The sequence below is a fragment of the Gymnogyps californianus genome, chromosome 14 (genome assembly GCF_018139145.2).
Source record: "Gymnogyps californianus isolate 813 chromosome 14, ASM1813914v2, whole genome shotgun sequence".
NCBI classification, from domain to species: Eukaryota; Metazoa; Chordata; class Aves; order Accipitriformes; family Cathartidae; genus Gymnogyps; species Gymnogyps californianus.
In genome coordinates, this window is record NC_059484.1 from 19,840,600 (window position 1) to 19,981,343 (window position 140,744).

Here is a 140,744-nt window from a genome sequence, read left to right on the forward strand (position 1 = left end):
AATCCTCAGCACTGCTTCGTGGGTAAATGCATTGCACTGCTGAGAGAGCAGCAAGGCTGAAATGAGCCAAGAGCCTTTTTCAAGAGTTGCCAAAGACCGTTTTTTCCCAGATGCCATCGGTCCAGTGGGACGCGGCCCTGATGGACACGATCACCGGCTCCAACCACTCCAGGGCGGACAGCAGGCAGGCAGGGGAGTAAGTCTAGGGCTTTGGGCAGAGCACGGCCATGCCAGGCGCTAGCCGGGTGGCACACGTGCTCCAGCGCCTGGGTGCAGACCCCTCGGAGGACACTCTGCAGACTCAGCAAACACAAAATGGGTTTTGCTTTGCCCCGTTGATAAGCAAGCTTCCACATGATCCGACTGCTACGCAAACAACATGGAATTACAAAACTCTAAATTATCACGTGTTTTCTTAATTCCCAGCTCTTGAGATGGCTCCTGGGAGGGTGACACAGTAGTCCCACCAAGGCAGAGGATCCCTTGAGAGGGGCCTTGCCCAAGCAGAAGAGAAAGACCCGCGGGCAGTAACCACCCTAACCCGGAGCAGACCAGGAGCTCCGGCCGTGCCGGGCAGCAGTGTCACACAGGGTGAGGGTGCTGTGACCGCACATGAGCAGGAGCCGGGCTGCTCCACAGCCGCTGGGCAGCCTGCAGCATCACAGGAGCCCGTCGGTGCCGCTTCCTTCCCCCGGCCCCTGCCTGACTGGTTTAGGCCACGTTAGAGAATCTGTTTGCACAAGAACAAAATATTTGCACAAGAGGTGGATTCTCAGCTATTCAAAGAGTCGCTCCTTCTCCCCCTGTGACGGAGGTACTCCTCCTTTGCTCTGCCGGCTCCTCAGCATCTGATTTCACTTTACAGGATTCCCTCCGACCTCATTTCCCACACGCTGCTCTTCATCTAATAGCTGACAGCGTGTTTTAGAAGGCTGTGGTGAAATGCACTGACCGCTTTCAGAGGGGTCATTTAGGAGAACTAGGGCTGGTCCTTCCTCTACAGTGAATTTGCTCCGCGACTGCCCGAGCCATTTACTGGCCATTAATTCTGTGTGGTTTTCATAATCTCCGTGCCTGGGTTGAAGCATCCCTGACGTTGGATCGTAAGTGGGGTTTGCAGTCTGGGGAGCACCCAGCAAAGGCTGGGAGGAGAGTGGCATCGCTCTGGGCTAAAATGACTGTACGCAGTAGCTAGCGGTGCTGTGGCAGAGCTGGCTAGAACACAAGGTATTTCTGTAACAACTAATTTATGTAGATTCACAATATAAGAGAAACCCCCATGGTGTTTTCATGTTGAACACATGAAATTTATAATACACTAAGGATTCATCTGCAAACCAGATCAACCTGAGCATGTCATACATGTCTACCACTTACTTTTGATATGCTAAATTTGCAGTCTAACCACATTTACGAGCACTGCAAATTATTCCTGTTATTACTGTTGACTGAATAATTATTAAGATTGCATTAACATTAATGCTTAAGACAATACACTCCCAATTCTTTATTTCCTCATGGGAGCAGCAGGCATGCGTTGCCTGTCTTTACTGTGGTTCCTGCACAGCCGCAGGGCAGGGCAGGCCGAGGGCTGCTGCCTGCTGCTGCCTGCGAGCTCCTGATCTGCCCGAATCAGCCCTCGCCCCGGCTCCCACTCCGCTCTTATCACTGGGGACAGCTTTGGCTGTGGGGTGGCTCAGGCCTGGCATCGAGATGCCACCTCCAGCCTCTCTCCAAGCGGGAGGTATCTAAACCTTCCCCATTTACTGCACGATATCGGCTCTCCATCCCTTATCCCGAGTAGCAGAGGATCTCTGCCTGGCCCGGATAAATGCTGCCATCTGCTTCTCCTCCCCAGGCACTGCCGCAGCGATCGCTCCCCGGTCTGCGCCTCCACCTTCCACGGAACCCTCTGATCATCTCTGCTGGAGAGATGCTTCTCCGGCCTGCCCTCGCTTGCCGCCGGCACTGGCATCCTCAGCTCTGCACGGTCAAACTGTCCCATTCCCGAGCGGGCACGCTGCTGTACACCTCCGGGGAGCTGTGTCATTCAAGCAAGTCAAGCGCTGTGCAGATTTTAAACACCGCCGTGTTTCGGAATGCCCCTTGAGTTATTTCAGAAGATGACCGCGTTGCTCAGATTTCTGAAATGGCTTTGCCAGTTATCTACTTATCTGACTCCAGGCAAAGCCAAGCGTCACGTGTAAACCAGTAATAGTTAACAGATAGGAAACCGGAATATCAAAAGCTCCTCTCCCGAGGCCAGAGCTGCTACAGGCTCCTTCAGAGCAGACACTGCTGACCTTGTTTGCTGCATAAACGCCACCAGGAAAAAATACTGGGCTGCAGATAACGACAGATTTTCAGGGGCTGTGAGCACATTTGATTTCTGAAGCTGTGTCTGATGCTTGTTTTTCCCCGTGCCAGTGTGTAGGAGGGGCTCACATCACTGCTGCCTCCAGCTCGGCCTGCGTTTTGCGGGGTGCTGCTGCCGGGGAGCTCCGGGGGGGAGAGACCCCACTGCCGCTGCACCCCGGCTGTGCTCCCACCGGCCGCGGCAGCCCCCCCAGCTCATGGCTTGATCGATAGCTGTTCCAGTTTCCTATCTATTAACTATTACCGTGACTCTGGGCTTTGCCCAGCTCTCGCACAGCGTGTTCTGCAATGGTATTCGTCCATCTTGCAGCAGCGTTACAGGGGGAAACCTGGTTTGGGTTCCAGAAGGGGCTGGATTCAGGGCTCCGGGGAGGGCTCGGGGCGGCGGAGCCACCTCGTTGCTCCCAAGCAATCCCACCGGGCGCCGATTTCTTACCGGCAGCAGCTGCCGAGACAGCCCGCTCCATCCGCTCACGGCTGGGCGCGGATGCCGAGCTGCCGGTACCGGCGGAGCCCTGCCCGCCGCGGGTCCCCGAGCCTGCCACCGGGAGTGACTTTAAATAAACCCGTGAAATATTCTCGGTACACAAACGGAAAGCACCTCCTTGGAAAGCCCCGGAGCCGGCTGCGGGGCAACGGTGGGTGCCGGGGGAGGGCTCCGGGGATGCTGCGGGGCGGAGAGGCCGGCGGAGCCCGGGGCCGGCAGCATCCCTCCTCCTCCTCCGCCCCCTCCCGGAGCGGGGCCGCGGGCGCCCGCCGGTACGCGCCGCCTCCGCGGGGGGGGGGGGGCCCGGGGCGGAGCCGCCGCGCAAGGCGTCCGCGGTGCGCGCAGAGGCGCGGAAGAGCGGCGGCCGCGCCATGCGCGACTACGATGCGGCCACCGCCTTCCTGGGCGAGTGGGGCCGCTTCCAGCGGCTCGTCTTCTTCCTCCTCAGCGTCAGCATCATCCCCAACGGCTTCAACGGGATGTCGGCCGTCTTCCTCGCCGGCACCCCCGAGCACCGGTGCGCCGTGCCCCGCGGGGCCAACCTGAGCGGCGAGTGGCGCAACGCCAGCATCCCGCTGGAGCTGCGGGGCGGGCGGGCGGCGCCGAGCCGCTGCCGCCGCTACCGCCTGGCCGCGCTGGCCAACTTCTCGGCGCTGGGGCTGCGGCCCGGCTCCGACGTGGAGCTGGGGTCGCTGGAGCAGGAGCCGTGCCTGGACGGCTGGGAGTACAGCCGCGATGTCTACCGCTCCACCATCGTCACCGAGGTGCGCGGCCGCGGGGTCGTGCGTGTCCCGTGTCGTCGTGTCCCCCCCCCCCCCCCCCCCCCGCCGGTGCCCCCGGAGAGGCTGTGCCCGGGCTTGGGGGGGGTCGTTCTGCCTTACTGGGGGGGGGGGGGGGATAAACAGGGAGCAGCAGCCAGCAGGTCAAGTGCCTGTGGGAAAGGGTCCGAAGCTCGGGGGAGAGGGAGGGGTACGTGGGGTGAATGGCCCCGGGAGGACTTGCTTGTCCTTATTATCTCGGCTGTGTTTTCCATTGAAACTTCAGCTTGTTTTGTTTGGAGAGGGCTTTTCTGTGGAGGGGGAGGCGAAGGCTGAAAATAGAAGCCAGATAGTTTTCTTCTGCCAGCACGCTGACCATCCCGGTAAACTTTCCATCTGATGGAATCACTTGTTCCCAGTGTCACTGCGGATGGGGACATGGACACTTGCCGGTAAACACGCAAACAGCCTGGCTGGGTCTAGGGCAGCGGCGGGCCCTTGCTGGCCCCAGCACCCTGTGCCAGTGCTGCCAGCCACGCCGGTGGCTGTGGTGGCCGTCGGCGATAGGTTAGGCGAACTGGTGGAAGGCAGGTGCCGTGGGAGCTGCTGCCTGCCTGCGGCACGCCGGCTTACTGCTGTAGGCTCCTGCGCGAGCCTGGCCCTCGGGCTGCGGCCAAGCTGTCGGCTCGGTTTTTAGGGCTGTAGAATGGCATCATTTGTACGGGGTGTCTTGTGGGAACAGTGACGGGTCATGTAAGCGCTTGTTCGGGTTTTCTGGCCGTGCCGCGGTGCAGCAGCAGGGACGCTCTGTCTGTCTGTCTGCCCACACTGGTGGGGAGCGCGGAGTTTTGGTAGAGAAGGAAAACACGATTCCTCTAAAGCTGCAGGGTTGCTGCTGCTCTTTTGTGTTGCGTGAGCGGGTTCAAGGAATAACGGGCTCATCCTCGCGCCAGCCAGTGTTTGGGTTCGGCAGCTGGCGGGCTCCGCAGTCGTTCGGCCGAGCAGCATGCCCCAGGTAGCCGAGGGATGCCCCGCTCACACACCGATGGCTCACGCTCGGGGTGCACGGCGCGGCAGGGAGCGGGTGTCTGGCCCTCGTTTCGAGTCCCCGTGACTCAGCAGCAACATCTGCCACCAAAGAATGTTGCACGGGGGCACAGCCAAGAAAGGTCCTGACCGAGAGGCGCAGGGCTGCGGGTCTGTGCCCTGGGGACATGGGGGCAGGGTCTGTGCCCCGAGGACACGGTCAGGATCTGTGCCAGGGGCGTGCAGACACAGGCTCAGCCACACTGAAGCATGTGGGGAGGGAGGCGAGTGGGGAACGGCTCCGGGCTAGGGGAGGGCAGGACGTGGGCAGGGGATGCCAGCCTCCTCTCGCATCCCCAAAGCGAAGCCATCGGCACGCGTGACGCCTGCGTGTGCGTATCTCTTGCCGTTTGTGCTGGCAGTCGTGCTCAGTCGCCGGGGATCCCTCACAACACCAAATCAAGGCAGGGGGTGCGTGGGAAGCTCGCCCCGCTCCTGGCCGTGGGCAAGCTGTAGTGGCAGCCCGCCTGCAGCCCACGTGCTGCATGCAGACGTGCCTGGCTGTAACCCGTGGGCTGGCACGGCTGCGTGGCGGGTGCCTGGTTGCCACCACCGGCATAGGCAGTGCCACGGTGCTCGCTGCCGGAGGGAGCCCAGATTATGCCGGGGTGTCTGTGAACTTGTAATCTGTGGTTTGGCGTTAGCAGTTGCTCCGAGGGAGACAGTAAATGAAGCAAAAGGAGGAGCAATGCTATTCCTTCTTCATGAGCAGCAAACAACTTGTGTTGGCAGATGCCAAACAAGAGCCTTCTGTGCCGGATTCGGATGGGACGCAGCAGTGGGGTTTGCCACGGGGCCTGGGGCATGCCAGAGAGGCAATAGCACACTCAGAGATGGAAACCAAGTGCCAGGTTCCCATCTGTAAGCCAGATGGAAAAGAAGGATGCTTGTTTTGTTTTAAAATTGTCATGGACATTTGGTAAAAATACAGAATTTGGTTTTAAAACAAGGAAAACAGGCGCTGATGAAACCCTGAAAAGAAGCAGTTCAGTTAAACTTGAAATGATTATTTTTGTACCCAACATTTTTCTCTGTATTAGGAAAGACAAGCCAGGACATGCCATCAGGAAAGCTCAGTGAAAAAACATCTTCGGTTCAAGAACTCAATTGAGGAGCAAAACTTGATGGTACAGGATTAAGCGGTGGAGGTTTTATTTGGTTCGTGCAGTTGCATCAAATCCTGTTGTTATTGCTGCTTGAAAGGAACAGGGAGATGCCGGCTCAGCACCGGTGTTACTTGGTCTGTGGGGACGTGCTAATCCCTGGGAGCAGAGGATCCCAGACTCAGTCATCTGCTTGGTCTTAAAATGGAGATAATGGCGGAAAAGTGAATGTGTCCACAGCACAGGTGAAAAAGGAGATCAGCAGGCCAGGGTGATGAGCCTGTAAGTGTAATGATGAGCAAGTGGAAATGTGAGGTTAGGTGTGATCCTGCGGCTGCGGTGAAGGGGCTGCAGGGTTTCCTTTTGCTTTGCAGGGCTCAGCCAGGCGCCTTGGCAGGGTCCTGAGGCGCAGGAGCCCCTTGGCCCAGCTGCTTCCCCCTGCCTCCAGAGCAGCTCCCCGTCTGCTGCAGCTCCTCCAGTTGTCCCAACATAAAATCGCTGTTTTCCACCTAAGCAGGTGGTCACTGCATTGGGTCGGTGCCACCCGTGCTTGCACAAGAGGGCTTGAGCAGATCTAGCAGGTCCTGACCCCAAAGCAGGGCTGCTTCTCTCTCACCATCCCTTCCGCTTTCTGCCATCTGTGCTTTGAAATTAATTTAAACGTTAACATATGTATTTTTGTTACATTGGGGGGGGGGGTTTGTCTGGAACTTAACCTACTTCTGCTTTAATTCCAGAAAACGATGCTCAGATCTGACATTAATTAGAGGTTTGAGCACAAGCACCAGTTTTGGTCTTCGGAGCGGGGCGTTAGCATCCGGTTAATTCCCTTGAGCCAGGTTGTCTTCCAGCACCGCTCCCTGGGGACGTGCTCGCTGGGCTGCTCGCCGCCGCCGAGGCGTAGCACGTACCCCAGACCCCTGCGAAGGGCAGAGCGAGTGCCGAAGGCTTTGCTGGGGCTGCTCACCTCTCGCCTGTGTTACCCTGCTCCATCCCCTGTCCCAGCCCTGGCGCTGACTTCTCGGTGAAGGCAGAAACCAGGAGCTTTTGGGACTGGCAGAGGTGAGAAGCTGGATATGAATTGCTGCGGTTTGAAGGTGTCTGAAGGATTTTTCTGTTCCCTTACGGCTTTTTCCAGCAGCAGTGAGCAGCCCTACCCAGCACTGGTAGCCTGCCCTGCGCTTGGGCATGGAGGTGTCCATGCTCGTCACTCGTGCGCTGAGTGGAGCCGGTCTCATTGCTGGACTTGGTGCCCGGGGTGCAGCATGGGGCAATCTGTGAATATTTTTTTAATATCTCTTGCACTGTTTGTCATCAGATTTACTCTTGGAAACAAGGTCAGATTTTCCCTGGTTTACAGCCTCGGCCATTTACAGAAGGCTCCACTAGTGTTTTCTTTTCTGATGTGAACGGGCTGATACTCAGGATGGTTAATTAGTGATTTCTGATTGAGAATGCAGGCGGCAGGGTCGCTTCGGGCAGTCAGGGCACCTTCTCCAGCAGTTTCAGTTTTAGCGTTCCTGCTGGCAGCGCCCGGCAGAATTGGCTCTTCTAGTAGCTGGGAGCTTTTGGGAAAGGGTTGGAAGGATTTGATGGTAATAAAGTGATTTAATAATGTTCTTCTCAAGCAGCTCTTATACCTAGTGTTCAAAGCACTTGCTAGGAAGCTTACATGAACTTTGCTCTCCAGTATGCTTAGCCAGGGACATTACAGAATTACTTATTTTCTAGTTAATGAATAATTAGGCCAGTACAGGCAGTTTGGAAGTTGTAGCTGTAGGTATTTTAGCTGTGGCTGGGCCGTAGCTCCTGTGCCCATGGTGTGCTCGGTCCTGGCTGTGATGGATGCAGCCTCTGAGGAAAAGGTCAAATAAGTTAAATTTCATTTTTTTCCCAAGTACTGCTTGGGAGGAGTCAGCATGCAATGAATACCTTGAAGCCCTACACATTCAGGCAGGAGTGAAATCTTACCATGTCAACACACGCTTGATCACCGTGCAGTGCTAGGGCGTGAGCCTCCGTCAGAGCGAGCGCCTTTGGGGAGGGGAGGCCGGTGTTTTGGGAGAAGACGAGGTAGGTGTACCTATAGAGTAGGGCTGTATAGATCATCGCTCAGGTCCTGTGTGCCGTGTGTGGTATTGGATCTAAAACAGGTCGTGTGGTTTTTTTTGCTCTCAACAGCTTCAGGTATACTTGGAGTCGGATGGATTTGATTGTGTTTGTGTGTTTTCTGGTCAAATACAGTGAGTTCCTGCAGACAGCGACCCCTCTCCGGCCAGCCGGCTGCTGCGTGCTCTTTACCACATCCCACAAATTTTAAAGACTTGACCCTGTATAGTGAGTTTTTGCTGTCTGTGCAGTATGTCATGGGAAAAGGTAGAGTGAACAGCTGGGTAGGAGGCATTTGGCACCAGGGAAACACAGGAAGCCACTCTAGTTTCATGGGCAAGTTATTATTTAGCTGGGTTTATTTTGCAGCCAAAGTGCCTTTGGCACGGTGGAGGCGTTTTAAAAACACTGACCCTTAACCTGGAGCGACTGAAGTCTGAAGGTCCAGGAGCAGGCACTGCACTGGCGGCCCCAGAGCGGGGTGCTCAGCGCCCAGATAATTAATAATAGTCTGTATCGGCGGCAAATTCTGCCACCTCGTTAGTCACCAGCTTTCCCAGAGCAGGGAAAGGGAGGTGCAGCAGGACGTGGCAAAACATCTCTGTAGTGTTGGGGCCAGGTGAGCCCGGCTGGCGCGGAGCTGCCACAGCTCCCACAGCTTGCGGAAGCAGCCCCTCCGCCGCCTTGCCTTCTTCCCTGCTTGCACTTTGTAAAGAAACGCTTACTTTTAATGCTGTGTTTCCTGCAGCTGAGTTTTGCTTCGTTTTAAATACAGGGCTTGATTTCCACCAAGCTTCTTTACAGAAATCTCAGTTTTCTTTGACACATGAAACAGATCCCTGTATATATTTTTCACAACTAGCATCCTTGAACGTATCAGAACCCTACTGACCCGCACGCTCCCATCCACCATATCAAACAGCGAAGATAAACGCAGGTGCATGCCCAGACGGAGCCAGGGCTCGCCACCTCTCCCTTCCCAGCAGGGACAAGAAAATATTTTACAGAAATGGCTGCTGTAGGTTTCTTTTTGGTTTTAATCAGATTTAAGTATTGGAGGCACATTTCAGTCTTCAAATCTCCATATTCCTGTGTTAAAGACTCTGTGTGTTTCTCAGGAAGAGGCATGGGCTGCGTTTTGAAGCTCAATTCATCTCTTTTTGTCCTGTAGCTGGTGTTACTTTGCAAGGTGGGTGGGCGGGTGGAGGTACCCGTCTCCCCACCGCTGTCAGCGTACCTTCATTCTGCCTGAAAACAGGCATTGATTGCTTCTCTTTCCTAAATTATAGTCCAGAGCAAACTGCATCGAACCACACCACATCCCCCCTTGCTTTGGGGTTTCCTTCTGCTTGTTCTTCTGCAGCAGAAGTGAAGCCCAGCCGCCGCCCCATCGGTTGTTTGGTTTGGTTTCAGCGGGACTCGCAGTGCTCTCAGAATGCACCCGGGTCTCTTTGCAATGCGAGAGTTGCTCCTTTTTGTTGCCTGCAGCGGAGCTGAGGAGCCTGAGCAGCCCAGAGGAGAGGTTTCTGCTCCACCGCCTCTGCCTTTGCCTGGGCTCAGCCACCGCTTGCTGAGACAGCTCGGCCCGTCCGTTCCCCAAGCACAGGCTGAGCGCTGGTGTGGGCGATGTCCCCGCTCTCTGATAGCATGGCTAATTATTAAAATTATGCTATACTTTGATCTGTGATGTAATTAGCTTACCTTTGTGGTAGAATTATCTAATCTGAGACTGACATGTTTGAAGTCTATCCATAAGCGCTCCTGGCAGGCATGCCTTAACCAGGAGATTAGTCACCGGGACAGGAGCAAGCTGTGGCAGAAACATGCTCGGCTGTAACTTCAGTGGACAGAGACTGACGATGCTGTTTTTATTTTTTTTAAAACTTGTCTGGGGTTACGAGTGGCTTTAGGTGGAAGTTTCCACGCTGGCTCCTGTCCTAAGCCTCCAGCCCCAGCCAGGTCTGGTAGCAAGACTGAGTGATGGGCAGTGAGTCAGCCCGGCAGGTTGTGGGGATGGAAAGGAATTTGGAAACCCGTCAGCGCAGGAAAAGAGATTTCATTCTGTGCATCTTCTTGCATATGTTTTGTCAACTCCAGAAGTTATAGAAATGCAGCAGGTTTTGTGCTGCCAGAGGTCAGGTAAACTGAAAACTGTCCCTAGCCGGGGATGGGGCAGTCCTTCACCCCTCTCCATCGCTCTGCTTTTCTGGTGGGGAGCATCTCGGGCCATGGGGAGCCAGGTCCTGGGTGTCGGGGGGCCTGATGGGCGCATGATGGGGAGATTGTGCTGGAAACGGGGCCAGGGCAGCCCCTGGGCTGCACACACCGACTGCCCATCGGGTTTGGCGTTGCTGGCTGCTCACCCACTTCAGAGGTGATGGGGTCCCGTCAGACGGCTGCTGGTGTTTTGGCCTGATGGAGCTTGCCTGGGGAGGCAACCGCTTTCCCTTTTTTTTTGTGTGTGTGCTTTAAGCAGGGTGTTCTGGCAGCAACCTTCACTGTGAAAACAGTACTGGTGCCAGCGATGGGTGGAAATGCGGTTGTGGGGAAACTAAATTAAATTACATGGAAATGTGTGTGTCTCCGGCCAATAACTCCTGTGCCTGGATGAGGCTCGACGCAGCGTTGCGGCTGCGTCTGAGCGCGGGCCCTTCTCTTACAGTGGAACCTGGTGTGCGAGGACGACTGGAAAGCCCCGCTGACCACCTCCCTCTTCTTCGTGGGGGTCCTCATCGGCTCCTTCATCTCGGGGCAGCTCTCAGACAGGTAACGCCGCTGCTCCCGCTCCGCCCATGGGCAGAGCAGGGCAGACCTGATGCCATGGCTGGTGTGTTTGTTTTTGAGGCGTAAAGGAGCTAAATGTCCGGTTCTCTGAGTTTTGATCAAAATGAGGTAACTGGCCTGGCTTCTTCAAAAATCCCAACCTTGATCTACCCCAGGCGTAGGATTACTGCCTCTTGGGCGCTTCAGGAGACCAAGAACTGATGTCCGCAAGGAGCCCCATGCAGCTGCTTTGCAGATCGATGTGGTGGTTTTCACTTCATGACCACATTTGTTTCTTTATCCGGCCTTTTTAGTAGTTTAAAAGATGTTGTTCTTTGTCACACATTAACTGACAGTCCATTCTTAGAGCTGCAGGATAGAAACTTGTCCTTTGAATGGAAGCTCTGCATAGAAGAGATGGTTTGCTGGAAATAAAGTAAGCATATCCAAGAGGAAGAAAAAAAGATAACCTGTAACTGGATAGCAATCATGTCATACCATCTAACTAAGCAGATACAAAATATCAAGAAAACATTACAGGCACTTGACAGTTATCTCAGCAGTACTGAAGTTCTGGCCTTACAAGTGTCAAATGCAGAATATATGTTCCTTCTGTGAGTCTCTGCTTCCCTCTTTATACATCCCTTAGCCTTTTTTTCCATATCATTATGGCAGGGTCTCAAATACTGCTTTGATTGTTGCCTGTTAATGAGGAATTCATAAGAGTTTCAGCGCTCCTCTGGGTGTTTAGCAGAGGGGTTTCAAAACTTGATGGGAGTCTTAATCTTAAAGCCTCCAGCGTTAAATTCCATGTGATCCGAATTTAATCTCCTGACTCCTGCCCCCGGTGCAGAAGTCAGTCGGTGTTACTGTTTGAAAGGGAGACGAGATAATCACTAAATCCCTCTGGTGCCATGTGCCCACTGGGAGCATCTGAGAAAGCATGCGTGCCCCGGCGGCTCCCCGAGAGCCCGGTCACCTTCTAGCATGAGCTATTTGTCGAATTATTTTGGAAGTGTTTTGTCAGTAAAGGGGTACGTTCTGAGCCTGTACCCCTGTGCTGCTGCAGAAACCTTTCCTAAGTCAAGGGCTGCTGCAGGCAGCAGGCGATGCGGCCCGTGCAGCATCCAAGCAGAGGGCAGCGTGCCCTGGGCCAGCACGCGGGCGTGCAAACCCGTACGTAAGCTTGCTCTTACCTTTCCATAAGAAAAGTCTACGTACTTCTAATGCAGAGAAGCGGGTGAGAGAAAGGGTGCAATATGTGTGGCAACTCAGAGAGACTGAAACGGGCTGATAAAGCTATTTAACACACTCAAAGCGTAATGGTGTTGCAATGTATAGATGCCAGTAGCCTAAAAGCCATCATTTCCTAACTTTTGGCTGTGTGGCTTGCAATCTTCATGTGTCTCACTTATGTACTGTTGTCTAGTGTCCTTAGTCCCTGTCTAGTGGCTCCCTGAAGTTTCTGCTCTTAATCTTTCTCCTTGCTTTATTTCCTGGGTCTTGGAAATTTTAATTTTTTTTAGTGCATACGAAAATAATAAACAAAATTCTTTAAGATGAACCAAACTTCAGGTTGTGCTAAGCTGCATCGCTTGAGGTTGGATATTTGTGCTCCCTCATGCTCTCTTACATAGCCCCGCTCCATAAATACATGCTGTTTCAATAATAATCTTTATCTTTTGCAAAAGGTTTGGCAGGAAGAATATCCTTTTTTCGACGATGGCCGTGCAGACTGGCTTCAGCTTCCTGCAGATCTTCTCTACCAGCTGGGAGATGTTCACAGTGCTCTTTCTCATAGTGGGGATGGGACAGATCTCTAACTACGTGGTGGCCTTCATACTGGGTATGAATATGTCTGCATTAGATTAAATGCTTAATGTACTGTTTTGGTTTTTTTTTTCCCCTCTGAACCTGCATCATTTAATTGGACAGCAGCAAATCCTCGCTGGTACAATTCCTAATTTAGGCCGGTATGATTTTTTTCCTCTTGGATACTTCAAGCCTATACTTTCTATAGGTTTAGAGAAAAAGAAGAGAGCAGGAAGACTCTAAATAAACATCCATTTCCCTCCTTTTTGGAGAAGTAGTTCAAGGCAGCGTTCAGGGTTTGTTATCAGCAGAAGCAGGTCTGAGATAGAGAAGGCATTCGGGTTCCTCCCTGCCTCTCCACCCCTTCGCAGAGGGGTCGGTGCATACCTGAGTGCAAAGCCTTGGAGCAAACCCACATTTCCAGGCACAGCAAATGTGTGGGAGGACCGGAGCAGAGGAGCTGGGTGGGTGTCAGAGCCTTGTTAGCCATCAAGTCACCGGTCTCAGTGCCGATGTTAGCAATAAAGTCCCTAATTTTAGAGGTCAAGGTTTGTTTTGTTTCCTATGGGGAGCGTAGGAAGAAAGAGCCAGCGGCCGTGGGGAGGCTGCACGGCTGCAGTCGCTGCCTGGGGACCCTGTGGGGAAGGGGGGACCCCTTGGGGAAGGGGACCCTGCAGAGTCTCCCGCTAGTCACAGGGTTGTCAGGAAAGGCGACTGCACGGGTGAATTACGGGATGACTGCCGCAGGCCTCGGGGGGAGTTGGGATTTTCAAGAGCTGTCTTCAAAGTGTGCACATATATATTTAGGTCAGCTTTTAAACCAATGGTGTCAAAATTACAATTTGTAGGTAGTAACGTGAGCTAGTCTAAATTAAAACCGTATACTAATAGTTAATGCTGTTCTTTCCCACCCCATGAGGCTTTAACGGGGAAAAAATAGAGCAGAAGAGCATAATGTGAAATCAGTGCTATGGAGAGGATATGGCATCGTGTCCCCGGGCAGCCCTGAGTCACCCCTGCGAGCGGTGGAGGCAGGATTAAGTAGGTCAGGCTGTCAGCAGGGAGATCGCTTGCCATCGCCATTGCCACTGCTCCCTCTGTCCTGGTAGTTAACTCTTGTGTGGAGCTGATGGAGCTGGAGCGAACGCCTGCCGTGGGAAGGCTGGGCGGTATGGCACTGGGTCAGGAGTGCTGGCTTGGCTGAAAATCCTCTTGGAAGCACATGGGGTTTGTGTAGCACGAGTGCCTCTGATGGGGGTGTGGGATGTAATCAGGCAGGAATTTCGCTCCGCAGCTCCCCTGGGAATGTGGGGCACAGCTGGATGCGGATTGGGATGCTGCCTCCACGTTTGGCAGAGGCAAAGCTGCGGGGGGGCCCGGAGCACCCCACTGGCCAAATGCCCCCGCTGCTGAGAGACAGGGCTGGGTCTCCCGAAGTAATGTTAGGTTTGTTTAACTGCATAGCTGCAGTTTGCTGACACTTTATGCCTTGTGCGGACTCCTCTGCCATCCTGTTTTCTGTAGAGTTGTTGCAGCAGCGATGACGCCCTGGGAGCGGAGAGGCAGGTGCCTCGGGCGCTCGCGGTGCTGGCCATTCCCCAGCAGCCTTGAGGCTCTTACTAAGGGCAGGATTAATCTAAACTAACTTAGACATTAGCTTCCTAATTTAAGTGAGTCATCAGCCACCTGTCATCAGTAAGAGGGAGGCACTAATGGAGGATGGTCCTTCCCACCCTACCCTGCGTAGCCGCGTGGTTAGTGTGCCCTGATGAGTGCCCCGACGTCTGCCCGTGGCAAGGCAAACCCAGGAGCTTCCAGGAAGCCACACATGACAGAGGTGCTGGATAGGAGAATATACCCACAAAAAGAAAAGTAGCTCCTTAAAAAAGCCCATCCTGATTATAGGATGCACTGGAGATGCTTCCCTTGTTTCATCCGACGGCGGTCAGGGCTGTGACCTGTGCTCGGGAGGGGAGCAGTGACACCGGCACGGATAAAGTCCCCGTTGATGCTGGCTGTGCTGCAGCCCTGGCACCCTCTGTCCCCAAGGAGGGTGGTTTTTTTTCCAAGTGGCCACCTCGGCACAGGTTTCTCCTGTCGTTCCAGCTTTCGACATCCAAACCCGTGTTGCCTCCCCTTGTGTAGCTCAGACCCTGTTCCAGCATCCCCAGCCACCCGGGCTCTTCCTGCCCTTTGCACTATTGCTGCCCACCTTCATGAGAATAGCTTTCCCCCCTAAGCTGTTGGTGAACTTCTGTAGAGAATTTTTTTTTTTTTTTTTTAACCACATCCTGTGAAATTTCTCTCTGCAGTATTTTTCCTTAGCTTTAGGCCGCGGTTGTTTTCTGTGCTCAAAATGGTTGTGTTCAAGTTCTGGGACTGTAAAACACTACGTAGATTTGTGAAGGCATGTTGGTATCGTCCCAGAACTGTTATTCCTTGGCCAGGAGAATGAGGGAGGAGGAGAGGCAGCAGAGAAGAGAATTATAGTTGAAAGATGTCATCTCATATTGGCTTTGTTGCCACAAATTATAATGTAACATTTAATACGTATAAACCAATGTTTCAGGTATCAGACCTCTCCCAAGAGAGCCCCTCTAAACAAGGGCAATCAGTAGAGGAAGACGGTATAATTTATCCCCACACACTCGTTTTATCCCTAAGAGTTTTTATTTTCAGTTTTCTTACTGTGACTGTATTTAGTTACTCCAAGTTTCTAAAATGAAAATTCATGTCGGTATCAAATAGGAGGGTTTTTTCAGTCTTGGGTATTTTTTCCATTTTCTCTGCAATATTGAATGTTAGAGTTCTTACCATGCTACATAACCAAAATGCACTCTCCAGACTTCCTGAGACCCTCCTGTTCGCTCAGTGTCATTTGCTTTTTAATTGGGTCCAGATCAAACTGTGGGAGTTACAGCCCTTGCAGTGCTGCTGATGGAGGGGAGAGGTCTGTAGACCCGGGGCTGAGAGCTCAACGAGAAGTGAGGTGGACCTGAGGGCATCCGTGGATTTTGTTAAGCAGTGGCTAAGTATTTTATTGGAAAAGACATGAGGTGCTCTTGAAGGCTTACAACAGTCTCAGTTTTTATTACTAGATATTAGGTTGGCGCTAGGCTGCGCATGACGCAGTGGTTGTAGGATGCTTTCATTGACTGCTGCCTGGCTACTGAAGCAGTAGCATTATTAGCAGATGGCATCTTCCCTGGTTGTGTCTTACAGCCCGTGATGTGCCAGTCTGACATCCCAGCCTTCTGTTCCAAAAAATAAATGTGAAATTTGTTCCCACTTCACTGTAAACTCACGTTCTTTCATCCTGAAGCACCCGTGTCAGTCTGCCATCCACAGACCTGCTCTCCTCCAGAAGTGCTCAGCAATGAACTGCACCTTAAATCCCAAATGGGTTAAGTGGGGGAGCAGGCTGTGTCCTAGCCAAGCATGTCGGGAAGGCTCCTGAAAGTCTGCCGGCCATTCCCCATGCCTGCCCTTATCTGTCTCGGACAATGCATTAATCAAAGCAAACAGAAGTTGCTCCTTCATCTGAAGGTCCCCGATAATCCCAGCAGCTTTTCTGTACCGGCTGGGTCCGTGCTGCGCTGCAGGTGACCTCTGCTATCGCTAGTGCCGGCACTGCGGGGCAGCACGGCAGCCCAGGTCTTCTCTGCCATCCCACAAACCGCTGGGTAGGACAGAAGCAGATTTGCCAGGCAGGGAAAAGGACCAGGGAGGAGTGTGAAGCTCCTTCAGTTCCTCACAACTCTTTCTGTTCACCCAATAGTTTGTCTGGGGTTAATGTACAGTCGTGGAGCTCAGTATTTTGGAAATGAGGCTAGTGGAGATAACTGAAATCCTCTCTGCTCAGTCCTTCCCACGAGGAGAGGACATTATGAGCTGTTTAGTGCAGGTGGAACGCATGGGACTCGCTGCTGCGGGGAAGTACTGCAGTGCCAAGCAATATTTGGGCTTTAAACATACATTCGAGTTACTGCCCATCGGCTGAGCTGCTTTAACTGTCTGGGTGCACGTTCCTAGGCTGAAACAGAGGACAAAAAGTGTGACATAAACTCTTGCACTCCAAGTTCAGCCTGTTTGCAAGTACGCGCTAGCTGACCAGCAGGCTCGGTCCCGTCCCTGTGGTACTGCCGGTACCACAGCGGCTTCATGCCTTTGCACTCGCATCCGCCTCTGACCACGGGTGGGAGCTGGACTGGGTGCTCCATCAACCAGTACTGGGATTCCTTCATCCTGGTGTCCTTGGGGCAAACCACAGAGGGTTCATGTTTCACTGTGCGCTTCCATGTGGTGGCCTTCATTTTTTGCTCCCAGCTCATTTAAACTCCTGGCAGGTGTGAAGAAGAAGACTTCATTAAAAGGACGCTGTCGGCTGTTTCTCTTTTACTTTGCCAGCCTTTGCAGTAGAGGAGAACTCGCTGAACCATGGGTCTCTGAACCCTCTGCTAGATCTGTGAGCAAATACTGATAGTCATAACAGAGAAACTGTGTAGATGCTGCTGTTACAACTATGTTTAGGATTGAAAACGGTTTTGTATCGGACTCTGCCGGACTGCTGGGGTACTGGAAGAGCCCAAATGGTGCTGGGCTCATGGGTGCTTCAATAGCAGCCCCAGGGGAGATGCACAACAAAAATCTGGAGGAATCTCCCACCAGATTAATACCACTGTGATGATGATCATCTCTTGGAGCATTACTCCTTGGCAGCGTCCCTTTAAGTATTATAAGAGAAACTGCTCTTTTCTAAGATTGTTTAGCTTTTTTTTTTGTAAATGCAGTAAAGTATTTAGTCATGATTGAACAGAAAGAGTTAAAATGCTAATCCAACCTCCCTTGTTTTAAACAGGAACAGAAATTCTTGGCAAATCAGTTCGTATTATATTCTCTACGTTAGGAGTTTGCATATTTTTTGCAATTGGCTACATGTTGCTGCCACTGTTTGCTTACTTCATCAGAGACTGGCGGATGCTGCTGCTGGCGCTCACTGTCCCGGGGCTGTTCTGCATCCCGCTCTGGTGGTGAGTGCCCCCGTGCCGCGAGGCCACGCTCCCCACCTCGCCTGATGCTCTCCCGCGCCGGGTGCTGGGTAATGGCAGGGTGTCGGGGGGGTCCCGTTTCTCCTCTTTGTTTGTTTGTTTGTTTGTTTGGGTTTTTTTCCTATTTGCCATGTGAGGAGGCTTTGCCTCGAGGCGGGAGTTGGGGGGATTTTTTGTTTGGGGTTTTTTTGCCAGTTTTAAGTCAAATTAACTACCTACAGAGCTTCCCTGGTGCTGGCCATGTGCTTGAAGCCACTTTTTCGCTGGCTTTCCAGAGCAGCTTGGGAATTCTGTATTTGACTCCGAACTCCAGACACTGTTAACCGTCTCTAGGTTTACCCCTGTAGTACCGCTGGGTGATTCGTTCTAACTTTGCTTCCTTCCTTTTTTCTGTAAGCCATTTTTTAATGCAGATTCACCTGCTGATGGGTACTCACATCTCAGTGAAAGGCTGAGCCCGTTCACTCGGCATGCAGCAGCTGGCAGTTTATTGCACTCAATGTCATTAAGCAGTTCATTGCACTAGATGTCGTTAAGCAGAGGCATTTGCCGGCAGAGCTCGCCGGGCCAGCCCTCTCCCACAGGCTCTGCGTGCCAGGAGCCATGTGTCCTCCCAGGCTTTGCTTTGGCTGCTGGAGCAGGACTTTGATTTGTGAAGCTCCTTTGGCCCATAGTAACTCTGTCTGGCTAAGCCAAAGGTTGGCTCTTCCTTACCCTGCTCCTCTGAGCCGTGCCGCGCTGTCTTCTTGGTGGCTGAGTCCATGTTTTCTTTCATTTTTCCATTGCACTCACCCACCCCTGCTCCAGTGCGCTGGTGGATGTGTAGGTGCACCCTCACTTGCCCATGGTTGCTCTGCCCTGCAGGACTGCAAAAACAATTTAGGAAAACTCCCTGCTCTTCTCAGCTGGACAGAAGCATTGAAGAAGGGCAGATATCCTTTTCTGTTGTTGCCTTGGTCATCTGTTGTTTCCTGAAGAGACAGATGTTTAGAAAAGAATAAGGGAAAGGCAAGGTATCATTCACACTTAAGGATAATTTACAAACAAACAAAGAGTTCCTTCCTTTCCTATTAGTCTTATCTGGGGAACTCTTTTCTTCCTATTATCTTGAAAGAGTTATACCTATAAGTAAGAGATTAATGTCTCTATAACAGCTAAGTGATTTAGACCCGCTCTTCTATAGCCTAAAAGACCTCCTGCAGATCTCAGTCTTGCTAGCTGTCTCTGCTGATGGTTTTGGTTTGTTGGTGGTTTGGGTTTTTTTTAATCTTGGTCTTCAAACCAAACCTTCAAAATGGTTTTCAGCTCCACCTCTGCTATCATCTGATTTTAAAGATAGTCTGATTTTGTTTAAGGGTCAGTTTGCTTATTTAACTTGAAATGTTTCAGACTCCTTCAACACAGTGGCATTTCCCTCTGAACCAAGCAGCTGCTCTTCGGGGAGGTTGGTTTTGGGTGGAAGCCTCTCAGATATCTGCTACAGAACAGGCACTATGAGGCACACGAAATTGGTCCCCAAGGCATGGCTTCAGAGTCCTGCTTTGGAATGCATTTGGTGGGAATTTCCATGCTTTTTAAGAGCATACATCGTAAAACATGCCAAAAATTTCCACGGGTGGCCCTCCCAGTCTGGGGCTAATGTGGGAGTAGATGGGGATCAAGGTGCACTGGGAAAGCTCTGCCGAGGCAGGTTGGTATTAGCTGGCATTTGGGCATCTGGAGCCACTGCTTCCACGGGCGATGGGACTTGCACATCCCACTGCTCCGTGCCATAGTTGCTCTTTTATTCATTCCTCTTCCAAATTCTCCAGAAGGTTCCCAGCATCATCTCTGCAGTCTTGTGTTCCTCAGCTTGCCCACAGAGAAGAGCAGTGGAGACAGCTCATCTCACAGAAAGTCACGTTAGTGGTTGAACGATCTGATATAAATCATCTGACGCTCGAACCCGTTGACATGGCTTTGGGTCAGTCCTTTAGGGAGTTCATCAGAGAAGGAGTATCTGACCTTTTTCCCAAGGAGAGGAAAAAATGCTGCTGGCTAAAGGGAGCAAGGTAGCATCTGTTAAGATCAAAGGATTTAGTTAAGGAAAGGTGAGATTTTCTGTCCTGTGTTTGGTGTTAATTCACTCAACACATGCCTGGAATTGATTAGAAAATGTCATCAGCTCTGCAAGGGGACGCTGCCACTGTCCTCTGCCTGGGAGAGCCTGCCTCAGAGTTGTGGTAAAATCGTGAGGTTTGTATATAAGGTTCCTATGACACAGAGCCTTTAAATATACCCTGTGCATATTTAAAGCATTTCCACATTGTGTGCAGTTTCCTAAGAACATTTTTGCTCAACACTAGTTAAGCTACCCCCATCTTTGCTGTCTATCTGGTGACATCTGTTTTTTTTTCTGGTGGACATCAATTATTCCTTAAAAAACAACCACCAAGGACAAGGGCCCAAGCATCTGCTTCAGCACGAGAATAAACACGTCCCATATATTTGAATTCTCCCACTGATCCCAGTGGGACAAATCCATGAATTACATTGTCCACATGCTTCTGTGCTGACTGTCTTCTGCTGCAAGCAATCTGTGAGATGAGAGCATAACTCATAAAAACGATACATGTGTTTTTAATAACTTTTTGCTTTTGTGAAAATGTTGAGTCATTTATTCTGAAACTCATTGCAGGATCATTCCTGAATCCCCTCGGTGGCTGATCTCCCAGGGAAGATATAAGGAGGCAGAAGTTATTATCCGAAAGGCTGCCAAAATAAATGGCGTTCCAGCCCCAGCCGTGCTTTTCGACACCACAGAGGTATGTTTCATACGTCCTGGTTCTTCACCTCGCCGGCAGTTTCCCCCTTTGGCCAGTTGACTTGTTGGGAAATGCCAGCAGAGAAATGGTTTGCACCAGCAGCTCTTAGAGGCTGGCAGTGACTGTTGGCGTGAGGTAAGTGCTGGGTTAGCGAGTTCAAAACGAGAAGCCAGAGGGGGTTTTTATTTGTTTGTTTTTTACAGTAAAATTCTCTTCCTCAGCAGTGGTTGGTTGTGGTTTTCAGAGCAAGGGTGACCCAGATTGCTTCATCCTTTGGGCACTGAGAAGACCTGAGGAAGACGTGTTTGTCCCCATTTCAGCTTGGCGCGGTATTAGCGATTTGCAGTGTAACAGCAGCCTTTCACGGGGAGGGCTGTGCAGGGGACCCTAAATCGGCACCCACGTGTGCGGGGGCTGCGTGGAGCCCCGAGGGACTCCTCAGCTTGCACAAAGCAGCCAAAGCACCCGAGTGCTACAAGGGCACTTGAAAACCATGACGGTAGCAAAGGCAGGGAAGAACATTAAGCTCTTCTTCAGGCTTGTTTTTTTCTTGTATTTCATATTTATTGGTTAAAAGGAGAAAGCCTAGCACAAACCTAGCACGCCAGCAAGCCTGGGAGCAGCACGGCCGCAGCAGGCTGGCTGGTTCTTGTGCTCATCTCCCCCTCTAGTGGCTCTGCCCTCGCTGGAGCTCCTGCTGAAGAGGCACAGATATTTTTCTTGTGCAAAGAAACCAGCAACGCTTCCAGCCTTGCGTCAGCAATGACCGCGTGTCCGTATGTCAGATCTTACTTTACTGCGTTATCCTAGCACCTGCTGTTTATGCCTCCTGATGTCTCCTGATAGAGCAGAAAGCAAAGCACCGCGTGCTCCTTTGCAGTCTCTACGGGAGAGAGCTGCTGTGTCCTACACCTCCTGTGGGCAGGATCCATCTCTTGAATGTCACGCTTACATTTTGGCAGAGCTGCTGAAGATCTCTTTTCCAAGTGTATGTTCTAGTGTAAATTGAAGTGCATGTTCCAGCTATGGGAAGCTCATCCTACAGAAACCATGGAAAAGCACTTTCCTTACTTCACAGCCAAAGTTCAGATGTCTTTCATACTGGACATGACTTTTTCAGGCTCCAGCACGTGAGTTTGCTTTTCATCACTCCTGAGTTTTTTTGAGACCAAGCAGGCAGCTCAGCTGTCCTTTACTTCATGGCAATCTTGTGTGCCAAAGTGTCTGTCCACAGAAGCCTGAGGATGATGTTTGCACGTTAAGTCCTCTGTTGGAAGTATTTTTCAAGCATTGCTAGAAAGACATTCCTCTGAAACCATCCTCTCTGTCTAGGAAAGGAAATCTCCAGGGTAGCCCCATAAGGAGGGCCAGGGTGGTTCGCTCTTTGGGCTTGGGGGGAAGCCTGGCCACAAGCGCTGGCTTTGCCCCGGCAGGCAGAAGGGCACCCTAATGCCACCCAGAAGATTCCTGCTTCAAGCCTCAAACTGGACCTTCCGTCTCCGATCTGGGGTGGTGGATGCTCCCATGATGCGCCCTGGCCACCATGCCGAGCTCTGGCATCCGTCCCCCTCCCCGGCAGGCAGGCAGCAAAACTGGGTGATTTTCTGCATTTATTTCAAATCGTTTGTGAAGGCTGAACAGAAGAGAGTTGAGTGGACAGTGCACAGAAAAATGCCTTTGGTAATGAGGTTACTCCTGGAAGTACCGTGTTAGATCCTTGAGGAAGTGTTAATGCGTCTTTCTTGTCAGCTGATCCTCCTTTTTCATTAGCCAGCATGGTGCAGTGGTCTCAGTGCTACCTTTTTTTTTTTTTTTTTTTTTTTTTTTTTTTTTAAACAAAAAACCTGGAACCTACCACGAGTACAGCTGGGTGCAGAGACAAGCTCTACCTAAGGACCGCCCTCCCTGGTGCAGAAGTGGCCCTTGGGCTGACTAGTTATCCCCTGATAGAGTCGTAACTTCGTAACTGCCCAAACTTGTGGGTGTGCAGAGGTTGTTTTGCTCTTAGGTGTGTGGGAATTTTTTTGGTTTTGTTTTCCTTTTTCCTTCAGATGCAGGATTCGAAGCCTCAGCAGCAGCAGAAGGCTATCCTTCTGGACCTATTTCGAACCCGAAACATTGCAACTATTACTATTATGTCATTACTTTTGTGGTAAGGAAATGTGTATTCCTAAAGTACCCAGGCAATAGAACAGTTTCTGATTTGAGGGCACATGCCACAGGTTTAGATAATAAGTCTCAGCCTCGGAGCCCATCTACACACGGTCCTTGGCCAGTACGTGGCCCTCAATGTCCTTGCACCCGCACTGCATTAATATACAAGAGTATGGAGAGAGTAGCCTCGACTCAGATGTAAAATAGTTAGGAATCTATATGTAACAACTTGTGTATTTTAAATTCTGTTGCTTTTTTTTTTTTTTTTTAAGAAGCTCCCATCTCTGTAATCTCTATTTGAAGAGAAATGTCCTTCTTGAAGCAAAGGCAGCAACTCAGTAACATAACAAGAAGCAGACCCATGGCCAGCGTTTTTGTTCTGTTTCTGTACAGTGCCCATCTCAGTGAGATCCTGGTCCCTGCCTGGGCAGCCACGAGGAATGAGGACCCAATAATACCATATAGACAAACCGAGACCCTTTTCTGTACATATTTCCCCCAGCAGAAAGGAACTGGCTAGCACACTTGGCATGCCATAGCAAGGCAATCTTGAGATTTGAAACCCGAACGTCCAGCTCTCTCGTGAAGATTAAATAAGATGTAACGGAACTGCTGAGGGTGGGAGATCCTGTCACTGGAGTTGGCTACAAGTAGGAACGTAGTTGGCATGGGAAGCTTTCAAGAGTTATTTCATTGTGCCGTTAATGAGTCCATTGCAGTGAAAAGCCTTTGTGAACGACTTCCACAAAGCCTTTTACTTGGTATAGTGTGTGGAGGAAGGACAGAGAAATCAGAGGTCTCTTCAAGCCGCTGTGGATATGGTCACTGGAAGGGATGACAGAATTAGAAAGATGGGGTTGCCACTGAGATTTTTTTTTTAAGCCACGATGCCTGTGGCGATGCTTTGCGACATCCTATTTTTGTAACAACATCTGAGGCAACACTGGAGGCGTTCAGAGACTGGTGCTTCTGGAATAATTTGGGTTTATTGCTTTTCTCAGGTTTTTCACGTCAGTTGGTTACTTTGGCCTGTCCCTCAGCACTCCAAACTGGCATGGAAATGTCTACATCAACTGTTTCCTCTCGGCTGTTATTGAAGTTCCAGCTTACGTGATTGCCTGGCTTCTCCTCCGCTCCCTCCCTCGGCGCTACTCCTTATCTAGCACCTTGTTTTTAGGGGGAGGTGTTGTCCTCTTCATTCAGCTGGTTCCTGCAGGTACAAGATTCAATACATGACTTAAGTATATAAAATGTTAGAAATATTTTATGGTACTATCTAATAGTTCTGTAAAATTACTGGAAACCATGATCAAATTTAGAATTTGAGGTCCAGTTTATGCTGATCACTTGCAGCCAGGATTTTTTTATGTATATGCTGAGTCACGCACGGCTCTCATTTATTGTGTCAAATTACTGAGCTTTTTATAGTCCGGGGGAACCAGCTTGTAAAATGAGAGCCAAAAGTGTACTGTGATTTATCTGGTTGTGCGCAGAGGCTAAAAAAACCTGCAAGTCTTCCAGGTTTCACTGTGTGTAAATCTCCACAGGATTTTGTGAAAAAGGGGTGGATTTAAGCTTGTGCTTTTTTGCTGCGTAATCCAGAGTTTTTTGTTCCATTTCAAGAACGCTGTTTTACTGGGAGAGAACCAAAATCTGAAAAGTACAAAATAACCTGAGCATCTACGTTATGCTCAGTGGGAAGTCTGGAGCCAAGTCATCTAGGGATGGGACTAATACATTGTATAATTAAAAAACAAAACACACACAACTGCTAGGAAAAAAACAGTGATACGGTCTTTGGGATGTAAAAGAAATACAAGTAATAAGCACAGGGTGTTGTTTATTCACCTTGATTTTATTTTTTCTCCTCCAGATTTTAACATCCTGTCTGTTGGCCTGGTGATGCTTGGAAAATTTGGCATCACAGCTGCATTTTCAATGCTTTATGTCTACAATGTGGAGCTATACCCAACGCTAGTGCGAAACATGGCAGTCGGAGCTACTTCCACGGCTTCCAGGCTGGGCAGCATCATTGCTCCTTACTTTGTTTACCTGGGTGAGACATCTCGTGTTTCTTGCCTTGCGCTACGCAACTGCCCAGAGAAGTTATCAGAGCTTCTAGAGCGCAGGCTCAGCTTTAAGTCCCTTCATTTGTTGTCTTTTAAGTCCCTGCTCTCGCCTTGGGTCTGAGTTCATTCTCGTACGCTGTAGAAATGAAGCGGAGCTCCTTGGGTTTCACAAAAGAATCAGGCACGTTTTTCCTTTATTGAAGCTAGGCACCATTCATACAGCACCGGAGTGGGTCCGAGCTGGTCCAAGACAATGACAGTGTCTATAAACCGTGCAAGCGGAGTGGTTGGGATGATAACTGGACACATCTTGGCAATGGGTGTTACCCCGGGATGCCGGTTAGTTTCTCAGGAGAGTGTGACAAGAAGTGATCTTGCAAGTAAGGAAATCTAGCAGTAGGAAATTCATTGCATTGTATTCTTCCTGCGCATGCCGAGATGGGTACGTCAGGAACAGATGAAGCAGGCAGGAATCCAAACATCTCCTGAATCTGTGCTCTCCAAAGCAATACATGGAAAACATACAGATTAAGCAGCAAAATAGTGTGTTTAATTGTGACCTTCATGAAGTGATTTTTTTTGAGTTACTAAGCCAGGCACCTCGGCATTCGTTTTGCTTTTTCTTATTGTTCATGCCTTGGTCTGTAAGCAGAATTATTGATTTCCTCATAGGCTTTTTTTTGACACTCATTACCATCACATTCTGAGTGCTGTACAAATATTAATGGATAAAGCTTTTTTGTTTTTAAAAAAAGTACATGGAAATGACCCTCATGTTGCAGACAGGAAAGGGTGACAGAGAGCAGGGGATTAAGTGTGGAAGGATCTGTGAATACCGGCTGCTCAGTCTGGGCTGCTCAATCTCCTGTTTCTTTCGCTCACACATGATTTATTTCCTTCTACCATCACTAGACCCGTCTCAGCTCTCCCCTGCCCCTAACGAGTTTTGCTTGCTGCTGAGACCTTTGATACAAAATGAGCGTGACTTTGCCGACTCTGGCAGAACGTTGCTGGTGTACTAAGGGGTTAATGCTGGTTCACCATGCCAGGAAAGGGGAGAAGAGACTACTATCTGTAGCTCGCCTGTGTTGTCTGACCTCTGCATTCCACTGTGACTGTAACACGCTGTACCAAAAATGATGAAAATACATTGTTTTATTTCATACTTGTACAGTGCAAATGTAAAGTAAAAGGGACAGCAGGACTGTAATGCTCCTTAGGGTCTTCAGTCTCCGTTGCAGCACAGGTAACAATAAGAGAGAGATATAGACAGGATAAAGTTTTTACTGTTGGTTTTTTTTTTTCTTCCTCCCAGGTTTCCATAGGCTCAGCCTTTAAAAAATCTTGTTCCAGTCATCAGAATAGTTTCCTAAACTTTAGGAGGTTTTAGGAGAAACTCATCAGCTGCTGATACTTGCTACAGCTAAGTTAGGACCTTGCAGTTCATCCAGCTCATGAACACAGAAGAGATCAAATCACAAGCTTTGGCTCTGTGTGAAATACCCAGGGGTCTTCGCTTTAATCCTACTTTATTCCATACATTATAAAGCATACTGCTCTATCCCAACTAAAAATAAAGCTGTCAAGTCCAGTTTGGTACTTTCTCTACCTTAAATACTTTAACTCCTAGCTAATCCCTTTACTGAAAGACTTTTTCATTGCTCTGCTATTGTGACTTGAAGATCCTGCATCCTGCCCAAACGCTTGTGCACTAGCTTCAGGCTGCTGGCAGGGGCCGCTGCCTTCTAGTCCAAAATAATATTCTGAGTAGACCAAGGTCAGAGCCTCTTGTCTGTCATGGGAGGCCTGATGCTTTCTCCCTTTGCAATAAGGAAGGTATTTAAGGATTCCTCTGTTAATGGCCCATTAGTCTGTAACTGGCCTGTTCAGCTGCCATCAGTCTCTTCCCTTCTTTTGCACAAGCCCAGCAGGATGCACAATCCCAGGCAGCTGATGAGGGAGGGAATGGTTTATTCCCTCGTATTAAATTATTTAACGGAGGATTTGGTTCTTGATGACAGTGTAGTACTGAAGACTCCAGCAGTGATCCCAGCAGAGCTGTTACCTTGCAAAGATGTTGGCTATCCCAGTTGAAAACGTACAAAAAACCTATTAGCCGCTACACAAACATGGGGGATGGCATGAAACTGATGGTAGGTGGTGACCATCCTAGAGCATATGTTGTAGTCTTAAAATTGAAAAATCCCTTTGTTTGCTAGCAGATACCAGATGTAGCTCAGTTTTGGATTCACCTTTGGTATTTATGAAGATTTCAGCTAATTATTCCAAATTAATTCTGCATTACAGCGATGTCTGGAATATAAATTTTACATGAGTTCATTGATTGTGGGCATATAAGTACTGGTGTCATGTCCTGTGTTCTGTCAGGTGCCTACGACAGATTCCTACCATACATCCTGATGGGAAGCCTGACTGTGCTGATCGGGATCCTTACCCTGTTCCTCCCGGAGAGCTACGGCAATCCCCTGCCTGAGAGCTTTGAGCAAATGCTGAAGGTGAAATGGTAAGGTGGCTGTCATTCATCCCGTGCTCCACAAGAATTCAGGACCTCTTTCTACATAGTCCCTTTTCACAATCAGTAAACATGTTTCATCAGATCCACTGCAAAACATCAAAGCTTTCAAAGTGCCCTTTAGATTATTTTTTGGGGTTGTTCATTTGACAGACATTGACATTATGCAGTTTCTCCAGAATCTCTGAACCTGAGAGCTGATGTGCTTGAAAGTGGGCACCCACAAATCAAGGCTGACCTTCACATCACCTTGAGGCTGTTGCTTCTTATCTCCCAACACCTTCCATCCTTTTATATCATTCACTCTCCTTAACTCTTCATTTAAACTACTCATTTAGTAGGATGATTTACATTACAAAACACTTTACTCTTTCAGTGTAAGTTCATTAGGTACTACTCCAAATTAAACACAGGATTTCAATATTCTAGCCTCTTTCATTTGGGAGGCTAGAGACATGCCAGGACAGCTTTTCTCCTGGTTTATTTGGTTTAGCTGTAAGCAACGATAGTTCTCTTGCCCCACCACCATTGCTATTTAGGGTACCCTGAGCAAACCTCTCCACTGAAATCCGTGCACGTACATTATAGTGCTGGCGCAGTGGAGATGGCCAGTGTTTGCTCATAACGATCATGGGAGGAAAATTCTTGGGAGCAGCAGAGGGAAACTGAATTAGCCAAAGTGCAGCTGCATAGCTACCATCCAGCTTAGTGGGAATTTGTCGTGGAACAGAATTTGCCCTTACAAGCAATAATAGCTTGAAAAAGCTGGAATTGCCTGTATCTGATTCCTGGTTGGTATAAGGAGCTGTCATTATGCTTCCAGAATAAGAAGAATTCTCGGGCTAGCTTCCTTGAGAAGGACATGCTGCTCTCTATCACAATTAGGGACTTCTCGTAGGTCTGACCTATGGCTTTTTGGCTTTGCAGTTGACGAACTGTAGCTAGAAATCCTAGAGTCAAACCAGATGCCCTTCGCAGTCTTCTTGCATAAACAGACTGCAGTAACTGAATTACAGTCGCTGAATTACGTTCAAGTTCCAAGTGTTGTTTGCTGCACTACTTCTGCCATCCGGAAAGGCATACTTTACAGAGCATTACATTTTTTCTAATGTTTATATTAGTGGTGTTACATGCTTATTTTAGCGGTGCTAATTTGGAGGGGGAAGTGTCTGATGACACCCTGTAAAACCTTCTCTAGCTTCTCAGTCTTTCACTTGCTTTCAGTTTCAGAAATGGGCAACAAGCCACTGGCATTAGGAATTCAAAGGAGAGTCCTAAAATTCTGGTAACACCCTTGTGAAGAAGGATGCACACTCTCAGAGGGGCTGAAAGAAGAACAAGATCTTCTCAAAATGCATTTTCTGCCAGAGGAAAACAAACAAAACCCAACAGTCAGTGCTACTGCACCATAGTTATTATCCCCTGTGCTGCTGTACCCAAATACACAGTTTACTGAACAGATGCTGTCTACTCCCATAGGACTCTTCGTCTGTAATTCAGTGTCCTGATACCTGGGGTTTGTCAGCACATACAGTCCCTGCTGAGAAAAGGGGGCCTGCATGTGCTGAACGTGATTGATGCGAGGAGTAAGCTAGAAATGAGCCTTAGGAATAATACAGCAATGACTCCAGTCAGTCAGGTTCTCAATGAAAGCTGCTTAAAGAAAAAAAATGATAGCAAACGTAATGCTGGTGGTTTTTACTCACTGTGCGTGCTGACTGGATGAAGGGGAGCTGGGTGTCTGTCTTTGAAAATCTCAGTACACGCCCCTAAACGAAAGATCCTGGCCTCCTCTGAAACCTGCGATCAAAGCCCGATAGACTAAGTGGGATCAGAATTTAGTTGTACCAAAGCAGACATAGACTTCACTGTAAGGACACGGTTTTTAAACAAGACATCGGAGTATCTTTGGATGTCGCTTGCTTTTCCTAGGACCTGGGATCCACTTGTCCCTGTAAAAGCTGATGCTTTTTCATAAAGCCTGAGCCCGCTGAAATCCTTGGGCTTCATGAACGTTCAGTGTCTTTGGGGACGGGGAGAAGCCTTTAGCACAGAAAGGACTATTGCTTGCTGACCACCTGATGGGCCATGTCTGCTTTCAAAACACGGCCTTTAGCAAGTCAATGATCCTGTCCAAACATGCCATGCAGTTTTAGCTTTCAGGTTTTCCGTGGCATATTGGCACAAGCGGTTTTTTAGATCTTTTGGGTTTTTTTCCTAAAGCATTTAATTTCTCCTTTGAATATATACCAGATTGTTTTGTACCTTCAGAGAAAGCTCATTGCAGTTTCAAAAGCCTCTGCAAAACCTTTGTACCCTTTACAAATTTAAAGGGGATTTGATGCTGACAAAAAGCTGATGTTCTGTAGTGGAGATGTTCACCTGCAGCTGTTAAAAATGCAAAAGGGGTAATTTGGGACCACAGTTTTTTTCAAAACAAAACAAAAAAAAGCCAGCAAAGCCAGTGTTTTGTTTTTCAAATCCTGCAGGTTATGTATGCATTTTTTAAAAGTTCAGCAAAGCTAGATTGGATGAAAACTCAAATGTAGAGCGTAGAGTTGTGCTACTACTGTTTTATGAACACTACAGAGTTTGAAAAAAGTATAAGACCTTTTATTTTTCTATTTATAGGCTGCACTTCCTGGCTACATAAAGTCTATCACAACTGGTAGACTGATTTTGATCCTCTATAAATAACAACTAGCCATGATTCACCTTCTGTAAGGGCCAACAAAAGCACACTGTCTCATCTCTGATGTGAGAGTTCATGGCAAGTTGTCTTGTGCTGGCACTTGGCACAGGAATGAGGTTCTCCCTGTAAGTTCAAGCACAAATATAAAGCTTTATAACATTTAAATGCAAGGAACTTGTGCAATTATTTCAAGCTGCTCTTTGGGACGCAGAAATACTATTTACTTTCATATTAACTTTCTGCAGTTGTGCTTTTGCCATAAATGTAATGTGGCATGAGGCAACCATTATCCTGTGACCCGACGTTCTCATCCCTTCTCAAGCTGGAATTTCTCTAACAGCAGCAGTATTTAATCTTGGTTTTACTTATCACAAAGTTAATCTATAGAATAGCTGTTTAGACATAACTAAATGTCTCAACAAAACCTTTATATCAGTGTAGGGCAGGTTTGAGGACTTGGTTAAATATAGGTGGCCATATTTTTATGAAGATTTTTATATTAAGTTGATACTTATGTGATCATAGGCTTGGGTATTTCTAAAGGTAAATATTTTTGTACTCTTGAACTTTGTAGTATCTTAAAACCTAGTTTTCCTATTTTAAATAAGGAAAAGGGTTGTGTTTTTTTTTTTAAATACCTTGTTTTAATCAGTTTCATTTTTCTTACTTATACCATTGATCTCAAGCTAGTGTCACATTTTAGTATTTTTAATGGCAGATTTAAAAAAAAAAATCTTTCACAAGAGTGGAATGCCTTTCTGAAAAGTATGTGATGTTGTTATAAGGCCTTATGGTGTCTGAGCATAGTAAAAACGAGAAAAGGAGATTGCTTCAGCTAATGAAGCATTTGCAAGGAGAATTTCTGTCCCCTGCTTGCATGGGGATTTCTGAAGAAAGCCAAAGAGCAACAGTCTGCAGAGAATCAAAACAGGGATGAATCTGGAGTGCCAGTTTCTGGCGAATTACTATTTTTTGAATTGTAAAGCTGAAGAAAACAGCGCTGGTTTAGTAGCTATTGGCAGACATTCAGTTTATTGCTAGTGAGCTATTTAAGCCTCGCGGTGCAATCTTCAGGGAGTTTTCTGTGTGTCAGATACTCGGCGGGGCTCAGTATGGGACCTGTGTGCTCACACGCAGCTGGGGGATGCCTGTAAGGCTCCGACCTGGGGATGGGAGGGAAGCACCAGCTGGATCGCTCCCACTGACCGCAGGGGCCGTTACGCCGTGTCTCATCTGTCACCTCTGTCACGTCTCCTTGGGTCTCTCTGTGCAACCTCTGATCCTCACCTGGCTTACTGGATCTGCTAAAGCATATATGAAACGGTAGTAATCGTCACTCGTTAACTTCTGTCGTCATTGTAATAAAAATGTGCACTGGCATTGTATAACCTGCTTTCCGCGTGGATTGTAATTGAAGAATAAAGTCTCCTAACGCTTTGTGCAAAGAAGTTTCAAGAAGTACTTTAAAATGTATTTAGCATGGATAAAGTATGAAAATAAAACCCTAAAATAAGCTCTTCCACACAGGAAGACTCTTACGGTGTAGTTTTTCTGGCTTTCTGATGGTTCAGTCCTGACTCTGCATTCCTGCAAAGCCCTGGACAGAGACCCCGGCCAGGCTCAAGAATGATTTTGAGGTTAAACTTCTATTTTGTGTATTTCATTTCCTACCTTTGAAATTTTTCACAACCGTGCAATTCCAACATGGAATGAAAGCTCTTTTTAAATACAAGCATTCAAAAATGCTGTAAAAGGTACGCATTGGGCTTTTATCAATTAGAGGTGGAGAAAATATCAGCCAAAAAACACCAGTCGGAAATGTGAATGAGCCTTAGGGAGAGCAAGGCCAATTTCTGCAGTGACGATCATGCAGCTTAACTGAGCTCTATGGGAGACACGATCTTCACGACAGTGCCGCTGGGTAATGAGCTGGGATTTTTGGCCTAAGAAGAGAGTATTATTTATTAAATAATAAAACAAGGCGAGGAACCATTTAATGCTTGGACTTGCAGAAAGCTGCTTTCCTTTGATTGTGGGTGAAGGCTCTTGGCTCATACGTGGTAACGACCCAAACCAAGGCCTTACCGAAGAACCCTGGGCTGGTTCACCTGTAACATGTAGCTAAGCTCTGGGGGTTGCAGGCAGCTGAATATTGATTCAATTCATCTCAAACCCGGTTTCTGAACCCTTTGGGCAGTAAATAAGGGATCTGATGCCTGTATTAATGGGCTGCTTCTGACAAGGAGTCACCAGAGAGCAGGGGACATGCCACCCAGCCCGGCCTGGGCCAGGCGCCTCGCGGGGAGCTGGAAAGTGGCCCGGGGCCAGAGCAATGCTTGCCCAGAGCCCGCAGCCGAGCCCTGCTTCGGCAGGCAGGGAGCACCGGTACGAGCAGGCAGAGCTGCTGCCTGCAGGCCTCTGTGCATGGCCTGGCATCTCCCGGCACGCCGGGGTTGCCTCTTCAGCCCTTGCTGTCAACACAAGCCCGAGGCGCTGGCTGAAGCCAGGCCTGGGTTCTCCCTCTCTCCCTCAGGCCTCGCAAAGCCGCCTCGGCTCGGCTCAGCTCTGCTCTGCTCGGCGGAGAGGCGAGGCGAGGCACGGCGGCCCGGCCAAGGCGACTCCCCCCGCGGCGCCGGGGCTCAGAGCGCTGGAACCGGCGCCAGGCCCGGCCTTCGCCTCAGGGGCCGAGCCCCCGCCGCGCCTCCCGAGCGGGCGGGCGAAGGGCATGCCGGGAGCCGCCTGCACCGGGCCGAGGCGGCCGGGCCGCGCAAGGCAGGGCCGGGCCGGGCCGGACCGGACCGCGGCGGTTCCCCCGCGGCGCCGGCAGCGACCGGCCCCACCTGAGGGGGCCTCCGCCGGCAAACCCCACCCCCGGCCGCTCCCCCCGCCGGCGAGGCCCGGCCCATGGCGAGGCGCTCGGCGGGCTGCGCGGCGGCTCGGGGCGGGCGCTTCCTGCCCGCGCCAGAGGGGCCCGCAGGTAGCGGCGGCCGCAGCTCGGCCGCGCCATGCGCGACTACGAGGAGGTGACCGCCTTCCTGGGCGAGTGGGGCCGCTTCCAGCGGCTCGTCTTCTTCCTCCTCAGCGCCAGCATCGTCCCCAACGGCTTCAACGGCCTCTCCATCGTCTTCCTCGCCGGCACCCCCGAGCACCGGTGCGCCGTGCCCCGCGGGGCCAACCTGAGCGGCGAGTGGCGCAACGCCAGCATCCCGCTGGAGCTGCGGGGCGGGCGGGCGGCGCCGAGCCGCTGCCGCCGCTACCGCCTGGCCGCGCTGGCCAACTTCTCGGCGCTGGGGCTGCGGCCCGGCTCCGACGTGGAGCTGGGGTCGCTGGAGCAGGAGCCGTGCCTGGACGGCTGGGAGTACAGCCGCGATGTCTACCGCTCCACCATCGTCACCGAGGTGCGGCGGGGGGCGGCGGGGGGCGGCGGCGGGAGCGGGTCCCCCCGGCAGCAGGAGGCGCGGGCGGGCTGCACGGGGGGTGCCAGGGAAAAGCGTGTGGTTATCGTAGCACCGGTGCTTTCCCTTGGCCTAGGGTCCCAGCCTGGGCATCGCCCTTCTGTGAAATCGGGCATGCTACATTTATTTTGAGATATTCTGTTCCCTTCCACTTGCAAAAGTTATCTCCAAGTGCAGCGCATTTCCTTAACTAGTATGGCATGTGTATGGTAACTGCTTAATGGGTTTCATCTGGTATCTGTACAAGTGGCTTGGAGCAAGGGTCAGGACAGGGACAAGGGGTTCAGCTCACTCGGTGGTTCAGAGATGTCTCTTTGAACTCAGGTCAAAAGGGTTTGTTTTCTTTCTTTGGGGGGAAAGGAAAAAAAAGGCGGTAGAAGTCACCCTGAGTTGTGCAAGATGCAGCAGTCGCGGAGCCCTGGTTTGATGCTGTGTCCAAAAGGATGCTGAACTTGGCTGTGTGCCCACGATCCCTCTGCTTTGGTCGTGCCCACTGCTTTGGTCTCCCCGCTCACCTGCCAGGACGGGTCAGGTTCTCGTCTGCTCAGATACACCTCTCGAGTCAAGTCTCTGGTCAGGGCAACCAAACAAAGTTGAAGCTGTGCTGATGGTGCCTCTTGTTTCAGGTGGAAGCTGCATAGACCCACAGGTGCTGGTTGACTTAAGATACAAGGAAATGGATTTTGAGGAATACTTGAATTTCAAAACATGTATAAGTTTTTTCAGAAGGCTTACAAGCCATTTGTACAGTCCCATTGCCTGTTTGTGCCTGTGGAGAAGTTTTACAGAGCTGGAACTGTGTTTGCCTTTATTCCTTGCTTTGCAAAATGGGTTATGATGGGTGTTTGGATAATGATGGATGTGAGTACTTAATCACCATAAGCTGATCTGAGCACGGAAATCTTCCTCAGGAGGAGGAAGACTGGGGTGAGGAAGGGAGCATGGGAGAGGAGCCGTGCCAGCACAGGGAGGCATGGAAATGGTGACGCTGGAGTTGTTGGAAACTTCCCGTGAACATGGACAGCAGCAGGGGCTTGAGTGATTCTGACAAGTGGCACAAGGCATTGCCTCGCCTGTTTCTAAAGAACTGCTGTCTTCCTCGAGAGAAAAGCTGCTCTGAATTTCTAGACCCTGGTCGTTGCTGAAATGCACTGTTGTGAAAGGCTGAGGTGCTCTTAGGGCAGCGTAAGGCAATTGGCGGCATCTCGGGGCAGTCCCGTTCACAGGTGACCGTACGGGTTTTGTTCCCGTGCCTCAATACAATGGTTGACCTGGCTTAGACATGGTTTCAGCCAGTACTTTGTCTCTGGAGCTTTGGCTTGGTGTAAATTAAAATGTCTTGAGCTATCGGTATCATCCAGGAGTCGTATAACCTGTAAGAAACAGGAGCTGCTAACATTTTGCTGAGACTCCCCAGCAGTTCTGGCCCGTTTTCTGTATGGTTTGGCAGATGTTTTGTGTCTGTGGGAGGTAATGTTTGTCTGCTCAGACATCATGCACTGAGGCGGTTTTTTTTTTTTTTTTCCCTTTAATGCTTCTGAGGGAGTTTTGCAAGAGCTGTGGCCTTTCACATACTTGCAGGTTTTCAGTGTTAAACTTGTTTAATTTCTTGGCTTGGTGCTGCTGCTTTTATGATTCACTAATCTTGTGGTTGGTTGCATATCTCTAACTTGTTGAATAATCATGAGGACCTTTGTCCCAGATTTCTGTAGCCACGCTGGGAGGGGGAAGGGGGAATTTTTTTTAAGAAAGCTTTTTACTGAATCTCTTGTGACTCTAGAGAAAGTCCTCATTTACGGCTCTGCTTTTCAGGGGAGACTTAAAACATTCAGTTCCCTCTCATTTGAAGAGAGACTTCCTTTTCTCACACAAACAACAGAAGGTTGTTATTAGCCAGTCTGCAGTATTTAACCAGCTCCTGTGTAACAAAATCCCTTTCTGTCTTTTACTTTTTGAAATGCTGTAGCTCGGGAGATGAGAAAAGCTTTACTTTGGCTCAAGAAGCCATCTGTGTCATTCTTATTCCTCCATAAGTCCCATAAAAAAAGAACATAAGAGTAATAAAAGTTCGTATGCAGTAGTAAAAGGAATAAAACCAGGGGTAGTTAAGGGAAAGGGCTAACTTCTTCTGCCAGTCATGTCTGTTATGGGGCTATACTGAATAACTGGGAATAGAATTGAGCAATGGAGTTAAGAGCATGAGTGGACTAGAAATATGATATAATGAGAAGACGTTAGATGAGACAGCAGTCAAAACATTTTAGTCCATACAGGAGTAATTCTGACATACTGAAATATAAATAGACACCAGATTTCGTATACACATATTCATCCTCAACTTCTAAAAATGTGTTGCATTGTTCAGCAATTTGAAATCAGTTCAGTGGAGGTGGTGTACTCCAGAGCTGCATGTTTTATGCCTGTTGGGCTCTTAACAAGCTTCAGGGACTGTGTGGCTTTTGCAGAGGAAGGCTGTGCATGGTGGGAATTGCCAAGTGTCCTGAGGCTCGGCGCAGGGCTGGCGCTCTGTCCTGTACGGACGTGCAGGGAGAGAAAGTTCTGGGCAGATACGAGGGCCCAGAGGTTTCCATTCCGTGCACACCAAGGATGCAAGTGCCCTGCTGTGCTCTCAGACCCCTGTCCCTGAAGATCAGTGGGTTATGCCAGACCTTCAGGAAACAAGCGGAGACTGCAGTGGTGACATCTGGCATGACACAAATGGGCACTGGGGTACAGCTGTCGAACTAGAGGCTTCGATGTTCACTCTTTGTTGGAAGGCAGAGGGATGTATTGTTTTGCTTTACCAAAATAAAAACACAGGCTCGTGCTAGCCATTGTAATTTCCACAGGCTTTTCTAAGAGTGGAGCCAGCAGCTGAAGTGTAAATCAAGCCTGTGTCATCCAGGTTCAGCTCTCACCGAACTCTTCATTAATGTTAGTCGCCTCCATTATTTCTCATCTTCTAAAATAGGTGCCTCCTCTTTCTTGCTGTAGGTTAATAGCTGCTTATTTTTCTGGCTGAAGTTCATATTGACAAATTTTTAGCCCCAGGAGCTGATCAAGCTATGGAAAGACCTTTAGGTGATTTGCAGGCACAAAATCTTAGTATTAATAGTCTTGTCAGAAGAAGGAAAAAAAGTCTAGTTTTCATTTAATAAGTAAATATGAATGTCTGACAGAGGTATGAAAGTACTTCTAAAATGCTGAGGTTTTCAAGGTGTGATTTAAGAAGCACATAATGCAGGACCCTTCAGAATTGCACAAAGTACAGACATTTCTGACCTTGCAACAAAAAACAGGGTTAGTATTATTAAAGAATGATAGGCCTACAGTTGATATCATTAAAATGGAAACAATGCTCTTTTAGAGGCACATGGACAATTAATGATAGGGTAATGCTCCCATTATGCTGTCTTTAATTTTAGATTAAAACTCAGCTCATGTTTCTCAGTTCCTGATGTCAGTGCCTTGTTCCCTTTTTCTTCAGCCATCTCAAAAATGTCATGTATGGGGGAGAGTTAAGTTTCTGCACTGGAATTATAAAATATTTGGCACTTTCCTTCCTGTTCTATGCAAGTTTTACCTCTGTAAAAATTTAAAACAACTACAAGGGGAGAAATTGAGCAGGATGTATATTTTGTAGATACAGACTTCTGTTTACATTTAGATAATAAGCTTTAACGTAACATCTAGAACTTCTAAGCATTTGGAATATACAAATGTATTTTCAGAGGAAAGGGTGTTTAATAACACTCATAGCTCTGAAGTAAGCAGAGAGTATTTATATGGGTATAAACAAGACCAGATTCTGAATCGAAGGTCGAAGTACTCAGTTGTGAGACTCCGGGATTTTTTTTAAGAACTTGCCTTTACTTACAGAGAGAAGCAAGTGATAGGAGAGAGTACAGGATATTGGATTAGCTTCAGAAATTCTTGCTAACATGTTGATTTTAAAAAGAAAATATTAGCACATGGAACTATCCCACTTCCTTTTTCAATCACGCGTGTTATTCTCAGTAAGAGAGGAAAACAGTTTAAAAAAAAAAAAAGAGTGGGAGGATGCAATATATTGTAACTGTAAAAATTCCTTTTCCTTATATAACAAGGGTGTAACCAAGTAAGGGCCTTGAAGTTTTTGTATTTGTCATAGTTCATCTTTGTTTAGGGTTCCAGTAATGGTATTAGGGAAGTGCGAGTGCTCCTGCGGTGGAACAGTTCTCTCTAATCTGAGAAACATGCTTTTTTCAAGTGAGGTCCTAAATTACATTGTTGGTGGCCTTGCAACTACTTCCGTAACTTTCCAAACATATTTGGTAGTGGTGTATATTTGGTGGTGGTATATATTTGTTTGCTGTGACGCTGTATTGCAAGAACTTTAGATGTTTTGAAGAGCTCCCCTATGATTAGACTTGCCATTTCCATGTTATGATGCATTAAAAATATTGGGCAAATTTTATGCTTAAATAGGATAGGCATCTTGTTATTAGCAGCTAGAATTTCGTTATTTCCTGTTTTGTCATCTCTTACAAGGTGATATAATTGCAGCGAAAGTGAAGCAGGATAAGGGATCTGCATCGGTGTCTGGATGAGAGCCGTTGCAGGATTTGCTGTTAGTAATTCATGAAGTGCCAGCTCTCCTTTTGAGGCAAGTGGTGTTCTGCACGTGCAGTGGATGCAGAGCCTGTACACAGGAAATTAGTCTTTACCCATTCAGGTTTTGAAGTGCTTAGAGAACTCAGAGGAACGATATTTTTTACTGGTGGTATGGCAGTATCTGCAGCTGGACTTGTGACATCCTGCCTGCCTAAACTTGCCTTGCAATTTTAGTTGTTTTATGCTTTGAAGGTTGTTCCACAGTTTGCAGTTTAAAGAATTCAAATATTTCATCTTGGAGTCCGAATTGCATTGTGATTGCGGTTTGTGTGAAAATTGTAGGGTAGTTTTCTTTTTGGATAGAGGTGTTATATTAATGTTCAGTTTAATATTGGAAAGGTGTAAGATAGAATACAGGAAATACCAGTCTAGCAAGACTGATGCTTCTACGTATGCTGCTTAGTGTAATTCTAGCTAAACCTGCAGTAATACTTCTTGTTCAGGTGTATTGTGATAAAAGGCTGGAAGCTAATAAAATGTGGCTGGGGAGGGTCTTGTGTTTGGGGGAGGGAGGAGATCTGAGGGAGTGTTCAGGGTTTTTATTCTCAGTTTTGTAACTGGGCTTGCCTTATAGTAAGGGATTTGGAGGTGTGGTTCCAGGTAGCTGACTTGCCATGTAAGAGATGAAGCAGAACTTGGAAAGTGCTCTCCTGAAGAGGTGCTTAAGTGATGACTGTGCATACCTAGGACTCTTTCATACTCTGGCCCCACACCTGTGCTCAAGAAGCAACTGCTTCAGTCCCTCTCCCTTGTGGTGTCCCCCCGCCTTCTCCCCAAGCTGTCCACATTTTCTGGCCGTCTCCATAGCCTGTCCTCTTTTCCCCATCCCCTCTTCCCACGTGTCCTCGCCAGCGGCTGGTATCAGCCAGGAATCTGTTATGGAGGTGCATGTCTCACCATGCAACTTGCCTCTGATGCATAAGTGATTATTGCTATTAAGTGTGAGGCTGCAGATGAAGATATCACCCCAACTTGATGAATTGTTCGGGAAGTAGCTACAGCCCGAAGTATCTGCAAGCTGTCTGAGTAAGAAGATAAGTTTAAATTCCAACAGAAGGATGTCTTCTTCTAAAATTATAATAATGTAATTTATAAATTTATTTGAGTGAGAATGCTCTGTGCCGTGCCTTGAGCGTTGGGTACCAGTGTTCAGGAGCTCGATGCTTCACAACATCAGCAGCTGCTGTTTGAAACAAAGCTGAAATGTTTTTCTCCTGTTTGGAGCCCCGATCCCTTGCTGAGGTGAACCTTATCTCATTCACTGGGGCAAAGGCCGTTACAGCTAGCAGGCTAACTCAAAGGATACTGAGAAGTGAAAAAAGCACATGATTTTAGGGCACTGGGTCATGATATACTGTGTCCAAAGAGCACTGCCAGCAGCAGAATTCAATCAGTAACTACTCCTGGGACACTCGCTCTTTGCGATGCTGGTCTTCTAACAGTGATGCTTCGGTGAGTTCTTCTTGGGCAACGTACAGTTGAGGGAAGAGTCTGGTTGCAGAACGGTTCTGGAAGACTGATGCCACCATGACTAACAGGCGATATAGTAGACCTTGTTGGTGAGTCATTAAAAAGTTGAAGACTTCAGCATTCGTTTACTGGGGCAAGCGGTAACAGACCTTAAAATCCCTTTGTTCTGATTATTGTGCATCTGTGGAGTCTGTAAATAACTGGTATTGCACAACCAAGGTAGTTTTCCCTTGGAAATTTGATATTGAAGTTCACTTTGGTGCCTGGTTCAAGTGATTTTCAGCATAACAGCTCCTAACATCACGTTAATAAAGCTGGTAATCACTGCCACATTTTAAGGACCAATATGTTTCCACCTGCCAATGCAAGAAGCTTTTGGCAGAACAGTGCAAAACATTTTAATACCATGAACTTTTCCAAGCAACGTCTCTACCTCAGTTGTCTGAAGAAAATGTTTGTTACTGGGCACAAGTATGCCAGTGTCTGGAAAGCCAAGTGTTGCGCAGCCTTGTGCCAAAATACAGGGTGTAAAATAGATGAAAGGAGACGGCTAACTCAAGCACAGGGTGATCAGCTGGAAAATAATGACTCATTTAGTAATGATAGACTATAAATCACTGAGATAGATGTTTGGCTAGTTAGATTTTTAGTTCTGTTATTGAAGATGTCTGGCTCCAGTAGCTGATACAAAGATGATTCTTTGTGAGTAGGCAAGTCTTTGCAGGTTGCAATTAATGCAAGATTTGTATTTGTTTTCCTGATAAGTGTCATCATATGAAGGCATATGATAACCACTGAAACCTTTGGCCAATGTAAATTTGATAATGATAATTTGCTGCATATTTCCAAGTTGCCAGATACATTTTGCTGAAGCTTCCTGGCTGGATTAGCCTCTGGGGTCGTGACAGAATTGCTCAAACTTTCTTTAATCTATAATGAACTACAGCTTTTAATGAATAAATACAGTTTTAATTATAAATGTTAATTACAGTTTTTAATCTAAAATATATTGATAACTATAGTAAGTTAAATCCCTTACATGAGTGGTATAAATGAGCACATTAGAAAGCCACAATTCTGAAAGGAATTTCTGTAATGATGCATAATTGATGGCATTGGTAGGATTTATTGGAGCGTTGCATTGAGTGCTGCTGCCTGTGCTTCAGGTGGTGTGAGGCTGGAAAGGCCATAAAGGGGAATAAGCGCGAGAATAATGTCGAGGATTGTGAAGTCTGATATAAGGAGAGATTTTTCAGACATAAAACCACAATCAGATTTATCAAAGGAGAGGTTAGGAAATGACTTGAATACAGTTACAAATTGGGCAAAGGTGCATTTTGTTTGCTCCCATGACCTTAAAAAAAAAATAATACTGATGAGATGAATTCATAAGATAGGGTAAGGGTTGGTGGCTAAAGTTACGCAAATGCCGATAAGAGTGCAGCCTGTATGAATAAGCATCGTTCGCCTCTAGAAGAACTTCCAGTTCTAATTCAAAACTGGATGCTCTTGCATGAAATAAGTGGTGGCTCAGTTGAGTTTTGCCATGGGGATCTGGGAGTGGAAGGCCATTGCCGGTGTTGGTCATTCAGTGCATGGTTTTTAGTGATCCTCCAACCTTAAAACATACCCTAGGATGTAGTTGTAGCGTGAACTGTTAACAGACTGAGGGCTGTGAGATTCCGGCAGTCAAAGGCTTAATGCTAAGGAGACGGGGCTGGCAGACAAAGCAAAACGCTGGCGTTCCCGCGTGCGGGACCACGGACGAGGTGGATGGCCGAGCTGGGACGCACAGCAGCTGCATTTCTTACGGGGCGGATCAAAGCATTGACGGGTGTTCCAGTACAAATTTAAAAAAACTGAGAGGAAAACACGCTATACTTAATTAATTGTAATTGGGGGGCAAGAGGGATTAATTATTGGGGTCAGGGTGAATATTTTCATTTCAACCTTTTTAATACAGATGAAAAACTAAAAGCTTCCATCCCTAAAGCATCAGAAGGGGCCCTGTGGGCGCTGTTTGAATAACTAAGCTCAGGAGGGTTTGGCCTCACATCAGAAGCATTGGTTGCCTCCAGATTCCTCTCCTGTGGGGCTTCGGCACCTCCTGCCCTCTGCCAGCAGGCTCCCGGGTAACGTGGCAGGACGATGGGAAGAGTTCTGGGAACTCCTCCAGTCGCAGCATAGCAGTGAGGTAGGGGACGAGGCGTCCCTGCTGGGTTTTGTTCTTTCTTCTAATATTTACACACTTCCCCCCCCCCCCCCCCCCCCCCCCCAGATAACCAAAATAAAATTAAGACTCTTTCAATAATAGCTGTTGGTGTAGATACAAAAATAACAGGAGTGCAATTTCAAAAACATCACACTGAAGTGGGTAGGAGATTGGAAACTATTGCAATCTTCATTTAATACATATCTTGTTTTTCTCCTTTTTTTTGTTTTCATTCTGGAAATCTTGGTTGGTTTGGTGTATATTTCAATTTGTATTCCAAAGATTATAATTGATGTTAGTTAGGTTCCCAGTGAGGAGTGAACAGTCTCCAGTCTCTCTCAAAACCATATTAAAAAGTAATAGAGGCATTTTTTTCTATATTCTTGTTTCTATAGTTCAATTTCTCTTAAAGTAGAAATGTGAATTTTTAATGGCAGACTTTGCCATATGCAGGGAAATCAAGTTTGGGGTCTCTTCTCACTCCTTCCAAAACCAGCAGAGCTGCAGCAGTTTAAGGGGCTGCAGAGCCTTTGAAAGGGAGCTGAACCAAGTGCATTATGAAATTATTAGTTACCGTCACTCATATACGTGTAGGGGAAACACCACAGCCATCACCTGCGTAAAGAAAGCCACACGGGTCACACCTGAAGGCAGTGTTGGGGCCTCAGCTGGATCGCTCCCGAAATGGCTCAGAGCGGGTGGCCTTTGCCCTCCGCTGCCCAGCATCCCTTCCCCTTATTTTCATGGAGCTGCATCTGTGCAGTAGGTTAGTTACTTCTTTCTCTTGTGGAGGTTTTCTGGCCAGAAGGTATATTTTCGTCTGGGCTCAGCCAAGATGTTTAGGAGGGAGGGGAAATCCTGTTTATTAGAAGACTTTCATGTTCTCTTTCCCTGCAGTGGAATCTCGTCTGTGACAACGACTGGAAGGGACCCCTGAGCACCTCCCTGTTCTTTGTGGGCGTCCTGCTCGGATCTTTCTTATCAGGACAGCTCTCAGACAAGTAAAGTATATACACCAGAGCTGCTGGCTCTTTGTTTGATGCTGTTTTGTAAGCAATTCTTGTATGTGAAGTTTCCTGTAAATGTCTTTCTGCAAGTACTAACATGTCTTTGTTCTGTGACTGGCTAATCTGAGTGTACACAAAGCGTATAGAGTAAATGTCCTGAACTGGAACAGAAAGTTACCAAGGTTGTTAGTGAGTGTTACCTTTATCTGTTTATTTTTTCAGCGAAATCACTTCTGGAGCAAACTGGTTTTATGCCAGAAAACAGGTGTAGGAGATAAGTTTCATCTGGAAAAATCAGATCAATGACATTATCTTCTAATTACTTTGGACTATGTTCAGAGAGATCCCTGAGGCTTGTTTTCCTTTTTTTGAGGTCAAATTCAAAATTCTCTTTTTATAAACACCCATAGCTTCTCTTCCTCATCATCAAATGCAGCATCTAAGTCCAATGGAAGCATTTGTGGAAGCTGCAAAGCATGAATGCTGTTCAGCTGTACTCCAGAGAAGCAAGGCTTTCTTGTTTATCAGTACAAACATAAAAAAAGGAAGACACCATTAATTTTTGTGATGTTGACAGTTGTTTGGTTTTTTTTGTTTGTTTTAAAGCTCAGTTTTTCTGATTCTCTCCCTGGGATTTGCTGTGCAATGCATTGTGTGCTGTCTTCATGATTCCCAGAGAACAATACGTGGTCCTCTAATTTGCTGATTTACTTGTAGAGTTTCTGTTTCTTTGAAACATAATCCCTATGCCACAAATCTTGTAGCATCGTTCAGGGCCTTTGTGTGGTTTCCTGCTCATCAGGTTGGACCAATCTTGAGCTTGGAGGCAGTGATCCTTGAAAATCAACCAGTTCTCCTGGACTTCTCTCGAGAGCCGCATGCCATGGGATTTTTCCAAGCAGATCCCTGATCAGGCCAGTGTTTGCTGTCCCTGTGATCCTGCCTTCTGCCTTGTTCCTCCCCTCACGATCCTGCGCTTCACCATCGCGCAGCCAGCAGCCATGGCTGCTGCCAACCTTTACATCCCCAAACAGTTCTCCCTTGTTTGCAAGCGTGAGGTCTAGCAGCGTCTCCCTTTGTTGGCTCCTCAGTCATCTGTGTTAGGAAGTTGTCATTGATGCACTCCAGAAACCTCCTGGGTCTTGTCCTTCCAACAGGTATTGGAGTGGTTGAAGTCCCCCGTGACGGCCAGTGCCTTTGAACGCGAGGCTTCCTGGGGTTGTCTGAAGAAGGCCTCGTTTACCCCTTTCTGATGGGGTGGTCTGCAGCAGACACCCACAGCGGTGCCAGCGTTGGTCTGCCTGCTAATCCCTACCCATAAGCTCTGAGCTGGCTTGTCATCCGTCCCCAGGCAGAGCTCCATGCCTTCCAGCTGCTCTCCCACGTGAGGGGCGATTTCCCCTCTTCGCCATGGGGAGTCTCCCACCACTTCATCCTGGTGCTGCTGCAGGGCTCGGGTGCTTCGTTCAAAAGAGCTCCCAGCCCCTCGTCTGCTACAAGGATGCTGAGTGTCTTCCATGGTGACTAACCGGCAGGTGAAGCCCGAGCTGTTCTCCTGGCGCCAGAAGCCATGAGCTTCCCACCTTCACAGTCCGGGGAGTCTCCTCCTGCAGCTCCTTCACATGGTGACACAGATCCTCACCAGGTGCAGTGGAGGAGGCCATCAGTGCAGCTCATCCAGTTACTCTCGTAGCCACTGAACGGCAGGTAGCTCGTGGTCAGGACACCGAGTGCATCCGGCAGCCCCGCCAGGAGACTCCTCCAGCGAGGCTGCCTACGGCATTTTGCTGCCGCCATCTGCCCGTCTGGTACAGAAAGTCCTGCAGCGAGCCTGAGCCCTGCGCCTGGCCGGGCGCGACATTGAGATTGACAAAATATTTTGTGGGTTCAAGTAACGGTCTGTTCTTAATGCCTTGTGACCTACCTGAGGCTTGTGGCACCGACTGTAGAGCTCCTGGTCTCAAGTCTAACTTCGGAGCGGGGTTGTGTGAACCTGCGCTCAGCAGATGTCCTGTTGCAGGCGGCAAAGTCTGCTCGTGGTGTGGGGCTGCCCGGGCCAGGACATCGGCACTGACTCTTCTAACAGCTTGATGGGTTGGGTTTAGTTTAATTTCTTCATCGATAGAACTGCTAGAATCCCCTAAACTAGTTCATTTTTTTTACCAAGTGGAATGAAGATTGCAGCATGGGATCACTTACTGATAACAGCATCTTACAGACTTGAGGTTTACCTCTCTTTCAGAAGCTTTCCTTCTTTTTCTTTTTTTTAAACATGCTGATCTGTGTCGTGAACTGTGTGCTCCTTAGAGGAGAAGGAGCATCTAATACTCTTGCATTTTAAATAATTGGCTCCCGATGATTTGTCTCCCTGCTCATCCTATCAGTAAGAAAGGAATAGTGTTCCAGCACATACTTAAAGACAACTTAACTACCAGCCCTTGGAATATTATTTTCTCTTGGCCAGTGGATTTTTTTTCATGTATTTAGAATAGTTGTGCCAGTGTCACGTTTCCTGAGCCTCTGCTTTTTGCAGATGTTTTGTATCTCCCTAAGTATGCATATGAGTAATCTTATTTTGCTGTTTGTGAAGATTTCATTCATGCTGTTGTATCATCTTTTTTTTTTTTTTTTTTTTTTTTTTTTTTTTTTAAATCTGTTCATGGAAGGTTTGGAAGGAAGAAGGTGCTGTTTGCAACTCTGGCAATGCAGACTGGCTTCAGCTTCATACAGGTCTTCTCTACCAGCTGGGAGATGTTTTCAGTGTTCTTTGTGCTGGTCGGCATGGGACAGATATCTAACTACGTGGCAGCATTTGTTCTTGGTATGAAAGTCCTGCTGGGCACAGTATGCGTTATTTAGTCTTGTACTTTTCCTGCTCCATTTCAGTACTGGCTTAGGGTTGATTTGTTTTGCCAAGCAACGCTGTTAAGAGTGTGTCCTCACCGCACATGGATAACTCATCCTCTCCTTGGAAGTTTCCAGTTGATAGAGGTGCAATCTGAATTAATTCTGTGACTTACCATCGTGAAAAGGCAAAAAAACCAGAAATCGATTATTCGAAACAAAGTCCATCTTCTAGTTGGAGAGATAAGACATGTAAGACATGATTTTTCAGGGATTTCTGTTGTCCATTTTGGGGCCTAAATGCCTATTTGGTTTAAAAACTTGCAAAAGAAAAAAAGTAGTTAGACTAAGCGTTATAAAGTCTCCTTTAAACAGCCTGTAGTAAAAATTTAAATCGCATAATGATTCTTGCTTTGTATACTTTCAATTTAACTAAGACCATACTTGATCATGGGAATGTGAATTACCTTATGAATCTGAGATTTCAAAAAAAAAATCTTTTTTATTAATGTTATTTACAGTGACCTCACTGTCCAAAGTACCAAACGTTAGCAAGAAATTCCTTTTGGGCCAAAGAACACCAGTGCAGCTGTGAAAGCAGTGTTTAGCTAACCTCACTGCAGACATCCTGCTGCAACTTCTGTAATCTTCTTTGATTTCTGTGGAAATGAGGAAGATTATACTTCTTTCTGTGTCTCTTGATTTGCAGGTCCCAAAGCATTTCAAAGAGAAGCATCGACCCTTGTTCGTGCATTTAATTCCACTGCTGGTAGCCTGGCCTTTGTTAGTGACCCAACATGAACTCCCCATGTGTACACTGAAAGACTGCCAGGTTTTTTGGCTAATAGCGAAATAGTGTTTTAGAAGGTGATACAGGTCAGGAACCTAGTTTAGGCATCTCTAAATTATCCTTTAAAGAAGCTGATCTCTCTCCATAAGCTGAAGAGGGCCTATAGAGATCAAGTTGAGGTTAACTGTTGTGAATGTTTTGTAGTATGTCAGGTGGTTCTAGCTCCTCGAGTAAAACATGAGATTCTAAGAAGATAAAATTACAGAAGTATTAGCTACTTCGAGCTGCAGAAATACTGTATGGCCTGGTTCTCTTCCTTTTATATGTATAATTACCTGGGTTGATGCAGGGTCACTGCATGAAGCAGATCTGTGGTGCCTCTAAAACTGGATGGCAGTGCGCGCTGTACAGGGTAACTATCCAGTATAACTATCTAGTGTAGTATATTTCAAAGCCAATTGTTAGAGGTATTTTTGGTAAGTTACTTGGTTGCTATTAAGTTAAAATACTAATCTTCACTCTGCTGTTTTGAACAGGCACAGAAATTCTTGGCAAATCAATTCGTGTGCTGTTCTGCACGCTAGGCGTTTGCATCTTTTATGCATTTGGCTACATGTTGCTGCCGCTGTTCGCTTACTTCATCAGAGACTGGCGGATGCTGCTGCTGGCGCTCACTTTACCTGGGCTGCTCTGCATCCCGCTCTGGTGGTGAGTATAACTAAGTTAAAAGACTTTAGTCTTTAAAAGGTCCTGTCTGCAGATTTTTAAGATCCAGACTCCAAGCCAACCAGCCTTTACCAATGAAATTCAGGAGTGGGCAGGTAAAGAATGGACGTTGTGTCCTTTACTCTTCCCAGTCGTTTAGCTTCAAGTCCATAGCTTTGTGGGTGATCTGACTCACGCCTGAAAAGCCTATTCTTCATTTTCTGTAGGCTTCTATAAAATTAAGTGATGCGCATGCAAAGGAAAAAAAAAAAAGTCAATAAAACTCATCCTTCTGCACCAACTGAAATCCATGAACTTTTAAGAGTAGGACTGAACTAAGGGCAGAAGGAGAAACCAGTTGTTCTGGGAAGCTGGGCAATGCTAGGGTGACATAGTTACGAGAAGGTACAAAACAGTACTTGCACATCTGTGAGACTTCCGTGTTTTCTTCCATAGTTAATGAAATACTACTTTTAGGTGGCGTGTAACGTTTAAATAGTCCACATGGTGGTGGTGTTTCTTCACTTACACTAGCGTTTATGTTTGTGATTCCATCCAGTTTCACAAAGTTGAATGACTCAGGCGAATTCTATTTTCTGACTTGCCTTTATATGACAGTATTTACAGTCACTAATTTTATATGTGGTGTTCTCTAAGGATATGCCTCTTAATGTACAGCATGCTGCTTGTGTATTCCCATTTCTGAATTTCTTTAATTAAACTGTTTTCCCATACTTTGAAGGTTTTGATTGCTCTTTTTTAAGAGTCATTGCTTATTTCTTTAGTACTTCTAAAATCCACAAATGCATTTTAGTCTGTTCTTGTTCAGTATGCTAGTTTGCTCTTGTAAATCGGTTTCCTGTTGTCATTGCTCTAATTTCTGCAAGATGTGGCAAGTTTTGAGCTCTTCATGCCTGGAACAATGTGTACTGGTGCCTCCAGCAGTGCTTTCTGTGGAAATGCAGGCTCGTTATTCTGAACCTTTTCTGCAGGGTCATTCCAGAATCTCCACGGTGGCTGATCTCCCAGGGAAGATTTCAAGAGGCAGAAGACATCATCCAAAAGGCTGCAAAAACTAATGGCATTACAGCCCCAGATGTGATACTTGACCCTAGTGAGGTAAGATTCATTTAGCAGTCCAGTTGTTTGCTGGACCTATTAATGACCATGTAAAGTGATTAATTTCCAGACACATGAATTGAGTTATGCCTGCAGTGTATTACTTACTTCTCAAATGGGTAAAAGGTCATCCTTTTCCTGAAAAGCAGAATACCCTTTCCCCACTTCATTAAGATTTGCAAAGCCCTTGCTGTCCCATTCCCGTGGGAATGCCAACATGCATTCTAATGCAAACATCTTTTTGATCCAGTTTACAGCCACCTTTTTCCTTTTAAACTCTAGTTTCTGGGGGAAGGTAATGAATTTGAGGTACCTATTGCTTTGTGATCTAAATATTTGCACTGAACAGATTTTATGCTTGCGCAGTCTAATACAGTTCTGTAAAAGTCTAACGCAGGACTAATCCTGACCAGTGGCACTGGAGATACTATTATTCTAGTTCAACTCCATATTCAACTCCAATTTCTATTCCACATTAAGGAAAGCAAAACTTGAGCCCCTTTAGGGTGGAGTAGTCAGCAGTATCTTTTCTTCCCCATCTATTTCTTCCAACATGGTCTTGTTTCCTCTAGTTGTCTCCCCTTTGTCTGAGCTGTTTGGTGACCTTAACGCGTAGAAGCAGTTCCACACTCATTCAGACGTGACCTCCAAAAGTCAGACAGACAAACTGTTTGCATAAGCCAGGAGAATGGGCACCTCTCTAGGCAGATCTGTAGAATCTGTCTGGGCAGTTGCCCAATTGTGTTCTGGTTGACAATTGACATTATCTTGTCATTGATATGAAAATCCCTTGCATACTCACTTGCTTTACAAAGCCTCTGTACCAAGCTAAGGAAAATGGTTAGCCATTAAACTGTAGTGTGTTTGCTACTGAGATTGAAACAGCTTCGCTTGGGTTGCAGTTAGCTGAGGTGCAAACCAACCTGTTTGCCCAGACTTATTTGTAGATAGGACAACATCCTGGTCTTGCTGGAACAGAGTAAGAATGGCAGGAAAACCCAGACCTTCTTATGATAGCTTTTCCCCTGGATTTTCATTACAACACGCTTCTTTTCTCCTTCCTTCTCATGCTGTAGGCATGCAAACTCACCCATTGCCAGCAGGAGAACAGAAAATAAGCTCTAGCTCCAGCATCTGCTTAAGGTCACTGTCCCTGGAATCCTCTGTCTCCTGTTATTAGAAAGAAATACTGATCTGTGTGGTATCTCTGAATGGAGCTGGATTATGAAGCAGCAGAAGGCAGGGGCAAGAGTAGGGATGTTGCCTCAGGGAACACTGGATAAGGGGAAATGCTGACTTCTGCAGCAGGGTGGGCTGGAGTACGTGGTGCTTATTTACAGATAAGTCATTGCACATCAACTTTCAGAAACACAGGTTAACATTCTGACACTCAAAGGAAAATGAGCTCGATGAACAGGCGCTGTTCAAATGCAGAACTCCTGTCCATCTTTTTTCTTTTTAAAGAAAAAGTAATGCTGTGACCAAAAAAATCTGTGCAAAACTTTTCTTCACCAGTGGTCTGTTTACGCCGTTCTTTTGTCTGCTTTCTGAAGAGCTGCAAAGCAAAGGCTCACAGCCTCTCTTGAGTTTTTAGGAAGCATGTTTACACTGCAGAGAGGTTCTCAGAAATCTGGCTGGCCCTTAGCCCTCATGCAGTTGGAACGTGATATCTGGATGAAGAAGCAACCTGAGCTCGTGCTTGGAGCATTCCTTGAACCCGTGCAGCTGGAGAGCAGCACCTGCAATATTTAGGCTCCAGAGATTTTAAAAACAGTTAGGATCCAGCAGGTGACTGGTCGCAAACAAGCTGCAGAGCACAGATAGGGCCTGGTTGGCTGAATTATCCCACGAGGGGGACAGAAATGTTTGGATGATAATGTAATTTCAAATTGTTTTGCCCTCCCTGCCCTTCTCATAGCTTCTTGTTCTAGCCTGTGCTGTTAAGGATTATGTTGTCTGCTTACCCAGCTCCTAAAAGGCAGGGTCCTTTTTTCTCATCAACTGTGACTCTGAATTTTACTGTTCCTGGTTTTGTTTTGTGGTTTGTTTGTTTTTTGTCCTTTTTTTTGTTTCCTGTTTGCTGGTTTCTTGGCAACAAATAGTGGCAAAACTGGAGAGTACTTGGGAAAGATCATGTGATTTATGAGAAAGGGCTGTGAGCTGTCAAGCTGACTGCAGTTTGTGTGGTGGGAGGTTTGGCTTCAGGCAGAGTGAAAGCTATCAAATGTAAAGAACTGTTTGGCTTTTGTAGAAAATGAAAATTTATGAAAGCAAATACACTGAAGTTTGCACCAGCATCAGACCACTGTTTTATCCTCCAGGTCTTCAGAACAAAATATCACTCAAAGAATTTTCACCTGACTGCAGGGGTTACATAAACTTCATGTTCCCATTAGCTCAGATACAGTTTACAAGACATTGAGGGGATAAGGTATATTTGAAGTGGAGGGACAAGAGTTAAGGGCCCCAAATCAGTGTCCAGCAACTAGCTTGCCAAAAGAAACGTCACTAACTGAATGTGGAACAGAGGTTGATGAGGAATTAAGTTAAACTAATGGTTGCTTTTGTCTCTTTATTGGTGTGTTGTGTCCTGCAGTACATCCAACTACTTCTGCTGGACCAGCGTGATGTTTTAGGGAAAAAAGTATTGTAAGTTGAACTAATACAGAGTAGAGGATGATATATTAGACCAGGTAGAAAGAGTTCAGAAAAGTTTGAAGTAGTGAGTAATTGCACTATTTTGAAGCTACAATCATAGTTTACTTTTATTGATAACAATTTGCACATACCGTAAAGGACTACACAGTGCCAACAAAAGGCATTCAGTCTTTAAACATATTAAAATTTAATTTGACGTTCTCAGGTCACGCTGACTTAAAAAATCAAGGGAGGAAGTAATCTTCGTATACAGTTTATTGTGCTTGCACATAATAGAGGTCTGTCAGGCAAGAGTGATTCTTCTAGTTGTGGAAACAGAAGTCTTCACTTAAATAGTGAGGTATCTTGGCAGCTTACAATTCAAAAAGTGTCAAAATTAAAAATATTTCAGTATTACCTTTTTTCATTTGATAATTTTGAGCTGCTAAGGTGGATGCTTGTTTCTTTCTTGGTTAGATTTCTAACTGTTGATAGAGTCACAGATTCAGATAGATATAGAATGTCCTAACAGAAAAAAAGAATCTCTGTGGAAGATTATAAGATCAAAATCTTGTTAATGTTCTTACTGTAAGACTGTTAAAAATACCATTAAATTGATGAATAAGTAACCTGTGATAAATCCTTAAAACATACCATCTTTTGCGATAGCAAAAATATGACATCTAGAAAACTGTGGTTCTTCAGCCACATAGTGTTGCTTTGTCTGAGTCGATAGTTTTAATCAATGGAACTTGTCCTCTTAAATCACCTTTTACATATTTTGAAAAATATATCCCTTGTTACTCCTTGTTAGGGGTATAAATTCAAGTCCTAAATTTAAAAAAACCTTAAATTCTTCCCTTTTTTACGATCTTATCGAGCACAAAACTTGTTCGCATGCTTCATGGATGAATACCTTTGCATTGTTTACATGGAAGTGGTTTTCTTTTGAGGAGCTGGAAAGTTTCATGGGGAAAGGAGAAGTTTGTTGACTTTTTGCTTGTATTCTTCGAAGATGATCTCAAAAACAGGCTAGATAATGATGGGGACTCTTTAGCTCATTAGCCAGTTTGTCTCAGTTTAAATACATTACTGTTAGGTCCAGCATGAGGAGTCATTTACTAAATCTGTCCTGCTGCAGTTTAATCTTGTTATTTCTTGCCTTGTCTGCAGTGGACATAGAGGACAGGTTTTTTTGCTGGTCTTTGAAGACTATTCTTGGTCTTTTAAGATGCCCTCGGTCTTCTGGCCCTTAGGCTAGATAAACCCTCTACTTTTACAGATAATGCCTCATCATCCTTGTTGCTCTCCTCTTGTCTGGGTGCAGTTGATGTGCATGATCCTCAAGGTGTACTGCTCAAAACTGGACATAAGAACTCTGCCAGTAGTGACATATAAATCGTGAATTAATGCTGTCGCTTTATAATTCAAATATAAAAGTAACAATAAGCAGTTGCTTTGTGAAGCCTCAGGCAGAGAAAATGATTATTAATTTCAGCCTAAATGTTAAATGATTTTAAATTAGGGAGGAGCAACTACTTTCACAGGTAGTTGGGTCTTATGGCTTATATGTGTTTAGTTAAAAGTGAGGCACCTGTTTCAGCTCTGCAGCATATCAAAATACTGACGTGTAAGTTGGGGGGGACACCTTATTTTCACAATAATTCTACTTGCAGGAAGTTAATGTTCCCATGGTTGGTTTGTTTGTGTGTTTGTTTCCAGCTGCAAGATTTGAATTCCCAGAAGCAGCAGACGTACACCATTTTGGATCTAATGAAAACCCGAAATATCCTAACTATCACAATTATGTCAGTGATTCTTTGGTAAGCAAGTGTGGTTCAGGAGTACGTAAGCACAAAAGCAGCAAAACAATTAAAAACTGCTCTTTGAACACTAAGGTATTCTGAAGAGATACGGACAAAACCAGCTCAAAAACCAACGATCTGCTGGCTGAAGCAAAAAAATTCTGTTTACATAGGTTCTGCATTTCAGTAACAGTCTAGAAACACATCTGGATTGTTATTTCTTTCTGAAGCAATCAGGCATATCCTGAACTGAGCAAGAATCAGATCAGCTGGCAATGATGTGTGGGAATCCTGCCTGATACTGGGCCTTGGGGAATCCTCATCTGACTCTAACAAAGTCTTTTAAGAGGAATGAGTCATGCCCAGTCTCCCAGTCAGAGAACTACTGCCCAGGGGTCTGAACGCAGGGATGCCTGACTTATGGGGAGAATCTTCTCATCTCTGTTCTATTGTCTCTTAAAGGGATAAAGCTGCCTTTGAAGTTCTAATCTGAGATTTCCCTAGACTTTCCTGCTAGCTACTCTGTCTACCTGCCATCTTCAGCTTGGTTTTGCACTAGCTGAAGCCATACTTTATGCTGAATTTGATTAAACGGTTGTCATTTTCCTTTACTGGAAATCTCAGTGAAGCTGTAATTGCTCAGAAGAGGGAGAATGGAGAGAGCAACTTGTAGCCTGCCAGAGGCTGAAAAGTGAGCTTTCATTAGTGCATGTACCTACAGTGTCCTAACCAAGAAGGTCCCTCAAGTGCTTTGGAGCTATTTGCTGCCTTTTTGAACAATGTTCCTGTGCTTTAGTGAGGCAAAGCCTTGGAGTTCAGTCCACTGAGCTGCCAGTGCGTACAAGCTGATGTGGCTTTTCGGGTCAAAGGATGACTTGGCTAATATTTAAGCCAGATTCCCTTGCCCATCACCAAGCACAGTGCTACAAACACACTGAGAAAGGAACTTGAGCAGAAAACAGCTCAAAAAAGAGAAGTAATGTTGGTTCTTCACAGAAATGTCAATACAGTTCCCATATACTTTTGTCTTACCTCCAAGTCCAGTTGCTGACTCTCACCTTTAACTGGAAGTGAGCTAGAGAATTGAGATTGCCCTACCTCTAATCTGCATGGAGTAGATCAGTAGCGGGTTCCTAGGCACAGCCAATTTTGCATGTGTGGTTGTACAAATCAAATGCAAAACCTGTTTGAACAGCATTTCTGGTAGGACAAAGCATCTGCGAGAAACAGAGTGCCGTGGCAGTATGTAAGCCATTCCATATGCTGAAGGGCTTTTTACCACGTAAGTGAAGTTTTATGATAGGCAGAAAGAGTCAAACATGTGCAACTGACTGACACAATCTTACCTCCTCTTGCAGAAAAGTGTTCAGTTGGTTTGGGCAATTTTTGCACTGTTTTTACCTTGCATGTCAATTGCCTAACCTCCTTTTAATTACTTTCCCAAAACATAAAGCATCTTGTGCTGACTCACAGCAGCGTTTTCCAACCCATAGTATACTGATGGTATATTCTGCATTATGAATTGAAAGATCTCCTAGAAGAAGCTCTGTAAAAGAGGATGGTTGCAGGTAGAGGTATATCACCTTTACATATTGCTGAGTGTTTTGTTAATTTTGAGTAAGTAGCAGGCCTTTAAACTAACCTCTTTGCTGGGTTTGCATCAGGGAGGAGGAAGTTTGGCTTCTCGTCACCCTGGGGTGTGTAAATACCCCTAAAGTTTTCCTAGAAAATGTATAACTGTGTCAAGGTTTGCCAGTGTGATAAGCTAAGGCAAGCTGCTACTGAAAGTGAGTTCCAGCAAACACAGTTTATTGTATGTAAAAATAACTCCTAGGAGCACAGGACTGGGCGTATTGCACAGCATCATGGAAACCACTGCATAACTACTTTTGAGAATAGCAGCTTTAGCTGGCAGGGCACACACAGCAGCAGGGGGGTTACCCTCAGCTGTGTGACTTCGTACCTTCCCAGGTACGCTGGGCAACTTATTTTAAGCAATTGGACCGTGAAGGCTCTTCCCATGTGAAGTGAGGAGGAGGAAGAGCTAATCTGTTGTCAGCGATCCACTTCGTGCTGTGCAGTGATGTTGCTCCAGGTTCTGTTACAACATCGATGCTGAAGGAGATGAAGTGCTGAGTGCTCTGTGCCTCACCGTTGCACCTGGACACGTCCTGATCCAGCGCCCGTTATTTCCTTGTTTACCACGTGTTACTTGTTGGTGAAGCATAACCTTCTCTTCCCAGCACCTCCCAAGACACGATAGGATTTGTCTCCAAGGCCAGTTGTGTGTTTCCCTTGATCACGTGGAAGCCAGCTCTCATCTGGCAGCTGCACAATTAAGATGGCAGTGTTCCTGGCCACCAAGCTCTGTCCTGCTGCACTGACCAACCCAGGCACCGAACCGTGCAAACGTGACTTGGATGCTGCCCAGCCAGCTTGGGGCACGGCAGAGAAAATCCCGGATTGTTTGGGTCTGCCAGGATGCCATACTCCTCCTCTCTGACTTTATACACAAAGCACTGAGGGTAATGACCCAGAAACAATGTTCTTCACCCAGAGCTCCCTGGTGAACATCATGAAAAGCTACTGTAGGCCTCAGCAGCAGTAAAATTCAGTAGTCCAAACTTTCAGGCTAAGGCTGTAACTACTAGTAATAGGAACTGCTGTATCACTGCCTTGTGAATGATCCTCACTTATCTCCCAGGGGTGACCTGAAATGTGGAGGCATACGTGAGTAGTAGTCATCCCCTCTCCATCAGCACGACTAGCAGAGACAAATGAGATGTCTAAAAGTGACAAATACGCAGAGCTTCCTTGCAAGGTCTGAATGAGGGTGGGATGGACAGCTGCAAAGTCATGCAATGGCATCAGAAAAGCAGTATGACCTCTATAGCTGCAGGACTATCCAGCACCTATGACCATGGGCTCGTAGGCCTATGCCTCAGCAAGGCTAGCAACAGCTCTGGTGTTACCTAATTGTGTTAATGCTGAATAGGATATTTTTAAATTTTTTTTAAATATATTTTTTCTTTGAATTTAAGAGCAACTTGAAAGATAAAAAGCATCAGCACTGTTTAATTGTTATCTTGCTCTTTCTGAAGTCAGCACTTCAGCTGCCTCAGAGGTGAACAAATCCGGCAGATGCTGAATTTGCCTTACATAGTGATTTCTGTGCTTAACAGAGATGTAAAAGAGGTTCATGGCAACCTCAGGAAGAAGAGAAAATTGTCTGATCCTGTTACTCTGCTTCTTTCAGGATGATAATCTCTGTTGGTTATTTTGGACTTTCTCTTGACACACCTAACTTGCACGGAGATGTCTATGTGAACTGCTTCCTCTCGGCAGTGATTGAAGTGCCGGCCTACGTTATTTCCTGGCTGCTGCTTCGAAATCTCCCTCGACGGTATTCAATGGCTGCTGCGTTGTTCTTGGGAGGCTGTGTTCTTCTCTTCATTCAGCTGGTGCCTTCACGTATGGAATCGTTAGTTGATCTCAAATATGTATGATAGGTGAAGTGCAGTACCATGCACTGGGCAGATGTGGAGGAAAAGTGTCCTGAGGGGACTCAATACAGATACTCGTTTCCTACCTTTGCCCCTCTTCCTTGGTTCTCAGTGCTGCTGCACAAGGAGCTCACGCAACATGTCAATTCAGATACGTTTTGAAAGGTGGGGCACTGGCTTTGTGATCTGTTGGGATTAGCACTGTAGTCCAGTTTTGCCTTTAATGTACGTCCCTGACAAGGTGCTGTGGTAAGGTCCAAGTGTAAAACCAGGACTAGACCAACCAGAATTTGGTAAGCGGAGGTTACCAAGAGGCTGCAGAACTTACTTCCCAAACAGCTGTCAAGGACTGTCTCTTTATGGCTTGTTTACACAGTTAGAAGCATTTTTGATAAGCAAAGATGCTTGTACTGAATTAGTGTCGATACTTAAAATAATGTTTGGCAACTGGAAAGGAGGACAAAGTAACATTTATTGGATATCAAACCATATGTATCTTTAGGCCAGTTAGATTAATAACATTATGGACTGGTTACTGATAATGATGTTGAATATGATGGGGGGGTGTTGTTGCTTAGCACTTATTTACAAATCAAAGAGTAAACAAAAGAGAATGCGCAAGAATTGCCTTGCTTATTTTACACAGGTAATGTATGTCTTGCATTCTCTTTTTTTTTTTTTTTGGTCTCCTGTCCTTTGAGTCGGTTGGACACCGATACGATCTGTTTTGATTTTCAAATCTAACTGTCCCAGTTAAAGACAACCCAGCTTCCTATAATTAAATTATGAACTTGTAGCTAGGAATGTTAATGAGAAACCAGAGCAGGAAACCAAAAATAACTTGTTTCAAATGTTTAACTTTGTTCACTTTATTAAAAAGGGATATATGGCATTGTTTGCAATAGCAGAGATCTGGCCCCTGAAATCTGAGAGGACCTCTCCAGTTCTTGCTCTATTCTCCTTATTTTTTGCTTGGCAGGAAGCCCTGTGCTCAAGAGGAAATGAAAATGTTGAGTCCTAGTAATTTAAAAAAAAAATAAAAAATGTTGCCCATACTTGTAGACATGTACAGGCAAAAAAGACACCAGATACTGGAATTAATTAGGCAGGAGTTATACAAACACAACGGAATTAAGAGGTACCATGAACTGTCAGAGCTTTATTGAAGTTCTTACTGCGTTTTGATTTCAGATATTCGTGCGCTATCTATTCTACTGGTGATGTTAGGGAAATTTGGGATCACATCTGCCTTTTCAATGGTTTATGTTTACACGGCTGAGCTCTACCCAACAGTAGTGAGAAACATGGGAGTTGGAGCAAGTTCCATGGCCTCTAGACTGGGCAGCATCCTCTCTCCTTACTTCGTTTACCTCGGTAAGTTAACTAGTCTGTGCATGAGCGGGGAGATGCTGGCGGTTGGAAAGGAATGCTTTTTACCCAGATCAGTGTCCTGCCTCTGTGGGTTGTTGGGCTTTCGTTTCCAGGTCCAGGTGTCTTGTGAAACTGCAGGTAAAAATGGGGTCTCAACACCTCTGAGGAATTGTCGTAACGTAGAGAAATTGTGTTTTGTGCCCTGTTGAAGAGATGCTCTGAAGACTCACAGTCTTACTGAGTCAGTAGGGACAGCTCTTATAGCTATTGTTTCCCAGTCTTTTGAGTTCCTAAAACCACATTTATAACAACATATGCTTTGAATACCAGACTGTGAGGGGGGTTGGTTGGTTTGGTTTTACTGAAAGCATAAATCTTGCACGGATAAAGCCCTGTACCTAGGTACAAACATTATCGGAGACTTAGAGCTGATGCTAGCTTTTGGTTTTGGTGTTTTTGGTTTTTTTTTTTTTTTCTTTTGTATTCTGCTAGGTGCCTATGATCGATTCCTGCCTTACATCCTGATGGGGAGCCTGACTGTGCTATCAGGAATTCTGACTTTATTTCTGCCAGAAAGCTACGGTATGCCTCTTCCGGACACAATTGAGCAAATGCTGTTGGTGAAAGGGTAAGTGTCACCTTCTGATCTTAATGCATCTGTTCTCTATTCTGAGAGGAAGAGTGGACTTGCCTAGGTATTGTCAGAGGGAGGGGCTGGTTTCGGTAATGTTGTTAGCGCTCTGTGGAAGATATAAGAGCTTGGCTGGAATCCTGGTCCCTCTTCCCAAGTGTGTATGTTCGGATGTACATCTCTCGGCTCCAAAGTTATCATTTTACTCTGAGAACTGAATAAAAGTACATATGGGGAATGCATTTGTAAAAGTGTATTGCTTTATAAAGGTATAGGGACACTTTGTGGGTTATAATTTATCTTTCTACGTCCTGAAAGTCATATAAGTACTGGTGAAGGGCTGAACTCTTCCAATTTAGTTCGACTGACCTAAGAAGGCATTGAGAGCGTTTGGCCTTTTGCCACAGCTCTGACTGAAGATGGCACATAAGCATACACCTGGTGTAAGAAAGGGACCTGTCCAACTGAATTCAATAGGATATTAAAATTAGGAGCCTGTAATGTCAAATAGGATTCAGGATATCAAAGGTTGGGGATTTTTTTCCCTCTGTTCTCTCATCTATTTTTAAAGTTATTTTCTTTTTTCTTTCTTTTCTCCCATCCCCCCCCACCGCCCAGATTAGAATACAGGCCTGCGTCTAGTAGCACAAGGGATTCCAAGGAGGAAGAAGAAAATCCAGAGATTTTTAAAAGCACGGCTTTTTGATGGAACGCCTGTGTACTTCCTGGGGGACTGAAAGTTAAATGGACTTCTCTTCTAATATTCGTTCTAGAAAGGGCTAGTGGCAACACTTTGTCTCCTGTAATTTTAACCTTATTTATTAATTTAAACACTGTGTTCCGTACTTTCTCTTTTTATATGAACATAAATACTGTATAGCCTTCAATGAGATTTTTCAGTCACAGCTGTTTTAATGCAGTAGTACCATGGAACAGTGTCTGATCAGTCCTTTGTAACTTTAAGTGTATAGTTCAGCTGAAAGATACTTGAAAATGAGTTCAAGGGCTGGCAGGGGTACCTGGATTCCTCAGTGAACCTTCTCCAGAGCTAATGCACATCAAGAAGTAAAAATTGCCAGAAGAAGCTGCTAATTGGTTTTGATTCCTTGACTTCTGTCTCTGGACAGGAAACTTATTTATTATAGTGAAGGTTATGAGAACATGCCTCTCTGCGATCTTACTCAGATGACTTTGCACGTGCTGAATTTGTTACCAAATTCAGAAAGATGCAAAGAAAGATTTTGATAATTAATTCTAACTTGATATGTTTTAACTCAACATAGATTGAAAGGGTTGTCTTGCACAAAGTATTTGTAGCACTGAAGTTTTGCTCACAAAATTCACTTGATTCCAGTGCTGGTTTTCAACTGTACCTGTATGGTGACGTTGTTTACATCTGACCCTGGATGTGGCCTGCTTCCAGGCCGTATTTATTTTAAATGATGCAGAAGGTTTCATCTGTGTGTGGAGGGAGCGGTGTTAGTTTGGGGTTCTTCCCTTTTGATGTGTGGTGAAAGTTTTATGTCTAAATTGTTTTAACGTCTTCTGTGCGATTTGGATGACTGAAACAATTCTCCTGTCTTTGTTCTGTGCTTTTCACACACTTGCACGTACACACGCACACAATTAATATATTTAGAGATAAATTTTTGCGTTTAATCTATGCCACTGCATTGACCTCATGGTGGAATGTACTGAGAACAAAATTCAGAATATATTTCTGACTGCTGGTTCTCGATTCTCAAGTGCCAACTGTATGATTGCTGTGAGGTCTGTTATGTCCCTTAACTCATGTAATCAGTGAATTGTTTTCAAATTGTTTTTAAAAAAAAAAAATCTTGTTGACCATCTGCCAAGAAATTGTTCCTTGGGTCGTGGAAGCACCCTTGGCATTACCTGTGTTTCTTTAAATATATGCAATATATACATACACCCAGTCTCGTTTGTGCTATTCTGATTATACTTTGACAGATGTGAGTGGTGAAAGATTTCTCTCTTGTGGCACTTGTTCGTGTTTTGTTCTGTCTTGTGAAGACTTAAGAAACAGAACCTAAACCTTTGCAGCCAGAGCTGTTAGGGGCCGTACTTTCTGCTGTGGCAGCCAGTCATGGAAGTTTTGCATTTTCCTACTGTATTCCAGTCTTTCGTTAACCAATACCCCATATTCTGTTCTTCGTAACCGGCTCCAGTAGTCGGACTGATGTGTGCCCTCCAGACTGCTTGTCATAGAATCAAGAAAGTAGAAAACGCTGTATAGACTGTAGTGGTTTGTTTTGTTTAAACTCTTCCTACCAGTGTCTTGAGCTTTAGGGTTTGCTCTGCTTTTCCTGCATTTTCTGCCCTACTTGTTTAGTATTTTAATTTCTGGATGTAGCAGGAAGCTGGCCAATGTTACCGGGTCAGAGAATGAGACCGAGAAACATAGTTTTGTTGTACCGTCAGTTCTTCCGAGGAGAGAAATCCGAATGTTTGGGCAGGTTCAGCGTCACTCCTGTTTAATAGGTTGACAGGCCCTTGGCAGGCGGGTTTAAAATGCGGTGTGTGATTTGAAGCTAGTGCAAAAATTGAGAATCTGGATTTTGCAAGCCTCACTGCACATCGTATAATAGCCTTGACATGAGCAAATACATGTCAGGAGAGTGCACGTAACAGCCAGTCTCCCTTGCCCAAAAGACATGATACAATTTTTCAGCCTTACCACCTTTTTTGAAATATTCATTGCAAACACAAGAGTATGTTCTAAAACTTGGTACAGATATTTTTCTTGGTAAACCTTATTTCTAGGAACTGGAACATTTAGAAGCAGCTGCTTTTCAGTGTGTTACAGAAGAATTATCTGATAACCGCAGGAATCTGAGGCAAAGCACGTTTAGCTGCAGCTTCCTTGTAATGAATTTGCCAATGTAAACAACCATGTCCCATAAGTCTCTTCCTGTAAACTGTTTCAGAAAATATCCTGAAATGTAAGATACGTGCTTGCCTGATACGTGATCTAGTATGGAAATTCCTGTCCTAAAGTGCAGAGTCCACTTAACGTCTGATTTAGCTGTAATTTCTTATCCACTGTTTTATCCAGGTATGTGCCTTGACAGTGAGACTTTTGTTCTTGAATATTTAAATACTCTGATGTTTACTAAAGTTGGGGGGGGGGGGAGGTGGTGTTGTTTGGTTGGCTTTTTTTTAATCCAGACAAACTGGGGAATTTCCTGGTTATGACTAATACTACAAAACACAATGGCAATCTCTTTGTGTCAAACAAACACATGTTTTTCCTTGCTTATGTTTTTAAAAACAGTATGAGTCAGAAACGTAGAATATACTTAATACAGCATACTGGGTTATTTTGTATTTACTTTTTTATCCTACTCTTTTTTTTCAAGTTTCTCTCTAAAACAAGGAGCTTGTTCTAGTGGGTAGGCAGAATCCAGCTAATAGGTATTTCCAAAAGAAATTGAGGGAATATTTTAATATAGGTAGCTGATCTGATCTGTGCAAAGATGATGTAGATGAAAGCACCTGATCCAGTTGTTGCCAAATCTTACGGTGGCATCAGTGTTGGCAACAGGTAAGATTTGCAGCACTAAGTGTGGCTACGGATAGACCTGCAGAATAAAGCACTGGTGCTGCACCGTGCCTTGGCTTTGAAAGCTGTCTGCCGAGCACCACGTTTTCAGACGTGACTGACTCCTAGACAACGTATGGTTTCATTAATAGACATGTTAGCATGTCACTTTGGGTTATGCTGATGCGAAGCAGGATTGGGACCGACTTCCTGAGACTCTGCTGTAAACGGCCCACTTTGTAACTTAGAATTTTGAGACGTTTCACTCACTCCTGCGGAGCTGTTGTGCGAGTGTCGTGAAATGTGAGTCAAGGTCCACGTGGGAGATGCTTCTCTCGGCCTCGTGGTGGACGAGGGATGCACGGGACAGCCTTGAATCTCAAGGTGAAGTCACACACAGATTGTCCCTTTGTAAAGAGTTGATGGGTTTTAGTACCAGTATTTGAATGCACCTAAACACCGGTCTTGCCTAGTGTGCTGGCTCATGGGGAAGGACCTGTTCTGCTGCTCTCTGGGAAAGCCAGTGCTTTTGCTCCTGTTATCCTCAAAGTAGTGGCGAGTGACACTTTGTAAGGGGGAAAGGACAGAATTTGCCTTTGAAAGAGGAGTTGTGATAAAACTATGAGCTCCTTGTGCTGCGGAGGAAGATAATACAGACTGTGACATTCAGGCTAACCTTAACCTGGGAAATACTGAATAGTTTTGGTGCCCATAACCTGTATTACAGCAGCAGTACAGGTTATACAAAATTATCTGGTTAGGCAAAATTCTCTGTTGCTAGAGAACAATGCACACTACAGTATCTTCACCAAGGAAAACAGCATATGGCCTTGAGTTGGGAACTAGGATCCCTTCCTTTCCAGCTTAGACTGACTTCTTTCATCATCTTGGGCATGTTGCATAATCCTGTGACTTCAGTTTCTTTGCTTGCAAGTGGAAATACCATTAACTCAAAAGGTACCGTAATTTCTTGTGATATTCGCGCTCCACAGTCTGTATTCGTTAGATTCTGTTTGACTCTCCTGACGGTGAATGTAATGCTCACATGAGCATCACTTAGTATTTCATCTTGCTGAAGCAGGCAACTTCGGATGACTTCTGACACTATTTTTGTTAAGAGGTGTGAACACCCCCTCCCTCATTTCCAAGTTACCATTTGGAAGAAGAAAGCATGGGGAGGTGCTGCATTGCCCAGGGAACTGGACTGCAGTAAGTCAAGCCAAGGATTGGGTTTTGAATGCTTAATCGTATTCTTTTAATTGCACGACCCTTCACAGTTCTACACGAAACTGCCTGCAGCGTGCTGCCTGTGAGGATGGGCATCATTGAACATTTTCACTGTGCTCCTAACTACATTGTAAAAATACTGTTCTTTTCAGCGGACTTTCATTTTGAGATGCGATGATGCTAATACTGTATCGCTGATCTCATGGAATTTGAGATTAACATGAGTTACACCCATCTCTGCTTTACAGCTGGTTCCATTTTGTAGTCTCACCCAGAGGGGCTCTTCTTTTTCACGCTCTCCAGGGGCCTACGCACGTGAGCACAGTAAGCACGTGAGGAAACTGATGGGACTGTCTGTGAATAAATACCTATTTCAGTATTTGTAGACTAGAACTTTAATCCTGGCAGTTGTGAACGGTTTTCTTAAAGCATAGAATTGGCTCAGGCACTGTAATGCCTTACTTACAAATGCCTTTGGGGGTACTTTAAACTAGTAATGGCCACAGCCTTGTATATAGAAAGATACAGAAATTTCTTTAAGAATGTAAATATTCCTAGCTGTAACTAAATTGATTCTTACCCTAGTTTTTTATAGAAAAATGCTTGTTATTTGTAAAATTCAGAATAAAATCACATCTGGAATTATCTTTAAAATGAAGTATTCTCATAATTTTTTTTACATCTTCATGTTTTAAGGTGTTTTGTATAACAGAGCTACTTCATTTTTTTTTTTGTGATCTTGTAGCCTTTACCTTGATTAATCTTGTATTATATATAATGACTTTTTTCCATAAATTTTTTTTTTTTAAATATTTGTTCTAAGCAAAGAGGTGGTCTTCATAACTTGAGCACTGTTTGTGGCTGCTGTCCATGGAAGAGGTGAACGGGAGGTGGGTGCTGGAGCAGCAGTGTGGGCACTTGCTTCCTCTCCTCCCTGCGCAGCGGCTGCCGTTCAGCAGAAGGATGTGCTGAAAGGTCTTCTTGTGGGTCCTGTTCTCGTGAACCAGTAATTCAACATTTATTTAGAAATGGCAGGTTATTGAAAAATTGCAAGGAGTTTCTCTAAGGTGCTACTTAAATGTTCGCAGCAAAACTGTACGGGAGTCTTCACATGGCCCAAGACAACAACGTGCAAACATCATTGCTAGATTCAGTCTCGGGTTTTGTGGGGTTCCCCCCAACGTGCTACATTAAGCTGTATGCTTGTTGATAAGCAGAAGTACCACCGGAAAGGTCAGCTGAGTTTGATACCCTAGGAGGTTTAAGAAACAATTTAGAGACTCTGCCTATCATTGCCTGGTTTTTCTTACTCAATAATTAGCATTTGGCCCATCTTGTACATGGTACATGCAGGTCTAGTTTATCTGTAAAAATCTTCGCCCATCTTGTGAAGAAATAGCTCCTCTGAGTTCGGACCAGCCAGGCTGCTCTCAATCCATTCATCCCTCAGCCTGTATTTGTGCTTGGGATTGCCCCGACCCACGTGCAGGACCTTGCACTTGGCGTTGCTGAACTTCATGAGGTTCGCACGGGCCCACCTCTCAAGCCTGTCACGGTTCCTCTGGATGGCATCCCTTCCCTCCAGCGTGTCGGCCGCACCACACAGCTTGGTGTCGTCAGCAAACTTGCTGAAGGTGCACTCAATCCCACTGTCCATGTCGCCGACAAAGATGTTAAACAGCGCCGGTCCCAATACTGACCCCTGAGGAACGCCGCTCGTCACTGCTCTCCACTCGGACATTGAGCCGTTGATGGCAACTCTTTGAGTGCGACCATCCAGCCAATTCCTTATCCACCCAGTGGTCCATCTGTCAAATCCATGTCTCTCCAATTTAGAGACAAGGGTGTCATGTGGGACAGCGTCAAATGCTCTGCACAAGTCCAGGTAGATGATGTCCGTTGCTCTTCCCTTGTCTGCTAATGCTGTACCCCTGTTGTAGAAGGCCACCAAATTTGTCAGGCATGATTTGCCCTTAGTGAAGCCATGTTGGCTGTCACCAATCACCTTCTTATGTTCCATGTGCCTTAGCATAGTTTCCAGGAGGATCTGCTCCATGATCTTGCTGGGCACAGAGGTGAGACTGACTGGCCTGTAGTTCCCCTGGTCTTCCTTTCTTCCCCTTTTAAAAACGGGGGTTGTGTTTCCCCTTTTCCAGTCAGTGGGAACTTCCCCGGACTGCCACGACTTCTCAGATATGATGGATAGTGGCTTAGCCACTTCATCCGCCAGTTCCCTCAGGACCCGCGGATGCATCTCATCAGGTCCCATGGACTCGTGCACCTTCAGGTTCCTTAGATGGTCTCGAACCTGATCGTCTCCTACAGCGGGTGGTTCATCATTCTCCCAGTCCCTGCCTTTGCCTTCTGCGACTCGGGCGTGTGGCTGGAGCACTTGCCGGTGAAGACTGAGGCAAAAAATTCGTTGAGTATCTCAGCCTTCTCCATGTCCTGGGTAACCAGGTCTCCCGTTTCCTTCCGGAGAGGGCCCACATTTTCCCTACTTCTCCTTTTATCACCGACCTATAGAAGCTTTTCTTGTTGCCCTTGACATCCCTGGCCAGATTTAATTCTATCAGGGCTTTAGCTTTCCTAACCTGATCCCTGGCTGCTCGGACAATTTCTCTGTATTCCTCCCAGGCTACCTGTCCTTGCTCTGTTCTTCTGATATGTTTTCTTACTTCCTTTTAAATAAATGCAGTAAAACAGTAAGTATGAAGATAAGGGGGCAGCAGGAATTTAAAATGTTTACAGAACTAAATACTTGGCTGGCTGTCTACAAATAAACCCCTGCTGTCTGTAGCATGAATTGCTAATTTTAATTCTTCGGGGCAGGGTGGGGACAAGGCCAGCAGAAAGGGAGAAGAACCCCTTATCTGGCGGGAGGTGGGTTGGAGAGCTGCTTCCCAGTTTGCTTTCAAGAAACCCACCCTTGTCTGAAAGAACCGCCAAGGCTGGGAGGCGAGGGCAGGCGTTCCTCTCTTGGACGGGCGCAGGGTGCAGCAGCGTTTGCCCCTTGCAGCACAGGGGATGAGATTCCCCTGTGGTAACGTGTGAAAGCTTGGTTGTGGGTTGTTTTGGTTTTGCTTTCTTTAAAATAAATGAAGCAGTGCAGACATTGGTAGTGCAGAAACCTTGAGATGTGCAGAGAAACGGATACCTTTAAGACAAAGCGCCTATGCTGTAGGAGAGGTCTGACTTTTATTTCAGAGGGGTCACAAGCATCTTTGTGTGTTGAGATTCATGTTCAGGGCTGTGTGTCTGTCCTGTGGGGAAAAGCGCTGTCCTGAGCAGCTGTGACAGCACAGGGAATAGTATGTTTTGCTCTCATATATTTGGAGAAGTCCAGAACCATGACTCAGGTAAAGCAGGACTCCAGGTTTTTTGAGGAGTTTATGACTACATCATGAAATACAAACACTTTCCTCTCTCTGCATCCATCAATCTAAAGGATTCTTCCCAAGTTCCCTATTTTCCCCTTCAGTTCTGTCAAGGATAAAAGTTAAAACAGTCTTGTAGAGACGCAGAAATCTGAGCTGTGCAGAAGGTGTCACCCAGGGGATCTCTTGGCAGCCAGGAACAGATCTTCGGTCTGAAACTTCACGAAGGGCGAGTGCCAGGACGAAGCCCAGCCCCAGGCGTGCACCTCCCAGCACTGCGGAGGCAGTTAGCAGCCTCAGTAACTCTTGCTGACCGTTTCCCCGTGACCCGCATTTCAAATATGATTTAGGTAACTGCAGTTTTGCAGTAAGTCTCCCCAGTAGCTAGAATTCAGGTAACAAGTCACCTTTGAAGCAGTGCCTCGGATTCCCAGATCACTTAAGCTCTTCTTGGAAACCTGCGTGGTCCATGGGACGCTGTACCTGGACTGGGGGCCCCGGGGCTGTTTCCTTGGGAAGTTCTTCTCATTTCCCACAGCTCCATTTTTCCACCTGCAAAATATAAGGATCATGATTCTGCAAGTTGATAAAACATTTGAGGAGAGCAAGGTATTGCGTCGTAACCAAATACCAACCTTCCTCCTTTATTTAACCTGGTTGTGCTAGATTTTAGAAATAAATCCTCGAAGCTATTTGAAACGCTGTTAGTGTGGGGTTTCGCTGGTCAACAGCCAGTCTGATCTCTCCTGGACTGGTTGCATACTGGGTCCTTTTGTAGAAGGGCTTACTGTGTACATCCAAATAGCAACAGTCCTGCAGGCGCCGGGGTATACATCAGCCGAGACAGCCCAAGCCCGAGAGCTGCCAGCAGCACTTGTGCAAGCAGGACTTGCCGCCCAGGATCCCAGGCCGAGCCCTCCCCTTGGTATTCCCCTCCCTCGCAAAAAAAACCAACAAACCAAACCAAACCCTTTTAAGAATGTAAAATCTTTGGTGCCTCTAGCAGCCTGTGCACTCGGGTGTTTCTTAGATCTGGAGTCATTCTTCTGTGTGGAGCCTGCGAGCAGCGTTCTGCAAACCCCTGTGCAGAAACAAGCGCTTCTGAGAAGAGAAAAAAAAAAACCAAAACAAAAAACCAGAGACTGCACTCTGCTGAGCCAGCGCAGTTTCTGGAGATGGATGTCCGTAGCTATAGGGAGACAGTTTTTCTGCCTCACTTGCACCATACATCTTTGACCTCTCAGGCTAGCAGACCTTGCCTCCAGCACTTGCCTCTTTGCCTGCCTTCTGAAAAACTGCAAGTATACCTGCTGCTAGCTCCTGTATTGGTTTTGCTTCGAGGCAAGGCAAATAATAAGAGCGATAAGCAGGAAATGCCCAAGAACACCAGGTAACTGATTAAATTCCTGAAGAAAACAGCTTTAAAGTGTGCAGTCATTAAGGCAGCGTTCCCCATAGCGGCAGCCTGCCTCGCGGAGCGTGCAGCCGTGCAGGAGGGCTGAAGCAGAACAGCTGAGGAGGAGGTTCGTTGTTCCTGCTAATTGCTCGTGAAAGCCCCAGCTCTTCTCCTCTCGGCCGTGGCTGTGTTGGTGTGGGGAAGCTCTTGCTCTGTTGGGTCCCTGCTGGAAGTGAGACTTCTCGAGGCATCTTAATTGTGACCATCTGCAGGGTTCTTTGACCCTGGGCTGAACCAAGCTAATTTCCTTTTGACTTAGTCATTAATTGCCCTTAGCCATCAGAAATCTTATGGCCGATAGCTTTTTCCAAGCTACCAGAGTTCATAGAGCTCCTGCTTACAAGTGCAGGGAGGGGTTGGTCAGAAGGAAGTCTCCTCTGTTACCAGGCTGCTGCTTTCCCTTGAAGGCAGTCACTCCCTACATCCCAAGCGCCTCTACTTCAAGCCCCAAATGCTAAATCACCTGGTAGGGTCACATCTACAGGGATTCTGGTCTCTCGGGTGAAGAGCTAAGGTGCTTCTTTGCCTGCTGCGCTGCAACCCGTGGGCAACACCGCGTTGAGGCAGCTCGGCAAGAAATAAACTCATTTTGTAACGTGTGAGCGAGGAGTCGAGTTGACCACGGATCTTGGGTACCCCTGGCTCTAGGTCAGCTCCCCTCTTTGGGCTCTGTCTGTGCTCCTCCCCGCCCCGGGCACCCCCAGCCCTGCCGCTCGGTGCTCGGTGGGGTGCGGGGGCCGAGCCCCCCCCCCGCAGCCCCTTCCCCTTCCCCGGAGGGCGGCCGGCAGCCGGGGCCGCTCCTCCTCCGCAGGGAAAGGGAAAGCGAAAGCGCAGCGCGGTGTCACTGCGGAGCGGGGCCGCGGCGGGGCTGGGCTGGGGGCGGCGGGCGCCCGGCCGGTACCGAGCCCCGGGCGGCGGCGGCGGCGGCGGCGGCGGCGGCCCCCACCGGAGCCTGCCCCCACCGGAGCCTGCCCCCACCGGAGCGTTCCCGCCTGCCCCGCGGCAGCGGGAGGTAAGCGGCGCCTTTCGCCGGTCCCCGGGCATCCCCCGAGGGCTCAGGGAGAAGGGGGGAACCGGGGGGGGACAGGAGCCCGGGGGCCGGCGCTGTGGGGAGGGGAGCGGAGGGGAGGGTCAGGATGCTCCGGGAAGGGGGGGGGGGCCGAGCCCGGCGGGAGGCAGCGCATATGGATCTATCGGTACCTGCCCGTTGCGGGAGGTGGAGGGGAGCTGCTGCTCTCCGGTTCCCTTCTTGGCTCCTCGGTGCTCTCCTCCTCCGCCGCGGGCAGGTGCGAGTTTGGGTGAAATAACTGCGCGTTTGGCAGATAAGCCGGTGATAAAGTCTTCTCTGTGCCCCCCTCCCCGCTGCCTCTGTCCGGCTGCTCCCGGGCATCCCGCAGGCGCCCTGCACCCCAAGGGCCTGATTTTTGGACTGCTGGGAACTCCTGTTGAAGCTGGTACCTGTGAAAGTCTGACCTTTAAATTATAATTTGGGGAGTTTTCTTTCGTGTGTGCGTTCCCAGAGATAATGGGTTTCCACTGGCTGTTGATGCTACTGCTGCCCATCGCTCGGGTTGTTCGGTTTATCCCACTGCAAGTTCCTGTTTTTGAGTTTCCAGTTGCTTATAACTCTGCCAGCTTTAGTTGTTCGAGCTCACAATGTTCCATCCTGGACGTCCGCCTCAGCTTGGCTTTCATTTCTGTATTTATTTATTTTATTCCAGCCAAGAGAGAGGCAAGGATTGACCCTTGTCTCTCAGATGGCCGTAGTTCTGGTGACCTTTCCTTGGAGCAGCACTGCCCGCCCAGCTTCCCTCTCTGCTTCAGGCAAGGAATTTGCATTTGGGAAGGGAGAACAGATAAGATCAATTGCCCAAATATAAGCTGATTTGCACCAATTATAATAAACTATAAGCTTAATTTCCTTCTGTTCTATGTCAGGTCAAGTATTAATTGTAGCTGTGGTACACACTGCTGCTGGTGGTGCCACAGCAGGAAGATAGGTTAAGGTCAGGAACCTGAAAAGGATGAGAAATAAATGTGGATTTCAAGGAGACCAGTGGAACTGCGTGAGCCGGGGAGCTGGAACAAGGGGGTGAGGCTGAGGCTAGACTAAGATGAGACTAAGAGCTGCTGAGGATGGAGACCAGTGGGGACAGGGTCCCCTCATAGATAGCTGCTGCCAGAGCCGATTGCTCCAGCCTTTACCCTTGCCTTTGGCAGACGAAATTCAGTTTGTTCCTCTAGCAACAGCCGTGATCTCTGCCCGCTCTCCCTTTGAGAACAGAGCCCTCAACATGTCAAACAGCTCAGGCCACGCTCAGGACTTGCCTTTCCGCCAGCCCAGCTGTAGGTTAGCGAAGAGCAAGTAACACCTTTCTGCTGCCTCTGCAAAGGGCGGCTGGAGCAAGCAAAAATGGGTGCTGCAGCTGGGGAGAAGATCCCATTCACCGCACAGCCAACGACGTGTTTGGAAAGGCAGTCTGCATTCAGCCCGTCTTCATGCCGCTGGCTCGGCTGTCACCATGTGCTCATGTGTTCACGTTTGCTTGTTTTTAAACCGAGGGGGTGTGCTGGCCCCAGGTACGCGCCTGGCCCCAGGTACCCTGCAGGCACTGAAACGGCCGGAGCCAGGCTGCAGGGTCAGGTACACGCTTCAGGCAGTGGCTGAGTGAAAGTTGCTCTGACATCCCTGTCCCAGGCTTGTGTGTTGTGCCCAGGAGCTGGGACAGAGGGAGCTCTGGAAGCGGCGGCTGTCTCCGGAGCCCAGCCTGCTAGCAGGGTGGTTGGTGGTGATGGTGCAGGCAGGAGCAGCAGCCGAGGAGATGCTCTTTCGGAAGTGCTGAGTGCTCCGAGCAGCCACAGAGCTGAGAGATGAGCTTTGGATGAGTGAAGTGCTTGTTGATGTCATTTGAAAATTAGGTGGTGTAGGTCGGTGTCCTGGTTTCGGCTGGGATAGAGTTAATTCTCTTCTTAGTCGCTGGTACAGTGTGTTTTGGATTGAGTGCGAGAATACTGTTGATAACACCCTGATGGTTTAGTTGTTGCTAAGTAGCGCTTATCCGAAGTGAAGGACTTTCCAGTTTCCCATGCTCTGCCAGCGAGGAGGTGCACAAGAAGCTGGGAGGGAGCACGGCCAGGACAGCTGACCTGAACTAGCCAAACGGGTATTCTATACCATAGAACGTCATGCCCAGTATATAAATGGGGGGGAGTTGGCTGGGAGGGGCGGGTCGCGGCTCTGGCATCGGTCAGCGGGTGGGGAGCAATTGCGTTGTGCATCACTGGTTTTTTCTTGGGTTTTATTTCTTTTTTTTCCCCCTTTTTTTTTTAATAGTCCTTTTCATTATTATATTTTATTATTATTATTGTTAGTATTATATTTTATTTTACATTAGTTATTAAACTGTTCTTATCTCAACCCGCAAGTTTTACCTTCTTTCCCGATTCTCCTCCCCATCCCGCTGGGAGCGAGGGGAGCGAGCGAGCGGCTGCGTGGTGCTTAGCTGCTGGCTGGGGTTAAACCACGACAGTCGGTCACTAGAATGGCAGCATTTCTGTCACTGCTCTGTCTCAGCCCAAGAAATGAGACCGCGAGGCCAAGCCCTGAAATCGCACAATAAATATTCTGGCAAGGTGTACCTCAGAAGGGCTGGTGAGACGATGCGGTTTGTCCTCGGAGCAGGGTTTTACTGGCACAGAGAGAATGCCAGGCTTGAGCAATGTGGAGAAACAGCATAGAGCAAGTGAGCGCCGTTCATCTCCTGCAGGGAACGAGGCAGGGGACAGCGGAGAGGCATTTATGTTGCCCGAGTGTCTTGTAACAATGCGAGTTGGGGGATTTCAGAGTTCAGAGTCTGAGTTTGTGACCACGGTCCTGTTGTTTCTCCATCGAAACATTGCTCCCAGAGCGCTCGAGCCCATTACGATTCTGTACCTAAAGATACAAATTCATCACTGGTAAAACTGTATGAGCCCTAACACAACTAAACGTTGGGTGAATTTGGCCTGCAGGCTCTTGTTCAGCTTGTCGCGTCTTGAAAATTGGCACCAATTTATGGTACTGGGAGCTGAGTGCTCTGCGCTGCACTGGGATCAGGGGGCAGTGGTGGATATCTGAATCTTCAGCTCCAGCTCTGGCAGGGAACATCCTCCTTCCACTTCTCTCCCAGGAATCAGCCCAGCCTCACTGTCTTTATTACCCTTATTGTGTTTATAACTGCAATATTATCAGAGCTTTTAAAATGGCACTCGGGACGCAGGGCTGGAGGTAGGGGCGGCGGGGGGACATCGCGTGGGAGCCATGGGTGGTGTTAGTCTCTGTTCGAGCTATGTTGAAAGCACCCGGGTGCCAGAGCCCTCGGCACAGATGCCCTTTCTTATCTTCTGCTTTCCATTTTGCAAACAAGCCACAGACTAGATGATTGCTTTTATGATTAACTTGCTGCTACAAAGCCAATACTGCTCAGTGCTTGTGCTAATACACACATAAAACAAGAGGCTCTGTTCCCACTTTTTGCATTAAGGTGTAGATTTTATGTGTAATAATCTGACTGGCTTACTAAGAAAAGCCTTCAAAGCAGAAATGTTTATTCGAAACCATAGCTGCTAGCACACCGTGCTCAGACTGAGGTCTGTCCCGGCTGGCAGCCTGCGAGGCGGCTGGGCGGGAGTGCCAGGCTGGGCTGGGACGAGGGTGCTTCCCAGGACACCTCCAAAACCAGTCCCGTGCAGCCAGCAGACTCCCTGGGGATTTCCCCTGGTCTCCCCGTGCAGCCTGGGGAAGAGCAGGGACTCTGGAGGTGTCCCGACAGCTCACCCGCTCTCTGCCTCTGCAGCGATGCATCTCCATGGGTGGCTGAAGAAGTGCTGGCTCCCTCCGAGCTGTCACTGCCCTTGCCCTCTCTCCTGCCCTGATCCTGACTCAGCCGGGTCTCAGTGGTCTAGAAAGCTTCAACAAGGACCTTTACGCCAGTTGCCAAAGCTGTTGTCCTCTGCGGCGTGTCCCCTCCTGGTGCTGCTCTCTGCCTCCTCACCTCGAGACTGCTTCGACTTCCACTTTCAGCTCCAGCCAAGTCTGTTACACTCTGCTGCCTGAGTCTTTACTGACTATAAATGCAGCCTGAAGTAGCCAGTTTAGACCGAGACATCCGTACTGAGTCAGGCGTGTCCCAAACTACGTGACCGAAGGCAGCGCGTCACCACGGCTCCGCTCTCGGATGCACGGGGCACGTTTAGCTGCGTTCTCGGGGCTGGCTGTAAGCTGGAAGGTTTCCTGCAAAAGGACACGGGTGGAGGGATTAGTGTGGGATGACACGCTCTCTGCTCAGGCTGTCAGCCATTCCTCGGCACCTTCTGCAAGAACCGCAGCTGGGTTGGGGGGTCCCCAGCTGGTGCGATGCATGGGACTGGGGGGGTCAGAGCCCCCACTTGCCCCCAGCGCCATTTCCAGTGCTCCCACTGCGGGTAAATGGCGTTTCCTTGGATGAATTATCTTCTGGGCCGGGACTTGGTAGGGAAGCCCATGTGAGGTGAGGCTGGAAGGAGAGGATGCCGGAGGGACCTCCTGGCAGCGTGGTGGTGAGCTGCGTGTTCCTCTGGGGACTGCAGAGGGCAGTGGCACCCACGAGAAGTGCGGGTGCCCCTGGGTGCTGGCTGGAGGAGCTGCCCCGGAGCAGCTCCTGGCAGGTTGGGTGGGAGCCCTGGGGTGGTCCTGGGCGGCAATGCGGGTCGCTGCGTCCCTTGCTGGGCTCCGTTTTTCTGCTTGGATTGCCTTGCTCTGCAGAATGTCTCTGCAAGTTATTGCACGTGCTGGTGGTTGGCTGGTGGCTGTCAGGGGCTGCCCTGGTGTCCCAGCCTCTGTGCTGCCATCCCTCCCGGCCGTGGCAGTGGGGAACGTCCACTCAAGACAAGACACAAGTGACGACCACCACGATGCTTCCCTTAACGCTGCCCTGATGGCGAACACAGTCAGCTATCCACAGCAATGAGAAACAGCCACGGTCAAGATCAGCGCTGCTCAAAAGGCGATGTGAACCAAGCGCAGCGCGCTCTTCCCTCCTGCCTTCTCTCTCCGTGCCCCCAGCGTGATTACCGGAGCCAGCTCCCATGGGAAGGAGTCTCTGAGTGCCTGAAGCTAGGCGTGGGTTAACGCAGTTGCAGAGCACACATCGAGCCCGTCTTACCCCACCCCAGCATCCCCCCCCAAGAGACGAGGGGCCTGGCGGTCTGTCAGGCTCTCTTTGCAGGTGCTGATTGCTCATGCAGAAATAACAAGGGGAGCAGGAGCTACCTTCTGCCCGGGCAGGGTGTGAGGGTGAGGACGTGGAGCCTGTGGAGCACGAGCATGTGGAGATTTCTGGGGTGAGGTTCAGAGGCAGAGAGATGGGAAGATGCTCAAAGTGCAACCAGGGAGGCCCCGCGGTCATGCAGTCCGTGTGGTCTCAGACCTTGGAGACACCCACCATCATCTGACACTTCAGGGTAGCCTCCACATCTGCATCTGGAGGAGGGGTTCGAAGGAGGGGCTCAGCTAGGAGACCCCAACACTTGCTGCTTGTGGGGGACTTGGGCACTCTGAAGAGCTTCCAGATCCTGAGGAGTCCTGAGAGAAGAGCAGCAGCTCTCAGAGGTCTTGGAGGAGCATCTCAGGTTGAGGGTAGAGAGCTGCTGGTCCTACCGGAGTTGTCAGGTGCAGGTGTCAGGAAGGAATGAATGCACTGAGTTCAGTTTTACCAGTCTGTGATCAAAACCTTGTGCCAGAGCTTTGCCTTGAGCACTTGGAAGAGCGTGTGGTTTACTGCCAGTCTCTTTGCCCTTCTCTGCACTTCATTTTGCTCATCTCCTTTTCTCTCGCCTGCTGGAAGTGCAGCTTGCAGTTCTCACTTTTCCTTGACAGAATGTTTCTCTGTTCTTATTTAATCCCAGTAATTGCTGTACCCGGTAGCCATGCTGTCTGTCAGGCACAAGGGAGTGTCTGCCATCCTGCCTAAGCCCTTGCCAAGCTTGTGACCACAATGACTGTTGTACCCGTGGGGCCCAAACCTCCAGCTGCCAGCCCCCGGCTCGCAAAGCCTGGGCATGGTTCCCTTTTGTTTCTGCCCATTTTTTTTTCCTCTGGAAGCCAAAGTCAGCCTTCAGTAGTGGCTTTGAGCTGTAGGGTGGGAGCCACGTCCCCTAGTTGTTCTGGGACCCTTGCACAGAAACCATTGGCTTCACCCGCCTTGTGGAGTTTATCCCCAGGGCTAGAGGTCAAGTTCAGGTCTATGGTGTGACAGCAAAGAGCTTTTGCATAGGCTGCAGCATAGCTGGAGAGAAAGATGTATAAAAACATGAAAAACACAATCGGCTTTGGATCTATGCCACTCTGGGACCCATAACGTGTGTGCCGGGCCGCTCTGCGGGGCTGCTTTTCCTTCATGGCCCAGGAGGTCTGCGGTCGCCTTTTCAGCATCTCTGGTACGTCAGGAGTTTCAGTCTCCTGCCTCATGTTTGTCACAGCTTGTTCTCGAGCTGACACCCATCCCACCCTTTCCTGTCTCATCTCGAGCTGCTGCGGGGGAAGGCGAGCTGCTGTGGCAGCCGCACTTATCGCTTCACAGCACCCGTGGACGTCTGCCAAATACAGCCCCGTCCTGGAGCCCGCTCAGCTACAACAGCTTAAAAAAAGCAAATACACTCTTTTTTTTTTTTTTTTTTTTAAATGCTCCAGGCTTTTCAGTGTAGGCGCTATGGAGCGTTGTGAGGAAATCGCTGGACACCGAATGCAGGCAGAGCTCTGCCACCTGGGAGGCAGGAGGAAACCTGGGAGGGGGTTTATTTGTAGAAGAGAGACGCAGAAGAGGGATTTGCAGGAGAGAGGTTTGCAGAAGTGGGCCAGGTCTGGTGGAGAAAATACAGGTGGATTTGATGGAAGAAACAGGCAAAGGAGATGTCAAGCGCTGTATGCCCTCGCTGGCACGCTGTGGTTGAGGAAGGGAAGAGCAGCTTCTTCCCTCTCTAACGCGGATACGCTCGCCGTGCAGTCATTCTTCAGTGGATTAATAAAAATTACTCCAGTTCGTTACCGTGCTATTACTGGCCAGGCCAGGCCCTCGCTGCCAGGCTCTGCGCCAAGGCGGTGGTTTGCAGAGGTCCAGCGGAGCAGAGCCATCGCCTGCCGTTGTGGGATCGCCTTCTGCCATATCTTCCCGCTGGGTCAGTGTCTGAGGCCACACAAAGGAAACTCTATTTACGTAGATGCGATCCAGCCGCCGCTTCGAGATGAATTCAGCGTGATACAGAACTCCTACAACCGCCGTTTCGCTGCCCCGTTCATGTTGTGCAGCATAGAAGCCGCGTTCATGAGCGCATTAAATTACTCTGCTAATGAGCCTGTCAATCTCCACTAATTCATCAATATATAATCTATTCCTCCTCCAGAACAGCCATTCTCACGTAGCCCTGGAGGAGTCTGTACTCTTTCTATGGCTGGGAGAACAACTGAGAAATCTTCACTATAGCATGGTCTGTGCTGATTCGCTTTAGGATTTTTTTTTTCTGTAGGCGATGTCCTGTTAAACCCCCAATATGGATTGCATTTTAGTTTTCCCTGATCAGGACTTTCCCCATACATCTGTTCATCATAATGCTAATAGCTGTTTCCTTTGCTGTGAAAGGCAAATCTGCGGGGAGACGGGGGGTTTCCTCACCTTGGGGGCAATTAAGCTGCTGGTAAAAGTGCTCAGTGATTTCAGAGGAGTTTGGGTCAGTCCCCTTTGCCTTATAGAGCCTTTGCATTTATTTTAGCGAAATATGTCCACAACTTAGCCTTATGCTGCTAAGTTTAAGAGCCCAAGTAAGTCTCTCCCAGCTGAGACTGTGTCCCTGGAGAAAGGGGAACACCTTGTGTGACTTTATTGACCTTAGTGGTGAAAAGCCTCAGGGCAGCTTCTCTTCTCTTCTCTTCTTTACCTCTGGCAGCTGCTGGGAGTGACAGTCACCTGCTGTTGGAGAGAAGGCTATGGTTTCATGGGTGAGAGCCTCTTGTTTTAAGTGAACCCTACTTAAGGCACTTTTACACTAGTTATACAACATCAATGCTGTTCATCCGGTGTACAATTAATTAACCCAGTGATTAAGCTGAATAAAGCTCGCTTGCTTGCTCTCCCTTACAAGCACCTTGTTTTCCATCAGCGAATTAGCATGACCGAAGGGCTGCAAAACCAGTTCTGCCGCTCTTTTACAGGAAAGGGAGCGTCTTAAATACGAGATTCTCATAAGGCAGCGTTCTCATAAGGCAGCGTTGTGTGAATCAGAGGTGTCTGCAGGCGACTCAGCAGCTTTGTCTGCTCTTGGCTCTGCAGATGAAACAGCTTTTGCCTTTGCCTCATCTGGTGGTGGAAGGTGCAGAACGGGGAAATCCGGAGGTGACAAACTTTGAGCCTCTGCTTTCTTTTCTCCGGGTTTCCCATAATACCTGTTGAAAAGCATGAGTTGTATTCTGTCCGCCTAGAGCACGTACCCGCAGGATTACTGAAATATGGTAACCTCCACATCCCGCGGCGTGCAGCGTTTCTGCAAGCTTCAGAAGCGGCATTGCTCCTTCCTGGGGAATGTGGGCTACGAACCCTTGGAAATTAAAGACGCATGGGTCCTGGGTTTCGCCCTGCCTGACTCCTGCTGAGCTGTGGTGCTGGGGGACTAGCCAGGCTGGGGCTGGGGGGGGGGGGACAGGCTGCTTCGTCCTGCCGGTCACCAGCATGTGGGCTCGGACAGCCTGCTAATTACCCTCGTGTCGTTATAGAGGCAGTGACGCCCGCTGATGGGAAGCGCTGAACTGGGCTGACGTCGCTTTCTGGAAGCGTGAAATTGGTTTTAACGTGATGTCAGTGTGCCTTAATTAATTTGACTGTAGCCATCCTTGCATGTCTGGACAAAAACCCAGTGAGATGCTGCAGGAATGTATGTCCGCAGGAGTCCAGGGCCCGCTGCGGCTGCCAGCAGGTCCTGCAGGCAACGTGCACCTGCAGCCAGGTCTCCATGGCTGCTCGTGCTAATTGTGATTTTTGCATATAGTAGGAGTTATTAAGCAGCTGCTGGGTGAAGGGCAACCACACAATTTCACTTGTGAGAGTGCGAGTACACTAGAAGTCTGAAAACTGAATTTAATTTTAATCTGGAGAAAATTGAGTTTGATCAGTCTCCATTTATCCTGCTTCTGTCTGCATAGACTTTTGGATATAGAGTTAATGATTTCCAGAGGGCAATAAAAGATAATGGCTCCCAGACAGGCCGTACAGAGGAAAGGTTACGTTACCGACTATTTAACGTCACCGGAGCGGCAGCGTGCCTGCCAGCTCCTTTACACCGCGGGGCTCTGCCCGGCACGCCGCTGCAGCCGCTGCTTTCTGCTCGGTGCTCGCCCCGACACACCGCTTTCTGCCGCTGAGGAAACGGCTTTGCGGGGTGGCCCCGCTGCAGGTCGACTGATATAGTGATTTTGCTTCTAGTGATTCGTTATTATCTGATCCACCTGCTTTTAATGCACATTCATAAGTTACTATTTATCACCTATATCTGTGTTTGTCAATATATTATGCTGTGGTTTAAGTCCTTTCTTTGTTGATGTATGATGTAATACGCCTGGATGCAGCAGGCTCCTATGAGGTTAGCGATGATGGAGATGGCTGGAACTGATGGAGCTGAACTGATTTTATGCCCCGTATGAGAGAAGGGTAACTGCAAGCTACATAAAAGAAAACAGGCAGACATTTTAATTCCACGTGTGTTATTTGCATGGATCAAAGTTCCCCTGCGTGATCCTTTCCTGGGGAGAGCAATGCCACCTCGGCTCCTTGGCAGCAGCGCACAAGGGGGGATGGACCAGCTCCCCCAGCCCTGTTTGCACCCCAGGCAGCGCCGTGGCTGCTGCACCCACCGAGAGAGTTTAACTGAGCGGTGGAGAGCCCAACATGCGTTTGTGCTGAGATAATGCAGCAGAGAAGAGATTAGATAGAGAAAAAGGATTATCTTATCCGCTCAACCCTTGGAGTTCAGCCCCCAGGAAAAGCCAGAGCGGGTGCAGAGGAGGAGGATCATGGGTCAGGGACAGTGCTGCTTGATTTCGCCGCCTCACTAACATGCACTAATTTTTGCATCCTGATATTTTTGCCTCCCTTTCAGGAAAGAAAAGGCACGGCCAAAAGCCTTCTTGAGGAGGTCAGTAAACACGGCAGCGACCGTTCCATTTTGAAAGTCTCTTTTCTGAAACAATAAACAGCATTGTACAAAATAGCTGACACTTCCCATGCAGCCGTTGCATCATCTTCCTCTGAACAAGTATTGTGGTTGATAAAAGTGTAGTGTGTGACAAGCCGGCAATAACAAGCATGAATGTGGGAGGTCCCTCAGCCCATGAAGGTGCTCTGGAAAAGCTGTCTCTAAAAGAGCTTTAATTTATGTCAAATATACAGTGCAAGTAAAAGTAGCTCGTGCTGTGCAGAAAGGATTGCAGGCACAGACAGGCAATGTGTGTACGTAGCACGGGCACCCAGGCGTTGGTCTCACGGCGTGCGCTGGACAAGCTACGGGAGCCGCTTTATGGGATGCTCCTGCACGTCCATCTGGATTATTTGGAGGGCTAGAAACTGGTCTGAAAATAAAATGCAGCCTATTCTAATAGTGCTGTGTTACTTATATCCCACTGTGTGACTATAAACCCTGCAGCTGTAACTGTTTTTATTAGTTCCCATAGATGAAGTACAGTGCACTACAAGAAACTCGCGGGGGATTCCCTGTAGCTTTTCTTTTTCTTCTGCTTATCTTTTCTGCTGCATACAGCTATGAAAAGAAAGCTGGTTTTTCCCTGAATGATGGATCAGTGGAGATGACTCAAAACATCCGTGTTCCCTTGTTATTCCTCATGACCAAAGCCTATTGGGGAGAGCAGAGCAAGTGTCCCTTGCCTCTTGCCTTGAAGAGGAGAGTCAGCAGTAGCATACTCATCAGCTAAACGAGCGCAGACTTGCTCATCAGAGGCAATGAGCTCTCTGGTGCCTCCATGGTCTTCTGCAGAGTGCTCAAGGTGGGACTATCCCGCTGCTCTCACTCACACACCCGAACGTGGGTCTAGGAGCAGAAGACCAGATACCCATCTTTGAAAAAGCTGCCCTCTCTGCGGTAGTTTCAGCTTTGCCAGTTTTATACGGTTGTATTTCCTTGTATGATTCACGCAAGCTCACCTCGAGAAAAACCAGCCACCTCTGCCTCGTGCCCAGATACGGTGTTTCACAAACACCCGCATCCCTCGCCAGCTGGCATGCGTGGCGGCGCGGTGAAGTCGGGCTGGCAGGAGGGGAAGGGAGGACTCCTGCTTGCGTGTTTTCCAAGCAGCCGTGGTGCAAACCCCCGGGCACCGCACTCCCCTCCGTCCGCACCCCGAGCTGTCCCGGTTGAGCGGCTGAGCCTTATCACCAGGACCGCTCAGTTCAAATCCAATTTGTTTTCTTCTGTGTCAGGCAAACTATAGACTTAGGAGCTAAAGCAGGTTTTCTTGTGTCAGCAACCCAATCTGCCAGTCCTCCTTTTATGTTGATTTCCTTGTTTAGAGAGAAAGGGCCCGTATGCCGCGGCGTGCATCCCTCGCGTGCAGCGTACGCAGGGAGCGGCCGCTGTTTGCGATGGCAGAGTCACGGCTGCTATTTTAAGGCACTGATGCCCCAGGTGAGTTTCTCAGCCAGGAAAGGACTTTTTTTTTTTTTTTTTTTTTCCCAGACGGGTTTGAGAGGTGAGCCATCCCTTCTCTCTTTGAACTACCCTCCTTCCTAGTTGGGTGTAGCCCGAAGGAGATGGAGCAAAATCCCGGTTTCACCCAGGTGGAGAGGAGCTTTGCCGTTGACTTTAGCAGCATCACAGCTTACCCTGCAGCTTCCTCTGGATGAAGCACTCTAGAGGACCCACAAGCTTTCCAACTTTCCTCTTTTGAGAGAAAAACATTCCCTAAGTGCTTTTCCTCCTGTTAAGCAAATTATTTAAGTTTTTGATACTTGGCCCATTTAAAATGAAGTTTTGAGTTCTGCCCTGGGTATAGCATTCAGCTGCATGCTCCAGCAAAACCAGGCCTGTGACCTTGATTACAGGAATCACGTCATTAGCTCGGGTTTTGTTTGGTATGTTTGAGAAGAATAGGGGATGCTGTCTCTTAGCCAGTATAAACAGAATCGAGACAGTTTTAGAAAAAAAAGAAGTATATCTATTTGTTGAAGTACATCTTCCCCTCTAATTTATCTTGTCTGTTCTCCTTCGTTTAGAACCAAGAGCATACATGGACCAAGGGACAAAAAAGCCTGTGTGGGTGTTCAATAATAGGATTTTTCCCTATTATAGCCAGCAAACCTGTTTGATAATGTCTGTTCTTTTGCCTTGGAAACATGGTGGGAAAAAGAAAAAAATATCCCTGGTGGCGAACGCTATTTTTTAATTTAAGTAATACGGCTGGAATATGGATAAGCTTTCGGACTGGGAGTCGTGTCTGTAGCTGCTTCTTGCCGTACGCTCTGGGCTGTAGGAGACCTGGTCTTGGGTCTCCTTCATGTCAAGGCAGAGGTCTGCACCACTGCCTTGTCCCCCTTCTCCTCATGCCCTGCTTTCTGTTAGAGGGCATTTGGGCTGGACTGGAGCATCCAGGTCTCCATCCGAATGGAGACAGCTAGAAAAGCGGAGCCAGGCTTGCCAGACCGCCTTATAAATACATTCAACTTAAAGGCTGGCTGACTTTGCAGACCTTGCAGCCATGTTCCTGACCCTGTGCATGCCCTGGGATGAGTTTTGCCTTCCTGATGTGCCGTATGGCCCCACCGCGGGAGCCGGGCTGGTGCGGGCTGGGTGCTGGCATCGGCTGCAGTGAGCTGGGGACTTTCGGGGTATTTTGAGGCCAATGAAGGTGAGCCCAAGAACTTGACTCAATTATGGCCTTGAGCAGGAAGGTTTGTAGCTTCCAAGTGAGTTTCTTGTTTGTCAGGGCTTGTAATGTTGACATGTTTGATTTGGACACGTATTTGTGAACGTGTCTGGTTTCCTCTTGGCACTGCCGGTTCTGAGAACAGATTGCATTGCAATGCAGAGACAGCCCTGATGACTGAGTCCATGTTAGCAGAAGCTTTCCTTTGTTGCTGATCTTGGAAAAACCACCCTGCTAAGGAAAGAAAAAAAAAAGGGGGGGGGGGGAAGGAAGGGGGAAAAAAAGGGATGAAGCAGTATTCTGTGTTGGCTTTAACGTTGGTTTGAAGCTGGTCAGCAAATCTAACATAAAAGCACGGAGAGCTGGCAGGAGGCAGGCGAGGTGATGGGCCTTGGGTTACCGCTGCTGGGTCATTGATTCCTGCTCCCGTGATCTGCTCGTTATCGCTGTTGTATCTTGAAGTACGTAATCAAATCCTGTACAGCTTCAGCGTAACTTGGAAGACACAGAAACATGGCGATAAGTGAGTGAGAAATAACTCGGTGCGTGCAGGGGGGCTGGAGATTTTCATGCGTGCCTGCACCGCGGCGGGTCGGCAGAACCCCACGCTGCCACGGTCACACCAGCTCTGCTGTGGAAGCCTGGCCACAGGGATGGGAGAGGCGGAATTAAGCAGGAATTAGACACCCTGAGGGTAAATCCTGTGGTTTGAAGGAACAAACCCAACCATGATGATCAGGGTTACTGCGGCGAGGAGCATCCACGGTCGCTTTAAACCTGCCGGGGCGGGTAGTGCCGCGTATCGCTGGAGGCAGGTAAAGGATCACTGTGCCATAAAATAAGTTATGATGTGCTGCACGAACCTTGAGTCATCAGGATGTAAAATACTGCTTCCCATAAATCAGGGTGAAGGAGTAGAGGCACGCAGAGCTGAGTGGCAAACGTGCTGATGGAGATTGTTTCAGGCTGGTCTGGATAAAGAAAGCAACTGAGCCCAAAGTGGGGTGAAAGTGCATACCCGTTTGCCAGAAAACTGGCAAAACAAAACTATTTTAATTCTCTTACAGAAAGCTGCGACAGCATTTAACCCACTGAAAATTAAAAACATCGCTGAGGGAACTTCCTTGGAAAGCAAATCACGGCTGCAAGCAAATTGTTATGTCAAAAACTCAGTTTTCTGCTAAAAAAAAGGCAGATTGACGGAAAAGTTTTGGCTCATCCTCATGCTTACACAATGAAATGGGCAGAGTGCTTTGTACCCAATTAATTGCAGCCTAATAGCAATTGTAGTTTTGACTGCTGGACTGCATACACAGAAAACTGCTCTGATGTCCAGGTATTATAAAATGCACTCATAAAAAACTTGAACCATCTTGCTAAATTAATCTTGCTCGACAGCATAATAAGTTGCTAATGGAGATATATTTGATTTAATTATGACTATTTAACAAATCCGGCTAGCACTTTGGTTTTGGAGTTGTGTTACAGCCAATATTTCCTAGACTTATTTATATAATTTAGTTTTATTTTAGTCTTACTGTTGTAACCCTGTAATAACCCTTCCAGCTGCCATGTGGAGCATCTTTTCCTGTCCCAGACTCCAGCGACAGGAAAAAATGGCCCAAGTAAGTCTGACTTCTAGGCAGTGAGGGGGAAATAAAGCCTTCCCCTTATGCATCTCTAACAGCGTTGCAACATAATACGTTTGAAAAGGAATATTTGTTTGGGACACCTTCCGAGGTACTTAGCCGTAGCTTTTTGCTTTGTCTCATTTATGTTTCCGGAGCACTTCCCTCCCCTGCTTTGGTGCTTATTTTGCACCCGCCGTGGCCCCGGCGTTGCCTGCAGAGGAATCCCGCAACCCACGCTCACGCTGCGCCTCGGCGCTTCCCAGGGCACCGCCTCTTCTGAATCACTCACAGCCTTTTGTGGTTTCGTATCTTCAGCCCTTGTCGTCTGAACCTCTCCAGTTGCTCCATAAACATTAGTGAAGTGGTTGAATATGCATCTATAGGCTAGGAAAAATGTCAGTATTCCTGTTTTATAGATGATGAAAGTACAGAAGAGAGAGGAAAAGCAAATAGTTGCAGGTTTCCGGATCCTAATCTTCTGCTTGAAGCATTGCATCGCGCTTCCTGTTGATGCAGAGCGGTTCCCCAGATGACCTTCATTATATTGTTGATTCACATGATTTAGGTGAGGGAAATTACCAGGAGTTACTTAGCTAGATAGTCAGGCGCCCTAGATGCTTCCATACTCTTGGTTTTGCTTTGTTGTTTTAATTTAATTGCTAGGATGAATCGAGGCTTGGTTAAGGTGATAATTAGATATTCGGGTGTCCCTGAGATGAAGCGCTATTCCTACAGAAGTTCTCAAGACAGCTGAAAAATAAATGGTATGTCGCATGGGAAAAACGGGAGCTGGATGCTTTTGGGCGTCCAGGCATACACGTGCACCCGCAAATAGGCACCGCTGACAGCTCGTCAAGCGGCCTCACAGAATGAGCTGTTGCCCATCGCCTCCCGTAGCCTGCAGAAGTGGCACCTCCCTGGGCAACTTTGGGGAGTTCTTGGAAATTTCTAACAGGAGCTGATGCTGAGCACGTCAGGGGAGTGCGGGAAGCGCCCGGGTAGGGGTTTCTTCAGAGTCAGAGGTTTCATCCACGTTGGCACACACAGGGATTGTAAGCCTTTTACATCCTCGAAAAGTAGAAACAAACCTGCTAGGGAAGCAGGAAAACATATGTATGTGTGTTGGATCAGGCCCATATGGCAAAGTACTACAGGTAAAGGAGCAAATGCCACGAAGCTGGTGGAGGCTTCCAGCAGCACGCTGATTTTCCAGCTCACCTGCTGGCATTTGTAATCCTGGCGGGCAGTGCCAAAGGCATGTTCCTGCAGTTAACTCCCTCCATGCGTGCCGTTTCCCATTTCTGATTAATTGTTCTCATGTAATTGCCTTTGAATTGCCTCTTGCTTTCTTCTGCGCCTTCAGAACCGCAGGGCTGAGGTCTCCCTGCTCGCGGGGTGCTCTCTCTGCCAGAGCTGTGAGCGGTGGCTTTAGCTCATCCTCATCGACATCTGTATCCTCACTAGGTGTCTGGGCTCTTTTAGAAAACAAGACCTTAGGAATTGCATTTGCTATTGAGAAACGCTGCGAAGAACATTTTAAGGTAATAAGGGAGGGGGATGGGTTTTACTCCAAATGATGCAAATCCATTGGAGGCGGGGGGGTTCATGGGAGAGCATGGCATGGCATGAATTTGCAACAGATGCGTTTTGATTAAAAGCAAGAAACTGAAAATATGAGTCAACGGTTTATCACACGGAAGGCTGACTCAGCTATTTCTCGGGGCTGTAATAGCTGCTGGCGGTGCCCTGTCCCTCCCGTAGCCCTGCCCTGCCTTTTGCACTTGCTGGTGGGTGCTGCCTGGGGACAGCGGGAGTTCACTTGGGGCTGAGCCTGGGCTGGAAGCTTGAGGGGCTAAAATTCAACAATATAACTGAATATTGAGATTGAGCCACCTAGAGCTGGAAGGGCATCGTCAGGGACGGCCAAAGCTTTGCCCAGCACATCTCTTAGGAAGCTGGAAGTAAAGCGTGGGTACCCCAGGTCTGCAGGGCTGTTACCAGGCTGGTGATTCTCAAGCTTTTTGATCCGTCTGGCAGCTACCCCGAGTCTCGTGGGCTGCACGAGCCTTGACACCAATAAACACATTTCAATTTTTTTGTCATTTATTTGTGGTAGCAGGGTAACCACCCTGCTTTTCCAATAGCATCATGATGAATTTCTAATGGTAGCGTTCTTACCCGTACAATTTCATGGCTGTTTTGTTTGCATGGGAAGGACGCGTGGGTGGGATTGTGCATGCTGGGGGGTGCGTGGGGTTACAGTGGTCCGGAGGAGCTGGGGCTGAGACCAGGGTTATGCACTGGTTTCCGTGTCATTGAACTGGAAAGCTCTGGTTTTTGTGGGGGCTTGGTGGCCGAGTGATGTAAGTCCGAGAAGAGCAGATTTTTTTTGCAGCTGGCAAACTGGTTAACATGGTTGAGGAAGTGAGTGTTGGGGGATCAGCTGAGAATTAGGCTCTCTCTCGGTCTGTCCTCAAAAGCAAACGCCTCATCTGCATCTCTGGAAAGGGGCTGTTCGCTGCTGGCAGCACTGGAGGCTGGGCCAGGCTGGTTCGGGAGCCTGCAGGGTGTTTTCCTGGAGCTGAGCATGTCAGATGAGGGCGCATGTGAAGCCTCTCCTCCTTGGCAATCCCCCGTCTTTTAGGTTTTAAAGCTTTTGGGCAATTTTGCTGTGAGAAAGCTGACTGCATACATCTGACACGAGAACAGGAAGAGCTTGAAGTAACATTTGCATGTCAAAAAAAAAAAGAAAAAGTCAAAGAATCAAAGCAGCTATTGAAAAAGGGAAGAAAAACACTTGAGTACGTTGAATTTGATGCTCTGGGCGTTTCAGCCTGGTTGCTTCCATCCCACAAGTACGCTCACCCTCCGCCCTCCCCTTGTGTGTTTTATTAATAACTTCTGAACTTAAACCTACATGGTGAGCTCTCCAGGGTGGGGAGCTGCAGCCCTGGCCAGAGCTCGGGGCAGCTCTGGACCCCACGGGGTGAATTAGCATGTGGGAAAAGCCCCAGGAGCAGCTCCTTATCCATGGCCGTCAGGACCCGGAGCTGCTTTCAGAGCCTGAGTTCAGCCACAGCGCTCCCAGCAGCGCCAGGAACCTCCAACCTGCTCCGAACCTACGCTTAGTGCTTTATTAATGTACGAGAGCGGAGGATTAAAGAGGTCAATCCTCTGCTGTTGTAAACCGGCATGTGTAGGCGTAATATCTGCGCTCGCTTGATGTGCATCCAAGACTCTTGCGTGGACCTTGGGTACCACGGGGTTCGAGCTGGAGATCGGTAGGGCTGTCGGCAAATGGAGCTTTCTGCGCTTGGCAGGATGTTGTTAGCATACGTCCGGAGTGCGTGTCTGCTCACGGCGCTTCTGCACCAACACCCCGCCAGTGTCATTTCCTCTGCCATCCCCTCCGCTTTCAAGCAGGGCAATAGCTCAGAGCCTTGGCACATGCCAGGCACTCGGTGAAGTCCCCAGCAGGACGGGGAACCCAATGTAGGCTCAACAACGGGCATAAAAATGGAAGAAAAATAGCATTGCCTTCAGTCCCCGAAGCGAGTACCCAGCGGGAAGCTGCCTGGGAATTGCCTTCCTGTGGCGAAGCACCCAAATCCTTGCCCTTTTATCTCTGAAGGGGCTGAGCCTGGTCTACAGAGATAGTTTTTGATGGGCTTTTAGTAAATAAGTCGGGTCCCCCCCTTGCAGCCCGCTCCACCCGCCCTAGGAGCTGGCACCGTTCATAAGAAATGCTGTGACTGGGCCGGGCAGATAGGCGCGATGCCAAGGCAAGATGCCTTTTGGTTGACCTAGGAAGAGTAAAAATGTTGAGCTTAGTATGGAAAAAAAAAAAAAAAAAAAAGACCTACTTGGAGGAAGTTCTGAAAAATCACACAAATACGTCTGCGAACTTGGCCGCTGTACAGCGGCGGTGCCGAAAATAGCTGCAAAAACCAGGCTGCATCGTGGTGAGCAAAGCTTCAGAGAGCTGTGGCTTTTGCTGAAGCGTGAGGAGTGGGGGGTGACAGGAGGAAGATGATGCCACAGCTCATGGCGAGGGCTCGCTCTGTCTTGAGGAATTCACTTGTTCTAGCATCTTGCACGTTTGAAGGTCATCGTGCATTTATTGACTTGTTTTTAGATGGGCTCAAAAGGTATTTGCGTGAACTTTGAAAAAAAAAAAACCCATAAGCAAATGAAACACAATCTCCACAGGAAATTTTGACATAGTTACTGTGACTCAACTTATTAATATTAGCAGTATTATGTAACTGTTGGTCTTGACGCTTTCTTCTTATCTTATCTTGTGAGTGCGCTACTGGGCGTTAATGGAGATAAAAGAATTGGTCGAGTACGAAGCTGAAAATCCAAATTTTCAGGTTTTTCAGTCACCCTGTCCAAATACAGCATAAGAAGGGTCTCCACTGAGCCCCGCTCCAGGGGCGGTCACCCACCGTGGTGCTCCCTAATACCGAAACAGGGCAGGGTGCCTCGGGAAGCAGGGTTTTGTCCCCTGGGAACGGTCTCATTAGTGGTCATGAACGTCCATGGGGTAACACCAAGATTTAATTAAGGTTAAATAGATTGTGTTATGAGTGCTGTAGTCTGGCTAAGGACTCTGACCACAGAAGAGGGGTCAGGAGGTGCAAAAATTACTTAGAAACTTCATGGCTTGCTGGTAGCTCAGGTGGACACAGGTCACAGTCGGGCTGAGGAAAAATTAAATATTTCAGCTCATTTCAACAAGACAGCTGTTCTTTGTGGTATTTTTTTTTTTTAATAAACACAACTGAAACATTTTATTTTGATTTTATATTTATATGGGGTAATCTAAGCAAAATTCAAATGTACTTGTGGGAAATTCCCTTCTGATCTAAATCATGTTTTCTGAGACAAAAGTGCTGTGATGAGAAAGTTCCAAACAACTCCGATTTCAACATTTGTTTTAGTTATTCGAGACAAACAATGCTCTGCACATTAAATTATTTTATTTCATCTCGTTTCATGATGTAACTGAGTGATCCCTGTACGTTCATGTGCTTTTTAGTGCCAGTAACCAGTGCTGGCTGGGTTCAAGGTGCGGGTGACAGATGCCGTGAGGGCGATGCCAGTTTATATGACTTTCTACTAGCTGAGTAAACAAGCAGGACTGCCACCAGCCATCACTGTTGTACAGGGAAATTCAGCCTAAACATGGTCTGAAGCCCTGTAAATACAGGATACAAATGCAGCTGCTTCCCAGGACGATGCATGAGTCAATCCCAGCTGAACGTAAGTGGCTGAGAAGTGATCAAGCTCCTGCAAGGGCTTGTCCTGCAGTTTACATCAGCGATTTCCAACCTTCTTTTTAGTGGCTGTGCATTTTGTTACTGGCAGAGTAACTACTCCAACTAGCAAAAAATAATAATTTAAAAAAATATATATATATACTTTGTTCACCTTGTGACTGAGGAAAGTCCATCTGCTGTCACGAGCCATCTTTACAGGTAATACAGCTCCAAGTCTTGAAGGCTGTCCTTTAAGTGGCAGGCATATTGGCTTTCGTCTCTATTTGTATAGGTAAATAGCTTATGAAATAGGAATATGGGTAATTCTGATGTAGAGGACAATAGGAAGAGGAGCTGGGCTGAGGAAACCAAGGAACGTGCGTGTGCTGTAGGGACCTCTGTGTTCACGCGTGGAAGATACGTATGAAAGTGTCCTGCAAACGGTACCGTCGCTTTGGATTTAAAGACCTTGTTTAAACGGGCAGTGCGTGCACCTGCATGGGAAATACTGTTAAGAAAAGAGACCTTAGAGAAGGGGTTGCCTTTTTATGCCGCTCATCAAAATCATTATCCCAACATCACTGACTGGAGGCTTTGCAAGAGTTTGTTCTTTTGTTTTTCCAGTATTACTCTGCCTGATGGTTGTTGCTTATTCATATTGTTCAAGGAATTTTACATCATTCAAAGGGCGTGTTTTGTGTTAGAGGGGGAACGTCCAGCTGACTGTTGACACATATCATTAAGCAGTGCCTTCGCATGTATTAAGGAAAATAATCTGAAATACATAGCAAATAGAAAGCGTTTGGAGGACCAGAACAATCTGACTTACCGCTTGTTATTTACATTCCCTTTTCCAGAGAGTGAAAATGCCAGAAATAAAGGAGAGGAGCTACTTTGAAGAATTTCCAGTGATTTTACAGATTGATCTTCAAATTTGTAGAAATCTGCCCCGGGAAGGGGCCGCTGGTGAAGCTGGGGGCTCATCCGCTCAGCCGGTGTCGCAAGGAGCAGCCGAAGCTGGAACCAGTTCCCGAAGCGTTCATGGTCTGGTGGCTCACCAGGACGTTGGTTTGAGACATCAGACTCTAACCAATGCATTTTGGGAGACGCGCGCACGGCCGCATGGACCATCTCGAGTAGCGTCTGTCTGTGGGGACGGAGCCGGTCCGTCTGCCCCGTCGTGTCGACGGTCCCACATGCTGGAGAGGATGCAGGTGCGAAACTGGGCTTTTCTTCCATCAGATAAAACACGTTAAATCAAGTTCTGTGCATATGCTAAAAAAAAAAAAAAAAAGAAAAAGATTTGATTATGGGAGATGAACAGTGCACGTGCTCAGAGACTAACGCGAAGCTGTCTTCGAGGTGGTGAGGAGAATACCTGTATCGTTACCCCTGTTCTGTCTCCTTGCATTTTGGATTGGGCCCCCACGTAAACACTATAGGTCTATCAGCTGCTGGACTGTTTCCAGCCTGCTCCTCCAAAGTCACGCATCACGAGACGTTGCCGAGCACAAAAAAAATAGTATTTGGTTTTTTAATGTGCAAGATAACAGGACATAAAGACTTGGGGTGACTTATAGCTGTAATATGTAATTTTTATTTTAAGTCTGTTGGTTTATTTGCTCAGTTTTATATTTGTATCTCGACAGCATGTTCCCTCTACTTCATACAGCTGTTCTTCAGAGTATGAGTTTTCCATCATGCTAGTGCTGAACTTCATGGCTCCGTACAACAGAACTTAGAAATTTATCACAAATAAGGGGTATTTTCAAGCAGCCATCCATTATCGCAGTATTTATTATGAAATAAGGACAGACTTTTCGATTCTGATGTTATTTTTTACTCACGTAGCACTGATGTAATCTTAATTACACCACTTAAATTAATTCTCACTTACATGAGAAAAAAATAGGACAGTGTTGGGCCCATTTCATTTTTATCCAGAATGATATAATGGTTTATTCAGTCAGCAAGGAGTCTCAGAATAAAAGATTTCTCTTCTTTTGCAAGAGTATGATAAATTTGATTAATCTGATCTTGTGGTCATGAAGATTAGTCCATCTGATGTGGCACAGAGCTGTTTGATGATGGTGCTAGGAGGGGTTGTTTTGAGGCCAAGACCTCTCCCTGCAGATGCTGTGCAGGCAGTGGTGACTTCTGCTGTTAAACATCAGGCTCTTCTCTAGTTCTGCTTCCCACACTAGACACGGCTCCCATCTTACCCTGCCTGCTCGCGTGGAGACGTTGCAAGCTTCAAGAGCTCAGGAGGGAAAGTTCAGATGTGGTCCTGAGCGTGGACAAGGCCAGTGGTAGATCCAAGACTGCGACCACCGAGGGCTTCTTCCCTTCCTGCACGAGGGCTTCTGGCTCATTTCACATTAGAGCACGTTTGTGTTTCTGCTGGATGGCAACGAGATCCTGGCGTCCACCATTAGCTTGACTAAGAGTTAGGTCGGGAGTCTCCTACATGGCCATCTGCTCCCGCCTGCAGGCAGGGAGCCCAGCGCAGCCGTCCGCAGCAGCGAGGGGAGGCGAAGTGGCAGAGACCTCAGCGAAATCCTTTGCAAACTGGGCTGTATGGGGTTTGGAGCCTTCACCGTGGCAACGAGCAAGAGGGACAAAGCGCGGCTCAAACGTCTTGCACAGCAGAAGGCTTTGTGTCATCTGGGTTATAGGAAATTAGATGACTGCAAGAGGTATCTCCTTGCAAAGGAGATGTGTCCAAACCTATCTGACACTTGAGGCCGCCTGAAATCCAACCTTGGTGCTGGTTTGGAGCCGCTGGAACTGAGCAGACAAGAAGGACTCGGGGGCTAAATTTTGTTATTGGCTTGGCTGAAAGTTACTTGAGTCTTTTGAACATTTCTGGTGTGTCAAAAAACACAAAAATGTAGAAAATTTCACGTAGAGACCTTGTGTCCTGTCCACCTCTCCCCGTCTCACCTTGATTTCTGGTACTTGCTGTTTGGTTTGGCTAAAATCAGAAGTGAAAGGATAGTATTTCTAATTTCTCATTCTGACCCAGACCAGGAAATGTGGAGAAGCATTTCTAATCTTTCTAAGCTGAAGTCTCTTTTTTCCAAGCCTGTAAGCAGGTAAAGGGAAATTTGCTTTTTGATCTGGGTAAGACACAGCTATCTAAAACACTTCACTCACCTTGGGTAAAAAATTATTATGAGATGCTCCAGCCTTTAAATATTCTGGCTCCTGGAAGCAAAGAACTTCCTGCTTTTATTTTCATTAAAGTTCATTCTTGGGTAATCAATCTTTGCTTTTCTAATCTAATGTAGTGTGTGTGATGTGGGACTTCCCAAAAACAACATCTGATTCGGTTGCTCTGTTCTCTGTCCTGCTGGCCCTGATGGAGGGGCTAATATTTCCCTGTAATCTTTCCAGAGTTCATCTTCCTATGCAGCGTACTTCAGAGCCTTCTTCATTAACAAAGAGAAAATTATTAGTTTGTGATTTTTTTTTTGGAGTGGAGAAAACTTCCTGTGAAGTTTTTCCTCTTACATTTGATTTAAAAGTATAAGGGATTAGAGGGTGTTGAAAGCAAACAAAAATGTTTGTATAAATTATCTGCTTTCCACAGAAATTGTCCATTTTTTGGTGATTTATGGAAAATTACTTTGCTCTCTTCTTTCTCCTCTGCACTGCTTCCTCCCTCTTCTCATCCGAACAACTTTTGCTACACTTTGCAGACAAAGTTTTTCTGTTTTCTGCTGAAGAAAGCCAGGTATCGTTTGGGTTTGGTTTTTTTTTTTTTAATTTGGAGGCAAAGTGAAAATTTCTCTCGCATCTGCTGTTTTTCCTGCACAAGCACCCTCATTTTTCTGAGCCCTTTTACACCGCCTCCTTGTTAGAGGACAGAATCATTCCAGCGATAACTTAGATCTGTTTGGTTTGGGAGAAAATGAGAATTACTGCTCAGGAGGGACCGCTTCTTTTGTGTTTTCCCACAGTACATCTGCATTCCCGAGCACGGTGGGTTTTGCCCATGGACCTTTATCATCTCCTGGCTGCATGGACCGTTGCTGGTTCGGGGATGAAGTGTGAAGAGCAGAAACTCTCTGTGCGCAGCCCGAGTGTCGGGAGATGCTGCTTCTGCTCCGCTCCTGCCCCAGCCCGACATCCTGTGCGACTTTCAAGCAAATCACTCGGTCTCTTTGCATCTCCGTACCCAGCCATCCTCGTCGGGGGTAATCACAGCTTCCTTGCTCGTAGGGTGCTGGTAGGGGAACTTCAAGCTTCGGCGGCGGATTTGCATGTCGAAGCGGAGCCCTGCGTGCTGTGCTGTGCTGCGCGAGGGGAAGCAGCTTGGGGGAAAGGTATGAACTGGAAAAATAAGTGGTGCCTCGAAAAAGCTGCCGCAGGAGGGGGCAAGCTGAGGAGGCGAGGTCCTGGGACGGAACTGCACGAAACCGCAGGAGCTGCCGTGCAGACCGTCTCTGTGCCCTCATCTCTGACACCCTGGCCCTCGCTTTTATTTAAAAGCATGTCTGGGTGCTCCACCCTGTTAAGTGGTGTATCTGGGAAATAATCAGCCAGAGGCTGGAGCTTGTCCCCCTGCCAGAGCCATCTCTCGGGTCTTCAGCGGCGCAGAACTCCCCGTCTTGGTTCATATTTCTCATTATACACAACTTGCTTGAGTTTCATTGCTTAGGTAGCCACAAACTCCAGAGCTTCATACCTCCCCGCTCTGTTTCTAGCCAGCAGCAAGCCCTGCATCAGTCACGTCGTGATGCTCCAAGCCATCGCATAGGACGAGGCGGTGGAAAGCCTGCGAGTCCCAGCGCGGTCAGACACCTCCAACGGGTTCTTATTACAAGCTGGACGATGTGCGAGGTGTGTCCTGTCCAGGCGTTCAAACATTATCTCGGGTCATGGGGAAAGCAGATCTTAGACAGCTAAAGCACCTTAAGACAGTGCAGGAGGTGAGGAATATGGGCAATTATTTTTCATGGTGAGCTGGGTAGGACGGAATGGATAAACTTTTGGGAAGCAGAGACCGTGCCAAGGACTCCTGCAGCTGTTGGTGGAGGGGTACCAAAATTTTAGGCTCCCTGGTCTAAGTTTTCATCTTCCAGTTGGACTGCAAGGAGAGAATTTTTGCCTTGGAAATGACTTCAGGGTAGGAGCACTAGAAAAATGCAGTTCTCCATCTTCACGTCTTGCCGTGCTGAAGCTTTCTGCAAGGCGGACCCTGCTGTCCACCTCGCATGGGATGGTTTCTGGCATGAGGAAGATGACGGTGCTTTCCCTCTGTAAGAGAATATAGCCAGAATAAGGTTGTGAGATGGGAGGGTGGTCAGCAGGGTGTAGGCAGACCTGCCAGCGGCTGCTTCAGTGACAGTGTTTGGAGAAGAGCTTTAGAAAATACACCAAAGGTAACACGCTGTCAGCTGTCTTGATGCCAGTGTTGTAAAGACTTATATATATACAGCACTTGCAGGGAGAATGGATATCAGCATGTGAAGAAATGAATACACTTTTGCAAAGAAGGAATACTTTTCATCAGCTGATCTAGAAATACAGTAATATTCGATCTGTTAACATTGTCCCTTTCCTTACAGCGCTTGATACATGGTTTATAGCCAGAAGAGGCATGGGATGAAGCCAAGGCTGGGAAGCCTCTCCCCTTGGAAGGAGGGATGCGGATTCTCATGGAGCAGCAGTTGATGGTCTGCACACCCAGCAGCTCTGGCCGGCGGCTGGGCGATGGCCGTGGGAAAGCTCTCGCCGTCCGGCAGCTGTGGGGTGTCTGACGTGACAAGGGGACACCGCAGGGAAACGTGGAAGAAGGACGGTCGAGTTAGTCCTGAGTCCGAATTCAGGTTCACAGCCATGCGCTTTGTAACCGGTAAAGATTAAGATCTTAATTTTGGCGTTTCTTCATACCTGCAGCCAGAACACGGCCTGTGCCTGCTCTGTGTAAGAGCCTTGGGAGCGCTGGCGTGCCGGGTGTGTATTTTTAGGTCATTTCCAGAGAAGTGGATTCATTTCGACGGAACCAGCCGACCGCCTCGGCACTCAGCCGTGTTGTGATGGAGATGAAGGACAGTTTCCACCTTACATCGTCTTGCTGTCGGAGGTTTTGACCTTGCTCACACGTCTGTTACTGCCTGATTTATCTTCACTGACGTTCAGACTCTGGCCCTTCCAAGATCGTTATCAGACCGTCTCTGGATTTCAGTGGCCAAACTCTCAAAAGCTGTGGCCCCCAGCAAGGGCCTCGTCTGCCTAACACAAAATAAAGACCAACCTCTGCCAAACTAATTCATCCCACTTTAATCCCTCTCTTCAGAAGGTCTCTTTGCCTTCCTGGAACCGCCTGGTTCGTTAGAAATTGGGCTTTTGAATGTATTAGAAATGTAGACCTCATATTCCCACAGGCACGTGGGGACGTGGCGGAATGAATGTGCATATTGTATCTTAATAATCTAGTCTTCTGGGGTTGTCAGACTTTTTGAAAGAGGTTTGAAACGGGGACCAGTTTTATCTCACACGAGGCATTGGGTCCTCACTTAACTAATGGTGCAACTCCATATAGATTTCTCAACCTAAAATATAGTACTATGCACTAATCAGATATTATTTAGAAAGTATTTGGTAAGTAACACCTGCTGCACTGAAAATTAAATTAAGGGTGTTAAATAGGAGTTTAAAGAAAACAAGTTTTAGGGAAAAAATCTTTGAAGATACCTATTTTAGTTCAGATTTCAAATTTAAATTTCCTAAAAGATGTTGGCAGGGTTAATTTTTCCTTTGTACATGTAACATATTTGTTCATCTATGCCATTATACAGCTCCTTTCAAGCTGAGTATTATACTGGAATACAGCAAAAGCCAAATTTAAGATATGAAACTGGAGGAGACCGTATTTCATACTGCATAAAATGCACCTCTGGAATTTTCAGTTCTTCTTTTCTGCAGTATTACAAATGCCTTTATAAAGTATCATGGCTGATGAGCTAAAAAAGAGGAAAAAAAGAAAAGAAAAGAAAAAAAACAAACAAAAAACCCTGTGGCTTTGGATATATTCACTTCAAGTTTGTGGTTAATATTTCCCAGGCTGCTTAGAGGTGAGCCTAAGTTCAGTCATCACACTGCTGCTTCACCAGTCTCTGCCGGTGTTTCTAAATGACTCTGATAAAAGATTGCGAAAAATGGACCTGTGGTAAATTGCATCATCCTTGTTATGCATTTTAAGATGGGGACAAAACACAAGCTGTGTGTCCGGGTTGCGCTCAGCCTTCCCTTGCACTCCTCCTCCATCCCCGCAGCAGCCGCCGGTGCAGTTCGGCCGGCGCAGCCCGCGGTGGGTGCAAACCCGCTGCATTCTGCTGTGAGCTAATCGCGTAACCATGCATCTCTAGCCGTGCTGTTTTCCTCCTTTGCACTAGGAATTTTGCATTAGCTAGTGGTCATGGAGACACTAGATTTCTCTTTGATGGAAGATAAAAAGCTGAAACAGGCACCGAGCCCAGAGTGGAAGTCTTCCACTTCTGGGTGGAAGTCCCCAGCCACCGTGCACAGGACCCCCATCAGCTACAAGTGTTCAAGTGGCATGAGACGGGTCTGAACCGAGAAATCCTAGAACAGCGCTTCACTTTCTCACTGCCTGAACCGTGCAACCACTCTTTAAATCCCTTTCTTTCCAAAATACAAAGAGCTTTTTCCTTCTTAATCTTTGAGAGGTTTTGCTTTAACCTCATTAAACTTCATTGCCAAAATCTGAAGCAGATTGAGATGAAGCAGCTGATATGTGAGAATACGAGTTACAAACTGGTGCTGAAGAAATGCTTGCAATAACACAGCCTCTCCATATGTGTCTTTAAACAATGTAAACTGCCGTGAGTTACACTAGGAAGAAGTGGGGAGTCCCCGCTTGGCAGAGTTACTTTAGAAATCAAACCAAGCCCAGTCTCTCTGGGTACAGCCAGGGCTGTTGTCTGCTGGCTCGTTGCATGCGGATGGTTGTTGTGGTGCTGGGATATATTTGTGTGTTTTATTTGTATGTAAATATAAGAAAGCAGAAACAGAAACCCTCCTGTGTACTTGGCTATTCTAAAATAAACCCACACAACCACGTATTTTGAGGGAGGTAATGCAGATGCTAGAACCATAACAAGTGCAAGTGGCCCTGCTCGCAGCCTGCTGCGCTGGCCTGTGCTGTCCCCACAGGTTACGTTATTCTGGGGGTGTCCTGTGATCCCCACGTGCAAACCCGATGTGCATCCATATCCCAAAGCAACTCCTGGTGCTTTAGGTGTACGTTAGGTACCTCAGCCAGGGAGCTACACTGCTGGATGGGAGTTCGGTGCTGATTTGCACCGGCACTGCTGTAACTCTTCCTGGCATCCGTCTGCGTTTGGGCGCCAAACTGCAATGTGTCACCTGGACCTGCAGTGCTCTTTACTCTGCATCTTGCTTCTATCGTTACGCGGTCACTTACTACACCAAAACAGTCCTTAAAACCTAGCACAAGTGACAGATCCTTTTGGTTTTAGTGTTTTCTCCCCTGGGTAGAAAACAAGTCAAGTCTGGCAGCAGTAAGCCAGTCTTTGCAACTGAGAGGTTACTTTCCCTATTGCAGTTTTTGCTTGAGAGGGAAAATGGTATCTTAAACAAGAAGTGCCCCGTGAATCAGTGCCCACACGCTGCTGTGTTTCCATTGGCACCCTGATACCCTCGGCAATCCGGAGTCTGGCTCGGACCTCTTGCTTTCCCACTCGTTATAAAGCAGGAGTGATTGTGCGTGAAAGGAGGTGCCTGGATGTGAAACCAGCTGAGAAATATCCCGGCCACTTCTCTTTTCCCATCAGTAGATATTGCTTCAGTTCCCATTTCCTAATACTGCCTCTTTCATCGGCTTCAGGCCCTTTTCACCACTTGCTTGCCAAGGATTTCCGAGCCTTGGACCAAGACATACTTCAGCTATTTTAAATTAAATCTTTGATATTCCTACTGTATTTTGTCTTCAAATGGGCATTTATCATCCTTTCTACAAAAGTTTTCCCTCTTTTATGACTACAAGCAATACAAGCTAGAGTAAGATATTTATACCATGCTAGCTGCAGAACTCTGGACACAGAAATAATCTCTGTCTTCCTCTCCTCTTGCCGACACCTGAATTTGCCCCAGTCTTCCTTTTAGGTAGACCCTTCTGCCAGCTTTCTCTTTTATCAAACGTTGTGCCACTTCCCTGTCCTTTAATATTAAACTAAAACGGACACCAACTTGTATCTCAAATACCCTGTAAAACTTGAGTCTCAGACCATTAGAAAATTGCTCGGATACCTGCAGCAAATCAGACTGGCATTGGCCGAGCGATACCTGCAGTCACGGTCCCATCGTCTCATCGCTGTATTGCTGCTTCTGCAAATTTGTAGCTTTTTGGATGTTTAATTAGTGCTGGTTCCATCACAGTGCCCAGGGGCCTCGTTTTCCACCGCGGATGGTGCCGCTGTTTTGGGATCATAGCGCACAACAGTGAGGAGGGGGAGGAAAGTGGTTCTCCGGCTGGTGCAACACGCAACCCAGGGTCTGGGTGTTAATTCTTGCTCCTACGGTGCTTGTGCTTTCCCTCCCCCAGGCTGTTAGACCGAACACGCCTCATATCTGTACAGAAACTAATGCAATTTGATGCTGATTTTGGCCAGGAGCCTTGGTATTGCTTCAACATAAAAATTCAAGAGACCTTTCCTCAGGCACCACCAGAAAGGAGCAGATTCAGACCCAAGCTGCCCGAGCTGGTCCCTGCCCACCCCGGGCATCCCTGTGGCCCACCGCCAGGTATTGCTGTCACCAGTTGCTCCTCTCATAAACCGGCTTCTGCACTGCGGTGCTTTGCACCCTGATGGTAAACCGGGTAGGAAATCAGTAGGAAAGACGAGGCTGGAAATGGTGGGGGTTTGGGGACCCGGCTCCTGAGGGTGCTCAGCTGGCCCCGCAGCAGCAACAGCCTCCGCTGCCTGAGTACGAGCGACTGTCCCAAAGCCCTCTGACCTTTGCAGCTATTATCTTCAGAGCTGTAAGGAAAAGGAAATAGGAAGTAGAGCTGCTGTAATGCATTTTTTTCGTCTGCTGCTGGGTTCTGGTATGCTGAAATGCTTTGCTGTTTACCTTGCGAGTGTGTTTTTGTTTCCATTTGCATTTGAATGTTGTAATCAGCAGCTGTAGCTCTTCATCTGAGCTCGGCACTCTGCCATGCTCTGGGTTTTCCATGGGGCAGTTTAGCCAGGGGCATGTCTCAGTAGCTGCATCCTGCTACCAGCAAGGGCTTTTGCTCTCTGTTATTTGGCAGAGGGAGGAAGGAAAGGAGCCAGGAGATCCATTTATCTGAAAGCAGAGCTCCTGGGGCAGCAGGGCCAGCTCTACAAAGCCCTGGCTGCAGGGCTGAGCAGGGTCTGCCGTTGCAGGGATGTGCAGGAGAGCCAGGCTGGGAGCCTGCAGCACAGCAGCTCCTCTTTGCAACAGGTACTCGGATATCATTTGAAATTTTTATTGCTTGTTTCCTAAGGATAGAAGTGGTTGAGAGAAACTAGGAGTGCAATCCCGCTGGTGGGGATGTGCTGGTTTGCTGATATCCTGGGGTTAGAGAGGAGACCCCAAGCTAATTTACTGGGGCACTGGGTTGAAAAATAAGGGCAGGTAAGCTACAGGCTCTGGGGTTTAGTAATTCTGTTGATCTGGGGTTTCTAATGCCTGTTTTGGAAATATATCTAAGGAAGTTTGCATCTGGTTTGAAGTACATGTGGCTTAAAACTGCTGCAGTCATTCTTGTGTTTAACTCCATTTTACCCTCAGAAGATTAGTAAATAAACATAATTATTTCCATGCAGTGGGTGCTGTGGGCTGTCATTGATTGGCATGAATCAAAATGATTGAAGAGCATTAGTGAGTGCCCTGAAAAGGAGAGGAAAACAAGGAAAACATTACTGGGGGAGCTGCCTGCACAGATGTGTGTCTAGCACGTTAAGAGTGTTGCATTCTAAGACAAAATGAAACTGTTTCTTCTTTTTTTTTTTTCCTGTTCATTCATCGCAGAAGCCAAACTGGCTTCTAGGCTCTAGCCTTTCCTTTTCTATTTTTTTCTCAATATTTCTGTTTTTTCCTCTCTTTCTTTCACTGCACCCGTTCTTTTCTTTGTTTCCACTGTACAAGACACTTCTGTTCGTATTTCTCCTGTCCTCCTGTTGCAATACTCTGGATGGGGCCAAGCCTGAGGGCGGGCAATGTCTGCCCCTGTGTGAATGGGACTATCATGCAAACAAGGAAAGAACTAAGGCAACCGGATGCCTCTTCCTAACCTGTCTGTGCCAATTGCTCTCCGCTCCTGTATACTTCAGTAAGAAATGAGGAATTGTCTACTGTGGCTCATTCTAGTAATAATGCGCATTAAAACTGCCTTCAGAGAAGCTTCCCACATTGTATTGTGGGCAAGGGATCTCTCGTGCTTTAGTTTTTCTGCACCTAGATTATTTTGTTTGAGAGGTTTCCTGAGAAATTAAAAGCACTTGTGAGCACAGCTGCAATACAGCCAAAGCCCAGGGCGGGAAGGGCTTCTCAAGACTTTGCAGACTTGCTGGTTGTGCTCTCCTCGGTGTCCCTCTGGAGACAGAAATAGGGGTGAGCAGATGGACCTCTGTGTCTTCCAGCAGCAGCAGCCCGTGAAGGTTATTCCCCCCCTTCAATTCAGTGAAAGCTTTTGCTCAGGTATGTCTTGGTTCAGGGGGGTGGGGAGGTTCTTGTTATCGATGATTTGGCTTTCCTCAGATAGTAAGCTTAGAGTCCTTTTTTGGGGGGAGTTTGATAAAGCAAATATTAAGGCAGCACCTCAGTGCATAGAATGCCATGGCTAGAAAGACTATGGTAGAAAGGCCATGTAAAGTCTGGTTGGGATTTACCTCTGCTTTTGAAGCTGATAGAGATGGCTTCACCTGGGAGCTTTATGCTGTTGCACTTCTGTGCAGCAGAGAAACATCACACAACAAGTGAGGGAACGGCCACCGATAGCTGTATTTCTATGGCTGTGAGGCATGGAAGAACAGGAGACTTACTACCAGACCTTAACCGAAACGTAATCAAAACTTAACAAGGAAAGAGCTCTTCTGAAAGCATGGTCTGGAAGCCAGCTGCTGATTAAATAAAGATGATAACCAGATGGTAAATCAGTGCACTAAGCAGGAGGAGAAAGCAAAGAGCTGCTTGTGAACTGCACCACCTGCAATGATCTGCTTGCTGTTTGGAAGAATGTTGCAGAGTAGTCTTGTAGGATAATTCACGTGGGAAGGGACCTCGGGAGGACTCTAGTCCAACCTCCTGCTCAAGCAGGGTCAGTCACAAGGTCGGACCAAGTTGCCCTGGGCTGTTTCCAGCCTTGGAAACCTCGCTGGGTGACCTGTTCCACTGCTTGGCTGTCCTTGCAGGAGAAAACATCCCCTGGTATCCAGGCTGAACCTCTCATTTCAGCTTTTCCCCCTTGTCTCTCGTGCTCCTACCATGCACCCTCGGAAGAGCCTGGCTCCACTTTCTCAATAAGCCCCTAGCAGGAGGGTGCTATGAGCCCCCCCAAAGCCTCGCCTCCAGCAGAACAAGCCCCCCTCGCCCCCTCCTCTTACAGCAAGGGCTCTGTGCCCTGGCTGCGCTGGTGGCTTCAAGCTTTTTGGGCTTATTGCTCCAGTTTGTCAATGTCTTTCTTGTACTGGGGGGACTCAAAACTGGATGCAATATTCTAGGTGTGATCTACTGAGTCCTGGGTAGAGGGGATCTACTTCCTTTGATCTACTGGGTATGCTTCTGTTTGTGTATATCGATGTGGAGGTCTGAATAGACAAGCCTGTATGAACTGGTGACCCGAGCAGGAGGTGACCTGGTGCTCCGAGGTGAAGAGCAGAGCAGGGGAAGCGCTGACCTGGGGCATGAATCACGGACACGCTGAATTTGGCGTTCCTGTGACTGCAGCAGATAGGGCCGGAGCTGCCCCCGTGCCCCCGCAGCACTAACCCTCCTGTGCTGATGGCTGACACCAGCCATCAGCCTTGCCTTTGTGCTTCTTGCAAGTGTTGTCAATAACGTTGGTGAAGCGTATTTGTAAGTGACAATATGTAACACGTGGCTTTTGCACAGGAGACCTCCCAGGAGCTCCTGTGGGTAGGGGGTTATCATGCAAAGCCAACGCTCTCTGAGCATGGAGGTCAGTCTTCTCGTCTTCACTGCACGTGGCCTGGTGGCCCCAGGCACCGCTGTCTGCTGGACACTTGTTGGCTATGGACTGGGTAGGAAAATTGAGCGCCTGGAGGGATAAGAGTGAAAATAAATGCTTAGGCAGTGATCAGCCTGCCAGACCCGTGGGGTCATGAGTAATGGATGAGTCACTTCTCACCCGGTTGGTGAGATGTGGAGTGGAAGGAAAGGATAAAACCATATTAGCTGTGGGGAAAAGAGGATATCCAAGGAAGCAAGTTCTTGGTTCTTCAGGTATGGCCTTACCTGATGCCCACAGGCACTTCTGGCAACACTCCTGCTGCAGTAGCATTAGACTGCACACTCCAGTTAGGCATGCTGTAGAAACACCTCAAGAGAAAGTGGTTTAGACTAAATATAAACTGGCTATACAAGCATTTTTACTGCCACCTCCCCAAGCAAGACAGGGAGTTTTCAATTACAGAATCGCAAACAGCCACACAGGACGCACCCTGATTTATGCATTAAATACCAGGAAAGGCTTAAGTTCTGTTTGTCACTTAGCAGATGGTGACGGTTGCTCCAGCATGTGAAATATTTCATGCCTGACACCTCAATTCAGGAAATAGTGGTTTGCTCAGCAGAGGTGCAGGAGGCAACAAGTTGTTATCAAGTATAACATTAGCCTTTCTCATAGTTTTTCTCAATTTACTGAGTTTGTTTTCCAGAGCAGAAAGCTGTACTGGGCTCCGCACAGAGGGCAGTGGTGTAGCCCAGGTGGCACGTGCAGGCTCGGGGTGCCCGCAGCAGGGGACATGTCCCAAGCTCTCGAGTGTTTTGTTGGGTTTTTGACACCGTAGCGAGTTCGTTTTCCTGCAGGGCAGGGCTCGCCTCCTGCAGACCTCGGTCGCTGAGGTTCCTGTTCCTCAGACGCAAGGTGCCTGAGGTTCGCTGAACCGCAGTGAGTTCATTGTGAAACTGTGCCACCGAAGTGGCTCCGGCCGCCCCTGGGTTGTTATTCTGTAAAGCGGGGTGAAGTCAATCCTTTCCAGGCCCTTGCCAAGAAGTCAGGAGGTAAGCGGAGGGCTGTGCCGAGTGGATGCTGTGCCCGTCCCGCGGGTGGGAGGGCAGCAGTGGGTTTCCTTCGAGGAGAGAGCCGTGCTAAGGACAACACCTGGGTCCTCTGTCTCACAGCTCACCAGGTCCTGCACGGAAAGCAAAAAGAAACAAGCTGGAAGGCCAGCATCTTCCTCCTCACCTTTACAAGAGCCATGTGAAAAGGTCATGGAAATGATGGAGCGGCTCCTTCCAGCCCAGGGCCCCGGGGAGGCTGGAGCGCAGCCCCTCGCTGCCTGCCGGCACGGCTGCTCCCACCGCTTCTGCGGTTGCAGAGACCTTCTAATTTCTAAAGCAGTCGTCGGTGCGGGTTTGGCGAGCACTGATAACCCTGGGAGAGCTGTGGAGCTGGGGCACTGCAGGCCGGCCGGGGCTCTCCGCAGGTGGCCTTCAGCCAGCCCCTTCGAGATGGCCAGGGATGCAAAATCCCTGCAGCAGCCAAGCAGTGAAAAGGAGCTGGTTGCTAGCAGTGGAGCATAGCCCACCCGTGCCTCTCCCGCAGGGCACAGGACGGTGCTCGGCAGTTCCCGGGGCGGCAGGAAAACACCTCTGCTGCAACGTGATCCCCTCAGCCCTTAAACAGGGCTCAGGGTGTAAGTTATTCTTGTACATGGCAAGAACCTTCCCCATGGCAGTTAGCCGGTTTCCCTGAAATACAGAAATTTTGCCTTTACTTGGGTCTGACTGTAAGGTACCGTGCAGTGTGTTTATGTGGCACAGCATCAACGCTCCAGCCTCGGCACTGGGAACAGTCGAGCATCAGCCGTGGGGTGCCTTGTGCGGCTCCCCCGCCCCAGGCAGGGTCCTGCTGCCGTCCCGCTGCCGGGTTCCTGCTGCGAGGTCTGTAGTCCCTGCAGAAGGAGCAAAAGCAGAGTCATTCCTGATCCTGGGGACACTGCCTTGAAAGGCCACCCGCTCAGCCTGGCTGTGCTCCTCCATGGCAGCAGGAGGTGACACCCTGACGTGGAACACAGCAAAATGTTGTGTCAAGGCTTCCTCATGCCCAGGCACGGTTCGAGGGCTGTCCACGCTCCCTAACCCCTGGATGCTCGTGTTACGTAAAGGTGCATGCGCTGTAATCAAAACACCTAATTAGGTAGAAGATTTGCTACCTGTTTATCACGAGTAAAATACTGGAGGAAAGGGAGCTGGGGTCTTGCCCCTGCTGAGCCGTTCATCAGGGATGGGGATGAGGGGCTCAGCCTGTGCTTCCAGCAAAGCTCTCCACGCCTCTCCGTGAGGAACTGCTGTTTTGAGGGAGGGGAATTTTCCTGAATATAAGAATTACAGACAAGCTTTGTCTTGGACGTGGCTTTCATGTGCCACTGCCTGTCTCGGAGCGGAGGGGCGGGAGGCGTTCAGCTGCAGGGACGATGTCAGGTTCTGAACTGTTGGGATGAACCCAGCAGCAAACAGGATCTGGGAATTAAGGCCCCAAAATTAGTCACCTCTGTGTACAGCTGGGCAAGGGTGTAATCTAGGTGGGCCCAAGCCTTTTAAAATCAATGGAAAAAAACTTCCGTTAAGGACGTCCTTAGCTCTAGGGGAAAATAACATTAAATCGGCTAAGAAAGGGCAGCTTCAGTAATAGTGCCTTAATGAAACACACCACCAATCTGAAATCTGGTCAGTCACCAGACATAAATTAAAAACAGGTCCAAGAACATACCTATTAATTGCTGTGGGTCTTTTAAATCCTCATCCTCTTCTTGATGATTGCTTTCCTCTCCCTGCCTCATGGAGAAAAAGCCAGTCAATGAGACGGGCTGATCACCCATGCATGGCAATTGTGTGTGTAGCATCGGCGAGCAGTGCTGCTTTGGACCATTCCCCTTGACTAGCCTGGTAGTATTTTGCACAGCGGCTGGAAAGCAGGACGTTTCTGATGCAGCTGGTGGTTGTAAAATTTCTGCAACTCTCATGGTTTGGATAATATTTTGTAGGCAACATCTAAGATGCTTTTGCTGTGGCTCAGATGCAGTTGTTGATTGTTGGTGTGAGCTTGATGGATGTTATGCATTAGTAGATACAAACTACATGAGATCTCTTGATGTGATGCAGCTTGTGCTGGGATTTTGGCACGCAGCCTGAGATGATACAGCTATCACATGAACGTTAGGCAAATGAAGCACAGCTTTGCTGTGGACCCAGCCTGCACTGGGTGAGCTGGGACCTCGCCGTGGGGTGAGGGCGGGAGGCGTGTGGAGCTGTGGGGCAGAGCGAATGGTGGCGTGAATCACTCGCACTGAGGCAGGTCACCCTGGTACACCCCCGGGAAAGTCTGTCCGTGGGCTTCCAGAAGCCTGGGGTGCGGCACGTGGAGCAGGAGAAGCCCCGGTGAGGCTCTTCCAAAGCTGATGGCAAAAGATTGCTCTGGGCAGGAATGGCAGCTGCTGGTTACAATACCGAATTATTATTTCCATGTGAAATGTATATGTGCTAACATGGTTCACTTGCTGATTTTATATAATGCCACTGGTAATCTATGCCGTCTCCCTCCAGAATTTTTTAAAAATATCCTAAGAACCAGCCACAAGGCTGGAAACAGGCCAGCATAGTCCACACTCCGCTCTCTGCTCCCTCTGCTTTCTTCAGCAATAAAACTGGTGAAAACAAAGTTGTACCTGTCTGGACTTGGCCTCTCAATTAATTTCTTCTGCCTGAATACTGTTGGTGAAATCTTTGTAGTGTTTAGCTCACGACAGAACAAACTCAGTGAAACACACTCTTGCAATGCAGATATTAAAACTGGGCATGTTCAGTGTTTATGCCTGTGGTTAGCCTGGGTCTTGTTATTTAATAGCCCTGCCTGCAAATAGCTAATATGCGTAATGCTTGCGCTGGATTCATCTTGAATTAGGGCCAGCATCCTTATGCTGTTTTCCATCCTTCATTCTCCGTGCTATCACTGCTAAACCACCTCATGCTTTGAAAGGAGCAAAATGTCCATCTACTTTCCGGTTGCCCAGAGCTCCTCAGACCATTACCCCATCCTCCTCCCAGTGAAACCTGCCTTTTAACCACTCCCTTCCTTTTGTATTTTTAACCATTGCTCCATGCAAACAGAGAAAACAAAGTCCTTCCCTTTCTCAGTGGCTGGCGAGGCAGCCATTTCTGTTAAGGCAGTCGTGTAAAGCTGGCGAGGTTGAATTCCCCTGGAAGATCCCCAGAAGCGGCTGCACGCATCTCGGCTTGCCCCAGCGTTTCTGTGCTTTGATGCTGTGGCCACGTGCCTGCAGCGTAGCGTGTCGCAGCCGTGCAATGGGGAACAATGCACGATAGGCAGGAGCACTTATTTGAAGTGTGAAATTTCCTATACCGAAATAGGTCGTGAGTTCATCTGCGATGGCTGAGCATCCTCCGCGCAGGCATCGACAGTCGTCGCTGTTCAGGATGCTCGTATTGTATAAGGAATGCGCATCGCTGCTCTTCTGGCCCAGGAGCTGGGCGCCGCTTGCCAGGGAAGAGCTGCCAGCAACCTGATGTGCCACCAGCTCAGCCTTCTCCTCCCCACTGGTTTTTGGCAGCTGAGGAGACACTGGTGAGCTGCGAGAGGCAGGTCCGTGCTGCGCGGGCTGTGACAGCATCTCGCCCCTAACCCCGCCTGATGTCCCTTGCCGGCGGCTCTGCTGGCAGGTGACAGCGGCTGCACCCAGCCGTGCCCGGGCCGGCCGGGTACCGGCTGTCAGGCTCTTCAAAGGCTTCACGGTGAAGTTTCTGTATGAATCGTGAGCAAAACGAACGGCGTGGATCATCCTGAAGATGAAGAGGCTGAAGAGAGCCCGACTGCTTGTGTCGGCTGTCAGAGGGCAGGGAGAGAGGCTGGGTCTGCTGTCCTGTTAGCTCCCTGCAGACTGGATTCCTGATTCCTGGAAATCTCCTGATAACCGTTGTCCAGTGCCTATTCCATCCATGCATTTGCCCTGACTTCGCTTACCAGCCTTATATACCAGAAGGGATGATTAACTGCCTTGTATTCACGCAGAGGCAGACCCTGGTAACTTCTGGCACCCGGGTCCCAGCCCGCAGTGGTTTTGGATGGGTGGGTGATGAGACCTGGCCCTCATCATCTCCTAGCCCTGTGGCTACAGAGCCTCCTGGCTACCCCATCCTCCTTGTTATTCCTGTTGTGCTGTCTGTGATTTGGCACCGCTCTTCACCTTGGTCAGCAAGGCAGTTAGTGGAATGAGCGTATGATTGTCCATGCCTGGCAGCCCTGAGTCCTTAATACTGTGGTTTGACACCTCTGCTTACATCCAGCCGCTGACCAAATATGTCTGCCAGCGGGATGAGGAGGTTTTCTAGGTTTTAGATGATTTATGGCTTCTGGTGGCTTGGGTTCATGTGGCCATTGAGCGTTCAGCTCGGTGGCAGCGCATGCCATGCTCTTCTTTGAACTCTGGAAAGGGCCACGGGAAGCTTTCCCCATCCCTTCCCAGCGGCTCCCTTCTCCGGCAAGCTGTGCTGGGATGGGGCAGCCACCCACAGCCCAACGTGGCAGGGAATCACGCCGGCTGAATTTGCATCCTGATGTTATCGGAACAGATAAGACCAAAGGTTAGAGGGGAGTGACACAGTGTGCAAGCAGCTTGAGCTACACGCACCGTGCTGCCTGCACGAACGTGCTTTTATTATTGCCTTGTTTCTTTGGCGCATGGGAAGGCTGGGGAGGGACAGGGGTGAGTTTAACAGTGAGAGAAATATTGAAGGGGATGGAAAAATGTGGGAGGAAAAGGAGCTCTGCAGTGCGGCACTGCGGTGGAAGAGGGTATGGAGTGGGCTGAAGCAGTTGGTGTAGGAGAAAACACAACTTAGATACGATTTGTCCATGAAAATGTGACTTTCCTCCCCTTCTCCCTTTTTAGGGAACCTTTTTCCCCACCTAAGCTCTAAAACTGACTTTTCAAAGGCAACACTTCTTCCCTTGGCCCTCCCAAGCCTCTGGGAGAGGTTTCTGTCCTGCAGAAGTTTCTGTCCCCCTTGGTTTGTGTGTACAAACATGGGGGGGGAAATGGACCCTTGGGGAACCGGAGAGGAGGAATGATGCAGCACAACAGCAGAGAAATAATGTTTGCAGTCCAAGACATTTGGTTGCTATCTAATCAATAGTTTGCCTTTGCATGACAAACAGATATTCCACTATTTTTTGCAGTTATAAATCCATACCTTTGGTCTGGAGCACTGCTATCCTTTATAGGGTGTGACATCGTAAATCATGTGACTGCCTGGAAATGTGTCCAATTATCAGGATTCAATCACCATGGCAAATAAAGGTGAAACGGTAATTGCAGGCTCTGGTGCCTGGCGGGCAAAGCTCACGCAAGGTGCCACCGCTCCGGGCAACCGAGAGCAAAAGGCTCCTTTAGGCAGTGCAGCGTCGAGCCACCCACGGATTGCTCCTAACGAGCGATGAAATTATGAGCAATGTGCTAAGCGGACCACAGGGGAGGAAGTTATGTTCCCCTCCAATTATGGAAGGGCATTTTAGCAATCCATTTGGACAGAGATCAGTGGAAAAGCAACAACTCTTTATTTATAGGTCAAGGGTTTTCACTAGGAAAAGCTGCAGTTAACAGATGTGTGACATCCTTGCCTCTGCAGCACTGAAAATCTCTATTGGCATGAACCGAGGTCTTCTGCCGCCTTGATGCAGCATGCTGCAGCAGCAAAATCTGTGCCTGAGTTGCTGTAGGGCTTTCCCTACATCAGGTTCGGGTTCTGGGACTGTTTCTGAGACTGTCATGTTATTTTCAGGAGGTTTTGTCCTGTTGACATCCTAAAGCTCTGAAACTAAATAAGGAGAATTTTGGATTTGTTTTTAAATGGTTTCAAGATTGGAAGTAAGCTGCAGCCAGTGACGGCTTAAGTATGGTGTAAGTGGTGGAGAGCCTCTGCTCAAGCAGCCTGCCAAGCCTGCAGCATTAGCTCCATTCATTTCCCAAATGACCACTGATTACACGGACTCCTTCTTGTTTTCCACCACAGACAGGTGATCTCCCTTTATTTTTACAGCAGTTGCATTGCCTATAGATCTTTCTCGCTGTCAGGCAAGGTTCATAGCACAAGAAAGAGCCGCTTGCCCTTCCAGCCCTGCCTATAAAAACTTTCCTTTCATTGCTTTGTCTGGGTTTGGCAGGGGTGAGCTCTCCCCAGTGACCTGCTCTCCTGGTATGTAATTACTTCCCAGCTGAATGTAGCTGTGTGCATGTTAAAGGTGAAAACAAGTCTTATTCCAACACAGGAAAGCCAGCTGAAGTTTACTGGGTTTATGAAGAGCTTGATTAGGATAGGCAAGTTCAGAAGAATCCAATGTCAAGGTTTTAAAATTATTTTCATCGAATAGCCTATGCAGGAGGCTTATCCTAAAGAGCTCACGATGCTCCTCTGGGTACAAGCAGCCTAAAGCTCTCCTTAGCTTGCACTGGGAGAAGAAATGTCGCTTCTACAAATCCCACCTGCCCTGGAGGTGATGGAGGAGCCAGTCGGGCATCGACAGGGCACAGCAGCCCCTGAGTCTCAGCTGGGGTTCAGCAAGTCACACGCCTCCTGAGCTGGAGGGCTTGACTCTGCTCCCCCCCCCAAGAGTTCAAAACAACAACAAAACACTTTGAATTTGGCAGTTATTCGGCAGTTATTCACCCAGTGAAGCAACTGGACGGATCAATTCCACCCCGTCATGGGACTTCACCACTTTTCACTGGCGAAATAGCTGATGTGTGGTCAGTCACACAGGTACCTTGGCAGGTGATGAAGGAGAGCATCTCCTCTGCCCCGGTAAAAACACACTTGGAGCGTGTCTGTGGTCCCTGGGTGTGAGGCACTAGCTGCTGCTTTCTTCTCTCTTCCAATCTTGGTCAAACCTTTTATCTGTGACAATTTAAGTGCTGTTTTTTTGTATCTGGGCATAACTGTGAAAAACTTGCTCCTTTTAATGCATGAATGGGCAAATTAATCTCTACCTTATTTTTAGCACTCTTTGCATCACAGAAAGTTTCCCTTCTCTCTCCAGCCCCCTCTCTCCCCCCCCCCCCGTGTGGAACAAACTTGCAGCAGTTCCTAAACAAAACCGATTTCCTCTGGTTACATCGACGACACTGAGATGGTGTCCCTTCCTGGGCGTACAAAGGCGGCTCTAGATCCAGCAGCCCCAACTCTCTCCCTGGCAGTAGCTGCTGCTGCAGCTGGCCGGGGCACAGGTCTGATCTGGTGGGTGATTCCTTCGCTCGTGCACAAAACGTTCCTGCTCTAGATCTGCATCGGCTAGTCACGCAGGATTTTAGGTGGGTGCGATCCTGCCTTCCCGGGAGGCAGCCGTGGCCTCGTCTCCCGCAGTCCTGGTACCCGAGGGGATCCCAGCTGGATGGATCCCTTTCCCAGGAGATGGACCCTTGGGCCAGATAACCCTGCCAGGGAGTGCGACCGCTGTGGGGGGACAGCAAGGTCATCACTCTCCAGGCTGGCACCCACGCAGAGCCAGGACGAGGCCGTAGGAAGGTGCTCGCTGCCTGGTGTCAGCTGGAAGGGTGCTGCCTGCAGCTGCCCGCTTCGGGCTGCCTCAGAGATAGGGCCAGTTAATGACTAACAGGCGCTGCAGTAACCCTGCCCAGCCTCTCCCTGCCCGCCCGTCCACCTTGCCGTGCCGTATCCAAACCTTTTAGCTGCGCTGGATTTGAGACCCACCACCACCTGCTTCCTACGGCACTTTTTTTCCCCCCCCTCTTCCGTCGGTAAACCCCACATCTGTCCCCGTGTGTCTGCAGTTCCGAGTCACAGCAGAGCCTGTGCCAAAGGCGGTAGGAAACGTCCGCTTTGTTCCAGCCCTTTGGGTTGGGTCTTCCTCTCCCGCAGCCTGATATTCTCCTTGGTCCGCCCTCGCTCCGTGAGTGAAGTTGTTCCCCAAAGGCCATCACGGCACAGCTTTGTTCAGTACAGGGGTTTTCCAGGCAGTGTCAGATGCCGGTGGCTGCAGCTGGAGACACATTGCATCAGCCACACTTGTCTCTTGTCTCCCACCCCAGACGATGCAATAACATCTCAGACCTTTCCAGCCCGAAAGTATGGCAAATGAATAAAACGTACAGGGGAAAACCAGCTTGCTTTCCCCTTGCCTTCTGAATTGTGCATGTGGTTCTTTTTAGGCACACCTGAGTTCTTTAGCTAGGTCTTCACTGCTGATCTTATCACAGCAGCTGACAGTGTTGCTGATAGGGACATCCATAGCAGGGACTTGGTGCATAGGTTTTTTAATAGCATAGCCTGTAACCTTGCTCTAAGTCAGGTCTGACTTGCAGGTGATGGCAGATAGATACAAACCAACTACCCCACACGTGCACAGGACCTGGGCTTCCCTTCCCGGGACAAGCAGGATTCCAGTCATCAGCTGCACTGGGAAAAGAGGGGGTAGAAAACAGGAGCAAACTGTGCTAAATTCCCTGTGCTTTCATGACTCATGAAAAAAACCCTCCGACTGTCTCTGTCAACAGCACATCTGTCTGAGTATTTTCAAGGAATCTGGAATGCATTCTTGGAGCTCTCCCATGAGAAAAAGTAAACATGTCATATATAAAACATTTTTATTAAGACAAATATACAACATGTTATATACAAAAATAAAATGTACAAGAAAATAGTCTATTACAGCTTAGTGATTTGATTCCTACGTATTACACAAACTAGAACCTCTTCCATCCTGCACTCTCCTGCACACGCTGGCCCAGGGTGGGTCTGCAGGGCGTTACAGCTGGCTGCATACAGTACTGTAGGTATCCTGGCAGAGTGCTAGAAGAGATCTTGGAAAGGCATGGTATAAATAAAGAGCTCTGCCCCTATCAGTGCAAAAATTGTGTCATGCGGCAGCTCTTCAACTATTATATGGAAATAGATATGGCATGCCTACGAGCAGATAACATCCTATGAGTGGACCTGGGTAACTGTACTATGTGGAAGCAAAGCCTAAACTGAATTTTCACATTTTATTGGTCTAAACTATTTACACAGTTTAAAGTTGAAAGATCTGAAAGATGAACTATGTGATGGAGCAAATCAAAGAAGAGAGGGGCCAATTAGTGCAATTTTTCTGACTAAAAGTGTAATGACTGTCATTAAGCTCAGTATCACCAGTGTTGCACAGGTAAGCAGCAACCAAAACTAATAGTTAAGAGACTCATTTGCAGTGTCTCTCCCAAGCACTCCGTGGGTAAAGTGCTCATCACGTCTCACGCGGGGAGGACGGTAGCCTCCTCGCCGGGCCGCCGGCACGCAACGCCATTCAGTGGTACCCTGCCCGGTCAGACCCCATGGCACGTCGGCAACCTTCCAGCAAAAGCTTCACCTCCGAAGCGATGACAAGGTGCGTACTGCGGCTGAGCATCTTCGGTGCCAGGAGTCCTGCTAGTGAGATGGGAGTCTCTTTCTTTTTTTATTTATAATGGAGTTTTTCTTGCTAACCTTTTCAGGCTTAAAAGTTAAACGGAATATAAAAGCTACTTTCTTCATTGAGTCAGTAACAAAAGATTTCTTCCATTCTCTTCAGGCTTGCCAAAGTTTCTACCCAAGAGCAGTTCATGGTCAGAGGAAGCCAGGGGTTTACAAGCCGCAGGGAATGACTTGCATGGTAGGTCTCACTGTCTCCAGCCAGGAGAAGTCTAGGCTGCTTTTCTGGTCAAAGAACCTGAACTCCAGCTCTCCTAGACAAAATAAAACAAGAATGAGTACTCAATCACATGCAGCAAGAGCAAATAGTGTGTGTGTATATATATAAAAAAATATCAAAAATTTCAATTTGAAATCTGAGAAATCAGATTTCTCAGATGTGAGTAAATACCTTAGACTAATATTTTGCTAAAATACTCCAAACACTCTCTATTAAACTGTCCCATTTAAGCTATTGCTAGTGGAAATTCTTCAGTTCCACTGCAAGGAGTTCCTGAAAGCTGACATACGTTACATGTGTATAACCCTAGGACAAATCTGTAGTATACTCTTACTGGAGGCATTTTTCGCCTTTTCCTCTTTATCAATAAATTCCTTACAGCCTTCCGACAGGCTACTTGGAAATCTCCGAACACGCGGATGTGTGAATTCCTCCATTTGCTTTGCTCCCTCCTAATTAGTGTCTTGCACGAAAACCCTCATCTCCATCATCCTGTGGCCTTGACCGTCAGTGATAACCGAGGAGCCCGTACCTGAAGTCGTGTCGATCTCCCCATCCTGCTCCTTGTAGCTGTAAGTGCTGCACATGGTCTGCGTGCCTGGCTCGTTGGTGAGAAACCCTTTCCCCCCAACGCTGGTGGTGTGCCAGTCTTGGGCTGGTTCAAGCAGCTGCAAGAGAATAAGGAGACGGTAAAAACTGCTCCTTCTTTCTGTGGGTGCAATGTTTTCTTCCTTTCCCTTAACTAGAAGACAGGTAAGCAACAAAGATCAAATTATATCTTCTCATGCTAAGTTATATAAAACTCATTTTAGTCCCACTTTAAAAAAAAAAAAGTTAATGCAAAACAGGGAGGGCTGGAGCACCTTCGGTGACGAAACCCCCATCTTATCAGTGGGATGAGCATGACATGTCTGGAAACACAGATTAAGCGCCATACATGTCAGAGGCGGAGGGAAAGGCAAAATAAAATTTAGAGAACCTTTGCAGACTCTAATACAGCAAGCTCCACTCCTAGCAGTACTCCATAGCTTTCTCTGACTTTCACATGAACAGTAAATATTTCCATGGATGTGTCCTCTCCAGCTCATGTTTGCAAAGGAGCCTTCTTTTTATATTTAATTTTTCAGGCTTCCTCATTAAATAAGGGTCTTGGATTACATAAGTGTATGTTCAGCTCATATTGGACTGGATCAGATAGCTGCTTCCCTTCCTCGCTTGGTACAAACAGCAACTTTGGCCAATTTTATTCTGACCAGAAGGGCTGGTTTTACCTTAAAAATCTCCGAATTCATTTCCTCTTCATCTTCGTCTGTGACTGTTTTGTAAGCACATTAAAAAAGAAAAAAAAGAGAAGAAAACAGACATAGATGTCAACTTTTTGCAAGTTAGCCCTCACACTTCTGCTTCTTCACCACACAACCCGCTTCATATTCTCTTGTCACTTTTTTACGACTACCACTACCTTTTACTTCCTCCCCCACGGACGACACCAAGGAGGGGCGCATAGGTTTGAGGTGGGGAGGCCCATCAGCAGCTCTGTGCCCCAGGCTCCCCACAGCCCTTCATCTCGGACGCTCCTCAACAACCACATGCTGGGGTGCATGGCTCCTGCCAGCTCTGACGCCTCCCCAAGGGTCACCAAAGCAGAGCCCGCTTGGTATGCAGGAGGAAGATGATTTGCACCCCGAGTGAAGAACCACTCTGATATATCTGTGTTAATTATATTTTTTTTTCCCCACTGGGAAGCATGGTTACCTCCACTGTCACTATTGTGCCCAACCCTGTCCTGCTTCTGGCATCGCCTCCTTCCAGCTGCCTCGGGAACCCCCAGTCCCACCCTCCCGGCTCAGAAATCTCTCCTCTTCTTTACAGGCTGACCTGTCCGTGCCATCGCGCTGAGCCTGCGAGACGAAGCCTGCCCCTTTGCCCACGTGTGCAAAGTAAATGGCATTTCAGAGCCTTTCGCCCACGAGCAACCACTTCTGCAGGTGCCACGTGCCCTCCTGTAACCTGGCCAGTTTGGTACCTCCAGCCACCCAAATCCATCACCTGGAGGTCGTTTTCCCCCCCCCCCCCCCACAAGACAACTCTTGTTTCTCCTGATCCCCCAGGCACTCCTTCATCCCGCTGCCTTGCCTCCAACCAACAGACCGATGAAAGACCAGGGTAGGAAAACAGAAATACCCACCTTCTGAGGATGAAGCCAGGGGAGACACCTGGAGCTGGTAGAGGTCATTGGTGCTGTCAGCCATGGTGATTTCCATCGGCGGCCTCCAGTCGGTCAGCGAGCCGCTCACCTCGCAGGGGGAGAGGTCTGCGGGATGCACCAGGAGTTGTTGGCACTCACAGGAGAGACACAACCACCTCTATTTCCTCCCTGCCCGCCCGACGGCGCAGCCGGGCCCAGCCCCAAGAGTCAGCTTTGTCTTTTGGCACAGAGGTTGTGGGTTTAGCTCGAACGGCACTTTCCACTCTGCTCAGAGAGCTAAAAACTGAGTCTCACCTAAGGTGATGGACGTGCTCTCAACCTCCACTTCCTGCCCCGCGTAGTCATGAACGGTGTAGCTACTGTGGTCATCTGGCAGAGGAGTGTTGGTTAGTCTTTCTGCTGACTCCTCCGTCCTCATGTCTTCATACAACTATAAAAATAAGGGCAAGGCATGAAAGACTTGTCTAAGAACGCACGAGTTCCCAGATGAAAAAAAATTAAGCACGAAAACCACCAAAACCTCTAGCTTCTTCAGCTGCCTCTGCAGACACATACCTTTCTCTTGCTCCTGTTTCTTGCTTCTCTTGAAGACTTTGACTTCCTTTCTGTTAAATAAAAGTAAGACGAATGTGAGAAAGGGCTGCATGGCTGACAATTCAGGCGAGCGTGAGCTCTTGCAGCTTTGAGCCCTGCTCAGCAAGCTCTGCTACCGCTGTCAGCAGCGGCGAGTCCCGATCGCCTCCTGAGGATGCCTTTAGGCACGTTTAAAGAATTTGGGATAAAATGAACCGTTTGTACAAACTGTTACCAATGGCGATAACCAGTGACTAACCCCAGGAGCACCGGTGCTACCAACAGGTCTGTTAAATCCCTGCCTACGCAGAGCAGGAAATCTAAGTGGTGTTTAAGCGCAGTAGTGGAAGCTGCGTAACCCCAGCTGGATTGCTGAGGGCTTACCTTTCTTCTGATCCTTTGTCAAGGGCGGCAGCATCCTGTAAACCCTGACAGCACTGGAGCCTTTGTTGATGCTTTTATCCTTCACTTCTTCGATGTCAGGCAGTGAATTCATAGCACAGCGGAAGTTCGCCTTCCAGGTTTTCGGATCAGGGTCTTTCTCACCTACTTTATATCTTCCTATAAATAAGGGATGGGGTGAGCGTTTAGACTTTTCAGTGCTAGTTCTTCCCACCAAAAAAACCAAAAAAATTCTTCTATTTTCTCTGACATATATGCTAGTAGTTTATACAACTACCTGAGGTGTCAGTCAAGACAAAAAAATGCCTTGTTCGAGATCTTCATATGACTGATGGAAATGTAAAGCCAGCACACACCTGTATGAATGGCCCAGCTCCGGAAAAGGCAGGCGTCTTTCTCCATGTCCCAGCCATGCTTAGCTGCATGTTTCCATGGGATTTGAAACATCATCTTATCCTGAAGTTAAACCAATAGAGATTTGAATTAAAAAAAGAAGCATCGCATGCCAGTTTGGAATGACGGATTTAATCAAAGAATTCTCAGTAGCAGCTCAGAAATGTTATAAACCCTCTGCTCTATATCTTCATTAAACATCCATAGTTCCACTTATTTTGTTCAAGGCATTTAAGGCTTTTTATGATCTCTGAAACTGGGGAAAAAGCCACATGTGGTACCGTACAGTAGAAGTAAGCAATACTGTCAATTTTATCCCAGAATCATTTAAATACATTGCACCTAATCTATTAGTGTGTCATAAACTACAGCATATTTTCTAGGTACACTTTGGTAGAGAATCTCTTTTTAAAGTTGCCCCTAAGATCCTGCAGGAATCCTAAAAAACCCCATGTCCTAGCTTAAATATCACCTTGGGATGGATGTGGAACCTTTAGAGAAAGAGACCTGGTTCAGTAAGCCTAGGGATCTCACCCTGTGCTACAGGTACAGAGACGTGCCTTCCGGACCAAAAAATACAGCATTTCTTTCAGGCCAAATCTTAAAACTGGGAGCAACTGGGAGTGTGACAGTAGCTCCTCAACTGGGACAGGAGGTGACTTGGCTCAAGTGGGCAGCAGGAGTTAAAAGGTGTTGGAGTTTTCTTGGTTCTCCATCATGTTCAGATTGCTTTTATTTTAATTTATCATTTCCCTCCTGGGAATTTTCCCAGGAAAAAAATGGAACTACTACATTCTGTACCAACCAGAGCTACCTTTTCTGACAACAAAAATAGTTGTTTTTTAAACATAATGCTTGCAAGTTTTCTCCATGTTCTTCTTTCCTTTATGATCTTGACTTATGTTTAGTGTCATCCAAGAACAAGGACCGTTAATGATACAGAAATAATAATAATAATGATTATAGTAATAAACAACCCTCACCTTGTTAATCCATATCAGTCCTGGTATTTGATTGGAATTAATCTGCATTTCCAACCAGGGCCTCATGCGCATTCTTGACACTGGCATGTTGTCTATGAAAGGAATAACAGGTCAGCAAAAAACCTCGTCACTATTTTAACCGTTCTGCACTGTCACCCCTCCCTTACCCTCTGCCCTGTGAACATTACCACTAACGCTATCGACGCAACCAAAACTACTTTTCCAGAGTCTTAACTCTTTTTTCAGCATCTTCCACCTGCTTCTGGAGGGCAGCGCTTCCCGCTCCGCCTGGCGAGCACCAAAACCACGTCTCAACTTTTGAATTCTGGAAAGGGGCCGATCGCAGCGGCGGGTGCTCGGCCCGTGCTGCGAGGGGAGCTTTGCATGGGACGGGGCAGCCCGGGAGGGAGCCCGGCCGCGACCCCCGACCCTGGGAGGGAGCCCACCGCTAGCACCGGCAAGGTTTTCCCGGGAGTGGGTGCGGGTGTCCCCCCCCGCGGGGACCGCTGCGGGGGACCCCCCCGCGGCCACGGAGAGGTACTAACTGCACAGTCGCCTTCTTAAAAGTTTATTATTAATTCAATTGCGCAAGGCAGGGGGGAAGCCGGCCCCGCTGCCGTGGGGGGACGACCCCCAATTAGCAACGCGACCGGCCCCGGCAGAACCGCGCCCGCCGCGCAGGAGCCGAGCCCGCCGCGCAGCCGGAGCGGGGCGGCGCGGCGCTCCCAGCCCTTCCTCTGCAGAAATAATTTCCTGTTTGCGGTGTTTTTTCAAGACAGACAGACCAAGATTTCCCAAACAATACATTTCTAACTTTCACCAGCAACGCGCTCGGCGGCGGCGGCGGCGGGACAACGGCCCGGAGAGTGCCCGCCCCGGGGAGGAGGTCAGCCAGAGCTGTCCCCCGCGGGGAGCGCGGCTCGGGGCCGCGGGATCCGGCCCCGGGGCTCGGCGCTGGCACACGCTCAACGGTGGAGCCGAGCCTCCGGCTGAGCCCGCAGAGCGGCAGCCGCGCCCGGACGTGCCCGGCCCCGTGGGTGCGGGGGGACATCCCGTCCCGTCCCCTCCCCTCCCGTCCGTTGTATAAGGGGCCGCGACGGCTGCCCACCGGAGGGATGCCCGGTGCCCACCCGACGGCTGCCGGCGCGAGGAGCCCCGCGCCCCCAAAACCGCCTCCGCGCGGCGAAAGCCGGCGCTGCCCCCTCTTGGCGAGCAGAGCCGTGCCGTGCCGTGCCCCCGGGGCCGCTCCCACGGACACTGCGGGGCGCCTTCGCCCGGAGACCCGGTGCCGTGCAAAGCAGGGGACGAGCTCCGCGACGGGACGGGACGGGACGAGACGGGACGGGACGCACCGTGACCTACCTGGCTGTGCCGTGCAGTGCCGAGCCGTGCAAGCCTGTGCCGTGGTGTGCAGCCGTGCGGTGAGCCGAGCCGAACGTTCCGCGCCCGCTGCCCGCCGACCCGCCTCTGCCGCCCGCGGGGCGCGCCCTCGGGTATAACGCGGCGGCGCCCGGGATTCCCCGCCGCCCCGGGCCCGGCTGCGTCCCGACCAATCAGCGCCGCCGCGGGGGGCGGCCGCGCCTCCCATTGGCTGCCGCCGCCAGCATCACTTCGGGGAAATCACGCAGTTGTAGCACCAGCGGCGCGGGGGGAGCACCGCCCCCCCCCCCCCCGCCCCACCCCGCCGCGCGCCACGGCCCCGCCCCCGCCCCGCCGCGCGCCCCTCCCCGCCCGGCCGCTGTCCTGCGTGGGTGCGGGCTTCGGCACCGAGGGGCTCGGCGCGGGGTCCTGCTGAGCCTGTCCCCACCGAGGGGCTCGGACCCCCATCCCAGCCTGGCCCCGTGCCCGCCCCGAGGGATCCAGCCCCGTCCCCATCGAGGGATCCAGCCCCCATATCCCCGAGAGATCCAGCCCCCGTCCCCCCGAGGAATCCAGCCCCCGTCCCACGGAGGGATCCAGCTCCCGTCCCCACAGAGGGAACCAGCTCCCGTCCCCACAGAGGGATCCAGCCCCCATATCCCTGAGGGACCCAGCCCCCTTCCCACAGAAGGATCAAGCCCCTGTCCCCCCGAGGAATCCAGCCCCCATCCCACAGAAGGATCCAGCCCCCGTCCCACCGAGGGATCCAGCCCCCATATCCCTGAGGGATCCAGCCCCCATCCCCACAGAGGAATCCAGCTCCATCCCACCGAGGGATCCAGCCCCCATCCCCACCAAGGGATCCAGCCCCTGTCCCCACCAAGGGATCCAGCCCCCATCCCACAGAGGGATCCAGCCCCCATCCCCACCAACGGATCCAGCCCCCATCCCACAGAGGGATCCAGCCCCCGTCCCCCGGGAGGAATCCAGCCCCTGTCCCCACAGAGGGACCCAGCCCCTGTCCCCCCGAGGGGCTCAGCCCCGGCCCGTGCTCCCCCTGTGCAGCCGCTGTTCACACGCATCCTGGGAAGCTGGAGACAGCACGGTAATCCCAACATGCAGACTCCCAGACTTTCCACCAGCCCATAACAACCCTCATAAATCAGGAAAGGAAGTGAATGAAATGCAGGGTCTAGATGTGGCTATTTTGAGTCGGGTGGGAGCTCGGCCAGCGGTCAGGCTGCTCCCGGTCAACTCGCTGCGGAGTGTCGAGGAAGCGGCTCTGGTGCTGCCTCTGAGCAGCCCGGTTCCCCTGAGCACTGCCGCGCGACTCTGGATTGGTACCAGCTCCAAAGGGCGTGCTTTTACTGGTGACAGCAGGAGGGCCAAAACTGTACTCTCATTTAGTTGCGTTGTTAGCAATTTGCAGAAAGGATGCAGTAGGGGCTGGAGCAATAGGAACAGTCACGGGTGGTAGAAAGAAGGTTAATAGAAAAGGAAAATATGTGAAGATTGTGAGTGATGCTCCTGACCACCTCCTCTGCCTTTATGCTTTCATGGCGTGCAGTGGTCAGTATGCAACGAGTTGTCCAGTGTCAGCAGAAGTCCTCCCAATGATGCAGGCAGATGTACAGGAGCGTGCTGCAGCATTCCAGTGTTGGATGCTCATTAAACACACGGCTGAAAGAAACGGGTCGGTGGAGTTGCCAGAGCAATTCCTGCGCACATCACGGTGCACCTAAGCCAGGGGACCGGCGTGTGACACAGGTCCCTGCCTGGCCTCGGCAGACCACTTTTCTGGTGAGAAGCGGTACTACAGACGCTGCCTGGCCTTATTCTGTCGTTGGTTTGAAAGCCTCGACAGTCAACGGATTCCTCAACCTAGTTATAGCTGTAACGTAGTCTGTTTTCAGTGCTTTTTCCCGTAAAGTTCCCAGCTGAGATCTGGTCTCAGTCGCTTTGCTGTAGGGGTTTAAGACTTACAGACGCTCTGATTTCACAGCACGCGTTTGCCATAGGTTGTGCAATAGCTTATAGTAAGAGATATACCGCCTAGCATCCGTCCTCAGCATCAATGGCAAAAGGCGGGAGGCAGGCAGCGCAAGCGTTTTGCAAAACCTGGGAATGTTTTTTCTCCCGTCTTCCCCTGGCCTGGGCTGTGTGTCAGGCTGGGCTGATCTGAAATAACTGTGTCAGGAGATAAAGGGTGACGACTGGTATGGTCCTCTCCTACCGCTCACGGATGAAGCGTGCGGAAGGGAAATGACGGCATGATAGAGGGCCACTGAAACCATCAGCATTTCTTTCCAATCCACTGGATCTGGATGACAGTGAGACTAGATTTGCATCCAATGTCTTCAAGGTGCCTCCAATCCAGCAGAATACTAGAGCATTTTAGTTATCTCCTTTTCAATACTTTCAAGGCAGATTTGCTGTCATATGCAACGGGAAGGTGTATTGGGAGAGAGGTAGAAAGACGTGCGGGCAGCCCAGACAAACAGCGTGACACTATCACACTGCCTGCCTGCACTGGCAAGCTTTCTCCTTTTTTTAACATAAAGATTAAAGAAAAGGCCAAATTTGGATCTAAGTGCAGAGAAACGCCCTGTAGGTGTCCTGTGCTTTCTCTAATTTTTTTGTCTGCTTGACACTTATGTCAAGCACATGTCTACCACATGTCTTGACACTTATGTCGACCACATGTTGTGGTAGCATCCTCCAGTCGGGTCTTGGTGCTGGGTGAGGCACCATTCACCAATGAGCTTTCAGTGTAGAGAAAGATATAACCTATTAGGTAAATTAAACCAATAATCAAAGGAGGAGAGTGGTACACAGACAAGGTAGGGACAGCACTAGGACATTTACAGTTCATAGTCTGTGAGAGGGCATAGGTTCACTCCTGAGCGTGAGATGTCCTGTAATCTAATCTAGACTAATAAGAGGTAACATAAAAGCAGCCTGAAAAAGGCATGACAGAAGGTATTTGAGGTTCCAGTGCAAATGTCATCTACAAAAATAGTCACAACACCTCTTATACAACCTAAACATCGAGAAAAATGCTCATGCTATCGTTCCTTTCAAGCTCCAGCCTCCCATGGTTTGTTTTTATCCCCTTCAGCCAGCTTTGAGAAAGATGAATTCTGAGCTTCCTGGTCTGACAGGCCAATGTGTGCATTCACTAAATGTATCTTAAATATTTTAAATGACTACATTTTGAACAGTGAATTGAGTGATACATGACTTCAGCACTGTAATGATCCTTACTGGCTATTTTTAGTCTGTATCATCATCAGGAATTGGCACCAGGCAGCAAATTTATAGACCTAAAACAGAAATGCACGGAGGAAGGTTAACATTCCCAGATCTAAATCTCTGCTTCTTTCCTCTGGTTTGAATCCATACAGATCCTGCTCAGTGGAACTTAATTGACCTTTATATCTGTGTTCTGTCCCATATGTGCACAGCAAGTTTCCATGGAGCTGGACCTGCCCAAGCTGGGATGCCCTCTGTTTGTTTGCTTCTTTGTTATCTCTCAGCTGAAACAAGGAAATAACAACTCGTCTCTCCCCGATGTTATTGTGTGCCAGGCTCTCCTTACACTACAGTTACAAAGCCTTCTCCTTACAAAACTGACTCCTTCCTCCCATTTATACCACTACACTAACAATCGTTTCAGCAGCTCACTTAACGTAGCAAGAATACGCTCTTAAATTTGACATGTACTTGTATAAAAGTATGAACAAGGAATAATCCACACACCTCAAGGAGTAAATAAATGGTTGGCCATAAAGCCCTTCTGCTCCACCCAGTTTATCACCCAGCAAGAATTTCCATGAATGTCAACATCTCTGATGCTCTGCAGAGTTGTGGCCCTGCTCCGGCTTTATTTCACAGCAGTCTTATCTCCGACACCTGCTTGGCCTTTTGGCTCTGAACACTCTCTAATGTTCCCTCTTTTTCATATCCCCCCTGTGATTTGCCAGTTCTCTTGTTTTAACGGTAAACTGAGTCACAGAGGAACGGATTGCTAAAATATGTTATCACACTTACGTGATCCAGGGAGATCCCGAGTCTGGGATTGTTTTCCTAATGCAGAGGAAATATTTAACAATATTTTTATTTAAAACCAAATCAAATTCCCAGCTGATGCTCCAGCAAGTGGTATTTGTGATTCTATAATGGGCACCTCTCCATCTCTAGTGCCCTGAAATAAGGTGCTCCTAGGAAGACTGTATTTCAAGTCATGCTAAAAAGCATGAACTGCGTGGCATCAACTACAGAGCTCCTGGCATAGCCTACAAGAAGGGAAGGTTATGAATTGGGCATATAGGCTTTAATGCGGTTCTTTGTTCCCCGTCTTCACTGCTATGCTTGGTTAAGCAGCTCAAGATGGCTTCCCTCCTGTGCTATATAAAATAAAAAGTGGTCAATATTGAACCCTGTGTGCCGTGCAATGGGCAGTTTCCAGCCAGCGGTACTGTATACCGGCCAGCCAAACCTGCTGCCTCCCGCTGAAGGCCCGGCTGTCTCCTCCCTAGTGACAAGTGGCACAGACGTCCTCGTCCGTGGGTACCCAGCCTGGTGTCAGGGCTGCTCGGAGCAGGTTGTTTTTCTGGCAGTGCAAAACAAATCTTTCCCACCTTATCTCCGCAATGCTCTTCCTCCTCCCTCCTTGCAAAATTACCCTTGAGCGGCGGCGAGACCTTCCATGCTTTACCTCCAAGCAAACCCACGAGGCTCTGAACATCCAGCAACACTTTTTGAGGAGCTGGGTGGTGAAGGGGAGAAAACCAGCACACTCCAGGGCAAACATAGTTGCAGAAGCGGATCCTCGCTCCAGAGCCGCATTCACCTCCAGGTAAGCATAAATGCTGGAGCAGCGGCGTAGGAGTTTATCAGCTTTCTGGTAACTTCCCAGCCCGGGGCTCTCTTCCAAGCCGAGCGAGAGGCAGACTGCCCTTCCCTCATGGAAGGCGATGCTGCAGGAGCATGTGTGCATGCAGCAGGACGGGGCTACCCCGTAGCACCTCATTTACTGCATGGACCATGCAGCAGCTGACACACTGGCCCTGCACTCGCCCGGTGCTATACATGAGGTGTGGATAGGGCAGATGACCCTCGGGTTTTAAATCCCTCAGGTGTCTTGGGGGGAAAGAGCTTGGGCATTATGCCGAATATTGATGGCAGTCTTTGCTTTGAAGACTTTCGCTCCCCAAGACTCTGAATCCAACCAGGGGAGAAGCTCTGCAGTGGGGAATCCTTGCTCCAGCAATGGGGAGATGATGGGGAGATGAGGAGATGGGGACAGGGGCTGCCACAGAAATCTGCCTCTGGCAGCTGGCAGCGAGCCCCAGGAGGGAGCAGAGCCCAAGGTCTGCACGCCCCGGCAGTATTTGGGTGGGGGGAGTGAACAACCACAGGATGGAGCGGGGGTTCGTGGAGGGGAAGAGCGAGAGCATGGTGAGAGAGAGCTTCTTATCTGCTTCCTCGCGGCCCTGGCTGCTTCCTTCCATTGCTGCATCGTGACCTTCCCATGCCCACCAGTGCTCAACAGTCCTTCCAGACCCTGCTCTGCGAGGGTTTGTTCCTCCTTTCTACCTGTTTTAAGAGAAACCTACTCTAATGCAAATCCTTTCTCATTTTCTCCCCCACTTGCCTTCCTCTCCTTTCCCCATCAAACTCAGAAACAATTCTTTCTTTTTGGAGCGGCTAACTGGGGCACATAAAATGGGTGCGGAGCATTTGCTGTCACCTGGGGAATGCCACAGTCGCCCGCGAATGAGTACCCAACAACTGTCACAGTATCATGCCGGTGCCTGTCCCTCCTACGGGCTCTCTGGGCTGAAAAGGGTTAAGGCTGAGCAGGCTTTTAAGGAGCAGAGATGGAGTATGAGCCTTAAAAAATGCAAAGGCTAACAACAAAAAAATAGCTGCTTCTCAGCCAGTAGCCCTGAGAGCGCAGGACTTGCTTCAAGCTGTTTCCATTTCTTATAAATGCCTCTCTTACAAAAAGGAAGTTTGGTTGAAGCACATGCGGGAGAATGAATAATGTCACAAATGTTGAAACTCTGCCCAGATGGCATGAGGTAATACTAGTGAGCGCTCTGATCCGCAGGCTAGAAATAAATATATCCTGGGATGGGCTGTTTGTGATTTCCTGGAGTTGGAAAGACCTATCTCAGGATCCGAAATCAATTCAGTTCTCCCCACTGATGGCACGGTGAATTTTTAAACTTAAACGAAAATGAGATTCGGGGCTTGGTTTGGTGGGAAACAAAGCAATTCCAAGAATTTGACTTATGTCCCCGGGCTTTCCCCGCTCCTTACTTTTTCTCTCAACCTCGCAGGAGGACAGGGACCTTTCATGAGAGTCCTGGCAGCTGCGGGCGCCTGGCAGCTGGGCCGGGTTTGCCTAACAAGGGTGCAGACCTGCAGCAGCCTGGGCCTCCCTGCCGAAGGTCAGAGAGACTCGGTCCTCTCCCCGTGCACGTGGGAGCATGGGAGCCGGCAGCCGCAGCCGCAGCCTTCCTCCCGGAGCTGCTCTGCCCGCCCAGCCGAGGGCACAGCGGGACAGCAGTGGGGTCACACTGACCTGGGGTGCCCTGGGGTCCTGGCATCCCGGCAGCTAACCCGCGTGAAGTCGGATGGGGAGTCCATTCATTTCACACTCCTGAAGTCCCACCGATGCATCTGGGGCTGACATCAGTAGCAAAAAGGTGAGTTGTGCATTAAAGATCTTTTTTTTTTTTTTAATATGCCCTTAGAGTATCCGTCTGAAGGTAATAGGTCTGCAATGAACCCACTCGCCCAACCGACCGTCTGAAGAGCAGGAGTTAAACCAAAGGGAGCTGCAGCCTGCAGGACAAGGAGCATGTTGTGGGCAGGGCTGGTTGTGCCTCCTGTCTGGCTCCAAGCTGGGAGGGTTTTCTCTTTCCTGGACTGATCGGAAAAGGTGCCAAACTTCCCAGCTGTTGGAAGGGGAAGGACAGGCCAGCTGAGCCTGCAGCAGTGTGGTGCTGTGCCTTCAGCCCATCGCAGGCATAGGCAGGGTCCAGCTCCTGCAATGCCCAGGCTGGGGGCTCACCGGGGCCACCACCCGCCTCCTGCCCAGCCTCCCCATGCTCCTGCCTGCATGGAGCTCCTGCCTGCACCCTGCTGTTGCCTACCAGCCAAGCCAGGCAGCTTGAGCGGGCCAGGGTACCTGTGAGCACGGAGGCAGGGAGAGCTTGGGAACTTACTGTAGCTCTCCAGGAAAAGACGTCTTGATCTGGAGGCTGCAGCACAGTGACTTGTGTTTCACCTCTGCTCTGCTTTGGGAAGAACATCAATAACCCCTGCTTTGTTTGAAATACTCCGTCCCATCCTCGTGCAAAGGGGCTGCCAGAAAGGAAGCTCTTACACATGCTGAAAAACACTCTTGGGCTCGTCACGTTAGCGCCGTTAGGAGCCAAGGAACGAGAGAGCGAAGGCAGGACGCGCCGGGAAGGCGGCTCGCACCCAGCCTGCTGCCTGAGCCGGCGCAGCTTCTGCTGGTGTGTGGCAGAATGGGAGCTCCGGTTGTGCCGCCAGGCCTGATCCCCGGCGCCGGGAAGGGACCAGGGCAGGTTGGTATGGAGAACCTCACAGGGCGACCATAGCAAATAGTGAAAACCATGTGCTGCAAGCAACAGATGTTAAAACATCTGCAGTTTAGTCCCTTCTTTTATTATTAATTATTTCTTGGCTATTAACCTTGAAGCAGACCGCAAACGTCTCCGTCCAAATATAGACCACAGGTGAGAACAGCAGCCTTATTTGATAATGATGCAATTCCCATAAGCAAGAGTCAAATTTGGCGCTTGAAAAATACGCGGAGTCGGTTCAGCCCGGCAGGCAGCACAGCCACAGCCCCCGCGCCGAGGCAGGTACGCTCTGGCTGCGCTTGGGTCGCACTGCTCACGGCTGTCACTTTTGGGCGTTCCTTTTTGGATGCTCTAAAAGGGGGTGCTGTACACGCCGTCTTCCCCCCCCCCCAAAAAAGGGAAAAGCTAAGTGAGAGAGCTCATCGTAGTTCAGATGACCGTCCGCTGAAGGGACAGCGGTGGGTTTGCAGCAGGGGGAAGGACCCCTCGCATCCTTCTCCCCACCAGGGAATGGGGGGACCCCCCGAGCAGCACCCGCCACCCGAGGGGCACCCCCAGGGGAGGGGACACCTTGCAGGGAACGGCTGGCCCACGCAGATCCGCTGTTCAAACACGTCGCCTTCCCCCGTCAGGCGGGTGCGATTTCTTCTGAAAGAAGCACAGATTTTTTTTTTTCTTTTTTTTTTTAATTATTCTTTTTTAACATCCTCTGCTGTTCCGATGGAGACCCCCGGCCACCGACTCGCCTTCCCTGGCTGAAATCTCAGAGCAGCGTGGCCATCCCTGCCATGCGGCCGCTCTTGCCTCCTTTCAGGGGCGGCAGGAGAGATGACACCCAGCCCGTGTTTCCCACCCGAGTCGGCCGCCCCGCGTGGCAGCTATCCCCGGCTTGCTGCGGGGAGCGCGTGACTCCCTGCTGGGTTTCGTCGCAGAATTGCTGACTTATCGGGGAGGAATGGAGAAGTTGCCCTTTCGCGGGGGCTGGCGGGCAGCTCGGCGCGCGGGCGAGGTGCTTTGGCAGTGTAGGGTTGAGTCGGTGGTTTGGGATGGCTGCCAGGGCTGCGTTTGGAGGCCAAGATCCCCTGACCCGAGCAGCAGCAGGACTTAAATGCGGGGCTGGTGAAGCACGGTGAATAGAGGGGCTGCAGTGCCGGGGGCCGGCGTGGGGCTGTGAGCGGGACTGCCCAGCGGCGGGAGCAAGCGTGGCCACATCCCTGGGCATCGCGCCAGGGCTTTCTGAGGCACATCCACCCCCGGCCTCTTCTTCTTGCCCTTCCCCCCCCCCTTTTTTTTCCTTTTTTTTTTTTTTTTGCCCCTTTTATTTGCCTCCCCCCTTTTTTTGCCCTTTTTTTCGCCCCTTCCCCCCCCTTTTTTGGTTGCCTTTTTTTTTTTGCCCTTTTTCTTTTTTTTGCCCTTTTTACCCTTTTAGTTTTTTGCCCTTTTTCTTTTTGCCCTTTTTTTTTTGCCCTGGTTTTTTGGTCCTTTTTTTTCCTTGCCCTTTTTTTTCCTTGCCCCTTTTTTTTCCTTGCCCTTTTTTTTCCTTGCCCCTTTTTTTTCCTTGCCCTTTTTTTTCCTTGCCCCTTTTTTTTTCCTTGCCCTTTTTCTTCCTTGTCCTTTTTTTTTTCTTGCCCTCTTCCCCCCCCCCCCGTTTGCCTTTTTTTACTGTTTTTTTTGGGGGGGGGGGGGTCGTTGTTGTTGTTGTTGTTGTTGTTGTTGGGGTTTTTTTTGCATTTTACTTATTCATGTATTTTCCCAGCACCAATTTGCCCCGTTCCTCCCCAAACCGCCCCTGGAGCGGGACAGCAGCCGGTGCCTCCCCCCCCCGCCCCCCCTTCCTTCTTCCCGCTTCCCTCTTCCCCGGCCGCCGCCGCCGAGTTTCGGTTTCCCGCAGGAGCAGCGGCGCGGGCGGCGCGAGCCGCTTCCCGGAATCGGCGGTGCCGCGCGCGGCCGCGGGGGGGCGCCGGACCGGGGCGGGGGGGGGGGGGGCCGGGGGGACCCGGGGGGGCCGGGAGGGGAGGCCGGGGGAAGCCCGGGCCCGGCCGTGAGTCAGGGGCAGGAATGCGGCGGGACTTCCAGCCGCCCCGCCGGGAAAATCCACCCGCGCCGGGAAACTCCCCCCCCTGCCCTCCCGAGGCACCTGGATGCTGGTGCGGTGACCCCCCCCGGGAGGGGAGGGGAGGGGGGGGAGGTTGGGGGAGAGGGGGGGGCACCGGCACCGTCTCCATCCGCTGCCCCTCGGGCGAGCCAAAAAAACCCCCAAAACAACCCCCAAAAACCCAAACAAACCCCCCCCCGAGCCCCAGTGTGGTTTTGAGCAGGGCCCAGCCTCGCAGCGGCCCAGCCGTGGGGTGCGGGCCCCACCCTGCCCTTGGGTGCACGGCTAAGCACCTGATTAATTAGCACCCACAACCCTCCGCTCTGCTGCACGTTGGTTCGTCACCTCACGGTCTCTTAATTTGTCTCACAAATCTCTTGTCTTTATTTCAGGGAGATGAAATTACAGGTTGAAACAGAGCAAAGCCAGCGGTGGGTGCCCACCCAGTGGGGGCCCCGGGGTGGGCAGCTGCAGCGGCCCCCGGCCCCGACCAGGAGATGCGCTAGGACAACATGAATATTTTCCGTTGTTTCCCTGCACGGAGCTTTCTGGCCAGAGCGACACTACAGGCGGGGGGTCCTTGTGAGTTCCCAAAAATAAAGATGCTGGTAAAAAGCTTTATAGACCCGAGTCCGTGTGTGCAGGTTGTGTGCCTTCGACTCCAACACGCCAGTCCCGTGGGAGCCCGCTGGCACTGCCCTCTCCAGCCCCGCACCCTCCTCCTCCGAATCACCAGCACCCTGATGCACCGTGGTATCTGCTGTGCTCCATCTTCCCCAGGAACCCCTCCGGGCAGCTTGAGACTAATTTTCCTGGTTCACTACCTGGAGATCGCAGGCTTCAGCCAGATTCACAGCTCCGTGTCGGTCACGTCACGATGCTGCGATACCCACAGGACACATCCCGGAGATTTGACTTTTGCCGGTTAATTGTGTTCTGGAACGAGCGGTGAGGAGCACAACTCCCACGGAACACGGGCTGACTTTCAGGCGGGTTCGAGTGGTCGGCTGCCGTGTTTGACCCGTGATGGAGGTGCTTTCTCCATCTCCCCTTTGCAGGGCCGTCCTGTGACGGCGAGGAGGCGATGGAGGCTCCTGAGCGAGGGCTGACGGCTGAGGTCACCGCTGCTGAAGAAGGTAGGTCTTGGCTGGGGCTCGCAGACCCCTGCGCCCGTAGGTTTGCTCGGCGAGACTGAGCTGGATGGGGAGGTGACGGGGAGCGAGAAGGGACGTTCCTGCTCTGGTGTCGGGCAGAGAAGGCAGCGCAGGTACGCTGCCCGTTTGGAGCAAGCTGTATTTGGTGAGCCCAGGTCCCTGTTGGAAGAGACCGTGGTCAGCTGACCCCTCTCCACCCTCCCCAAGCCACACAGGGCTTCTGAAGTCGTGATTTTTATAGACAACTTCTGTATTTGTGGCAGAAATAATAATCATGAGAAGAAGAAGAAATATAGAATTGCTCTCTGGAAATGAATAATACATGCTTAGCAGGGACAATTAAAGTGTAAAAGTGAAGTATTAAAAGGTTAATTTAAGTAAAAGAATGTTGTTTTACGTTAAGTATATGCTGATTTTTCCTGGGTATGCTAGAAGAGATGATTATTTTGAACTTTTTGTAGAAAGTCAAAGTTAATATTTAAAATACAGCTGGAACCATTTACATCTGAAAGAGGATCCAGGTGGATTGGGAGGGCAGGTAGCTGAGGTGGTATTTTGGGGGCAGAATGACTAGCAGGCTGCTTTCCAGGTAGAGCTACTGGCTGCTTTAAAGTTAAAAAGTTCCTTTATTTTGGTGATACTGAACTTGTCCTGCTTGACTCGTGTAAGTGATGGAGAGTGGTTTGTTTTCTTTGTCACAGGTAGTTTTATCACGACCTTTTCAGTTCTTTGCACACTCATTTCTTGTTGTCATTCCTGTGGTGTTTTCCGCAGCCTTGTACGGCCAAAGGCTGGTCAGGCCTTTCCTTTTCTCCACCCTTCCATCTTTTCTGAAGCACCCGCACCGAACCCCGTGAAATCTGACCCAGGATCTTTACAGTAAGTATTCGTGTGTGTATATTTAACTTTTATGCCATGACTGTACCCAGGGGTTATACTTGTTATGCTAATGCTCACTTGTTTTCTAGTCAATGACTTCATATTTTTGGCCGACACATCCTTCCTGCTCCAGTTACACCTGAGGCAAAAGGTTCATACGGATGAACCCGGCGGCTCGCATCCCACCGGGACTGTCCTCCTCCGGGGCCACCGCGGTTTCAGCCTGGCAGCGTTGGCACCGGGCGGGCTGGGGGAGGCAGTGATTGCTGTGGCGATGTTCTGAACACGAATGGGACTTTGAGTCCTCTAAGAAATCAGAATCGCTGTGAAATGGAGCCGTTACGTTAAAGGAGCACCGCAGCGTCATTCTTCCATAGAATGAAAATGTGGGTAAACAAGGGAAGAATTTTTTTTTTTTTTCTTCCTTTACCTTTTCTTCTTAGTTCTAACAAACACAACTGCTGGGCTGAGCCCTCAGGACATGCCCAAGCATCCTGCCGAGGACCGTCTCAGCCCGCCCTGATGAAAACGCTTGCTCACGGAGGCAGGAGTGGTCCAGCGGCCGGAGCCAGGGAGACCGAGCCGGTGCGTCTGAGCGCTCTGCCGGCTTCTGCTTGGAGCTCCCTGCGGGTTTGTTGCTCTGCCTGCAGTCAGGGGCAGGGCTGTAACAGTGTTTACCTGTCTTACAGGAACAGATAGTTGAATAAGAGGTAGCAGGAAGAAAAATAAGCATGATTGATAGCTGTGTGACAATGTGGCAAGAACAGCCTCCTGTGCTGGCATATGATCCAGTGCGGTCAGATCTCTGAACATGATCTCATGCAGTGATAATAAAAAATAATATGGGAAATAATAAAAATATGAAAAAAATGAACATATTAAAAGAGCCAGTGTCATTAGGAGCTTCTTTTGGAGGTTTTCTTGTGCTGTGCTTGACATTTTGCTGGGCTGTCTATACATCCTCTGGAGTGCTACTTAGAAACCAACTGCCTGTTGCTTTTTAGGCTGTAGCAGTGCTGCCTTCTGTTGCTTTCTGACACAGTTCAGCTCTTCAGAAATGCCTTTGTGGTATTAAAGCCCAGCCCTGCCTCGGCTTAGGTGGTGGCTTTCCGGCGCTGGGGCTGCCCGGTGCTGCCGCTGCCGCTTCATGGGGCGCAGGGTAAGGCGGGGGACCCGGCGGTGCTGGGTCAGACAGAGGAGCTGTGTGCAGCTGGATGTGCCGCGGTCCCACCTTTCCCATCTCGGTGCGAGCATTCAGGTCTGCGTACCCTATTGCAAAGCGCTCGCAGGTTTGTTGTTGGGTGTCGGGAGGCATTTCCATTACTGAAACACTTTGGAAGGGCTTTGGTGAGCTCCAGGGAACGCGTGGCTTTGACAGCCCAGCACACACATGTTCCTCTTACAGCATTGACCGTTTTCTCTCCGACACGTCCCACGCAGGTATGCGGTCCGACCCTCCTGGCTGGGTGGTTGACCCTGGCTGTTTGCTTGGCCGCTCTCTGGGTGCCCGGGTGAGTGTTGCCTGTGCTGACGTGGGGCCGGAGGACCCCAGCTCGCCAGCAGCCCCGACCCCCGGCGACACCGTCCAGGAGCCGTGCGTGTGCCTCTGCTCCCGTGTTGGCTGCAGAGGTGGAAAACAAGCCCCTGTGGGAAGGGGCTGGCTCCGGTGTGGCTGTGCCCGCGGGGGCTGCTCCTGTTCCGCTCGTGCCTGGGGTGCCAGCACACAGCCTCCCACCTCCTGTCTTTCCCAGAGAGTCCGGGATACCTGAGGATCCCTATGCCCAGATGAGTCGGTGGCCGGGGATGCCAGCAGCCTCTTCCAGCCCATTCCCTGAGGTGCCAAGTGGTTGCACCCATATGACAGGTACTCCTGGAAAGCAAAAGCAAAATCTTTGCCTGCTGGATAACGCTTACGCCTGGCATCGCTCCAGAGATGCCCCAGCTGCCAGGGGATGATGTTTATCCGTCATGTCCCAGGGATATTATGGGTTGCCACGTGCCTTGAGGCTGGTTCACTGCTCTGGGTTGCCAGGAAGGGGCCCCGCACCTCCCAGCAAACCCCGTGTGGGGGTGAGTGCCAGGGCCAGCACCATCTTCTCGGTCACACAGAGGGGTCACAGCTCTGAATATGGGGGGCATGGCAGTCCAGGGGGGAGCACAGCAGCCGTGTGAAACCCAAGCCGGACCTGGGAGGGGGGAGAGCCTTGGATTCAGTCTGCAGGGCAGGAGATGTCGAGGGGAAGGCACGCTGCCGAAACAGGAGAAGCAGTTAAAGACAGCAGCATTCGCTCGCAGGTGCTGGTGTCCCTGGGTTGTATCACGATGCGCTGAGCCCGGGCACAGCCTGCAGCGGGCACGGGGATTGCCAGGGCAGGAGGAGGGGCAGGGTTGGAGGGTCTGGTTTTGAGTCTTCTGTACCCTCCGTAGCTGGCTTGTAGTTCAAAGTCCGTCTCAGGGAAAAGGCTGGCTTCGGAGAGGCGGCGTGGGAGTGGGAGGTGTGTTTTGGAGTCGTGTCTCAACGCAGACAGCCCAGGAAGGGGTGACCTGACGGGCAGCCGCTGCTGCTTCACCCCGGCGGGGACTCGGCCTTGGGGCTGCTGGCAGGAGGGCTTCACCCTGGGGTGCAGTCGGGTGGGGGGTCCCCGGCGAGGGCGGGCAGCGGGCACCTCGCGATGCTTTGAGCTGCACAAAGCTTCGCCCCAGGGACAGAGACCGAGCCTCGTCCCCCAGCCCCGTCCTTACTGGAGGGCAGCCGGGCATCATCATTCATTTTCTGTGAACAGCGCTGGCTCTGTGCCCATCAGAAGGAAATCCCTGTCTGTGACTTTTCCTGCTCAAAAGCTTACCCGACAAGGGCTGTGCATCTTGCATTTCTGGTCTCCTGTTGCCACCTGCCGTCAGCCGCCCGGACGCCGTTCTGCTCCTTTATGGAGGCTGCTCTGGCTGCTGTGTTTTGGAGACTGGATTGCAGGCAGGGAGAGTACAAAGTCTTATAGATCAATGTCTGCACAAATAAATTATAAATAATTTTGCTGATTAATCCTTGTTTCACCAGCAGCTGTGCCTGCTCCCTCCATCTTTTGGAGCTGTACTGTGAAAAACTGTATTTTTCCTACATAAAAGTTGGATGGTAACACTTGAAAACACTGGGAAAATCAATATTGATGTGACAAGAGCATGCTTTACTTCTGCATATTTGTTCCGGTATCACAGGATTCTTGCCCGTGCTTCAGCGAGGGTCTCCGGGGTCGCACCTGAAAAAGGAGTAGTAACTCTGACATGTCGTCTCAGGATGCGTCAGACCCAGGAATTCAGAACAAATGAAATCAGACGCTTGGGAGCACTGTGACTACAAGTGCCTTGCTCAGTCGCTCGGCTTCTTTTTTTACGATGTCAAAATTGGTAAGTTTTGCAATAAGCTTTTTCTGTGATTAGAAGGACACCAGAGGAAAGCGCCTTCCTCTCTTACCAAAAATCTCTTCTCAATTTGCTTCTCATTCCTTTCTCCGATATTTAAAACTTTTTTTTAAGGAATTAATCTACGCTGGGATATTTATAGCAAAAAATGCCAGCATCATCCAGGGAGCTAGAGGAAACCCATTGAATAAGGCAGCCCAAGCGTTTCTCTAGGGCTCTCCTTTTGTGTTCTCTGGCTGAGATCAGAGCTATTCTTGCAGTGATGAATGAAGTTTGGGATGAAGATAGACCAATACCAGGGTAATATCGGGATTTTAAATATACCTGGCACCCGTGTTACGGAGTGACAGTATTATCGGTGTCCTGCCTCCTCCGTGCTCTGCTCGAGCCGGGCCGTGTGCCAGCACGCCGTATTTCAGGCTGTTCTGCAAACCAACCTGCAGCAGCGGATGGGATTGCCCCTGTGAGTACCTGCCCATTTTTGCTGCCCCGAGCTCAGAAATAGCTTGCGAGAATTAGGGAGTCTGCGCTGAAAATGAAAACTAGATTTCAGGTTCACAGAAAGGTGTTGTGTTTTGTTTTGTTTTAAATATATTATACAATCTGGTTTTATTCTGATGGAGAAGCAGAAACGAACACAAGAGGCGGGTTCATTTGAGGCGCCTGACACAAGGGTTTTCTGGGATGAGATGCATCACCCGCAACTGTAATAGCTGCTAACCAGGTTTGCAGTTGCTGTTGCAGGGGTGAAATTGCTAGTTCTACTAATCTGAGGTGCCAGCTAAGAGGGATTTTAGGACTGCGGTTAAGGACAGTCCCACCCTACAAGCCACAAGCCTGCAGGTGTGTTCCCGAGAAAGCTGCTTTGGCTGGAAATTTTGGAGTGGCTTTGTCCTGTCTGCAGAGCTGAAGGAGGATGAACGTGCCCAAAACTCCCCTGATTTCAGGTTTTCTGTAAAGCCCATTTTGATGTTTAAGATTCTCTGACCTACTGTGCTTTCTAGGAGCTGATACTTCTAATACAAGTATCAGAAACATTTCTTTCATCTGTGTGTACCCAAATTTTTGCAGGTGGTCAGGAAGCTATTTGACAACATGTATTTTGAAGTCAGTATGCAAGTGCTTATCTGTCAAAATATCTTGAGAAAACGTGAAAGAAATCCGGAAAAACTATACAGCAGGGCAGAGGAGAGCATTCAAAGCTAGAAGGCATCTTCAGAAGGCTGAAACTGTCTCCAGATGGCATCCAGGAGGTCACCTGGCAGGTAAAAGGCAAAATCACCATTGTGCAAGCTAAAAGAGACTAAGGAATGATTTGCAAAAAAACCAAAAAAAGTAAAAAAAAAAAAGATAAATTATTTTTCAGCACCTGCAGCCTCCCTGGGGACACCCAGCAATGGGAGCTCATGCCTCGGGCTGGACGCAGCCCGAAATGAAAGAAATAAACGCAGCTCCATGTACTGTGGGCATCCCAGCCGTAACGCTGGAGGGCACAGCGAGCCTGTGGTGCCGGCTGCCTGCCCCGATGCCCCCCCGCTGCCTGCCCCGCCCCCCCCCCCCCCCCCCCCCCCCCCCCCCCCCCCCCCCCCCCCCCCCCCCCCCCCCCCCCCCCCCCCCGCTGCCTGCCCGGCCCCCCCGCTGCCTGCTCCGGAGAGGGGGCAAAGGGGGAAAAACAGGAGCGGGACACAGAAGGTGATAAAATGCTGATGGAGGGTCCTCGCAGGTCTGGTGGGAGATGCTGGGCGGGAGAGTGGAGCTCAGCCTGCAAGGAAACCTGCTGACTCTTTCCATCAGATCTTTCCTTAGTTTTTGTTCATGTAAAATATTTAGAGGTTTTGTCTTATCCTAATTCAGACTGAAATGCTGGGAAATCTCTTCTGGTTCTTTTTTTTTTTCCCCCCTAATCATTTCTAATTAGTATGATTTTTCCTGCCTGCTTGGAGTGCTGATTGTAGGTGGGTGTCCAAAACCCTCTGTAGGGCCGGGGAAGTCTGCGCTTGCTCTGGCTGACGTACAATTCGCACAGGAGGAACCTACAGCCAGCACCCACCTTCTGCATTCCCTGCTTTATTACGTGTCCTTCCTTACAACATCCTATTTCCAGTATTTTTAATAGGCAGACTGCAAAGTGCAGAGCTCTCATCTGGGGGTTATGCAGACTGGGATTTTGTTTTGAGCTATGAGAGCAATAGAGGTCGGCTACGGCATTTTGGTCTTTGTGGGTTTTTTTTTTAGCCGGGGGCTCCAGAGGTGTGGATCAGGACAGCTCTGGGGATGCTCTCATTGTGGCAGCCTCCAGCTTCCAGGAGGAGAGCGAAAACATTTTCCATCAAAGGCACTTTCTTTGCAAATGTTTGTTTGTGAACGGCAAGGGCTGTAATTTCTGTTGCAGGTCTGAGGAGACGCTCGCTTATTTATTTTAAAGGTACTTACTTTACATTAGGAACCTCACCAGCTGTTTTTTCCTCTGTTTGCAGCACGTTTATCCCCATTGCTTGGAGTTACTCAGGCTAAAAGTCGGGCAATCAGTATGCAGGATGCTTGTTCAGGTGCTGGCAGGTGTCTGCGCTGGAGAATAAGCACTAAAAAACTGTTCGGCTTCGAGCCTCAGACATTGCCACTACCTGGAGCGGGTTTTGCAGTTAGACTGTCACTGGGATTCTCTCCCCTTCTATTTTAATTGTTGAAAAGGAGGGAGAGAGACCAGTAAGCTTTTCTATGACCAGCCACTTAGGTCTCCATGGCCCACCAGTCCATGTTCTAGCTCTGTTAAAGTAAAACCAAACGTGCAAGCTCAGCTCCGTCAGAGAGGTGTGCACCTTAATGGTCTCTCTGGTTTTTAATTTGTGCATCGTTAGAAATAGCTTCTAGCAATACACTTGCTCACTCACCTCAAGGATCTAATTCCCTTGACCATCAGAGATTTTACAGTAACTAGATTTGCTCAAGTGTGGGAGTAACTTGGAAGAAATTTGTGGGGAAAAAAAAGGCAGAGACAAACATTGATTCACTTTATTAAAAGTAGTAAAAATACAGAATAAATATTTTCTCCAAAATACATATATCTATAAAATGTAATATAATTTAATTGACACCATAGAAATAAATTCATACTGATCTAAACACTCTTATCATCATCATTAGCTTTAGAAAAAACGTGAATTCTCTAAGTAAGCGGCATACGCCTAGATCCTTACAAATCTTTAGTTGCCAAATTTACACCGATCTGCCAAAGGTGCAGGTAGAGGAAGAGCTCAGGATGTGCTTCTCAGTGCTTGTGGAAGATTCTGGGCAGAGTGCTAAGCATACCAAATCAAGGTGATCCTATATGCGTGAGCGCAATGTTCTTGTACTCCTTGCTGGTAAGTGATACACAGACACATAGCGAAGCTCAGGCAGAGCTTACGAGGTGGAATATTGTGTGAATATGACTTTTGCAGTTCATCCTCATCTGGCTTCAAAGCAGTGGCAAAGCCAGCTCTCTACTAGAAAAGTTTTGCTCGTATAATTATATTGATTAATCCTCTTTACTGTAGATGGATATTACAACGTTGAGATTTTCCCAGTACAGCCATACCAGTTCCCTGAGCTAAATCACCTATTTCAGCAGCATCAGTTGTGTACTGGTTTAACGGTCTGTACATGGGTTCTTGCTCTTCCAGACACATTATCGAGGACAATAGCCGTTCCGCTGAGGTTACGTGATACCAGCAAAACTTTCCAGCAGAAATTTGACCTTAAACCTGAAAAGGTGTAAGATCCCCAACCCTTATTGCTCGAATGCATGCCGTCCCCCCGCCCCGACACTGGTCCACCCTCGTCTTAAAGAAAGGCAAAGGAAATATATTCATATCGCATCTTGATATATCACTCAGTGTTTATGGCACCGCATGCGAAACCCGCGGGGCCAGGCAATGGTTAGATAAGGCGCATAGTGTGAACCAGCTGCTTTTGCTCGCATCCATCTGCGTTCAGTCTCGCTGTGACTGTTCGGAAATGAACCTGACCTTTTCATGAGAAACCCAAAAGTTTTATGCCTAGTCAGGTCCTTCCATAATCCCCTGCACGACTTGCTTTATCAAGCATTGAAATTTTCCTCTAGAAATACAAATGACATTTTGCCGTCAATATTTTCAGAGATTGCATGCCAAACACAAACCAGTACAGTACCACTGAAACTGAAGATGTGCCCTGCCAGACTTTAGCACAAAGGAAGAGTACTTTTAAAACAAAGAAACATTCTACTGCTCTATTTAAATTTACAGCAATTCTAGAAACTTATAACTCTACACTCTTGCTTTTTTTGATGCTTTTCGGATGAACGTTATCAGCTTTTCTATGAATATTGTTGCGTTCCTTCTTTCTGTATCACATTTCCCCTGAAAAGTTAAGCAAGAAAATGAAATTATGTACTATTTAACCATTACGTAGAGCTTTTTCATCTTGAAATCATTTTATAAATGATATGATTTCCCTTAAACCTTAAATATGCTGACCATACATATGAATCCTCATTTTAGAGGTGGGTCAAGTTGAAGACTAGAACAAGGGAAGGGCAGAAATGTGAAATAATGCCAGGATTTCTTCTTCCAGGTACTCAACACAAGCGAGTACAAAAGTTATTCTCTCTCTTGTAGACATAAGGCCTTAGCTATGAATTATGGATCACATTTTATTACATCTCTGCTGCATGATCTCTGTTAGACAAGAAATAAATTCCTACCTCTTTTGCCAGGATTGGTGTGAGTGCTTGCTTCAGTCTTTCAAATTTTTGGAAAAAAACACTGAATTTTTTCATAGCTGGACTAGTTTTCAGCTGTTCCGTTCCTTCAAAGATTGTGCTGATACAATTCACATCCTAAGATGGAAGAAATTGCAAAAATGAGATACAAGAATTTGTAACCATGAACTACAGTAAGTTCATTAAAGATCATCTTGAGCTACGTCCAGCTGCCTGGGTGGCAAGTAAGTTGTTACTGAGTTTTGGGCTCGTATGTGGAAACGACTTAGGCAAACATGCTTAACTGGTGTGCACATTTATTTTCTCTGCAGACAGAAACCTGGCGGGTGATAGTTTCTGCTAGCGTATGTTTTGCAATGTCTGGATGAACTGTCTAATTATCTGAAGACTCAGTCCTGTCTCTTCTGCAGCCATCTGAAGACGGGTTTGATTTCTTACATCTGCTCGTGTCAGCAGATAATTCTGGTTTACGTCTTCAGTTTGCATGCGCGATGCTTTCTGCCCCAGAAGCTAGAGCTGTCTGAACACGAGAGAAAGAAAATAAATGAACCTGAAACTACTCCAAACATTAACCTCTGCGACAGCTGACATCTGCCTGCCAGGAGAGATGGGGACAACGGTCACGCTCTCATCTCACAGCCCTGTTTGTCTTGTCCCATCCCAAGGGCGGCCATGCACCGGGCACGCTGGTTCTCTTCCACAAAGCAGTAGCTGGCATTTGTCTCCGAGACCTTATGGTCTGGGCAAGGCGGCCAGAAGGGCTAGAGGGGATACGGGGCGGAAGCAGAGCAAATAGTGATGATGGTTGCACTTGCCAGTGCGGGGTTGTTTTGGAAGAGATCAGCTAAACTCACGGAGAAGGAAAGAAGGAGAGGACACGACCGTCAGCGGCAGGAACGGATTGAAGTGTAATGGGAGAAGAAAGTGATGAAAAATGAAGCAAAAACTAATTAGCGAAGATCGGAGGCAATGCGGAGAGCTGCCGAAGGCCAGCATCACGCCCATGACATTCTCGACCAACACATGGTCTCCTGTTAGTCATTCCTGGATGCTGCTTGATGTGGAAGATCATTTTTCCCACGACTTCGCTTGGGAAGCTGCTCGCTTCTGCCACTGACGAACAACAAACGCAGAGACGCTGGGAAGTTCTCCGTCATCTCTGTATCCGAAGCACAGGTGAGAGCGAAGCAGCTCTTCTCCCCGGAGGAGAGCCAGGCACCGGCGTGGTGGGCTGCGGTGGCACCGCCGGGGACCTCAGCAGGGAAAGGGATGAACAAGCCGCCGCCATTCGGCACCGCTGACTCTGGGTCTATTTTCCTTACTAAAACCTCAGGGTTAAACCCAGCCCAAGCCCCAGCCTGGGAAGAGAGCTCTTCCGGACAGGATCCAGAAAGAAGTGACAGAGCTGGGAACTTTACACCTAATTTACAAGGAATGGGCTGGATTTGCCACCAAAAAAAACCCCACCCTCTTGTAGCTAGCTTATAGCACAAATGTGAATTATTCTGCTCCTTCAATAAATTAACGACTCAGATTGCATTCCCACAAATAGCCATCTGGCCAGGATATTATCTGAAGAGCTGTGTGCTGGGCTGTGATCTCCTGTTGAAACCAAGTTCCCAGTTGATGCACAGCAGAAAAAAAAGCCTCATTAGCAGCGTCTGCATCAAGAGGAAGCTGTTCAAAGCCAGCTCGCAAAGAAAAGAGCCTTTACACCGAGAGGGAACAGGAGGAATTTATTGGAGATGCAAAAGAAGATGGCAAATGCATAAAGGGGAATTTGATCTTTAAGACAGACCTCATTCGTGGACACACGGTAGCCGGTGTCTTGTTCTCGGGGCATTAACACCATCCTTCAGACAAGATGTGGTAATACAACTATTTAATCCCCTCACTGATGGTAAACGTATAAAAAGCCATTTCTAAAAGTAGACTAAACGAAGTAGACTAAAAAGAAGTATTTTTGCAGATGGACAAGCAAGAAATGTGAATGAGTTTGTTCTTTCCTTTTTAACTGTCCTTCATTTAAAAAACTGATGCAGAAAATCACTCTCTGTGTGTGTTCTGCAGGAGATTTACAAAAACAGAGAACCAGAATAATTGCTGTCCTTGGCTACTTTTGTATCACAGCACATTTTTCTTTGACTCAACATTTGATTGTTTTTAATAACATTTCATATCTTACAATAACATTTTATATCTTTAATAACATTTTATATCTTGTAATAGCTACATTTAAAGGAATTGTCTGCTCTTAAATACAAATAGAGTATTTTAGGAGATAACAATTTTAAAACTCTCTCAATTTCCAATAACTAAATTTATGAAAAAGTTTATTTAAAAAAAGGAGTTTTACTTACATCTATATTGTCTGGAGTTTCAATCCTCAGATTCTGAAAAATAATATATTAGTTAAGCCTTTCGAATATCATCTTCATTAACACTAATAAAATGTCACATAAATAGATTGTTTGACTTTCAAAAAAAGTTAAATATTCAAGAACAAGAGGATTCA

The 140,744-nt window shown here is 48.5% G+C and overlaps 3 protein-coding genes and 2 long non-coding RNA genes across 6 annotated transcripts; 4 read left to right on the forward strand and 1 right to left on the reverse strand.

The window, feature by feature from the left end:
* Positions 1-3,234: 3,234 nt before the first annotated feature.
* On the forward strand, positions 3,235-31,309 carry SLC22A4 (solute carrier family 22 member 4). 2 transcript variants are annotated; one of them, XM_050905049.1, is made up of 10 exons: positions 3,235-3,627; positions 10,582-10,685; positions 12,374-12,528; positions 17,353-17,524; positions 20,220-20,346; positions 22,398-22,498; positions 23,502-23,716; positions 24,374-24,556; positions 26,958-27,093; positions 28,327-31,309. In XM_050905049.1, exons 1-10 carry the CDS (start codon positions 3,235-3,237, stop codon positions 28,400-28,402), a joined length of 1,662 nt encoding a protein of 553 aa, XP_050761006.1. In that variant the 3' UTR covers positions 28,403-31,309. The 2 variants fall into 2 exon arrangements, with proteins under 2 accessions (XP_050761006.1, XP_050761007.1); XM_050905050.1 differs by having other exon boundaries at positions 22,404-22,498.
* Positions 31,310-32,707: 1,398 nt separating this feature from the next.
* Positions 32,708-61,119, forward strand: LOC127021799 (solute carrier family 22 member 5-like). The gene is made up of 10 exons (XM_050905048.1): positions 32,708-33,192; positions 42,482-42,585; positions 45,258-45,412; positions 46,762-46,933; positions 47,923-48,049; positions 52,409-52,509; positions 55,748-55,962; positions 57,186-57,368; positions 57,858-57,993; positions 58,615-61,119. Exons 1-10 carry the CDS (start codon positions 32,800-32,802, stop codon positions 58,700-58,702), a joined length of 1,674 nt encoding a protein of 557 aa, XP_050761005.1. The 5' UTR covers positions 32,708-32,799; the 3' UTR covers positions 58,703-61,119.
* Positions 61,120-68,566: 7,447 nt separating this feature from the next.
* On the forward strand, positions 68,567-95,617 carry LOC127022029 (uncharacterized). Its single transcript, XR_007767286.1, has 4 exons — positions 68,567-68,630; positions 89,304-89,660; positions 92,409-93,291; positions 94,020-95,617. It is a non-coding gene; the product is annotated as an uncharacterized LOC127022029 (long non-coding RNA).
* Positions 95,618-111,306: 15,689 nt separating this feature from the next.
* On the reverse strand, positions 111,307-118,405 carry IRF1 (interferon regulatory factor 1). The gene is made up of 10 exons (XM_050905247.1): positions 118,325-118,405; positions 116,963-117,054; positions 115,943-116,042; positions 115,569-115,745; positions 115,167-115,216; positions 114,906-115,041; positions 114,591-114,716; positions 113,674-113,717; positions 112,935-113,070; positions 111,307-112,436 (listed from the first exon to the last, which is right to left on the reverse strand). Exons 2-10 carry the CDS (start codon positions 117,047-117,049, stop codon positions 112,336-112,338), a joined length of 957 nt encoding a protein of 318 aa, XP_050761204.1. The 5' UTR covers positions 117,050-117,054; positions 118,325-118,405; the 3' UTR covers positions 111,307-112,335.
* LOC127021914 (uncharacterized) lies at positions 112,868-114,981 on the forward strand. Its single transcript, XR_007767274.1, has 3 exons — positions 112,868-112,974; positions 114,275-114,390; positions 114,514-114,981. It is a non-coding gene; the product is annotated as an uncharacterized LOC127021914 (long non-coding RNA).
* Positions 118,406-140,744: the final 22,339 nt, after the last annotated feature.

Coding starts and splice junctions, on each gene's coding strand:
- SLC22A4 (XM_050905049.1), top strand. CDS start 3,235: ATGCGCGACTACGATGCGGCCACCGCCTTCCTGGGCGAGTGGGGCCGC. Junction 10,686..12,373: donor TCGGGGCAGCTCTCAGACAG/GTAACGCCGCTG, acceptor CTTTTGCAAAAG/GTTTGGCAGGAAGAATATCC. Junction 23,717..24,373: donor CATTCAGCTGGTTCCTGCAG/GTACAAGATTCA, acceptor TTTCTCCTCCAG/ATTTTAACATCCTGTCTGTT.
- LOC127021799 (XM_050905048.1), top strand. CDS start 32,800: ATGCGCGACTACGAGGAGGTGACCGCCTTCCTGGGCGAGTGGGGCCGC. Junction 45,413..46,761: donor CGTGGCAGCATTTGTTCTTG/GTATGAAAGTCC, acceptor TGTTTTGAACAG/GCACAGAAATTCTTGGCAAA. Junction 55,963..57,185: donor CATTCAGCTGGTGCCTTCAC/GTATGGAATCGT, acceptor TTTTGATTTCAG/ATATTCGTGCGCTATCTATT.
- IRF1 (XM_050905247.1), bottom strand. CDS start 117,049: ATGCCAGTGTCAAGAATGCGCATGAGGCCCTGGTTGGAAATGCAGATT. Junction 115,042..115,166: donor GAAACAGGAGCAAGAGAAAG/GTATGTGTCTGC, acceptor TTATTTTTATAG/TTGTATGAAGACATGAGGAC. Junction 113,071..113,673: donor TGAATTCGGAGATTTTTAAG/GTAAAACCAGCC, acceptor ATTCTCTTGCAG/CTGCTTGAACCAGCCCAAGA.